The sequence below is a fragment of the Rana temporaria genome, chromosome 3 (genome assembly GCF_905171775.1).
Source record: "Rana temporaria chromosome 3, aRanTem1.1, whole genome shotgun sequence".
Lineage (NCBI taxonomy): Eukaryota > Metazoa > Chordata > Amphibia > Anura > Ranidae > Rana > Rana temporaria.
This window is the reverse complement of record NC_053491.1, coordinates 330,394,918-330,525,266: the sequence shown is the minus strand read 5'-3', so window position 1 is coordinate 330,525,266 and position 130,349 is coordinate 330,394,918. Positions and strand designations below refer to the sequence as shown.

The window sequence follows — 130,349 nt, the reverse complement described above, 5'->3', positions numbered from 1 at the left end:
TGTCACATTCGATGCTGTCGCCGCCATCTTGCTACACCCTGCACTAACCTTGTATGCTACCGCGCATTGCATCGGAGTGTTATCGAGCATGCACGGTTTTTCACCCATACAGACGACTGGTTTTCTCGGCAGGAAACACTCTGCCGGGAAACCCGACGAGAAAATAGAGAGCAGGGTTCTCTATTTTCCCGTCGGGATTCCCGTCTGTTTTCCTGACGGGGGGAAAACTGCTAGGAAGCATACACAAAGCTCTCCTTTAAGTTTTCCTTCCGGGAAAACCGGTCGTGTGTACAATGCTTAACAGGTTTTCTTCTAAGATTGCCCTGTATTTTGTTCTATCCACCTTCCCATCAACTCTGACCACCTTCCCTGTCCCTACTGATGAAAAGCATCCCCACCATATGATGCTGCCACAACCACATTTCACAATGGGGATGGTGTGTTCAGGGTGATGAACAGTATTCATTTTCAGCCACACATAGCATTTTGCTTTTAGGCAAAAAGTTACATTTTGGTCTCATCTGACAAGAGCACCTTCTTCCACATGTTTCCTGTGTCCCCCACATGGCTTCTGGCAAACTGAAAACAGGACTTCTTATTGCTTTTTTCAATAATGGGTTTCTTTTTGCCACTCCTCCATAAAAGCCAGATTTGTGAAGTGCACAACTAATAGTTGTCCTGTGGACAGATTCTCCCACCTGAGCTGTGAATCTCTGCAGCTCCTTCAGAGTTACCATGGGCATCTTGGCTGCTTCTCTGATTAATGCTCTCTTTGCCCAGCCTGTCAATTTAGGTGGAAAGTCATGTCTTGGTAGGTTTGCAATTGTGCCATGCTCTACATTTTTGGATGATGGATTGAACAGAGCTCTGTGAGATGTTCTGTCATTAATCTGCTATAATGTTTCATGTCCTGTCTGTCTGCTTACCTCTCTGGTCTGTGTATCAGCTTGGGCCTCACACCTGTGAAGTAATCTTCTCTCAGCATGGCTCCACCCCAGCCTGTAACAGGAAACACTATTTAACCCTGTGCACTGCAAGCCAGCCTTGCCCGAGCAACATTTGTGTTTAAGCTTCTGTGTGGTGTTCTGCTGTACCACATCAAGCCCCAGGTTCCTTCTCTGAAATTTGCCCCAAAATTAATTGTCCCGTACACTATAATTTCTACATTAAATTTGTTTTGTTTTAAACTTCAGATCCCTAAAAGCCTCAAGATCTCAAACTCCTTTCATATTTCCCTTTTGGAAGCCTTTAGTCCTCAAAAAGTTCTCTCGTCCTCTCCCAACCTTGGTTCCGGTCTCTGAGGATAATCAGAAGTATGAGGTAAGTTAAATTCAGGATTCCCAGCTCCGTACAGGCATTCTTCAATACATCATGCATTGGAAAGGGTTTGGTCCTGAGGAGAGGTCTTAAATCCCTGCATCTGATCCCTTTGCACCTCGTTTTTTCATTTGAGGTTCCCCTCCAAGCCTGGGCCCAAGCGAGGGAGGGGGTTACGGTACCTCTCTGGTCTGTGTATCAGCTTAGGGAACGTGCCTTAATACTTGAGCTGACCCCAGGGGCTGCGATTTGGAGTCAGCTAAAGCCAAATCTATCCACCACCTCACCACCAGAGGCCCGGGAATCATACCCTGGGGAATCTTATGCACTAGCTCCTTGTTTGGTCCATGTTGGTTTTCAAGTGAAGTTGCTTTTCTGAACCACCCAGAGGTCCATCGGCAACAGTCAGCCGAAGGGTCCACAACCTTAGCTGTGCGCTCCTAACCCCAGCGTTGTGCATCTATCACCTGGCCTCAGGTGACCTACATGTTCAAAGCTTGTGATATTTTTTCATAACCTAACACTGATTTAAACTTCTCCACAACTTTATCCCTGACCTGTCTGGTGTGTTCATTGGCCTTCATTATGCTCTTTGTTCACTAAGGTTATCTAACAAACTTCTGAGGGCTTCACAGAACAGCTGTATTTGTACTGAGATTAAATTACACACAGGTGGACTCTGTTTACTAATTTGGTGACTTCTGAGGGCAATTGGTTCCACTAGAATTTAGTTAGTTTAGTTTTATATATTTATTTGTAAAAAAAAAAGTGAAAACCATTTATAATTTTCCTTTCACTTCACAATTATGTGCCACTTTGTATTGGTCTATCACATAAAATCCCAATTAAATACATTTACGTTTTTGGTTGTAACATGACAAAATGTGGAAAATTTCAAGGCACTGTATGTACTGAATAGTGTCGAGGAGCCTGATATATACCGTACACTACAGTATACACATTGGTGTAAACTGGGATTTCCACGAGTGATGGGGAAATCTGCTTGAGTTCGATTTTCAAAGGATTTAACAAATCTTTTTCAAAATCCAGCAAACCCAGATTTAGGTTCATATGCTTTTATAATTTTCTAGGGGTGTATCTTGTTGTTATCTATTTGATTATTCTGTAATACTCCTTCATTACCAGGTCATTTGCCGGCCTAGTACGAAACCTTCCCAAATGACCCGCATACACCCAAAGATGATTAAATTTTTTGCCACAATATTTGGAATGAAAGAAACATGCTGGCGTTGAAGTGGTTAAAACATGGAGCTTGTTGATGGACTGGATCAAGTGCATCATTAATGTTCAGGTCATACACAGAGGGAGGAGCAGGTGAAGAGGTTAATGTGCAGGTCACATTTATTTATTACAGATACTTATATAGCGCTTGCAATTTATGCAGCGCTTTACATATATATTGTTTATTCACATCAGTCCCTGCCCTCAAGGAGCTTACAATCTTAGGTCCCTTACTCACATTCATACATATAACATATAGAGCCAATTTAGACATGAGACAATTAACCTATTAGCATGTCTTTAGAGTGTGGGAGGAAACCAGAGTACCCAGATGAAACCCAAGCAGGCACAGAGAGAACATGCAAACTCCCGGCAGGTAGTGCCCTTTCCTTTGCTCTCATGTGATCCAGAGACAGATAATAGAGGGCTATTACCTGCTATCAGCTGATGTGGCAGAGTCGCTCCAGGCTCTGGAAGTATCCTGACAATATTGTGGCTGAAGAAAGTTTTGACAGTTTTTCTTTACTGGACTTTTATAAGTTTTATCTTCCCAAATAAAAATATCCCACTTTTCACATTCACGCTTTATTCATGTCATCAGTTTTCGGCAGCACCTAGATTTTTTAGCAACCATTTTCTGCCATGAAGCACACGAAGGGCAAAATTAGAAACAAAATACCTGAGGAGCACCTTGAGAATTCATTGAGAATTGCTACTAAATCCTTTGAACCAGATATTGATGCTTTAGTTTTTCAAAAGTGTCTGTGTACACCACAAGTGGTGCGTTTTCCTCGACGGGACTTTAAATTGGAAGACTGGGTTTGTTTATGACAAAAAATTGGTCAAGACGGTATCAAAATTGTATAAATTTATTAGGGCTGTGCAAATTAACTTTTAATTAATCGATTAATCTTTAATTTTTTTGATCAATCAAAATCTTTTTGATCGATTAAAATTCTTTTGACTGGTACGCACCTCTCCGCCTGCTTCTGGGCCTTCAGGGAGTTCCGTCGGAGATCCAGTTACGTCACGGACACCGGCGGGGCTTGTCGTGTCCATCTGAAGGGCTCCTTTGCTGTGCCTTCATATCTGCATGCCGGCGGGACCTCACTATCTGCCACACGCAAGGGCTGTTACACTTCCCTCTATCACTTCCCTTTATCAACCTGGGATCCTACAGACATCCACTGGGAGTTGTGATAGTTCCCTTCATGGGACATCTACATGCCGACGGACTGATGTTAACCTCTCCTCATCTGGATTCAGCAGTGGTATCATTGTACACATTTTTATACCAGTATCATACTTAGCTACATGTTTTTATGACTGCTTTTGGTACCGTTTGGTATTACTCGCACCATTTTTTACAGTTTATGTAGCTACATCAATTTTATCTCCAGTGCAATATTTATTTTGTTACCTACTTGAAGACTATAAAAGTTTTAATGCTATTCCCATCAAGCGCTGCCTTTGTGTGTTTTTTGTATCCTGCTATCTATTTTCCAGTGGTTGGTAGCTGCACTGGGAATCAGCCTGCAAGGGGATCAGCTAAAAGTAGTTGGATCTGTATGTGCGTTATAATTAATCGAAATTAGTCGATTAATCGATTTAAAAAAAAAAACGATTAATCGAACAGAAATATTTTGATCAGTAACAGTCCTAAAATGTATTAATTAAATTGAATGACGGCCAGGACTTGACATGAAAGACAGCATCCAGGTGACCAAGGGGAATAAACATGGGAAATACACTTGTCGGCAGCAATATTATTCAATCAGAAATGATAACAAAACATAAACAACAAAAATTGCAAAAACCCGAGAAACTGTCTGTACAGTGGAGACAGATATTCCAACGTTTCGAGGCTTCTTTATTTTGTATGGCCTCTTCTTCAGGGGAGGGGTGATGCAACTTATGTTGGCAGCATAATCAATTTGTGTGCTTATGGCTGTTTTCAAAAAGAGATAATTTGCCGGTCATGAAAGAGTGTCCGCGTTCAAAGAGTTCTTTGAACAAAGGCAAAACAAATCTTCAGGTGTGTATCATGCAGTCTCTGTAAGCGAAAAACTAAATTGACGTAACAGACGGTATGTATGAGTGCGTGATCCACAATACAGGCGGCACCTATAGAGAGTGGGTACCTGTAAGCAAACCAAGGCTTCAGGTGTGTGGCTTGATCATCTGTCCTATAATGTGTGCTGACTATGCCTGGTGAGAAGTTTTTTTGCCAGCAGGCGGCAAGTCAGACAGGATTGTGCCACTGCTGCAGCGTTGACTTATCAAAGTCTTATCAAAAGCACTGTCAAATATTGCACTGGTTTTATGTTGCCCTCTTTCACAAAATATTACAAAGAAAAAAAAGATTCATTACTCAGATAGGTGAATTATCTATATCAGCGATTGTTTACTTGTGATCTTTTGCTTACTTGCTCGACTTTTTCTGCCCATCAGCTCTCCTTATTGTTAGTGTATTTTACATGTGGCTCAAGACAATTATTCTTCATCCAATGTGGCCCAGGAAGGTCAAAATGTTGGATACCCATGATTTAAAGTGCTGTCTGCACCCTTGTCAGGGAGACTCATCCTCCTTATTTCTTCTGTTTACCATTATCAACAAAAGTGGAAGTAATAGAAAATCCCCAAATTTGGGGTCCCCAGAACAGGAATAGTGAGGTTATTTTCCCATGGGGGATGCTAGTTTTGATGACCCCGGTGACAACAAGGGATTCCCTCATTTTGAAAGGATTTTCTCACACTTCCTGTCTTGGCTATGGGACAGGAATTGAAGGGAAATCTCTCCAATGGGACACAGATGGCAAAAATAAAATTTACAGGGGTTGTAACTATCCAAAACTATCCAAAACGAAAAGAAAATAATGTTGTCCTTAGTTCAACCAGAAACATAATTGTACCAGAAACATAATTGTACCAGAAACATAATTGTACCAGAAACATACATTTTGTGTCATTATAAGGACTTCCACTTTCTTAATTAAATGCATTAAAGTGATGGCTACATGTAATTTCTTGGTTGTTTTCTGATGGTGACAACAGTGGACCAGGCCTGTGTGTCAAAGGCCTTCAGGCCAGAGTGACAAAGCAGAAGCAAAGATTGGAGGTATGGGACAGTGCCTTCCAATGACCTCTATGGCAAGATCACCAGGTAATTTTTAAATAAACCCTGCAGATTAAAAATCTTGAAAGTGAATTTTAAATTACTTTAACATTTTAAAGCTTGTATGAGAAATTAGTGATTGGGTTTAAATGTACTTTCATCTGTGCATTAGGATTTTTTTTTAAAGTTTGACCTAGTGTAATTACTGTAATTTAAATATGTTCATATTTTCTTTCTTTGCTGACAAATTTTGACTATAGCAGTGCGATGGAGCAGCAAAGCTGTTTATCCAGTGTATTAAAACCCATGGCCAATCTATGTGCGTTCTCTCCATGCAGCAGCTCTGTGGATAATTACACTCAGCGTGATGAGGAAAGGTGCTGACTGTAGATAGTGCACTTGCACCTCTTATCTGTCTGGGGCGTAGGTGTAGCGTGTGGGTTTATTTCCAGGAATCAGACCTTTCGGAATGTTTATATGTGATATATATACAAGGTAGACTTGCCATGTAGCAACACTGGTAAAGTGAACCTGTCACTGAAAATTGAAGAACAAACTAACAGAACAAAGTAATGACAGGCCCCACACAGCCCCTGTGCATACTTGTGCGTGGTAATGACAGATTCCATCCAGGATGAAGATAAATTATGGCTCCCCCTGCATCAGAATAAGACTGGTCAAGGGGGCATTTGTAGCTCTAATAATACATGCTGGGCCGATGGCCTTGAGTGAAGATACTTTACTATTCAGACACTGATCAGAGTGGGAGAAGACTATGGGGCATTTACAGTTCTAATAAAATATGTTGGGCTAATGGACAAAAGCCAGTGGTTCTCAACTCCTGTCCTCAGGACCCACTAACAGACCAGATTTTAAGTATTACCATGGGGAGATGCAGACTAGAATACTACAATTACTGAGCAGAAAATTATATAACCTGTGATGTATTTCAATTATCTAGCAATCCTGAAACACTGATTGGAGGGCAATGGCGGTTCTAGCAAGATACGTTTGTCAAATAGCCCAAAGTGAAAATACTTTACCATTCAGACACTGATCAGAGTAGGAAACCGGTCTGGAGGGCGTTTGCCATTCTAATAAAATATGTTGTGCCATTGAGCCTGAGTAGACATGCTTCACCATTTAGACACTGCTCAGCATGATAAGGAAATGTGTTGTCTAGATAGTGCACTTGCACCTGCTATCTGTCTGGGGCGTAGGTGTAGTGTATGCAGTGGCGAAACTTTCAGGGTCGCTGCAGTCACCGTTGCGACTGGGCCCTGCCATTCTGCCGCAGTGGGGGGGGGCCCCCTAGACCCGGCATCTCCCCCTGCATCTCCGACTTTTAGTTTGGGATGCAGTGGGAGGCGGCATTCGGCAGCTGTATGGTGCTTGCGGCATCTCCCTGGGGCTTGTATTCAGTGGAGGGGGGAGGAGCCTTTGATCCGGGGAGCTACAAGTTTCACTCTTCAGTGTACAAGTGAGTTTCTCGGGTCAGAGGCCCCTCCCCCTCCACTGTACAGTCTCAGGAAGAGAATTCCAAGCCCCAGGGAGATTCCCCCTGCCAATGGACATCATAGAGCTGCCGATCGGTGCCTCCCACCTCCCCCTGTGCTGGGGGTTGGAGGTGCAGAGCCAGCCAGGTACAGGGGAACCTCTGGGGGGATGTTTAAGTCTTTGAACCCTGATGTATGGGGGGGCATCTGATGTTTTAGGGGGCACTCTGGGAACCCTGATGTATGGGAGGGCTCTCTGTGAACCCTGATGTATGGGGTGCTCTCTGTGAACTCTGATGTATGGGGGGCTCTCTGTGAACCCTGATGTATGGGGGGGGCTCTCTGGGGACTCTGATGTATGGGGGGTGCTCTCTGTGAATCCTGATGTATGGGGGGGCGCTCTGTGAACCCTAATGAATATGGGGCTCTCTAGGGACTCTGTATGGAGGATGCTCTCTGGGGACACTGATGTATGGGGGGCTTTCTGTGAACCCTGATGTATGGGGGGGCTCTCTGGGGACTCTGATGTATGGGGGGCTCTCTGATGTATGGGGGGGGGCTCTCTAGGAACTCTGATGTATGGGGGGCTCTCTGTGAATCCTGATGTATGGGGGGCTCTCTGGGGACTCTGATGTATTGGGGGTGCTCTCTGTAAGCCCTGATGTATGGGGGGTGCTCTCTGTGAACCCTAATGTATGGGGGGCCTCTGGGGACCATGAAATATGGGGGGGGGGGGCTCTGGGAACCCTGATGTATGGGGGGGCTGGGGACCCTGATGTATGGGGGGGCTTTCTGGGGACCCTGATGTATGGAAGGGGCTCTGGGAACCATGATGTATGGGGGGGCTCTCTGAGGATCCTAATATATGGGCGGCTCTCTGGGGACCCTAATATATGAAGGGCTTTGGTTACCATGATGTAAGGGGGCTCTCTGGGGACCTTGCTTTATGGGGGGGCTCTTTGGGGACCCTGATGTATGGGGGGCTCTTTGGGGACCCTGATGTATGGGGGCTCTTTGGGGACCCTGATGTAAGGAGGGGCTCTCTGGGGACCATGATGTATGGGGGAGGCTCTCTGGGGACCCTGATTTAAGGGAAGACTCTCTGGGGACCCTGATGTATGGGGGGAGGCTCTCTGGGGGCCCTGATGTAAGTGGGGGAGGCTCTTTGGGCACCCTTATGTAAGGAATTGGCTCTCTGGGGATCCTGATGCAAGGAGGATCTGCACTCAGTTATGTAACGATATATACACACCACACACACGTATATTGTATACATGTGTATACCCGCCCAAGCGTATGACTTTCTTTACTTGCTTGCTACACTTCTATGGGCTCTAGCCCAAGATCTTTTGTAGATCTAGCAATGCCCATGGGGGGGCCCTTCATGGTTTCTTGCACCAGGGCCCTGAAGATTCTAGTTATGCCTCTGAGTGTATGTATTCATTTCCTGGAATCAGACTTTTCAGAATGTTCATATGTGGTGTCAGAACTATTGGGGTTAAAAGAATATATACATATATATATATATATATATATATATATATATATATATATATATATATATATATATAAAGCTGTATATTGTATATTTTTCATATTTATAAATATTGAACATGAGAGGAGCCATTTTCTCTCTAAAGTTCAAATTAAGTTCATAGCGCATGAATAGACAATGTTAGACGAAGTTTCAAAAGGGGTGTGGTTGTACCATCTCCCAAGTTATAATTCAAAGGTTTAAACACTTAGTAAAATAAACAAGATAAGGGGAGATTCTACAGACGATGTACTCTATGAGCTCACAGGAATTATCTTTGCATGAATGAAACAAGAGGGCTTATTCATAAATAGGCTATCGTATTGTGTATTTTAAATAATAATGTTTCTTTCCTATATATTAACAATATATTAGTTATTATAAAACCCATTTATGCATATATATATATATATATATATATATATATATATATATATATATATTATCAGGGCTTTTTTTTCAGCGGGAACGCGGGGGAACGCAGTTCCTGCACCTCCAGCACTAGCGGTCTATTGTTGCTGAAGAGGTCTACTCTTTCTCGTGTGGGATCTATTGTTCCTTGGGGTGGGTCTTAGGCCCCATACACACCATAGAATCTATCCGCAGATAAATCCCATCAAATGGGTTTCTGCGGATAGATTCTATGGTGTGTACACTCCGTCGGATATCTATCCGCAGATAAATCTCCCCTGGGATGGATTTCCAGCAGATGGATATTTGCTGACATGCTCAACAAATCCATCTGCTGGAATCCATTCCAACGGATGGATCCGCTCATCTGTACAGACTTACCGGATCCATCCGTCCAAAGGGATTCCCCGCACGCGTCGTAATGATTTGACGCATGCGTGGAATTCCTTATATGACATTGTCGCGCCCGTCGCCGCGTCATAATAGCGGCGACGGCGCGACACGTCATCGGCAGAGGATTTCAGCGGGGATTTCAATGCGATGGTGTGTACACGCCATCGCATAGAAATCTGCTGAAATCCTCGAGAGGATTTATCCGCGGATACGGTCCGCTGGACCGTATCTGCGGATAAATCCTCTCGTGTGTATGGGGCCTCATATTGCTGGGGGTCAGTTGTTGCTGGGAGAGATCTACTGTTGAGGGAGGGGTCTGTTGATGCTGGCTGTGAGAGATCTGTTGATGACAGGAGTCTCCTGGGGTTCTATTGTTCTATTGTTACTGGCTGCAGGGGATCTATTTTAGTGTTTTTCTTGTTATCATTACCAAATTCCATAATAATACTTGGTTCTGTATTATCTAAAAAAGGCAGTACTGGGAGGTGGGTAAGGGGTGAAACCAAGGAATGGTGCTCGTAGGTGGGTAGAGGCGGAGAAAAGTGGTGACTCAGAAAGGGGGAGTTCCTGCACCTATTCTCTAAGAAAAAAAGCCCTGTATATTATGATAAAGGTTGCAAACATGTTGTTCAATTAGTGAGATTGTTCATGAATAACTGTTTTGCTTGTTGTTAGAATTATAACTTCAGTTTTAAACAATTTAATTTAATTGATTTAATTTAACAATTTAGCCCCAGCTAATGATGGGGGGTAAACTTTCCCAAACCATATATTTAAGCTAACACCAGAATATCTGACACATGATGTCAACCATTACACAATTAATGGTGTTTCACTAAGCCGAAGGTCAAAGAGGTCATAAATTGTATTAGAAATAGATGAGAACAACATTAGAAGTAATTTCTTATACAATATTGCCCCTAGAGGTGAAAATGGTAATTATTCAAGATGGATACTAAACTTGGTTGTTATGGTAACATATGCACTCCATTGTCATAGGACATCATCAATTACATAGTAATTAGACACACACCCACTTTTGGGGTGAAATAAAAGTAGTTACAGATGACAGAAAGAGGAAATCTCAGGAGGGAGGAAGAGATGCTCTCTATGTCTGGCTACCCAGAGCAGAAAGAGATGCTAGGCTGAAGGAAAAAGATCTTTTCATCTCTCGCTATCTCTCGGGCTGAAGGGGAGATCTTGAAACACAGAGATGTAGGAATGTTGAAAGGAGTCCCCTTGGGACTCATCGTCTCATGTGAAGCTTGTCAAAATGACAGAGATTCTTAAACCCCTGGTAAAGTATTATTCTGTTTATTTTACCTTTTTAGGTAATTGAAGTTTGGTTGAACATATATTTGCCTAATCCAATCAATTGTTAGTTCAGTTTTGGAGTGAAGTGGATTCTAACTGCAGTATGAATTTGTTTTGCTTCTAAAACAAGGGAGATACATATATTGTCATATGTCACAAAACTGACTTCAAAGTATTATGCCCCATACAGACGGTCATTTTTTGTGATGAAAAAAAAATGACGTTTGAAGTGATGAAAAAAAACGACATTTTTGAAACTTCATTTTCAAAAACGATGTAGCATACACACCATCATTTTGAAAAATGATGAACAAAGTGACGGCACTCTAAAGGGGAAGTTCTATTCGCCTTGAGGCTGCTTTTAGCTGGTTACTTGTTAGTAAAAGACGATTCGTGCTTTTTTGTCTGTTACAGCGTGATGAATGTGCTTACTCCATTATGAATGGTAGTTTTACCTCCCGTCTCAAAACTTGCTTCTGGGCATGTGCGGGTTTAAAAACGTCGTTTTGCCCACACACTATCATTTTCATTGACACAAAAAATGACATTTTGAAAAACGACACAAAAAATTCGAGCATGTTCGAATTTTTTTTTTGTCATTTTTCAGAAGACATAAAATGACATTTTGCCCACACACGATCATTTTAATTGACATTTTTAAAAATGTCATTTTATTTCATCACAAAAAATGACCGTCTGTACGCGGCATTAGAATTGGATTGGTTATAGTATGTGTTAAACCATTGATTCATTCTAAGGCTCCATGCACACAGAAGCCAAAAAAAAGCTATAAAATATGCCAGTTGCTTTGCACGGAGCCTTTCAACGTTTTTTAGCGTTTTTGCAATAGCATTTATTAGCGTTTTTGAGTATCGTTTTGGAGCTTTTTTTTTTCTTTAGTGGATAAAAAAAACTTAAAAAAACGCTGGCGCCAGCGTTTTTGAGCGTTTATTTGCGCTTTTCCTGCCGAAAAACAGCACTTTAAATGCAAATTTCGGGCGTTCAGAAAAAAGCCAATAAACTTCAAAGCTCATTAACACTAAAAAACACCCATGTGTGCATGGGCACATAGGCTAACATAGAGTTCAGTTTATGGGCTTTGAAAAAAAAAGCCAAAACACCAAAAAACTGCAGTTTATCAGCTTCTGTGTGCATGGAGCTTAAATCTAAGAAAATAAGCCTTGATCAAATTATCAAGCTGTGCACAATATAATATTTTGTTTGTACATTTAAGAGTGTAAGAAGAAGGTCTGTTTGTTTTGTAAAAGCGTAACATCATAGTGTTAAGGTAAACAACAATAGTTTACACAAGTCTGTGAAACCACGGAAGCTGTTCACTAATGTCGCGTACACACGATCGGAATTTCCAATGAAAAAAGTCAGATGGACTTTTTTTCATTGGAAATTCCGATCCTGTGTGGGCCCCATCGGACTTTTTTCCGTTGGTGTTTAGAAATAGAACATGTTTTATTTTTTTCCGATGGAAAAAAAAAAACGATCGGAAATTCCTATCGTCTGTGTGCAACTCCGATGGAGAAAAAAAACACGCATGCTCAGAATCAGGTCGACACATGCTCGGAAGCATTGAACTTAATTTTTCTCGGCTCGTCGTAGTGTTTTATGTCACTGCGTTTTGGACGGTCGGAATTTGGTCTGACAGTGTGTATGCAAGACAGCTTGAATGGAATTCCGACAAAAATTTCATCGGATTCTAGGCAATTCCGATCGTGTGTACCGGGCATAAGAGTTACCAAGTCTTAAATGTACAAGTATCATTCAAGTATTGAAATGTGGTAATTTGTTATAGAGCTTGTATAAAAAATGTGAATTATCTGAATCATCATTTATCTTTGATATGTAGAAGTATATCCATTTATTTGTATTATCACAAAGTATACCTGATATTAATTTGCACTGTATTTTTAGTTAATAAATATATTTTTTTAAGAGTATAATTTGTATCACTTGTCTTCAAAATAGCACGGATAATCGAACTTGAATTTCTTGTTGATATTTATGGAAAACTGTAAATTCTCCCAAAACAATATTTGCATAATTTCATAAATACAATACTGTTTTATTATTTCAGTATAAACATTCTGACAGTGGTATATATACAATGCAGACTTACCATGAAGCAACACTGTTAAAGTGAACCTGTCACTGGAAATCGAAGGACCAGACATTTCCTGTGCATACTTGTGATAGCTAATGACATATTCAGCTCCAGGAAGGAGCCATTCTAAATAACGACATATGTTGAGGCGATGATCCTGAGTTAAGATACTTCACCATTCAGACACTTATCAGAGTGGGAGAAGACTGGGCTGGAGAACATTTGCAGTTCAAATAGGGTATGTTGGGCCGATTGCCCAAAGCAGAGATACTTCACCATTGAGACACTAATTCGAGTGGAAGAATATTGGGCTGGAGGGCATCTACAGTTCTTACAAGATGTGTTTGTCCAGTGGCCCTGAGTAGAATACATCACAATTAAGGCACTGATCACAGTTGGATAAGGCTAGGCTGGGTGGCATGTGTAGTTCTAATAAGATATGTTTTTCCCTGAGTGGAGATACTTCATGTATGGGATACTGATCAGAGTGGCAGAAGACTGAGCTGCGGGGAATTTGCAGTTCTAATAAGATACACTAGTCCCTTGGCCTTAAGTAGAGATACTTCACCATTCAGATACTTTTTGGGGTTGGGAGAAAACTGGGCTGGGGGGAATTTACCATTCATTTGAGATATGTTGGGTCGATGACCCTGAGTGGAGATACTTCACCAATCAGACACTGATCAGAGTGGGGAGAAGACTTGGCTGGCGGAACTTGCCGTTCTAATGAGAAATCTTGGGTCGATAATGCTGAGTGGACATACTTCACCATTAAGACACTGATTGGGAGAAGACTTGGCTGGGTGGCACTTGCAGCACTAAGCAGTTCCAACAGTAGGTGGGGCAGGACTTCTTATAAGCTATGGCTACTATGACCTGATAGATCGTTTATCACTATTTGCAACTTTTTTGCAACAGTTTGGCACATAAGATTCCTGCCGTAATGTCTCACTTAGTGCCACTGATAGTTTATCAAACCCATGCTTTTTTCATTTAGTGACACTGACTTAAAAGTAGTCATTAAAACTCAGCTTTATTAAAATGTACATATGATCCAGGGCTTTGTTGCCAATGGAAATGATAACATGATATACTTTATATGTCTGTAAGATACATAATTCAATATTTCTAAATAATTATTGAATACATCAAGTGTAACCAAATGCCAAACTGCAAATTCTGCAATTTTTCCCCCTCAAATCATACTTTTTTTTTATGTTCTTGATTATATGCATGTAGATTAGGAAGAAACCTGCCATAAGAGAAATACATGGGTTGACAATTCTGATCTTCTTCTAAATATGCTAGTTAGCTGGTTATCATGCTCATCGACCTGGAACAAGTATTCAGATCAGTAAAGTCAGAAGTCCTTATTTGCATACTTGTTCCATGACTACAACTTGAAGTGTAAGAAAAGTCTAACTCTAAAGCCTGGTTCATACTAGTGCCATTTCAGATGTGATTTGAGTCATATAAAATCGCATGGCAATGTAAATCGCATCAATACAACACAGCATGGCCCAATTTTTGAAAAGTGTCCTGTACTACTTTAGTGTGATTTCAGCACGGTTTTGGCCCCACAGAATAAGCAAACCACATCCAAAGCACAACCAAGTTGCACTACAAAATCTCACTGACCAAAATTGGATTGCAGTAGTGTGAACCTAAACCTAGCCTTTCGTAAAAATGTTTTCTCCCTCCTTCTACCTATCCTGTACACCCGGTATAAAAAGATCTATGTACTTACGGTGCCTATTTTTAATTTGTGCAGTCTTGTGATCCAGTAGGTCAGGCTCCCCTGTGTCAGTGAGTGGCTGCTGCAGGGAAGAGAAGGGAGCGCCGACAATGGCTGGATCATAGGAGCCTATCCCAGAATTCACAAGAAAGCTGGAGCTGCTAAATTACGCAAAGTAACATTTTTAAGAATAGTTAGGCTTTACTACCACTTTGAAGCAAAAGGATCAGCATGATGTCTGGGCAGAAGCATTCCTAGACCCTGGCAGCTGGCACCCAGGGCGCTCCCTTTTGAGATATGGAAAAGATACATTCTATGCATTATACAGTTTTGGTATGTTGAATATTTGATCAACTTTTTAATCGTTCTATTATTTATTTTGTCATCATAATGGAACATTACTGCTTTTAGACTAATTCAGCTACTCGGTTGCTTTCTGTGACCCCCGGACTGTGCCCCACCCCAGACGTTACCCCCAACAGTAACCCCCACCATGTTTTCCAGCCTCCGCATGCCAGAGATCACTGATCTCTCCTAATTGTAATGAACATTTAAAACATAATTTCAGTTTCTGTTTCTGTTTTCACTTTCCCTGACCCTTGCGGCCAGGGAAAAAGCTAATGGAGAGCGATCTGCACCAAAGTTTGTTTTGCTGGTGCATTCAAATTTTAAGCTTGACATGTTGGGTGACTATTTACGTTTTTGTGCCCTTACATTAACTAAATGTATTTTTTACTAAATTGTTTTCCTTCATAAATCGTTGTGCAGATATCGCATTTCATAAATATTGCAATCACCACTATTTAAATTCCTCAGGGTCTCTGCTTTCAGAAAATATATCATGTTTTTTCCTAATATTCAGGCCCAAAATTATGTCTTAAACATGTGTGCAAAAAACACAAAAACGTCTCTGGATGGCTGTTGATCCTGCCAGTACAATCTGATGCAGCTTCGTGTGATGGTGTGACATTGATGTTTCGGTGTTCCTGAATTTGGAGCAGAGTTGCTGCTCTCAGGTAGGCCGCTTGCTCAGCTTTGTCACTACAGCAATATTGGTCTCTATTGGTCCTGGTGATCATTCTCATGGTACAGAAAGTAATGGAAAATCCAAAAATGTTAATTGCCCAGGAACAGGAGGTAGAGGACAATCTTTCAATGGAGGAGCATATTGTGATGACAACTGTCCACACGATCGGAATTTCCGACAAGAAATGTTCGATGTGAGCTTTTGGTTGGAAATTCCGACCATGTGTAGGCCCCATCGGACATTTTCTGTCGGAGTTTCCGACAGCTAAAATTTGAGAGCTGGTGCTCAAATTTTCTGACGGCAAAAGTTCTTGTGCCCAAGCAGTATCCTAAAAACAAATCTTTTGTCTGGAATTCCTCATGAAAATTAGCTGTGAAAATTAGCTGTGCATTTCCTATGCCAATGTGCCCACATATTCAAAGTTGCAAGTTGCTTCCGAATCCAAAGTCCTCAAGTACCTCCCAACATTTCATGTTTTTATGATATCCTTCAAATTGTAGAGGTTTAAATCAATGTCAAGGGCTTATAATTTAAGACAGCTATTTTGTCCAAAGGAAATTCCCAGAACATTACCTGTTGGGGATATTTAAAGAGGAACTGCAGTCTGCTCACATAATTTGTAATAAAAAAAACTTTGCCATTCTGAAGCTTCCCTCCAACCACTTTGCATATTATTTTATACATACCGTGATTCTGTACTTGCCAAATATGCTGCAGAAATCTCCCTCCACTGAGCCTGGTTGCAGCCATTTTAACTGTGGGCAGCTGAAGCTGCTGCCTGTTCACTTCCTGGATTTACACAAACACACAGAGGCACACCTCCAGCTCTGCAGCTCTCATTGACCCTCGTAGGACTCACCCCCCTCCCTTCCTGGCAAACTCTCATGAGAGTGAGAGAGAGAGCTGTGCATGTCATAAGCCTAAGCTTTTTCCCCCGACAAGAAATAGGAAGTGGGCTGTATTTACTGGCAGAAAAAAAAATGTTTTACTATCCAAAGTTAAAACAACAAGGGCAGAAGATTTAATAGATGGAAAGATGAAAAAATTACTGATGGTCCACTTTTAAGACTGGGGTTGAGAACCAGTGACAGCACTGCTGTTTTGAATCATAGTGAAACTACTGTTCTGCTTACTGTGCCAGTCCCACTTCTACCAAGATGGCTAGCTCCGCACAGTGACACAATGCAGAAAAAGGCATCATACGTCAGTAATGGGAACATCTCAGCTGGAAGGAGATCACATGCAACACTAGTGAGTAGTCCTTTGCCTGCCTCTAGAGTTCCATTTAGCTTTACTGTAATAGCATAACAGAGTTTCCATTTTCACTGCTGGGTTTATACACGAGGCTCAATTCACAAAGCTTTACAAAAACATATTAGTACAATTTTCAAATGTCATTGGACTCTTGTGAAACAAAGTTTTATATTAGTGTTTTATTTTTGTTAATGAAACCTCCAGTCTGCAGTTTAGAAAAATACACAATTAGACGGAGACTTTTCCTGCGAAAAGGGAGCCAGCTTTACATACCCCACATGTTAAAAATCACAGCTTTTAGACCTTGCCTGGTCCTAGTGTAGTAAAAAAAATTCTAGTAAAATGAACCACTTCATTCCTTTGTTTATCTTGCTGTATGTGATTTATTCTTATCTTTATGATTAAGCACTTTGTGCAAAAAGCATCAAGGTTTTTTCTTTGATGTCTTTTTATCTGTGCATATCTGTACATCGTCACAATAAATCTTGTGGTTGAGCAAGGCAAACAAGCAATTTCATTTTACCGGAACTTTGTTGAATAAACACTCAATTAATGGAAAATTGTATTGTGGAGCTGCGATATTTGATTGTGCTTAGCAAGAGCTTTGCTAGGTTCTGAAAAGACCCAGAGCATCCCTTGCAATGTTGTTGAGCTTGTAGCATACCACTGCAAAAAGAGGCTGTTATCCCCATAATATCCCCTCTACCTCCTTTTCTGTCTTCCTTGCCTTTTTCCCATCCCTGGTGCACTGTCATGCCATCAGTTGTCTGGCCCGTATCCCAAGCCTAAGAACTCAAGCTAGCAAAAGGCCACACAATGTTCCTTGCAATGCCATTGCTTTTACCATACCTTGTATTGTGCACCCTAATTACGTGAAAAGACTTGGGAAAATCTTCATGGGTATTTAAAAAAGATCCACTTTGAATCAGATGAAACTAATATAATCTGTTTTACTGAAAAAAATGACTCGGTCTGGAACATTTCCTAAATGCAATTTCATAAATACAATGACATTAGTGAAATTTAAATATTAAACTGTATCAAAATCCAAAAAAGTTGATGTATTGCAGCTTACCAGTCCATTTGTTTTCTTTTTTTAGTCTTATTTTTTTTCTTATTTTTACACGGTGATCCTGCCAGTAACAAACCTCTATGGGGAACCCTTTGTCACACTAGACTGATCTTATTTGGGCTCCAAATACCTCCTCAGCTCTATTACATGAATGGGTGTTTTGTAGCTCGCAGAAGATAACTGGGAAGGCTGATAAAACTGTTTGATATTTCAGTTCAGATTACAAAGACACAGGAAGAAAATGTATGATACATTGCATGTAAAACCACAATTTTTATGTTTTAGAAAGTGTAGGGAAAGGTTAAAACTCTGTCTGGGTTGTTTTTTTCTGTCTGTGTCCCGGTAAGAAGACTACTACAGTATTCAATTCCTGGACTGAAGGCCCACAAGGCAGTGAGAGGAGTTCTCTTCAAAGTTAATTAAATTCCAATATTGGAGAGTGGTCACAGGACCAGTTCTCCCCATTGAAGGATTTTATTATAACTCTGTTGACAGCTGTAGACTTTTGGATTTTCCATCACATTTTGTTTCAGTGACAATGGCCTTGAGGACAGTCAGAGAGAGAGTGACACAGCAATAAGAACTAAGGGCCATATTCACAGAAGAGATACGACGGCGTATCTCTGATACGCCGTCGTATCTCTCAGAGTATCTATGCGACTGATTCATATGCCGCGTACACACCATCAATTTATGTGATGAAAAAAAACGACACTTTCTGTGAAGTAAAAAATGACGTTTTTGAAACTTCAATTTTCAAAGACGAAGTTGCCTACACACCATCGTTTTCTCACAATGATCTTGCAAAGTGAGGTTACGTTCCACCACGTTTTACCAGCTTCTGGGCATGCGTGGATGAAAAAACGTCTTAGAAAACGACGTTTTTTGCTACACACGGTCAATTTCTGTGAAGTAAAAAGTGCACTTTTGAAAAACGACACATAAAATTGAAGCATGCTTCAATTTTTTTTGGTCGTTTTTTACAAGACATAAAACGACGTTTTCCCCCACACACAGTCAATTAAAGTGACGTTTTTAAAAACGTCATTTTTTTTCATCACATAAAGTGATGGTGTGTACGCGGCATAAGATCCGACAGGTGTAATTGACTTACACCGTCGGATCTTAGGATGCAGTACCTCAGCCGCCGCTGGGTGGAGTTCGCGTCGTTTTCCTGCGTCGGGTATGCTAATGAGCATTTACGGCGATCCACGACGGTTTTTGCGTTCGTTACGTCGTCGCTAGTAATTTTTTCCAGTTGCAAAGTTACACCTGCTTTAACATGGCTTAACTTTAGTCGAGCCATGTTAAAGTATGGCCGTCGTTCCCGGGTCGAATTTCAATTTTTTTTTGTTTTGGCGTAAGACGTCCAGGAATACGAATGGACGCTACGCACGTCGCCGTTCTAAAAAATGACGTCACATCGCGCAAAGCACGGCGGGAATTTCTAAACTGAGCATGCGCAGTACGTCCGGCGTGGGAGCGCGCCTAATTTAAATGGTAGACGCCCCATTTGAATTGGGCGGGCTTGCGCTGGACGTGTTTACGATACACCGCCGCAAGTTTACAGGTAAGTGCTTTGTGGATCAGGCACTTACACTAAAAACTTGCGGCGGTGTAACGTAAACGGGTTATGTTGCGCTGCCGCAATTGTACGAGAGTCTGGCCCAAAGGGTCTGATCTTTTCCACTCTACCCAAGTGTCCTTACATACACTTTAAGAGAGGTTAGAGTTGGTAGACTTTCTATTTTTATGACAGATTTAATTTAACACGCCCATGCAGGTTCACTTAACTGCCCATCTTTCCCAGCAGCACATCCTTATCTTCCCTTCTCTTCCCTGAATGCTTTATTTGACCTTTAGGAGGGAACATAAATATTTAGTACCTTTTGGTTATGGAAAAAAGTGATTTTATTCTCTTCCTTCCTTATGACAGAGCTGGTGCTTGTAACAGGCTGTACAGACGCTCTGCCCTGTCATGTGGAGTAAGGAGATCCTATAGCCCTGTGTAAGCTACATCTTGAGTGAGCTTACATGTTTTTTTTCTCCCAGCAGGTATGGAGTTAGACATGCCCCTCAAGGGAAGCCACTATGTGTGGTGAAACAAGTTAAGGAGACACATGCTTCAGCAGTGTACCCTTTGCCTATGGATCCCAGACATTTGGTCTTTGGATACATATGGAATGAAGGCGCATGCAGTTCACAGTGCAGTGTACCCATTTCCAATGCTAATATGCGCACAGATCATTGTGGCAGTAGTGGGAAGGACTGCTATAGCCTGATTGGACACATTTTGTTACATGTCAGAAGTTGCCTTCATTCACAAGGACACTTGTCCACATTTTATGGGGTTTGGATACTGCCTAATGCACAAGAAAGATATACCACTAGAAGCAAGTATACCTGGTATAGAGCCAACCCTATTCCGTCATGTTATGGATGGTTAAAGCGGACCTTTAGACATTTTTTCAACTTTCCATCTATTAAATCTTTTGCCCTTGTTGTTTTAACTTTGGATAGATAGTAAAACATTTTTTTTTTCTGCCAGTAAATACCTTGTACAGCCCACTTCCTGTTTCTTGTCTGGTCATTAGCCTAAGCTTATGATATCCTGCACAGCTCTCTTTCTCACTCTCGTGAGTTTGCCAGGAAGGTAGGGGGAATGAGTCTTAAGAGGGCCAATGAGAGCTGCAGAGCTAGAGGTGTGCCTCTGTGTGTGTCTTTATTAATCCAGGAAGTGAACACGACAGCAGCTTCAGCTGTCCACAGTTGAAATGGATGCAGCCAGACTTAGTGGAGGGAGATTTCTACAGTATATTTTGAAAGTACAGAATCACAGCATATATAAAATAATATGCAAAGTGGTTGGAGGGAAGCTTCAGAATGACAAAGATGTTTTTTATTACAAATCAAGTATGAAGACGGCAGTTCCTCTTGGTACCATTCTACTGAAATTGATATAAACTGAACCTTTGGGTATTTTACACTATCTGACACCATAGGATTGATATACTAAAGCTGAAGGGGCAGATCCACGTACAGTGGCGCATTTATCCGCCAGGCGTATCTAAGATACACTACGCCGCCGTAACTTACTTTTTTTTTCAAATCCACAAAGAATCCGCGCCGTAAGTTACGGCGGCGTAGTGTATCTTTGGCGGCGTAATGGTGCGGCATTCAAATCTCTGCGATGGGGGCGTGTTTTATGTAAATACGTCGTGACCCGACGTAAACAATGTTTTTTTTTAGTCAGTGGGGGTATCCCAGTGTGCATGCTCGAAATTAACCCGGAACAAGCCAATGCTCACGACGGTGACGTCATTCTACGCAAATCCCTATTCGCGAACGACTTACGCAAACAACGTAAAAAATTCAAAATGCGAGGCGGGAACGACGGCCATACTTAACATTGAGTACGCCTCATAACAGTAGCTTTAACTATACGCCGGGAAAAAGCCGAACGCAAACTACGTAAAAAAATGCCCCAGCTGGGCGTACATTCGTTGATGGCCGTAACTAGCTAATTTGCATACTCAACGCTGAATTCGACGGAAACGCCCCCTAGGGGCCATTTTTTTGTACAATTTTCCTTTAGAATTACCAAAACCATATAATATGAGGTCAAACCTAACACTTTTAATTTGTATGCAGTCAGTAGGCCCTTGCACTACATACAGTAGTTAAAGGTAAATCTAATGGAAATTAAATAAGAAAATTGTATAATGTATGGCTAGCTTAAGTGATAATGTTTTGAATTATTACGTAATAGTATACTATTACATTTGACAAACACTTTAAAGTTAATCATGAATTTACGGATACTATGTATACATCTGTGTTTGTTTGATACATGATGTTTTTGTGATACATTGGTCTCAGATCTTTGTGACAGCCTTGTCTACTTACTTACCAACAAGATAGGGTCCTGCTTATGTAGAGTAATTTGTTTTTAATGGAGTTCTCTTTTTGTAAGTATTTTTATGGTATGAATTAATACAGTTTATATACTTTTTGATTTATATTTTGTGAACATTATGCACCAACACTGTTCCTAAGCCTGTTGTATGCTCACCATTCTATTCATATTGCTTAATATTTATGAACCATTGTTGGTGTGCCCCTAATTAAATAATTAATAAAGAATTTCTAGATAGATATTTTAGGTAAAACGGTGCAGGAACATTTAAGTAGAAGTCAAGGCTCCTAAACTAACTACCCTGTAGAAGGAAGGTGCTTATACGTGTGTTGTAGAGTTGTAGTAAATACAGGACCAGATTTACAATTAGGTAGAGTACACATGCGCATATAAGCAACAGAGAGAAAGAGACAGATGTTTCCTGTTTAGTAACTGGCTGAGAATTATTGTCCCATTATCAGCACAAATACAATCATTTTTAATAAGCCTATATACTTTTTATTACAATGTTATACACCATTTTAGAACCAGTAAAACAAGAAAATACTCTGAATGGAAGAGGTGGCCTTAACAGAGGGGTGTTACTTTGAGAACCTACCAGCTCCAGTGATGATAATCCATCCCTTTGAAACAGTAGAAAGAAGTAAATGTGACATTCACCGAACATTCACCAAATATTCACTGTTACATTATTTGCTGCATTTAAAAAAACACATTTATTGGGGAGATTCACTTTTTTTTTTACAAGGGCTCTATTTCACTTAATAAAACACACATTTTTCAACAAAATTATTTTAGTTAGATGTATTCTTGCAGAGAGTTGGTTACCTTCTGCCATATTGTACTGGAGGTGTTTGCATTTACATGATTGTGTGCTGGGCACAACTTGACCTACTTTAACCACTTGCCATCGCCGCACCGTCGAAATACGTCCACAAGGTGGCTCTCCTAGGCGAGAGCACGTAATATGACGTCCTGCCTATTAGCCGCCACTAGGGGCGCGCGCCCCCCCGCTCGCCCCCGACTCCCGTGCGTGTGCCCGGCGGGCGCGATCGCCGCCGGGCACACGCGATCACTCGGTACAGAGCGGGGAACGGGAGCTGTGTGTGTAAACACACAGCTCTCGTTCCTGTCAGCAGGGGAAATGCTGATTTTCTGTTCATACAATGTATGAACAGAAGATCAGTGTTTCCCCTAGTGAGGCCACCCCCCCCCCCCACAGTAAGAACACACCCAGGCATACTTAACCCCTTCCCCGCCCCCTAGTGTTAACCCCTTCACTGCCAGTGGCATTTTTATAGTAATCTAATGCATTTTTATAGCACTGATCGCTATAAAAATGCCAATGGTCCCAAAAATTTGTCAAAAATGTCCGAAGTGTCCGCCATAATGTCGCAATACCGAAAAAAAAATCGCTGATCGCCGCCATTACTAGTAAAAAAAAATATTTATAAAAATGCCATAAAAATACCCCCTATTTTGTAAACGCTATAACTTTTGCGCAAACCAATCAATAAACGCTTATTGCGATTTTTTTTTACGAAAAATATGTAGAAGAATACGTATCGGCCTAAACTGAGGAAAAAAAATGTTTTTTTTATATATTTTTGGGGGATATTTATTACAGCAAAAAGTAAAAAATATTCATTTTTTTCAAAATTGTCGTTCTATTTTTGTTTATAGCGCAAAAAATAAAAAACGCAGAGGTGATCAAATACCACCAAAAGAAAGCTCTATTTGTGGGAAAAAAAGGACGCCAATTTTGTTTGGGAGCCACGTCGCACGACCGCGCAATTGTCTGTTAAAGCGACGCAGTCCCGAATCGCAAAAAGTACTCTGGTCTTTGGGCAGCAATATGGTCCGGGGGGTAAGTGGTTAAAAGAAAAAAAAATGTGAATGTGCAGGTGACACTTACTTTAATAATATAGTACCTGATTCACCAATGAATGTTCAGTGAATGTCAAATTCATTGCTTTATAAATATGCCCTCTACACATTTTTGCTGAGACAAATAATAAAGATTCATTTCATTTTTTACGTTTCAAAAATATGTTCTAGTGCCATTTTGATATCAGGTATACTTAAATTATAGGGAAATCCTCATATTTACAATTTAAATACTGTATCCCTATTTGACAATATTTGGTTAAAAATAACTTATACTTTTTGTCTTTCTTAGTACCAGTTTCTTTTCCATAAACTATGTTATATACAAATACTGTGTAATATTTAAAAGTAGGGAGTGCATTTTGGACACAGCACATTTCAACAAGGACCACTTAGACATGTGTTGGCGGCTGTCCATTTTCTCCAGCATGACGGAAACTTCCATGATACGTGGTGGCACGGAAGGTATACGAGTGGCCTCGCAGCGACCCATCATTTTGGCTGGTTTGAAGTTTGTCTTTACACCCAAAAAACAATAGAAATCCATTTCTGTAGTTCTTATTCATCCATCCATAAAGTAGTGGGTTGGCAAAAGTGGAGCACATAGCAATAACATGAAAGATAGAATAGAGAAGCTTGTACTCTTGAAAAGCAAGGCCGCAGCCAAAGTCTATAGCCACCTGAAAAACATGGAAGGGAAGCCAGCAGACTGCAAATAAAACCACCATCATCACCAACATCTTAGTTGTGTTTTTTCTTCGTTGGTGTGTATCACTTCTGGGTGTTGGGCTTATATGATTCTTTAGCTTCAGCCAGATCCTGATATAACAGTAACATATTACCACCAGAGGCAGGATGTATTGCAGAAGAAGCATTGACACGCTGTAGATGGCTGCATCCCTACTGTTATTTGAAGGCCACTTTTCAGTACATACAGTTATTGTGAGATTGATGGTTGGTAAATCCTCAAATCTATACTCTCGGAAGATAGCAAGGGGAATAGCAAAGATGGAAGCTGCCACCCATGTAATGGTGATAATTAAGAAACTAAACTTCTTGGAAATCCGACTACTGAGGTGGAAAACGATGCACCAGTATCTATCTAAAGCTATGACAATCAAAGTGAGAGTGGAGACGTTGACACTCATAGCCTGGGCATAAGGAAACAGATGACAGAGTACTAAGCCAAATTTCCACTCATCCAGCAGCGTGTAGACCAAGGTAAAAGGCAGGCACAGACTGTCCACCATGAGATCTGCTAGTGCCAAATTGGCTATGAAATAGTTTGTTACTGTCCTCATGTTTTTATATTTTACAATCATGTAAATGACCAATGAATTGCCAACAAGGCCCAAAAGAATAATTAAGGAATATGCTGTAATGAGAATCACCTGAACTCCCAGGATATTGGTGCTGTCCATCATGATGCTGGTGCCATGGATAGACTGTATGGGGTTAACCGTACTCTTTGAATGCCACCCCTTTGAGCCAAGTGCCTGTGTCATGTTGGTTTGCTTTATTGTTCCCATTTTTGCCAAAAACATCCCTTGGTTTCACCTAGAACTGAATACAAAAAATGATCATTGAACAGAATATGGAAAGCAAACAATGTATTGCCACTTGTCTCTATGACTTTGCACCCTACTATGACAGCCTACTATGACTGAATTTGGCACAGAAGTATGGTTATAAATGTAACATTCAATATTTGACACCAAGGCTAATGACTTTATTATGATGGAGGAGTATGGTGTAGAACTGGTTGGACTATGATCACATATGATGACATATTTTGTCACTGAACCTGGACACCAACTTGACAGTAGATTCCTTCTGACAATTGTAAGCAGGTTACATCTAAAATGACACACCTAATAATATCATGTAGGGTTAAAACTTTTTTCTATTTCTAATTTTTTAGGAGCTTGAAAATCTATTGGAATTGAGTGGAAATCTTCACAGTGGGGACACACAGCTGTAAAAATCTGAAACATGAAGATATGAGGCACTTGATCCAAAAGGTAGATTAATCCCACAGCATGGGTATAAACTATATTGAAAAGTACAAGGGCTTTGATAGGCAGCTCACAGGCAGGTAGAACCCTCTAGAGCAGTGGTTCTCAACCTGGGGGTCGGGACCCCCTCGGGGGTCAAATGATGATTTGCCAGGGGTCACTAAATTCTGGGCTGTTCCTGAAGCCCTCACCTTTTTTGCAGCCACCGAGCAGGGCTGTCCCTGGAGCCCACAGCCGCCCACTCGGCCTCTTTGCAGCCGCCCATTCAGTTCACAACATGGCTGGGGGGGGGGGGGCAGAGACTTTAGGTCAGCTGACTGGTGAGGAATGTGAAGTGGGAGACATAGTGAGTAACACTATCTGTGATTATAGTTCCCATTAAAAGTCCCCACTACAGTTCTCAGATCAGAAAATGACCTTGATCAAGAGCACCTATGTTGGCTGATCAGAACTCTCCCACCAGCACTGCCACTCATCCCAACTCTCCCACCAGCACTGCCACTCACCCAAACTCTCCCACCCCCACTGCCACTCACCCAAACTCTCCCACCCCCACTGCCACTCATCCCAACTCCCCACCCCCAAGAAGTAAGGGAAGGAATAAAAATAGAGATTACGTGGAAAGGAAAGAAAAAGAGGGGGAACGACAAATGAAAAGGGAGAGAAAGATTAAGAGAAAGAGCAAGAAAGACGGCTAGATTGAGGGATGGGGGGAAAAAAAAAAAAAAGGAAGAAGAAGAAATTAGGATAGAGAGATAAAAGGGGAAAGAAAGGAGATCCAAGAGTGGTACATACTAAAATGTACCATAAGGGGTTTTAATACTTCACAAATGTAAGGGTTAGGGGCGCAAATTACTTGTTCTTGCCTTGGGTGCTGACAACCCACGATACAATTTTTTTTACTGTTAGGGGTCCCCACAACTTGGGAAATTTTATCAAGGGGTCAAGGCACTAGCACGGTTGAGAACCACTGCTCTAGAGGGTTCTTTAGTTAGAATCCCATTGAGGCAGGAGACTGGTTGTTAAAGAGGTTATCTCATGGTAAAACATTAAAAGGATAACTCAATCTGTTTTACAGGTTCTAACAGGCATCAGGGCTTAAAAGTGCTCATGGAACTTCTGGATGGTTTCAGAAATTAATACATTTAAATCTAAAGACAATAAGTAGGTACCAGCAGCTAAAAGACTCTAATTGTTTTAATTAGACTTCTACTTGCTCTGCCCAAATGCTGGGCCGTTCACATTGGCTTCTGTACTTGTCTAGCCATTCTTACTTTCCAGGCATTGAGGCTGCCAATCATGGTGATAAGTTAAAATAAATGTATGAAGTTGGGAGACAGCAGGCAAGCTGGTGTGTACACTTTAAATCTTTCTGCAGCTTTCTTGTTTTTAAAGGTTTAATTATTTTTACTAATAATATCAATGTAATGTAATCTTACATGTATAAAAGCATTTTGTTTTGTTTGCTACATTCTTTTAAGGATGGATTTGGAAATGATTTGCAAATTAAGGGGCAGATCCTCATACAGTGGCGCATTTATGCGCCGGGCGTAGCGTATCTAAGATACACTACGCCGCCGTAACTTACTTTTTTATTTAATCTATAAAGAATCCGCAACGTAAGTTACGGCGGCGTAGTGTATCTTTGGCGGCGTAATGGCGCGGAATTCAAATGGCTGTGATGGGGGGTGTTTTATGTAAATACGTCGTGACCCGACGTAAACAACGTTTTTTTTTAACTGCGCATGTGCCGTCCGTGGGGGTATCCCAGTGCGCATGCTCAAAATTAACCCGGAACAAGCCAATGCTTATGACGGTGACGTCATTCTACGCAAATCCCTATTCGCGAACGACTTACGCAAACGACGTAAAAATTTCAAATTTCTACGCGGGAAGGACGGCCATACTTAACATTGAGTACGCCTCATAACAGTAGCTTTAAATATACGCCGTAAAAGGCCGAACGCAAACGACGTAAAAAAATGCGCCGGCCGGACGGACGTTCATGGATCGCCGTAACTAGCTAATTTGCATACTCAACGCGGAATTCGACGGAAACGCCACCTAGCGTCCGCCGAAGAATTGTAGCTTAGATCCGACGGCGTACTAAGACGTACGCCTGTCGGATCTAGCCGAGATGCCGTCGTATCTTTTTTTGAAGATACAAAACAAATATACGACGCGCAAAATTTGAAATTACGCGGCTTATCAAGAGATACGCCGGCGTAATTGTTCTGTGGATCTGCCCCTAAGATGATAACTGGAAATAGCTCGCTCACATACATTTATATGTGAAGATTTCTCTATTTAAAAGCACACTCCTAAGTCCAAACTTTTTAGGTCCTACTTAGAGCTTTTAATTCAAAACTCTTTAATCTCCAACAGAAAATGCCTACAAGCATAGATGTATCAATTTATTAAGTATTATTTTTTTAGATGTAGTGGCAAAACATACAAATATTTTATTATAATGTGAGAACTGAGATTTATGAAAATTAAAAAATCTGCAGGGAACACGCTAAGATGTTTAATAGAAATATCTTAATTCACTGGCACAGCTTGTATAAAAATCACAAATTACTTCAAAATTATAAGTATAAATGTTTTCAAATATATGCAAATAATATTCACAATTATCACTAAAGAAATAGGGATATTAAAGCTGAACTCCTTTGAAAACAAACAGAAATATTAATTTGGAACTTTCTTGGTGCCACTTTTACCTAGCAACACTGAACACCAATATTTTGTTAAAAGAGTTTAACAAGTTTATTATACAACCTTTCATTAAAAACCACCATAAAAGATTTCACATAATACCATAATAATATGTATAACTATATACAGTATGCTATATGAGGACCACTGATAAACTAAACCTGCTTATGTCCTGCTTAGGACTTTCCCACACATATCTATTGCCTATAAATGTACTATTCTTCCCATAAATTCAGATTATTCATCATATATACAGTGGATATTTTTTATTTCATAGCCAGGTAAATATAGCATTGTTGAACGTGTTACTCGAGGGGCTTCACCAGGAACTCAAAAGGTGTTATATATTAAAATAATACAATAGAAAACCTATATCTGTGCTAATACAATGTCAGTAAATCAAAAACATTATTGTTGCTAGTAAGCACTGGAATACACGTTCTCATGCATATATTGTGACTTCAAGCTAAAAGATGTCCCAGCAGATAGGCTGCAATCTACAGGGATCAAGTACAATACATAACCATATTAGTTTCAAAACACTCCCATAGATAAATAGAAGGTCCTGCCATATGGCAATTTCCTGCAGTAATATCATTCAGTGTCAGTTTGCATAGGGGATTTTATTTCTGCTGGGCAGATGTCACACGATTCTTGCCCTTTTATTTAAATGGCTGGTGACTCCTGGCCAGTAAATGAATAGCGTTAGGCGCAACATCATTGGTCGGTGAGAAAGGGGAGGGTGCTTGTAGAGAGGGACGGCCTTCAGGCAGGGATGAGCTGTGTTGCTTGAATTGCTGAATGAAATTTGACTGAGTGTAAGGCCTCGTACACACGACCAGTTTCCTCGGCAAAAACCAGCAAGAACCTTGTTGGGAGATATTTTTTGGTCGAGGAAACCGGTCGTGTGTACATTTTCGTCGAGGAAACTGACGAGAACCTCGTCGAGCCAAAAAGAGAGCAAGTTCTCTATTTCCTCGTCGGGAGTCCAAATTTGGCTCGCCGAGGTTCTCGACGGGCTGGTTTACGACGAGCAACTCGGACGTCTGTATGCTAACAAACCCGCGCATGCTCAGATTAAAGTAGTAGACGGGAGCGCAACTTCAGTAAAAGTATCGTTTGTCATGGAGATAGCACATTCGTCACGCTGCCAACATTCTATAGCATCGTTTAAATGCCGCGCATTTCAACCATCTTTAGAATGTAAAAAAATGTACATTAAATGTATTCTTTTGCTGCTTATCTTCACACAGATTATTGTCAATTTTGTTTCACCTTTTTAATGCTGATATCATGAATATAGACAAATCTTTTCTCTCTGCTGTTTTTTTTTTTTTTTTTTTTTTTTCCAAACAAGTTTTTCATTTAAGATAATTTATATTATGAGTTTATTGTAATCATTTTTTTTTTCTTTTTCTGGAAAGTAACCACCATTGTAACCTTCTTGTTTTGTCTTATGTGATCTGTCCCTTAATAATATTACCTTTTGACATTATTTGTAAAGTTAACCTTCCTTCTCACAAGGGACATATTTTTGCTGATGAAAAACACATAGACAAGTATGAATTTCAAATCCAAAAAAGACCATTTATTTCGGTCATGAACATAACAAATAAAATAAATATATATATAATAAATGAAAGACAGCACTCAATACCCTGCTGGCATTTGTGCAAAGCCAGGTGGGGCACAATGTTACATCATGAGCAGCTGGATCCTCGAATTGGGACATTGAGTGGCTCATCCAGGAAGGAGCACAATCTGGTCTTGGACTCCCAGAGGTCTGGAACAGGAGCAGGTCAGGCAGATGTCCCAAGGAAGTGATCCCACAGCAGACTGCCTTCTGTCACACCACCTGGAAGCAAGGGAGTCACTTCTTGGTCTTCCGGACAGCCTTCTTCCTTGCAGCCTTCACTGCAGCCTGATCTGCAGCCTTCTCTGCAGCCTTCTCTGCAGCCTTCCTTCTCTGCTTGGCTGGAGGTGGTGCCAGTGGAGTAGTACTTGTGCCAGGAGGAGGAGAAGGTGTAGGAGGCAAAGTTTCTGGAGCAGGACGAGGAGAAGAATTCAGATTTGCGGAAGTTTCGTGAGCAGGAGGAGGATGAGGAGAAGGAGTTAGAAAAGTTAGAAGAGTTTCGTGAGCAGCAGGAGGAGAAGAAGAAGGAGTTTCTGAAGTTTCCTGAGCAGGAGGAGGATGAGGAGAAGGAGTTGTTAAATTTATAAGAGGATCAGGAGGAGAAGAAGAAGTGTGATGAGTTTCATGAGCAGGAGGAGGATGAGGAGAAGGAGTTAGAAAAGTTAGAAGAGTATCAGGAGGAGAAGAAGAAGTCTGAAGATTTGCAGGAGCAGGAGGAGGAGGATAATTATATGGTGGGTGACTACGGCCGGGGGTCCAAATCACTGTTTCGTCAGTGATTAGGCCCCTCACCCCCTGATTGAGCAGGCTTATGAGGAGGGGCTCAAATCGGAGGCGCTGCTCCTCAGTCATTTGCCCCATTTTGGACATGACCAGGCTGCCATAACTCTCCTCGGTGGTGGTAGGCTGCTGGAGGGCGGCCTGTGCATCACGTATCAGGGCCAGTGCTGCTTCACTGACCCTCATATCCCTCCTTTCCCTTCGATTAGGTATGCGGATGGGAGGCACCTGGCACCTTGTGCTGCTGCTGGGCCCTGCCACCTCCTCTGTGGCACTAGGCCCTGCCACCTCCTCTGTGGCACTAGGCCTTGCCACCTCCTCTGTGGCACTAGGCCTTGCCACCTCCTCTGTGGCACTAGGCCTTGCCACCTCCTCTGTGGCACTAGGCCTGGCCTCCTCCTGCCTGGCACTTTCCTGAACCTCCTGGCTGGTGTCCTCCTGTGTATCAAAAAGGGTCAGTTTTAAAGTTGTTTTTAAAATTCACACACAATTTACAGCTCCTGACTATTGATATATTTTAGGCAATATTTAGAAAAGCTAATAATTCTGACACCAGGAGTTAGCATTATTTTTACAAATACTTTTGTGGCAACTACTGACTAATGATATGGAAACCACATTTCGCCCAATTTAATTTTTTTTTACATATTAAAGAGGAGGTTCCACCATAACCCTAAATTTCAAATAAAACATTTTACTCAAAAAATTACATTAAAATAATGTTGAAGTTTTACTCGCCCTAACTAGCTGTTGCTATGTGGACATAAAAAATCTGCCTCTTCATCCGCCGTGGTGTATTATGTTCCTCCTCCTACACTGGGTGTCAACTTGTGAATGGGACGCGCTGCATTCTGGGAACTGTGTGTGTCCCCAAAAGCAGCCGGCCCATTCACAAAGCGCCACGCTGTTTGCATATGCGCATTATGAAACGGGCAGTGAATCCGTTTGGCATCACTGCCTGTTTCCCTTAAAGCGGATGTGCCACGGGAAAAATATATTAAAAGCCAGCAGCTACAAATCCTGCAGCTGCTGACTTTTAATATAAGGACACTTACCTGTCCTGGAGTCCAGCGCCGATCGCAGCAGATGACGAGCCGATCGCTCGTCACCCTGCTGCTCCCCCCTCCATCCTCGGTGAGGTAACCAGGAAGTGAAGCGCTCCGGCTTCACTGCCCGGTTCCCTACGGCGCATGCGCGAGTCGCGCTGCGCCCGCCGATTGGCTCCCGCTGTGTGCTGGGAGCCGAGTGTTCCCAGCATACAACGGGGGACGGACGGGAAGGAAGGAAAAAACCCGTCCTTTGCCCGTATCGTAGGGCCGGAAGTGGGTGCAGATACCTGTCTGTAGACAGGTATCTGCACCCCCCTCCCCCCTGAAAGGTGTCAAATGTGACACCGGAGGGGGGGAGGGTGCCGATCAGTGGGACTCCACTTTAGAGTGGAGATCCGCTTTAACTATGGATGGTTGCGCTTGGAGCTGCTAGGATTGAGTATGGGCCTCGGCGGGGGCTGACATCGCTGGCGGCTCGGAAAGTTACGTGTCATAATTTTAAAGTCATATATATATATATTCGCAAGCACACCAGGGATCATAACGTCCAAAGATTTAATGCATATCTATTATTTCAAAAAGAGCAACGTTTCGAGGCCACGCAGGACCTCTTCGTCAGGCATCTTTTTCCCTGACGAAGAGGTCCTGCGTGGCCTCCAAACGTTGCTCTTTTTGAAATAATAGATATGCATTAAATCTTTGGACGTTATGATCCCTGGTGTGCTGGCGAAGATATATATATATATATATATATATGATTTGCTTTCCGGTTCCCAGCCGGTGATCGTTTCAGCACCCTTTTACTACTTGGCCATTTTGCCGGAAGGTGTGCAATTGGAATATTTTAGAGATAATTTTAAAGTCATCAGCTACAGTGTTTATGATTTTCATACTTGTCAATTTTACTTTTTAGAAATGTAACATCCGCTTTAACATCTCTTTGTCAGCAATTCAACACCACCAAATAACACATTTAAAGTACTATACCGGGCTCCAGGCAGGCAAATCAGGCTGTTCCTCCAGGGTGGAACGCTCCTCTTGATTGTGAGAGGGCTCCCCTTCAGGAGGATCAGGTTGGCTGCAGGGAAGGCTGGAGGGAAGGCTGGACCTTGCTCTTCCCCGTCTGGGAGGAAGGCTGGAGCGAGATCTTCTCTGTCTGGGGGGAAGGCTAGAAAGTGACTCCCTAACTTCCAGGTGCTCATCCAGAAATGACAGTCTGCTGTAGTACCACAGCGATGGGACATAGACCTGCTCTGCTCCTGCTCCAGACCTCTGAGAAGCCAGGACCATGTTCCGTTGCTTTCTGTATGAGCCTCTCAATGTCCCAATCCGAGTATCCAGCATGTCAGTTGTAACATGGGTCCCCACCTGTCTTTGTACAAATGGTAGCAGACTATTGAGTGCTGCCTTTCTTCGTTCTTTATTTTTTGACCTTGGGTCTTTTGTGGCCCAAAGAACGGGCAGCTCTCTTAATTTGTCAATAAAAATGGCAAGAAAATCTGGGTCATTGAACTTATTCATTTTTCTGCAAGACAAAAAATATGCAAAACACACAATCAGTCTAGAAACGGTAGTAATCTTTATCCCCATATAGCCTTTAAATGTCTTTGCAGTATAGGCAGGGCCGCTGATAGAAATCATGGGGCCCCGTACAGCCTACCTGACGGGGCCCCCTTCAGCTCCCCCCCTGGCCCTGCCTTGAAACTGTATTTACGGGATTGGCGTCATTGTTAGGCACCTGGAGCAGACAACCGGGGGAGGGGGGGGCTGCCGCAAATTGAGTAGCGGAGTGGGGCCCTTTACAAATTAATATTAAAACCGAAAAAAAATAAAAAAATATATAAAATAATTTATTTTTATTTATTTTTTTTTAAAGGGGGGGGGGGTTGCCATTCAGGGCCCTGGGGACCTCTGGGCCCTTTAATTAAAATACAAATAAATCATTTTTGTGAAAAATGGAAGAAAAGGGGGTTTGCCACATCTAGACCTCATGAGCCCTTTAGTATATATGGAAGAAGAAGAAACTAAATAAATTATAATAATTTCTAGAAAATAAATAAAACAAGGTGGATTGCCATCCGTGGCCCCTGCTGGCCCTGGGCCCCCTACAACAGGGCCAGCTGTACTGTCTTATCAGCGGCCCTGAGTATAGGCCAATGACGACACAAAATCAAAGTATAGCTACACTCTCGTCGGTCAACCGTCTTCCTCCGCACCCCCCAACGTACGTACGACACGTGTGTATGTTATCACGCCCCTTAGCTTTCGTCGCGCAATCGACAAGAAGTAATTATGTGAGCAGGTTGTGAGATTCATGCCTAAAACGACGAGATTCATGCCTAAAACGACGAGATTCAGGCCAAAAACGACTAGGTTCATGCTAAAAACGACGAGGTTCATCATGCTAAAAAATACACCTTTCATGCAAAAATAACGACATTGCCCACACAGCAGATTTTGAGAAATGTTACAGCAAAGCGCGGTTACGTACAGCCCGTACGACGGCACTATAAATGGCCATTTCCATGTCAGATCTTGGCTGACTGACATCGAAATTTCTTTATTTTCTTGCTTTCTGCTCGGTTAACAACATATATAGCTAGCCGCCAAACTCAAAGTTTCAATAAAACGTTACGTACCGTCGTATGACACGGTCGATAGTTCCGTCTCCTTCTACAGATTGTGAACGCCGCCTTCATTCACGTGGTATCCCTTTATACACGCGCATGCGTGACGCTCCGCCCGTCTCCACACCCCTGACGTTCTTTTTAGTCTTTTCCCCGCCCCTTCTCTCTCCTTGACCCCGCATCAACAAGATGGCAGCAGCACCCGAGCACCCCAACATGCCTGCCCCAGCCCACAGACACACTGGCACATCTCGCCGATATAAAGCAACCAACATGACATTCCAGGAGATGGTGGAGATGGTCCAGATCCTCCGGGAGGAGGATTATGACGGGAAACACGGGCCATATCTCCACCCTAATAAACTCAAGGCCCTGATCATGTCAAAAGTTGAAAGGAGGATCTTCAGGAAATTTGGGATCCGAAGGTCTCGGGAGCAGCTGAGAAAGCGCTGGTCGGACCTTAAGTTGAGGGAACAAGAGACCCTTCAGAAAATCCGGAGAGAACTTAGAAAAAGTAAGTAATTTTTCGGGGTAATCCTGTCTTGTGTTTGTAATTCTCGCCATGTGATTTTTATTGAAGGTTGTACTGTATTATGTATTTCATGTTAGTGGGCCCAAATATTTGTCGTGAAAGTCGTCGTTAATTCACAGAACGACGACTCGTACGACCAAAGATTGTGCCCATCAACATTTTATTTCTTTTTCCAGATATTTTTATAAAATTTGTATTTTTTATTCCTTAGATATATATATATATATATATATATATATATATATATATATATATATATATATATATATATATATATATATAGAGATAGATAGATAGATAGATACAGAGAGAGAGATTAAAGGGCTCATGAGGTCTCCATGTGGCAAACCCCCATTTTATTTTTAATAAAAAAACAATTACAAAATTCAAATTAAAGGGCCCAGAGGTCCACAGGGCCCTGAATGGCAAACCAAGCCCCCCCTTTTTCATGTTTAAATAAATGTTTAGTTATTTATTTATGAAAACTACTTTTTTAAGTTTTTAATTTTTTAGTTTGATTCTTAATTTGTAAAGGGCCCCCCTCCGCTTTGTAATTTTGATTTCAGACGGCAGCCCCCCCCTTTTTTCAGATCCAGGTGCCTACCAATGCCGCCAATCCCGTAACGTGCTGCAGAGACAGTTTCAATGCGGGGCCAGGGGGGCAGCTTAAGGGGGTCCCGTCAGGTAGGCTGTACAGGGCCACATGATTTTGCTCAGCGGCCCTGGTGAGATCCAATGAGGATTTAATTTAGATGTGTTTTTAGTAATCCAAATTAAGTGAATATACAGGAAAAGGATAGTGTGCTCATCAGTTGGGGACACATGCGGTCAGTAGCACAATTGTTGGCCATCCAAAAGAAATTTTTTAGTGGCGAACACAAAGGTGAGGTCATCCAGTGGATACTTGTTTGGCTTCCATGTTTAAAAAGACAAAAAAAGGTACACAGATTTTGCTTAATCTTTGGCAATGCCTACAATCCTGTGTCCTGCTTAGAGGGTTGTTAAAAACCAACAATAGTCCCATAATTTATTGTAACAATTATTCATATTCCTCTTTCAGGACTTCAATATTTTTCTATAATGTTTGAAACACCTTTTCTTCATTCTTGTAGGGCGACAGGAAGCAGCAAGCCAGGAGGCAAATGAAGGACAACCCCCGCGGGATCAGGATGAGGCTGCAACTACATCTGGTAAAGTATCATCTAAATTTGTTTAGCTAGATGTAGGCCTGCGTAATTGTACTAAATGGTTTTGTCCCCCATTTCACGGGCAGGTGGTGGCTTGGACAGGCAGACGACACAGATGGTTATCAGTGAAATATGGGCATGCAGAGAGGAAGTGGAGGAGATCCATCTTGCCAACAGGGAAATAAAAAATCGGACCAGGAGGGTTGAACATAAACTTAAAAATTTGTTGGACATTTTGGGGAGAGTGTAAATGATTTTTGTAGTTAGGATGGTCCAAAAAAAGTACAAAGTGATTTGTTTATTTTTGATAATCCCAAAAGAAAAAAAAAAAATATATATAAAGTGATTGTTGTGAATCAAAAAAACCAAAAAAAAAATATAAAGAGATTTTTATCGTGTTGTGAATCAAAAAAAACCAAAAAAATATATAAAGAGATTTTTATCTTGTTGTGAATCAAAAAAAACCAAAAAAAAAATATATATAAAGTGATTGTTGTGAATCAAAAAAACCAAAAATAAAAATATAAAGAGATTTTTATCGTGTTGTGAATCAAAAAAAACCAAAAAAATATATAAAGAGATTTTTATCTTGTTGTGAATCAAAAAAAACCAAAAAAAAAAATATATATAAAGTGATTGTTGTGAATCAAAAAAACCAAAAAAAAAAATATAAAGAGATTTTTATCTTGTTGTGAATCAAAAAAAACCAAAAAAAAAAATAAATATAAAGTGATTGTTGTGAATCAAAAAAACCAAAAAAAATATATAAAGAGATTTTTATCTTGTTGTGAATCAAAAAAAACCAAAAAAAAAAATATAAAGAGATTTTTATCTTGTTGTGAATCAAAAAAAAAATAAAAAAAAAAAATATAAAGTGATTGTTGTGAATCAAAAAAACCAAAAAAAATATATAAAGAGATTTTTATCTTGTTGTGAATCAAAAAAAACCAAAAAAAAAAATATAAAGAGATTTTTATCTTGTTGTGAATCAAAAAAAAAATAAAAAAAAAAAATATAAAGTGATTGTTGTGAATCAAAAAAACCAAAAAAAATATATAAAGAGATTTTTATCTTGTTGTGAATCAAAAAAAAACAAAAAAAAAAATAAATATAAAGTGATTGTTGTGAATCAAAAAAACCAAAAAAATATATAAAGAGATTTTTATCGTGTTGTGAATCAAAAAAAAAAAAAAAAAAAAATATATAAAGTGATTGTTGTGAATCAAAAAAAAAAATAAAAATATATATAAAGAGATTTTGATATCTTCAAAAATTTGTTTAAAAAATGTACAAATCACAAATTGGTAAGAAGATTGTTAAAATAAATAAAATAATCGTAAAAAATAAAGTGTGTGGTGTTTTGATTAAAGAACCTGTAACTTTACATGTGTTTACTTTGTGTGTTACCTGGGAAATGGTTGTGAGTTGGCAAGGAAAATACACTTGACACTACATGTAGTACATTATGTAAAATGATGAGGCAACTTCAAAAAACACAAGCGACCAAATTTAAATTTTTGGGTACACTGATTTATAATGTGATAAAACAAAGCTAAGCCAAATTGGCTTGTGAGGGAATGGCCCCCCTACCCATAAAATACTCCATATATTGGTCACGGACTGCACGGCCACTTTGGGGGGGCAAGCCAGTACGGGCAGGTTCCAGGCCCGGCAAGATTTGCTCGGGATTGTTAAGTCCAGCCTCAGGCCCAACCATGGCCATATAGTTTGTGGAATTTCGTCTCAAAAAATTATGTAAAATGCAGCATGCAAATACGATATAGTTCCATTTGTACTCCGCCATATGGATCGAGGTTAGGAACAGGCGGAACCGGCTGGCCATTATCCCGAAGGCATTCTCCACCACCCTCCGGGCTCTGGCCAGCCGGTAATTAAAAACACTCCTCTCTGGGGTGAGGGTGCGCTGGGGGAATGGCCTCATTAGATGGGGTCCCAGGCCAAAAGCTTCATCAGCCAAGAAGACGAAGGGGAGTCCTTCCACGTTGTCCGCATCCGGTGGCAATGCAAGATCTTCGTCTTGGAGTCGTTCCCCGAACTCAGTCTGCCTGAAAGCTCCCCCATCCGACATCCGGCCGTTCTTGCCCACATCAACGTACAGAAATTCGTACTGTGCTGACACCACCGCCATCAGCACAATACTGTTGAACCCCTTATAATTGTAGAACTCAGAACCAGAACGGGGTGGAGGCACGATGCGGACGTGCTTTCCGTCGATGGCTCCCCCGCAGTTGGGGAAGTTCCAACGCGTCTCAAACTCCGCTGCCACAGTCTGCCATTCCTGTGGCGTGGACGGAAGCTGTGTAATAGAAAAATAAAATATTTTAGAAATATTTGGAACATAACATTGCAAGCACGTTAGACAAAGACATCATAATTATTCTAACTTTTAAATTAAAAGACCTTTTTACAACTAAAATATAATGCACAATTAGCACTTACATCACCCCCTCTGATGGATCAATGATCACATTTGGGAGATAAAAAAACAAAAAAAAAAAAAAAAAAATTATTCCTAAACTCCCAAACTCATCTAGCCCTCTCCAAAATGACTATTAAAGTCTAGGTTCACCAATATTTGTTCAACTTTTTCTGGGTGAACCTACACTTTTATACACATTTTGGAGAGGGCTAGATGAGTTTGGGAGTTCCTTATTTTTTTTCCCACCATGAAACTCCCAAACTCATCTAGCCCTCTCCAAAATGACTATTAAAGTCTAGGTTCACCAATATTTGTTCAACTTTTTCTGGGTGAACCTACACTTTTATACACATTTTGGAGAGGGCTAGATGAGTTTGGGAGTTCCTTATTTTTTTTCCCACCATGAAACTCCCAAACTCATCTAGCCCTCTCCAAAATGACTATTAAAGTCTAGGTTCACCAATATTTGTTCAACTTTTTCTGGGTGAACCTACACTTTTATACACATTTTGGAGAGGGCTAGATGAGTTTGGGAGTTCCTTTTTTTTTTTCCCACCATGAAACTCCCAAACTCATCTAGCCCTCTCCAAAATGACTATTAAAGTCTAGGTTCACCAATATTTGTTCAACTTTTTCTGGGTGAACCTACACTTTTATACACATTTTGGAGGTGGGGGGGGAACATTACAATAACACAATACATTGTAAAGTGACTAGGCTAGGTGTGTTAGGGCCCAGGATAGCATGCTGGGGAGGTAAGTGAAGGGAAATAGGCATGTGGGCCTTAAAAAGGGACATCAATAAGAGCTTAGAGCATGCATGGGGGCAAAGGGGACATTCACAGTACATTACAAGCATGGTAAGTAGGGAGGAAGGGAATAATTACAATACATTAGCATACATTAAAAACATTACATGTGATCTTAAAGGAGAAAACTTACCCTCATATAGTCATCCTGCAGAACCTGGATGATGGCAGAACAGGTATCTGGGATTATGAGGCCCAGAGCCTGGGGGGAGATGCCCGTCGAGAACTTTAAGTCCTGCAAGCTTCTCCCAGTTGCCAGATACCGTAAGGTGGCAACTAGCCTCTGTTCAGCGCTGATGGCTTCCCGCATAACAGTGTCCTGCCTGGTAATATAAGGCGACACCAAAGCCAACAGCTGCTGAAAGACAGGATCAGACATCCTCCGAAAATTCCTGTAATCTACAGGATTATTTTCCTGGATCTCCCGCAGCAGAGGCATATGACAGAATTGGTTCCTACGGAGCAACCAATTCTTGGTCCATGAACTCCTCCTCACCCTGTTCATGGCTGGGTCTAGGTCTAAAGCAACAAGACCTGAACCATACATTTGCATAGCACGAAGTCGCCTACGACGATCAGGTGCCTGCAACATGGCTAGAAACGACCGTGTAATCAGACCGCACAATCAGACCGCACTGAAGAACAGCAAGTGCTAGGAAGAACGCAGTGAAAATCTTAAACGAGCGCACAGAACCGCAATGTAAAACAATACGACCTGACCGCACGTCCCGATAAACAAGCTACGATCCCACAAGCACAAACTGAACGGCAGAAAACGATATGAAAGCACGACGAATGAAAAACGCGAATCGTCACTCACCAAACTTTTACTAACACGCGGAAACACGATATCAGCAAAAGCAGCCCCAAGGGTGGCGCCAAAGAATTCAAACCTCCCATTTATAGTGCCGTCGTACGTGGTGAGCGTCACCACGCTGGAGAACGAGTAAATTGTTGTCTATTACGTGTGTACGCACAGCAAGCCCGTCGAGCCTCGGAACAAGTCCAACAAGGAACTCGACGAGGAACTCGATGTGTTTCGCCCGTCGAGTTTCTCGGTCGTGTGTACGAGGCCTAAGTGTGCACCTTTTCCTTTTTTGTCCTAATACACTTTTTGCCTTCTCCATAATGATTTTTCAAGACTAGCAAGTTAAAGGGAACGTATAGTATTTTTGTACATACAGTTGTGCTCATAAGTTTACATACCCTGGATGTAAAAAAAAAAGCTCATTGACCTTTTATATACACACAAACTATTTACAAGCAAACAGATCACAGGTGAGGATGGTTACCTTGAATAGCCATTCAAACCCCTTTGTATCAACTTGTGTGCATGTTATCAGGTCAAAGTTATCAGGGTATGTAAACTTTTGATCAGGGTCATTTGGGTAGTTTCTGTTGTCATTATGATTTTTAAAAGAGTAAACACACTTGATTGGTAATAAATGGCTTCAGCCAAACATTAACTATGAGTGACGCATGTTCACCGTGGAATCGGATCCGGTGACGTCAGACGCACAGCATTGTGGGCGTCGCCGGATGGGAACTCTCTATTAGACACACCATAAATAGACACAGTGGTGAATACACCACCTATGCGTTATATACAGAAAGACGCCTGCATACTCCTATTATGGCATCAATGGTAAGATAAACCACTGAATGCTGGCTGCACCACATAGCCAGGATTTAATAGTCAGAAACGAATTAATAAATATTTTTACTGCTCACAGGACCCCATGTTCAGCAGGGAATCTGCTACCTCCTGTTAACTAAGAGGCAGCTTGAGCAACTGTTTGGTGTTTAACCAGTTCCCGACCCCCGCATGTACATATACGTCCACAATATGGCACGTACAGGCACATGGGCGTACATGTACGTCCTCGCCTATTAGCGGGTGGGGGGTCCGATCGGGACCCCCCCGCTACATGCGGAGGTCGGGTCCGCTCGGGGATCGATCCGGGACCACGGCGCGGCTATTTGTTTATAGCCGCTCCGTCGCGACCGCTCCCCGGAGCTGAAGAACGGGGAGAGCCGTGTGTAAACACGGCTTCCCCGTGCTTCACTGTGTCGGCGCATCGATCGCGTCATTCCCTTTATAGGGAAGACACGATCGATGACGTCATTCCTACAGCCACACCCCCCTACAGTTGTAAACACATACTAGGTGCACCCTAACTCCAACAGCGCCACCTGTGGTTAACTCCCAAACTGCAACTGTCATTTTCACAATAAAGAATGCAATTTAAATGCATTTTTTGCTGTGAAAATGACAATGGTCCCAAAAATGTGTCAAAATTGTCCGATGTGTCTGCCATAATGTCGCAGTCACGAAAAAAATTGCTGATCGCCGCCATTAGTAGTAAAAAAAAAAAAATTTATAAAAATGCAATAAAACTATCCCCTATTTTGTAAACGCTATAAATTTTGCGCAAACCAATCGATAAACGCTTATTGCAATTTTTTTTACTAAAAATAGGTAGAAGAATACGTATCGGCCTAAACTGAGGAAAAAAAATGTTTTTATATATGTTTTTGGGGGATATTTATTACAGCAAAAAGTAAAAAATATTGCATTTTTTTCAAAATTGTCGCTCTATTTTTGTTTATAGCGCAAAAACTAAAAACCGCAGATGTGATCAAATACCACCAAAAGAAAGCTCTATTTGTGGGGGGAAAAAGGACGCCAATTTTGTTTGGGAGTCACGTCGCACGACCGCGCAATTGTCTGTTAAAGCGACGCAGTCCCGAACTGTAAAAACACCTTGGGTCTTTAGGCTGCATATTGGTCCGGGGCTTAACTGGTTAAATAGACCACCTATACAACACAAATCTTTATTTCAGGTAATAATCGATTCTTCACTTATCACATACACTTGCTATATGTAAATAGGAATCAAGTCAAAATTTACAAGCTTTTATCTTTATATTGTGATTTTCCCCTTTTTTTATTTTTTCATACACACAGGTGTACAAATCACTAATCACATACCCACCAGTATGCTCTAAATCTGACCGCATTGCACTCTGGTTTCATATGCTTAATATTCAGGTAGGCATTTATCCCTGATAGTAAGAACTTTGATTCTGACTATAGTTTTAAATAGGGACCATCTAAATCCCAATTTAATTCTATTTTAGACCTCCCTGCACCCAGAGGTGTTCCTGCAAAGAGTCATGGCTGGTGGTCTCAAGAGGAACCATTATAGCTAGTAGGGGAGTGCTGGAAATGTTCCACTGAGAGAGTGTGGTCTCCCATGGCAACAAGAGCAAGTATAATCTGGATGTGGAGCTACAGTGGAGAGGTGGCTCATCATCCCCACCAAAGAGTGCCGGCGTGCCCAAGAGCCTGTGATGTTGAGGAGGGCATCTGTTACTTCGCCCTGTGGCAGCATGGGGAAATGCAACAGGGAAAGTGCAGCAGAGGAATAGTTCCTGAAGTAATGCATGCAAAGGAAGATTGCAACACCTGCCAACTGGAGTGGTAAGACTGCTGCTGATATAAATGGGGGAGACACTGATTATGAGTCTTATATCGGTGAAGTGGTGTTCTCTGTCTATCCTTGTCTGCTAGTTGCCCTGACCTTTAGCTTATCTCCTGACTATCCATTGTTGTCCTGGGCTGCTACTTCCTCTCCTCCTGTAGCCTACCGTAAGCTTGAGCTGGGAGACCCTGGGGGCCGCGACCTGGAGCCAGTTGCAGCGCAGTCCATCCTCATCACTAGAGGCTCTGGTGAACACCTACTGGCTCTTAGTCTCTACACCCTAGGGAATATATGCTCTAGCTCCCAGTGGGATCTGTGTTGGTGCTCCAGTGGACCTGCCTTCCAGTGAGAAGTGCACATTTGCACAGTACTGTCCAGGACAAACAAGGCACGAGCCTGTGAAAGATGTAGCAGCTGGAGGTGCAGGATAAGAAGTCAAGCTGACAAAGGTGCAGCGTTTTGTGTACAAGCACTGGAACTGTGTGTTGGATGGTCTGGAGGACTGAGGCATTAGCAGTAAAGCTGCTCATGCCTCAGTATAGATGGTATAGATGGTGAGACCCCCCTGTGTGGGATGTTTTTGTGAACTTGTGCTATCTTTTAAATAAAAGTGGGCAGAAAAAGCCCTAAAATGTACTTTTGGCATGGAGTAAACTGACTGTTTTGCACAACCAATGAGCTACAAAACCGCCAACTTGTCACAATATATATATATACTGTGTGTGTATATATATATATATATATATATATATATATATATATATATATATATATTCCTGAAGAAATGTATATAGATTAGGTCTTTCAGGGTATACATCTGTTTTGAAAGATGTGATTTTTGTAATCACATAATCTATTGGCCTAGGAGTGAGCCACCTTAAATTAAACAAAAAAACAAACAGATCTTCAGATCTTATAGCAGGGCCAGCAAACAAGGATATGATCCAGTAGCATATGAATTTGAAATGAATACACAACTTGGCCCCCACAGTTTATAGGTACTTGCCTAGTGACCCAACCTGGGGTATTAAAAGTAAGATAAAGGAAGTTTTTATTGAAGGCCCTTCAGGTAAGATATATATGTAAGGATTTATTCACCTATGACCTATAAATAACCACCTATGGCCAGCTTTACAAGCTATTAAATCTTAGATTTCTACACTGTATGTGTTTTCATTAACATCTACAAGGACCTGGTTCAAGCACTAAGTCGTCCTATCTTATTGGGACTGTTAATGATTTTCATCCCTTTTGCTACTTTTTTGAACCGTTTACTAGCTCCCCTAGTCCAAACTACTAAAGCATATATCAAATTTTAAAACAGTTACAAGCATGGCTGAAAATCTATTATTAATGACCTTGGACATTAGTAGTTTATACACATCTATTAAACAGAAGAAGGGCATCTGTTTACTTCTTGATCTTGAGTGCTAGTGAACATTTTATACAAGAACAACTTTTTTTGTTTGATAAACATTTGATTTATTTATATCTAATAACTGGTCTGTATTGCAGAATGTGTCCTACATGCAGCCCATCTTGGTGGCGGAGGGATCCAATGTTGCTCTTTACTTTGCAAGGGGCCTTCATGGACCATTAACTGGTTCATCTATTTCAACGTAGCCTTAGCCAGCCATTGTGTTTTTAGCAGGCATTGGTGGCACTGCATTGATGATGCTTTGGTTTGTGGTTGTGGCATTGGACCTCTCTCCATCTTTCTTGAACAATTAAACAAATTTGACCCAACAATTTAATTCAATATAAATATGGATCTAGAGAATGTTCCATTTCTGAAAACACTGATGTTCGATCTGGTGATTATCTGTATATGGACCTGTACACCAAACCTATTAATAAAAACGTACATAAAATCCCAAATATCGTGTAACAATAACAATCTATCTACTGTATCAAACACATAGTAATAGTGCATCAACATGAATGAGAGTCCATCCACATGTAAAAAAGGTGTGTGAGATCAAAATAATCCACCCTGTGCTCCTCCACCTGCACACAGAACTGCTTACCAAAGCAATAGACCCCGCATTCAGAGAGATCATACAGTGCTTCAGCACAAATCCTGGATAGATGGCTAGATAAGACTATTTCTCCTTTCAAGATGCCAATATCATTCCAAAAAAGTGCAATAATATTCAGGAGGCAATACAGAACAAAACTTCATAATGTAGTATTATGGAGACCGTTTATTATTGTAAAAAATATTGACACTCACAAACAAAAAGATTCATGCAGCATAACACCAAAAATTCTTTGCTTTCTCCGGCAGGCATACTGATGTCACTGGCTGGCGGTGCAGAAAGGCACCAAAAGGCCTTCCTCGCTATGTGAAGATGTGAACGAAGCCTAACAGTTAAATGTCTCCATCCACTCCTTCCTATATACTTGTATAAAGATGATTGTACAATTTCTGTACAATTTCCTTTATATTTACGAGAACTATGGAATAGGATGACCCACCTGAACAATCAATCAATTTCTATCGAATCAGGCAGGCCCTTGCACTACATAGCTGATGGTAGATCTAAAGGAGACTGTACAATCAGATTTTAATATGTATGGTCACCTTAAGGGAAGAAGTAGGTGGTGGTATTGAAATGAGGGAGGTGTGGTTCAGATTGGTAATACAAGCCCTATCCCACCCATTTCTGTGATGCAAAAACAAAGAAAATAATGGGAGCTGACCTACAGGAAGAATGTTTTTAAACATCAGAGAAAAAAACATAAAAATTACAAACCTTTTTTGGATAAGGTAAGTGAGAGACAAGAACACTGGGATTGCTGGGCCAGAAATTATATCACAAAAAGATTTGATTTATTATGAAATGTGAAATTCTGCCTGAAAAGGTGAACTTAACCTTTAAGCTAGCCATACACGGGTCCAAATTCGCCCAGTTCAGCAGAGATCAGCCAAATTTAGATCAGTGTGTGGGCTTTTTCACTCATTTGATTCACTTCTGTTGAAGGCATATGTTGGAAAATGTTCCTCAATCACAACCCAATCAGTTGCAGCTGCTAATTAGTGTATTCTGACAGAGGGTGCTGATGTCAGAATACAATGTCCTGGCAGGGGAAATTCCTTCATCCACCTTGTTTCTGTAAATGGAGGAAACTGTTCATCTTTTTTCATTCAGCTCGCTAGCTGAACAAAAAAAAACTATGTATGGCCAACTTTAGGCTCTATTAACATTTTGAGATGTTCTCAATAATATAGCAAATCTTCACTTTTCAGATCCAATTTAACATTAGTAGGTGAGAGATGCATTTCTAGAGCTGTTATAGGCTTTCCTGCAGTTAATCTCATTTTCACTTACAATAGAAATGTTAACGATGTGCTATTTTACCAAATAACACCTACTTTGAGCAATTAAGAGAGATCAGTTGTAGTTGAATCACACAAGTATCTCATGGGAAAAGTGGAACTTTAGCCTTCTGGCTTAGTTTGCATAAAATTTCATTGTTTTCATGCTCTATTTGAAGAGACATATAGCAGCTTAACAATTTTAAAATGTTTACATGTGAAAAAAGATTAGCTAAATATAAAATAAGATCCATTTTAACTACTAGCCGACCAGCCACCGTCATTATACGGCGGCAGGTCGGCTCTCCTAGGCGAGAGCCCGTAGCTATACGTCCTCTCTTTTAGCCGCCACTAGGGGCGCGTGCGCGCGCCCCGCGCTTGCCCCAGACTCCCGTGCGTGTGCCCGGCGGGCACGATCGCCGTCGGGCACATGCGATCGCTCGGTGCAGAGCAGGGAACGGGAGCTGTGTGTGTAAACACACAGCTCCCGGTCCTGTCAGCGGGGGAAATGCTGATCTTCCGTTCATACAATGTATGAACGGAGGATCAGTGTTTCCCCTAGTGAGGCCACCCCCCCCACAGTAAGAACACACAGAGGGAACATACTTAACCCCTTCCCCGCCCCCTAGTGTTAACCCCTTCCCTGCCAGTGGCATTTTTATAGTAATCCAATGCATTTTTATAGCACTGATCGCTATAAAAATGCCAATGGCCCCAAAAATGTGTCAAAAGTGTCCGAAGTGTCCGCCATAATGTTGCAGTACCGGAAAAAAAAACGCTGATCGCCGCCATTACTAGTAAAAAAAATATATTAAGAAAAATTACATAAAAATACCCCCTATTTTGTAAACGCTATAACTTTTGCGCAAACCAATCAATAAATGCTTATTGCGATTTTTTTTACGAAAAATAGGTAGAAGAATACGTATCGGCCTAAACTGAGGAAAAAAAATGTTTTTTTATATATTTTTGGGGGATATTTATTACAGCAAAAAGTAAAAAATATTTTTTTTTTCAAAATTGTCGCTCTATTTTTGTTTATAGCACAAAAAATAAAAACCGCAGAGGTGATCAAATACCACCAAAAGAAAGCTCTATGTGTGGGAAAAAAAGGACGCCAATTTTGTTTGGGAGCCACGTCGCACGACCGCGCAATTGTCAGTTAAAGCGACGCAGTCCAGAATCACAAAAAGTACTCTGGTCTTTGGGCAGCAATATGGTCCGGGGGTTAAGTGGTTAAAAGAATGACATGCACTTTCACGTAGCACACAAAATATAAAGATGATTATTAAGTAAATAATTATTTTAAAAAATGACACCTAAAGTTGTGAATCTTCCTCTCGCAATTTATAAATTGTTCTTGGAAGCCACTATATCAGAAGGAATAACACAGGAATTCAGCCATAAATGCTGGTGTTGTGTTAATTGAGCTGGTCTAGTGCACTCCCCGCCTACCTCATTCTACCGGCACAAAGAAAACATTGAATGTCACAGTTACACAAGGCATGTTGCTGTGGACAGGGACTTTTAGAAGAGTATCACTACCTGATGCCTTACTCTTTTAACAGTTAGGTTCAACTTGTGTAGAGTAGGGAATTAAATGAAAGTATACAGTACACAATTCTACCAATGAAATACAAAAACTGTACAGGCACAGTTACTAGAACCATGATTGATTTAATTTAATTATGCTGAAATTTAAGAGGGAGAGACCAGGCAGGTTTTACCTTGAAATAAGAAGTAGACAATAGCCAACATGCAGCGTGCAAGTCATTGACATATTCAAAAATATTTGGCAGAGGTTGAACATCCTAATTTAGATCCCAAAACCAACAGCCTTGGAGTTGAAAATGGCTCCTGCTGAAATTTATTGGCTAACTCAAGCCTATAACTTAAAATAATTTCACCTTTTAATCCCTTACATGGTCACCTATCTTAATTCTCTGACCATGGGAGGGACTACCCCTGAAGCTGCTCAGATGGCTTACTGTATATTATGCTATTACCAAATAAAGGTAAAGTCAAAACTTCCATCCTATTTTTTGGCAAAAATCCTGGCAGATAGGTTGAAACTATCCTTATGATTCATTGGGCAAACCTCCATTGTCCTGCCTTATCCTGTTAAACCAATGGCAGGAAGGCATTGCATCCTCTAGATTGGATCTTTAAGGATTAAGTCCCTAAATACCTGGGCTTAGGGGAAGATATGCTTGCCTGGATATCCCAGTTGTATAACAACCCATCTGCCAGGGTTAAAGCTAATTGTCCCTTAGTGGCAATTGAGATTATTAATGGCACTGGGGTATTGCCTATCTCCTATGTTAGTTTTGGAGGTGCTGCTTTGTAAAGGCTCAATCCAGACATTGGGGGTATCCAGGTGGTACCATAATAACACAAATTAGCTACCTTTATGGACAATGTTTTTTTTTTATCACTTAGCCCCTTATATCCCAACATCATGAGAGAGCTGGGTAAGTTTCAGGAACTTTCTAATTTCAAGAAAAACTTAAGCAAATCAAGAATTATATCCTTAAAATGGCTATATTGTCTAGGTTTTATATCCTGATTTCTATCCCCAAAATGTATTTCCTTAAGACCCACACTTACATTTTTATGGTGGCGTGGGGTTGGGATCTATTTATTTATGTGTTTTATCATGCATTTAAATTACTAATTGCATTTTGTTTTGATAAAGCAGCCCCATGCAGTGCACCTCTCTCTCTCTCACTCCCATTCTGAGCCGAGTTATAAAGCCAACTCTATTTCCTCTTCAGACTGGCTTGATAAAGGTTACGGAGCCCTTGAAATATGTTGCTGCCTATTCCTTTCTGATCCTTTGACAGCTGTGTTGTGTCAAGTACGGTGAGAGTGGCCATGCATGCCGCTGGTTTTCATTCTCCTTGGCGGGTCCAACACCCGCTGTTGTGGCTAGTGCATGTTGGTGTTTACGACCTTCCCTGGCCATGTTGATATCCACATCTTTCTGTACAATGAGCTGCACATAGTAGTCCATGATATAAATGATACGTTGATTTTTTTTAAATAAACTTTTTACTGTTTTGCAAATTCCCTTGCTACTCTGTTTACTTTACATACAGGGGTTGGACCAAGATTATCTTCTATACTATACAGTAGCTGTCAAAAGGTGATGGGGGTTTAAGCCTCCCTGATAAACTCTGGATCCCGTTAGAGAAAATGCTAGCAGGCAGGAACCTGGCACATGCCTCCTGGCACACAAAGCCTTTTTAAATATGCCTTGCCTTTATACATGGGTACTTTTCAGCTTTAAGATCAAATGAAAAACGATGATTCATATGCACCATTTCCATTGTATTTGATCATATTAAGGGGTTCTTGATGTTTGCTCCTGGGGAATAGTTAACCTTTTTCAAAGGAGGGGGACACAGTGAAGTTAGGTGTTCTTGCTTCATCGAGGGTTCCTGTTTCAAAAATTTGAACACACTGTACTGGGAATAGGGTCTTTTACCCATAGACTCTTGGAAATATACCAAGCTGCTTAATTTTCAATGTAGCCTGGGGAAACTATTTAGGTCATGTATAGACCTTACCTCCTTTGAGTTTGTATTTAAAAATTGTGACTCTCTCTTTTGCCCCTCTAAGACATCTATAAGTTGCCTTTGTGGGAAGAATGTGAGACTATTGCATATTATGTTAGGGTGTAGGAGAAGGAGTTGGGACAAACATTTTTAGAGGGATAGTGTCTAAGGTTGGCTAGCTGTCACACACCTCCTCTATTTATTCTAAGATGCAAATGTACTCCTAAAAAGTTTGCTGTATGGAGAAAAAACACGTGGCTGTCTGTGTAATGAATGTTAGCCCTCTGCAGCTAGAGGGGAACCAAACTCTGGGGATGGTGTTGTGCAAAAGAACAAATAACAAAAGATTCCTCTTAATCCAGCCCTGATGGGGCAATGGCTACAAACCACTCGAGGCATACCTCATAAAAGTCCTAAAAATGTCTATGCCATGGGTTTGTGTAAAAGATTTATTGTAAAATCAAAGTGAAAGGATTCCAAGAATGAAAAGGGTTAAAACAAGGCTGACAGACAATAAATGTTAAACATCATGACCGGCCTTGATATGCCTGAGTCAGCCTACCGAGGCTTGGGTGAGATTGAGGTTCAATACCAAGCATGATGTTTAACATTGATTGCCTGTGAGCTATGTTTTAAACCCTTTCCATTCTTGGAATCCTTTGACTTTGATTTTACAATAAATCTTTTTAGACAAACGGGGGCATAGAAATATTTATGACTTTTCTGAGCTACGCCTCAAGTGGTTTGTAGCCATCACCCCCCCCCCTCCAGCGGTGGATAAAGAGGATACTTTTGTTTGTTTTAGCATGCAAGAGTCTTGCTATTAGTTTCTATCTCGTGGTATAGGGTCCCTTCTAAGTTGTCCCTAATATACCCAACAGTCTGTGTAGAGTGTGGGCCGGGGTATAGAGTGATGTACATTTTGACACATGTGGTGGAAATGTCCCTACCTTAGGAGTTTCTGGAAGGAGGTGCATGATCTTATTGCAAAGGCCAAACATCAGGCTCTTTGGATGACCCACTTAATATTCTTTTATATGCCACCACATTTGCTAAATGCTGCAGAAAAATTGATACTATTATTATAGAAACAAAGTAGAGTACATACATTGAGGGAGTTTCTTACTAGAGTTTAGATTACCATGAAAGCTGGGGAGTGGGTACAAAATGTACAAGTTCACAATGAGCACTTTTTATAAATCTTTGGATTAAATTTACCTCCTTAACCGCATATTGACCACCCCCTCAAAAAACTTCACTCCTTTGGTCTCCGTGACTGTTCTTTCATTGGTTCTCATTTTACCTATCCCACTGCACCTTCAGTGTCACTTGCAATACTACCTCCTTCTCTCCTCTTCCTTTTTCTGTTAGGGTTCCCCAAGGTTCTGTTCTTGGACATCTCCTAATCTCAATCTACACCTCCTGCCTGAGTCAGCTGATAGCCTCTCATAGATTTCAATACCACTTCTATACTGATGAAACCCAAATCACCACTCTCCTCACACATCATTAATTTACTGACAGACATATCAGTCTGAATGTCAAACCACATCCTCAAACTCAATCTATCCAAAACCGAGCTCATAATATTTCCTCCCCCACACGTCCCTTTCTCTGACTTCTCTGTCAAGATTAATGGTACAACTATCAACCCATTCCTGCATTCCAGGGTCCTAGGTGTAATCCTGGACCCTGAACTCTCCTTTTGTCACCACATCCAATCACTGTCCAAATCTTGCCGCCTCAACCTCTGCAAAAATACACCCCTTCTTAACAAATGATATTACAAAGTTTCTAATTCACTCACTGGTTATCTCTCACCTCAACTACTGCAATTCCTTCCTCATTGAATTACCTTTACATATGCTATCCCTTCTTCAGTCCATCATGAATGCTGCTGCCAGACTCACCCACCTTATCAACCATTCACTGTCTGCTACCCCTCTCTGCCATTCCCTCCACTGGTTTCTGCTCACCCAACACATGCAATTCTAATTACTAGCAACAACTTACAAAGACATCCACAAACTCTGCCCCCAGCTACATCACTAAGCTAGTCTCAAAATACCAACCAAATCAGTCTCTTAATTCATCCCAAGACCTCCTGCTCTCTAGCTCCCTTTTCACCTCATCCCATGCTTACCTCCAAGACTTTTCACGATTCTTCCTCATCCTCTGGAACTTCGCCCCAATCAGTCCAAATATATCCTACTCTGTCCACTTTTAGGCAATTTCTGAAAACCTTTCTCTTTAGAGAAGCCTATCCTGCCTCCACCTAATAACTGTACATTTGTTTTCCCCAGGAACTCATCCCCCCACAGTTATTATCTTTTCTATCACTTGACCCTTCTTTTCGATTGTAAGCTCTAATGAGCAGGGCCCTCTGATTCCTCCTGTATTGAATTGTATTGTAACTGTACTGCCTCTACTAATAATACTAACTTAAAATAGAAATTAGAGTGTATTATTTGAGGGACAATAGCTGGGGGGCAGCAAAGCCCTCCAGGCTGGACTAATCCTGCCTGGAACAAGCCCCCAAACTCAGTGTGCTTTGAGAACATTTACAGTCTTCCAGCAACTTCCAAGACCCTGCTCCCTGGGATTGGACAGGGCTGCATAAATATTCAAGCTGCCATCTGTATAGCCACACACCTATAATCCAAAAAGTTCTACTGATTTCTGGAAAGCAGATGGAGCTTTCAGACTGGCAGCAGCTAAGAACACTGAACAGACCTGACTAATCAATTACAGCCACACTGGATACAATGAGGCAAGCTAAATTTACCTAAGCAAAACACACACAGATCCACTGAACACCGTGAGCCTGCACTAAATCTAAATGATCTCAGCACTTGTCTAGGAGGATGCTACAAGGAAATAAAAATCTAAAAAACAAATAGATGAAAACACAGCAATATCAACCCTGCAACAACAGCCCATGTTTTTTTAAAGAGAAGCTTTGCTGCAAACAAAACGGAAAATTGTATCATACTTACCAGTAATTTTCCTTTCCTGGTGCCTATCCATGGCAGCATACCTGTGACAAGCTCCGCCTTGGCTCCTCCCTCAGGAATAGTGAATATTATAAAAGAGTCGGTGAACACCGCCCCCACATTCTCCGTAATATAGAAAACCGAGGGTGGGAGCGTATGCTGCCATGGATAGGCACCAGGAAAGGAAAATTACTGGTAAGTATGATACAATTTTCCGTTTTCCTGGTGCCTCCATGGCACCATACCTGTGACAAATAACTAGCTGAAACGGGTGGGATGCTGCTTAGAAGTTTTATTACAAGGATATCATTAACAAAGGTTAACAAATAGAGGAGGCGACGGCTGACTTGATCGCCTGTCTGCCAAACTCTACCGAAGAAAGAGCTCCTGGGTCCACCCGGTAATGTTTCATAAACGTGTGTTGGGACGACCAGGTCGCTGCCCTACAGATAGTCTCGATCGACACGTTTGCCCTTGCTGCCCAAGAGGCAGAGACTGCCCTTGTGGAGTGCGCCTTAACCATCAACGGAGGATCCAGACCTCTTGCCCTCTACGCTTTATGAATTAGTTTCACAATCCATGAGGAGATTGTTCTCGCTGACGCCTCCTCACCTTTTCTTTTCCCCCAGGGGATAATGAGCAACTTGGAAGAGTTTCTGAAAGGCGCTGTGGCCTGGAGATAATGCTTCAGTGTGGAGGCAATGTCTAGCTCGTGAAAAGAGCCTGAGTCCTGCTCTAGGAATGTTGGGAGTGCCCAGGGTTCCAACATGGATAAGGATGATGCAACTTTGGGGATAAACCCACAAACTGTCCTGAGTTCCACCCTGTCGGGGTAGAACACAATGTGATTGTCGTCTGCTCCTAGAGCTTGGAGCTCTGAAACCCGTCTGCCCGATGTTATGGCTATCAAAAATGTAAGCTTCAAGGTCAGATTCCACAGTGATGCCGAGCCCGAAGGGGCAAAAGGCGGATTGACTAGGGACTCTAGGATGATAGCGAGGTCCCAGGTGGGAAAAGACTGCCTAGTTGGCGGCCGGATCCTTCTGACGGCCTTGAAGAATTGGACTATTAGTGGTTCCTCGGCCCACCTCTTCCTGGTTGCCGATGAAATTGCTGCTACTTGTACCTTTAATGTACTTAGGGCAAGACCCTTGTTTAGGCCTGCCTGCAAAAAATCAAGGATTTGGGAAGATGATGGAAGCTCCGGATCGCAGCTTTTGTCAGACATGAAGGACCTGAACTTGTTCCATACTTTCCCGTATATACTGTTTGTGGAAGGCTTTCTAGCCCTTAGGAGGGTAGCAATAACCTCGCTGGAGCAACCTAGAGATTCAAACTTTTGCCTTTCAGTCGCCAGATGTGAAGGTTCAGCCTGCCTGGATCTGGATGAGTGTGACACCCCTGAGACAGGAGGAAGGGTATCAGAGGAATCTTGACTGGGGGTTGCATACTCAGGAACATTGCCGTCGGAAACCAGGGACGTCTCGGCCAGTATGGTAGAACTGCTATTACTATTGTGGATTCGATCATTGCCCTCGCCAGGAGTTTTGGTATCAGAGGCCGTGGCGGGAATGCATAGGCCAGATCGCATGTCCAAGGGGCTGTGAGAGCGTCCACTGCCTCCGCTTGGGGATGCGGTAGCCTTGAGATGAACCTTGGAAGCTTGGAATTGCTGGCAGTTGTGAATAGGTCCAGCTCGGGGAGCCCCCAGTGGTCTGTTATCCAATTGAAGATGTTGGGGTGAAGAGACCACTCGTTGGCGTCTACGAACTTGCGAGATAGGAGGTCGGCTTGCACGTTGAGGCGTCCTGGCAGGTAAACTGCCCTTAAGTCCCCGAGATTTTTTTCTGCCCACAGGATTATGGGTTCCACTTCCCTCAGCAGGGGTCTGCTGTGTGTCCCTCCTTGACGATGTATGTAAGATACGGCGGCCCTGTTGTCCATCCGTAAGAGCACTGGTTTCCCCGAGATCTCGAACTCTAGGGCTAGAAATGCCCGGTAGACTGCCCGGATTTCCAGGATATTGGATACCAGGCCTGTCGCCTGAAAAGACCATCTGCCTTGCACTGAAATTTGATTGCAGTGTGCGCCCCAGCCTGCTAAGCTGGCGTCGGTGGTAACTATGGTCCAGTTGACATGCCCTAACGCACGTGGCTTCGTCAGAGTTTGTTTCTTCATCCACCAATGGAGGCCTCTGAGCATCAGGGTCGTCAGGCATATGTGTTGAGCTAGAAACCGTTTGTTCCACTGCCTCAAGAACTCCAGTTGAAAATATCTCAAATGCCAATGGGCCCAAGGGACCATCGGGATGCAAGATGACATCCTGCCTATCAGGCTCAGGCAGTTCGAGGCAGTCAGATATGGTCTGGAACTCACATTCTTCATCTGTCGGATGATAGACTTCACCTTCTGGGGTGGAAGGGACACTGTACCCTTCTTTGTGTTGAAAAGTGCTCCCAGATAGATAATTTCCTGGGTTGGAGAAAGATGACTCTTCTCCTGGTTTACCTTCCATCCGAATCTCGTCAGTGCTGTCAAGAGAATTTCTCTGTGTTCCAGTAGCTGGGCTGGATCTTTCGCTAGGAGAAGAAGATCGTCTAAATAGTGGTATACTCAGAGCCCCTGTTCTCTTAAAGGGGCTATGAAGGCGATCAGGGTCTTCGTGAAGACTCTTGGAGATGTACAGAGGCCGAAGGAGAGACTGCGAAATTGAAGATGCACTTGGCCTACTGCGAACCTCAGATACTTCTGGAAGGATGGGAGTATAGGTAAATGCAGGTAGGCATCCTGCAGGTCTATGGACAGCATCCAGTCCCCCGGTTGGACTACCCGAATGATCGTTTGTAATGACTCCATCTTGAATCTTTCTAGGAAGATGTAGCGATTTAGCCTCTTCAAGTCTATGACTGGTCTCCAACCACCCGTTTTTTTGGGGACCAGAAACAGAGTGGAATAAAAACCTGAAAACCTTTCTGATGGAGGTACAGGAACCACCGCCTGCTGATCCTGCAAGGAGAGAAGATATTGTTGCAGCGCTTCTGCTTTTTGAGGAGACTTTGACATCTCTGTCGGAGAGAAGAAATCTTTGGGGGGTTTGTCTAAAAACGTCCAGAAATGACCGTATTTGATCGTGGAAACTACCCACGGATCCTTGCACTCTTGCTCCCAGATCTTTGAGAAGAGTTGAAGTCTGGCTCCCACAGGGACTGCTTGGGACGGCTTGGCGTCAAAAAGACTTAGTGGGATCCTGTGGAGTAGAGGCTGTTGCCTGTCTGCGGTTTTTCAGGAAGGTGGACTGGGTGCTTCTCCAGTTTTGTCTGAAGCCTTTTCCCTGCCTGGGTTGACGATAGTCCTTATTCCTAGAGTACTGGAATCTAGGCGCAAAAGACCTGGAGCGCCTGGGCCGTCTGTCTTGGGGTAACAGGCCCGATTTCCCACCAGTGACGCGAGAGATGGCTTTATCTAATTTCTCCCCGAAGAGGGCTTTCCCATCAAATGGTATCTTGCACCAATTCTGTTTCGACGCAACATCTGCCGACCAAGGCTTCAGCCACAGGGCCGCTTGGCTAATACTGTGTGGAGCATGGATCTTGCGGAGCATCGAATTGAGTCGATGGCAGCCTCTCCAATAAAGTCTGCAGAAAGTTTAAGTTCATCTAAGGCTTTAATAATGTCCTCCTTCGGCACCTCCTGCTGGATGGCCGCCTCTATGTTATCCGTCCACACACGAAGCGAGTTGGATACTGACGTCAGGGCTATTGCGGGTTTACAGGCATTGCCCGCCATCTGGTAAGCTTTCCTTAAATCTAGGTCCATTCGCCTATCGAGAGGATCTTTGAATGAAGTCGAGTCCTCCATCGGTAGTGTAACGTTCTTTGCTAATCTTACCACTGCTGCATCAACTGTTGGAGGGCCTTCAAGCATTGCGGAGTCGGCCTCTGAGAGGGGGTATAGTTTCCCCAGGCGGTTGAGGGAAAATCTTTTCTCCGTTCTCTTCCACTCTTCCTCGATCACGCCTTTAATTTCATCCATGAGAGGAAAAACGGAAATCTGACGCTTGAGATGAGGAAAAAAGGCTTTAGACTTTTTGAACTCTGTCTCGGGTTCATTCCAGCCGATTGCTTGCTTTACGGCTTGTACATAGGGTTGGACCCTTGGCAAAGGCAAAGCCAGATGCTTCCATGTCGTCAGAGGAGTCACCTGAGCCGTCATTCTCTTCTTGAGGTTTAGAGGAGGAGGCAGGCGCTGGGCGCGGCATTCCACTTGTGGAGGGCCCTGGGAAGGCCTCCTCAGCCGGATGATCCTGAGGAGGAGATGCCGGCTGCTGTGGCGGCATTGTGGCTACCAATTCCGCAAAAGAATCTTTTATTGCCTTTTTAAGGAGGTCCGCCACTTGTCTGCTTTCGGACTCTCTGTCCGATGTGTAGTCCTTCAGGCAGACTCGGCAAAGTCGCTTATGTGGAAGTGGGGTGGCCCCACAGGCCTGGCATTTTGGCGACCGCTGTCTCGGGGAGCGTGAGTGATGGCGCTTTTTGGCTGAAGCCTTCTTGCCATTCCCGTGGTCGTCATGTCTGGGGGACCTGCCTCTACTGAAGCTAGAATCGGAGTCTTCGTGTCGCCTGGAGGTCTTCTTAGACGTCTTCTGGCGTACAGGGCTGTAATACATAAAGTTACCAGCCTCAGTGCACTCTTTTTTTTTCTTTTTTTTTTGGACCTACCTGAATGTTGGTCCTTACCTTAGGTGTGGAGTAGGCTCTTGTATGGTCGGCGAATGGCTCATTTTTGGTGGCTTAACAGAGGCAGCAGCTAATGAAAAATCAGGGAGAAAGCAAAAAAGGGGTGCCATTGGTCCCCTGTTTTATATGCAAAATTACGCCCTGGGGTTTTTTTTTTTTTTTATCTTATATTTATTATATCTTTTTTTTATTTATTTTTTTGGGTACCCCCGACCCCCAAAGAAAAACAATTATTTTTCCCCTCACTTTTTTTATTTATTTTTTTATTTTTAAAAACCCTTTTTTTTATTTTATTTTTAATATATATACCTGGAACAACAGGTATCTGGAAATGGAGTCCTTGGGCAGATGGACCTCTCCCGACAGCCTCAGAGCCCTTCTGAGGCCGTCAGGGAGTTTAAGTAGGATCCACCTGACAAGAAAACGCCCTTTCCCTGAGCTCAGGGAGCTACTAGCAAAAAAAACGTATTTTTTTCCTTATCCAAAATGGCCGCCGCGGCCTCCGTGTCTATTGCGCATGCGCGAACCGGCCGCCCTAGGACCCAGCGGTCCCGGGCGCCGGTGCATGCGCAGAACGCGGCCGAGGACGCCGCAAGTGCAGAAAAACCTGCAGGGATGGCGCGCTCCCTAGGGGGGAGAAAACCAGGGCAAGGTGCACACAGTGTGTGCAAGGGATCAGGCAAGCGCCAGCGAAGAGGGGAGCCCCAAGAAGGAAGAGGGGGGGGGCGGATGAGAGACGTGCCTCAGGGAGAAAGAGAGATAAAAGGAAGAGAGAGAGTGGAAAAAGGGAAAAGAAAAAAAAAAAGGAAGAAAACAAAGATGCAGGAATAGCTGCTGCCTCTTAGCCATAGAGAGCTAATGCCTGAGAGAAAACTTACAGATAGCGCTCAGAGTTTTAAAGGGCTAAAACTGCTAGTCCCAAAAGAACCTACAGAAGGGACTCCCAACCTTATAAGCGCGTTTAGCTGCCCAAGAGAAGGGACCGCATCCGGGAGAGGCTTGAACCCGGATGGACGCTGCCGAATGCAGAAGGTAAGGACAATTGTTCCAGTAAATTCACTGCCATGAGGTTTGAGGAAAAAAAGGAGAACGTGGGGGCGGTGTTCACCGACTCTTTTATAATATTCACTATTCCTGAGGGAGGAGCCAAGGCGGAGCTTGTCACAGGTATGCTGCCATGGAGGCACCAGGAAAATTAGTTTAACCTTTAATGCCTTATTCACATAAAATAATAATGTACTCCCAAAATATCTGAAAAACAATAAATACCACCACCTAAAGGAGATGCCAACTTTTCTGAGACAAAGATGGCAAAGAAACCTGACCTGTGCCAGCCATTTTTCCACTCACCATCTCTAAAATTTTTATTTATTTTTACAAATTTACATTCTTTTACAAAGCTGCTAATGCCTTGCAGTCTCCTTTCAGCCATCCTTCACAATTCCTTTTGGAACCATTGATGGTTCTCTGGCAAATGTAGTCCCAAGCCAACATAGTGAACTATTCAGTGATTAAGTTTATCACTATCCACCAGTAGTTTAAATATTGGTTTTCAGTGGGCTGGCACTTTATTTTTCTGATAATCTCTTGACAATGTACTTTGGAAATCTATACACTGTATCATATTGTAAAAATAGCAAAACTCATAAATCACCATTGTACATTCCTCAGGAATCTTTTATCCTCCCCTATTCTAAAAGAAATCCACATTTCAGCTGCTTGGGATTAATGATTTTGCTCTTTATTAAGCAGTCTCTATACAACATGCTGAACTGCAGGTCACTTTCAATGGCAGAAATAACTAGGTTATTATCTGCCACCAATAAGCTTATATTTAACTAGCGTTATCGCCAAGATCTTTAATTATGGAGGGGAAATGGAAAAAGGGTCTTTATGCAACCAAGGCTTAAAACCATCTATGACTTCCCTGCAACAAAACAGAACTATCTAAATATTTTTATGATTATACTTTAATGCTGCTGGAAAAAATGTTCTCTACATTTTGTCATGTTTTTGCTTTTGTTTTTTTTGTGTTATTGCTTTATCATTATGCTCTTTCTGAATTGTAACAAATTCAACATTGCGACAAACATCAGATCGTCCAAAAGAATGAGTACTTGTTGCTTCTGCAGCTTCTACTTTCGCAGCCCCTTTTATTGACGCATATGCAAATGACATAGGCAAACACAAGCTCATGTTCCTGTTTGCTCTACTGATTGAATCATTATCAGTGGAGCATCAATTTTGCTACTATCATAAAAGCATTTTTTGGTGTTAAAGCTACAGCAACCCAAAAACACCAGGCTAACACATTTGCAGTGTATACAAATTGAGGGACCTATGACTTTCTCCTTTCATGCTGCTCACTTTTTGGGTTCTAAGTTGTTGAGGACATACACAGAATAATGCAAGTTTTATGGGAGTGGTAGCTGAGCAGAGGAAAGCTAGCATCTGAACTATTCTACACCACAGGAGCCTGCGGCCCCTGCCCATAAAAGGCAGTTGATTGAGGCATGGCTGGAGTAGTGTCAGGCTTACCCACGTGGTGCTAGCAAGTCGGAGAAGTGATAGTCTGCTGCAAGGGAAGTACTGGTGAAGGAACAGTCTGCAGAAAATGAAATGCTGGAGAGAAGATTGAGGTGTATGTACAGGGAGTGTAGAGAGTAGGCCCAATTGATGATCTACAATTCACAATTGTTTGTTCTGAAATCCTGGGCATCCCATAATTCCCCAATACCCATCTAAGTTTAATCCCAATAAAACAAAACAAACTATGGACTGGTCTGTGTTACTGACTGACTGTAAGATGAACGTTGAGCTGGGCAGGGTGGCGGGTGAACCACAACTTTCAGCCACCCCTAAGGGGTGTATCGCTGCACATGCATATTTTTTACAGGCACATTGTGGTGCCATTAATTCTAAAGTGTGTGAAACATTGGATGTCACAATGCATGTACCATTGCCACGGCGTGATTGAAAACAAACGGTCACACACTGGCGCATCTCACTGATATGAACCCAGCCTAATGTCTCGTACACATGATCCGAAATTGGATGACAAATAGTCAGTTTTTTTTGCATGCTAGTCGTATATCGAACCTAAAGGGTTTACTAAAGTTATGGAAATTCTCGTACGACAGAATAAACAATTGGAAGTGATGTTCTGTGTTGTAGTGTATTTTCGGATGACAACTGTACTGATTAAACGAAAATCATACAATCTGGTATCGTGCAAGAATTTCTTTTGTGTATGGCTGATCGGATAATATCCGATGAACTGCCATGATCGGCTCTCAAAAGCTCTGTACTAACAATACGATTATCGTCAAAAGCGGTAATTTACATCCGCTTTTTGGATCGTGTTGCATTCACACCTGAGTGTATTTGTTTTCAGGCAAACAGTCACGATTTTTCCATGATTTTTGCCGTGATTTTGTACAGGTCAAAAGGTCACCAATGTAAAAAGCAGAAAAATGCCTGTAATCTGCCTAAAAAGAAGTTCATGTACCTTTTTATTTATTTTAATTTTTTTTATACAATAACGTGTTATTGAAATGAGTGCACTATGAGTTGTGAGGCATAGTGCGTGCAGAGTAGTTAAAGTTATTGGGCACCTGCCCCAATAAATTTGAGAAAGTGTGGGCGGAATGGCTGGAGAAAGTGTCGGGAGAGGTGGAAGTGTAATGGATGTAATATGAAATGCATGGACTGTGGATATCAGATGATTTGTCGGGTGGTGGTTGGGTCTTGGATATTGTTCCATGATACTTATATATAAGGAAGGTCTGGAGGGTGTCTTGTTAAAACTGTTTGCTCAAATTTGTATGCTTTCATAAAATTGGATGTACATGCTGCACTTCACATTGCTTTTTCGCTACTAATGTGGCTTGGTTATAATGTGTATTTATGTGTACTGTAACATACTTCTGTGTATTATTGCCGGTATGTACAATAAAATTTACCCTTTAAAATAAAAAAAAGTTATTGGGCGCCAGACACTTCTTGAATGCAGAAGAAAGTTTTTTTCTCTTAAAGCGGAGTTTCAATGACATGTTATAATTTTTTATTTTTCAAACATTTCTTAAGGTCAGAACATTGACATGCAACACTCACGTCATTTGAAAATTTTGTCCCCTGATGTCCGGTTTAATAATAAAATTAACTTATATTAGTGCTTCCTGGCCATTCCCATATTGCTTGTGGGCATGTGAAGCCCACAAGCATAATGTTCCCAGGATACGGTGCAGCTGAGTGACCAGCATGCAGCGCCCGTTCTCATGCAGTATGACAGTATCGCAGCGCCATAAACTTCACACGTTGCCATCACATGGGGCGTCGTCGCCGGAAGTGCCCGCCCCGTTGTGATGGCAACGAAGCCCTCGGCGCTGACCACACATGTCCCAGGAGCAGTAGTGAGCAGAGGTGCCGAGGGAAGTGACATCAGGAGCTGTGGTGAGGAAGGGGAAAACTTGAAGGGACCACATAGCAACAAGGATTAAACGGTAAGTTAAACATAAAATCTCCAAATCACTGTGTCCAGTGCTGTGCTGTGAAGTGCATGCTGCTGTGTCCAGTGTGTTGGATGTAGTGAATGCTGCTATGTGTTGTGTCCAGTGTGTTGGGTGTAGTGCATGCTGCTGTATGCTGTGTCCAGTGTGTTGGATGTAGTGCATGCTGCTGTGTGTTGTGTCCAGTGTGTTGGGTGTAGTGCATGCTGCTGTATGCTGTGTCCAGTGTGTTGGATGTAGTGCATGCTGCTGTGTGTTGTGTCCAGTGTGTTGGGTGTAGTGCATGCTGCTGTGTGCTGTGTCCAGTGTGTTGGGTGTAGTGCATGCTGCTGTGTGCTGTGTCCAGTGTGTTGGATGTAGTGCATGCTTCTGTGTGCTGTGTCCAATGTGTTGGATGTAGTGCATGCTGCTGTGTGCTGTGTCCAATGTTTTGGGTGTAGTGCAGTGATGGCGAACCTTTTTGAGCCCGAGTGCCCAAACCGCAACGCAAAACCAACTTAGTGCCAACACAGAATTAAACCTACCAGCGGTTCTGTACAGAGGATGCGACTGATCATCCCTCTGAATGAGCCCTGAGGGACCAAAAACGTACGATTCTGCCAGATTCGATCAGAATGCAGGGATTAGGAATGCGTTGTGCTCATAATGCACTGTGCAACATACACTGACCTACCTGATGCATGCACCCACCTACCTGACCATTGCACTCACCTACCTGACACATGCTTTCTGCACTACTCACATCCCCATCCCCCCACACACAGTACAATGTAGATCGGAGAATCCATCCTCCCTACATTTCCATGGCCTCATCGTCCAGCTCTCCCCAGGCAGTATTGAAGGAATCCCCGCCATTCAGCCGCCTCTCGATATCCCAGCCACCGGGAGGTCAGCTAGCAACCACTGCACCTCTCCCCATGGATAATCTGCTCTGAGCACTGCCTCTACCCCTCTACTTTTTCACAGGCTGCACAAGAAGGACAGACTGAACCAAAGTCGTCCTGGAGCATTGGGAGCTGGAATAAAGCACCTGCAGAAAGGAGTGCCCAAATGCCTTACCATAGGTGTAGGGGTCCGGGGGAGGCAATAAGCTTCAGAACAGAGTCGGTAAGGTGGAGAAAGAATTTTAGACCCCCCCCTAAACAGCACACATGGAACAAGATGATACAATGAAGGAAGCCGGCTGGGGGATTCCCCTGGCGTGCCAACAGAGAGGGCTTGGCGTGCCAGCTGTGGCACGCGTGCCATAGGTTCGCCATCACTGGTGTAGTGCATGCTTCTGTGTGCTGTGTCCAGTGTGTTGGGTGTATAGTGCATGCCTCTGTGCACTGTGTCTTATGTTTTGTTATGCTACATGTTGCTGTGTGCTGTGTCCAGTGTGCAGGGTACAATGAATGCTGGTGTAAGCATTGTCCTGCATGCTGGCTATGATTTGATGCTGTTAGCTGTGTCTAGTATGCTGAAAATCCTGGAGGACAGAGATCCAGGGGGCCCTGTCATATTGATGTGGAGCTTCATCACACATAGTTCCCCCACCTGGTGGTTGTCAATACCTTTTCTTTGCAGAAATTTGTAAAACCGAGTTCTCATATAAATGATCTTTCTGAGGTCAGAAATACAGTAATTGACACTGAGGACCGCAGCATTTCTCATTTTGACATCCCCTAATGGAAATATTCAAACCATCTGACTGACAACAGTATCCACATGAGAAGATATCATTATTTGTTGCTGGGGCTGTAATTGTAGAGTATCCTGAACGGTCTTCTTTACTAAATGAAGCAATGAATAATTTGCAAAGCACAGTCAACCTGTAAAACCATTTAGAAATCATATTTTACTGATTTGACTGCAGTAAATGGCTAACAGCTGAAAGAAAATTTTTAGTGTATGTTCAGTGTACTTATTTTTAGTTACCTTAAAGTAATTGTTGATGTCCTTTCATATTTTTACACAGTGGGTAATAATTTCTTTGATAAATTTAAAATGTTTGTGCAAAATACCATTTAGTTTACCAAAGCACTATATATTATATACACTTGTCTTTTCTTTCTTTTTTTTTATATATATATATATATATATATATATATATATAATTTACTTTTTAATTTTTTAATCTTTTTTGTTGTACCACAGTAAAACTGGCCTCCTGTAGCCCTTTTTCAGCCACTTCCTGACTACAAGCAATTATTGGTTTCGTGGGGATTTTAAAACGGACCTTCAGTCTTTTTTTCAACTTTTCATGTAAATCTTCTGCCCTTGTTATTTTAACTTTGGATAGTAAAACATTTTTTGCAGGGGTTTAGTGTTCCCTAGGAAGTGATTCTTACTGTTAGGGGGTGTGGCTACATGTGACATGTCATTGATGACCTTTCCAACCCCTACCCTGCCCCTAAACTCAAATTAAATTGCAATGTAATTATAACCCCCAGCATTGGTGTCAGTGGATGCATTAACCCCCAGCACTGGTGCCAGATGTCATAATAACCCCCAACACAGGTATCAGAGGATGCATAAATAACCCCAAGCATTGATGTCAGTGAACATCATAATAACCCCCAACACTGGTATCAGAGGACAAATTAGTAACTCCCAGCATTGAAGTCAGTGGCTGCATTAATACCCGCTAGCATAGGTGTCAGTATTGATATCCCCCTTTCCTACATTGGTGGTACGTGGCATTGAAATGTAACCCCTCCCATGACCCCCAATGTGGGGGACGGGTTAGCTTTCACTGACATTACCTCAAATGCAGATGGGTGTGGTGTATTAAAACTTCACTGCCATAAGGACCAATGCAAGTTGGGATGGGGGATGAGGAGGTTAACATTCACTGCCATAAAGATCAATGCATGTGGGGGGGTTAACGTTCACTACCACTGACCTCCCCCCCACATCCCTCACCTGCATTGGTGGACATGGCAATGCTAACCCCTTCCTCAATTTCAGTCTGTTCCAGTCCCATTGCCCTAACGCTATGGTGCTGGACAGGGGTCGGAGCAATGAAACAAGTACTTAGTTGAGCTTAGCTCAGCACACACTTGCTCCTGATAAGTTTACAATCCACATCTCCCTCTTTCAGAAGTGCAGGCAGGCAGGTGGATAGGTGGGTGGTTCAGGCAGATGGGTGGGTGAGCAGGCATGCGCGGTAAAGACAGATGGACAGGCTAGTGGGCGGGTCAGCAAGCGGACAATTCAGGCAGGTGGGCGGGATCTCAGAAGATTGCTGCATCCCCATCCCACCCACACAAGAAGCAGCCAGAGCCTCAAACTGCCAGTCTCGAAGATGGAGGGAGGGGGAGAAAAATCCTCCCTCCAGCAGCCTCATTCAGGCAGCTGGAGAGCTGGGCACTCAGTGTCACTCATCTGCTCTCAGCGCCCCCTCTCCACTCTCCCCCAGCAAATTTTCACTCGCTAAATGCGAGCAGGCGAGTGAAAATGTTGAGGGCTGCAATAGAGCACCTTTGGTATGTGGTGGAACACGAGATTCACATCATGGATGTGCATCTGACGAATCTGCAGCAATGGGGTCTAACAGCAGAGATAAATCATAGCAACAGCACTTTATTGACTTTGACAATATATATATGGACCCTACATCCCCAATTTCAACCACATCCCTCTGAGGTAGCTACAATGAAACTCGTTAGATGGTCTTCTCGGGTCCTTTCTTTAAGGCCGGGTACTCACGAGCAAACATGTACGGTGAAACCGGTCCGTCGGACCGTTTTCACCGTACATGCCTGCCAGAGGGCTTCTGTACGATGGTTGTACTAACCATCGTACAGAAGTCCGCGCGTAAACACTACGCGGGGCGTGTCCGCATCGTCGCCGCGACGATGACGCGGCGATGACGCGGCGACGTGGGCGGGCCTGCCATTTAAAGGCTTCCACGCATGCGTCGAAGTCATTCGACGCATGCGAGGGACGGCGGGCGCTCGGACATGTACGGTAGGTCTGTACTGACGACCGTACATGTCCGAGCGGGCAGGATTCCAGCGGACGGTTTTAAAACACGTCCAGGAATATTTGCCCGCTGGGAAAAGGCCCGGCGGGCAAATGTTTGCTGGAATTCGGCCCGCTCGCGCCTACACACGACCGAACATGTATGCTGAAACTGGCCCGCGGACCAGTTTCAGCATACATGTTTGGTCGTGTGTACGGGGCCTACGAGTTTGCTGGAATTCTTATGGCGCAAACTAAAGAGATTTTACTTTGTGTCCTATGATGGTTTGAGTTCATTGAACACAACTATGAAGCAGGTCCTGCAAATGGAACTGTTTACTTTGCCCTTTGGACCACACACTGAGAAACATAATAAGAGTCTTTATTTTATTGAGACGTGAGAGAACTTGTATAAGTGAGCATTATACATAGTTGAACAACATCACATGTGTATGTGTAAGAAAGAAAGACCCAGAACCCGTTCACCAAATACTGCACATTGTATTTAATTGTATACATGTGTATATGTTTAAGAACTTTCAAATCAGTAAAACCATTTATATAAAATAATGTCAGTTGCCACATTTTAATGTGTGCCTATAGCCTATCAGACTTGCTCTACCTGCTATTTATTTACAATTCCATTATTCCTTAGTTGTATATCATGCAATTCCAATGCATAATTAGACATGTTTTTTCTTATTTTATCCCAAAATGCCCCTTATCTTCACTGCACCCTGACTGGCTGCCTATTCTACCTTCCTCTGGCTGGAATTCTCAAGTAAACCTGGTTGCCTGGCTTGCAAAGATTGAATAGACTACGGACAGCACGGCGCTCAACGGTGCTGGAAATGATGTAGGTGATCAATTTGCTCTGCACGCTACTAATAATTAGAGTAGTGCTTAGGGATTAAAATTTTTTTTTTAAACTCTGTGCTCCTGGCAGAGAAGGAAGTTAAGCTCCTTCAACCATATTATGCGACTGATAATTGTCACCGTGTAAATATTTACTTGAAGGATTATGGGGCCATGCAGGCTGGCCTGGCTGGTTAAATAATCTAAACAGAATTTTCTGCGTTTCCCGTGACAGCCTCTTTTTCCGCTCACTGATTACAGCAGGCAGGGGAAAACAATTGCTACATCAATCACTAACACAGCATACTCCAAGCCTCAAAAAGACTATAGTGGAAGACTATGTAGGTGTGTTTGTGTGTGCATGCTTATGCTCATTCACAGCTACCTACTGTTCATGCAGTAACAAAACAGCCACACTTGAAGACGTAAAATTACTTTAGAAAAAAAAAAATAACACATAAGAAAAAAAGCTTCTGGAAGACAAAGTACAGCACAAATACCTTCAATTGCCTGCAAGTACATGTGTGCCCCATACATGTAAGTACTATGTATTTCTCAGGGTTTGGCACAGGGAGCAGGGCAGTGACGAAGTAGGGTTTTTTTGGCGCATATTTCCTGCAGACAGGTTTATTTTAATAAATAAAACTTTCAATCAGTTTCTTGCAACTTCCAAAAAGCTGATCTGGCAGTCCACTTTAAAACATCCCTCCTATAAACCTATTTGTATTTTAACCTTCCTCATCTGGTGTTGCAAAGCTATTTCACTTATACTTCAATAGAATTTTTCAGTAATGTAGGTCGATAGAGTAAAGCCTCGTACACACGCTCGTTTACTCGGCAAGGACCAGCAAGAAAACTGCTGGCAGAGCTTTCATGCCGAGTATACCGAACGTGTGTACGAGGCTTTCAGGTTTCTCTAAAGGAAAACTGCCCAGAATCTAGACGAGAAAAATAGAGAACATGTTCTCTATTTTTCTCGTCGTGAAATTCTCTGCAGTTTTCCTGCCAAGAAACCTGAGAGCGTGTATACATACCTGTCGTCGTGGAAACCCGCACATGCTCGAAATGACTTTGACGCATGCAAGGTAGCTTCGTAGGCATAGATAAGGTGCAGCAAGATGGCGGCGATGTGATGAGCGCATGCTCGTCGTACGCGATGATGTCGCCACGTTCTTGCCTTTCAAGAGAACCGTGGTTCTTTTGAAAGGAGAGTCTGTACACTCGGGCGGCAAGAGATTCTCGTCAGGAAATATTTTTTTTTTTCCTGACGAGATGCTGGCCCGTATGTACAGGGCTTTAATGTGAAAAATGGTTTGTTTTAGCATGTTGGCTGGTGCCTGTTTTGCCGATTCAGTGCATCACACTGCTGTTTAATTTTTTTTTTGTCTTTATTGAGAGTGTTTAAAGTTAGACACCAATCAAGTCTCCAAACTACAGTGCATTGGAAGGCACTGCAGTGCACCACACCACCAGTGAATGGTGTGTGCTGGAGTACACAGGGGCTGCAGGAACTCACTTTGGGAGTGTTCCACCTCTCCCTCCTTCCTTTTTAGTGCAGTGCAGTGCTGGCCAAAGCAAGGAGCCTGTGTGCAAGTAGACACAGAAACATCAAGTGCTGTGGTGGGGCAAGTGCTACTGGACCACTGTCTGCAAGACATTGTGAGTACTAAGCCATGTATATGTGTGCTGAGCTAAAATGACAACTGTTCTTGCTGAGCTAAGTTGAAGATTGTGCAGTTGAAGCAGTGAGTCTGGGAAGGTGGCTCAGAACTTAAAGTGACTCTGTTGCTGTTAGCAGCTGTGAGCCCAGGTAGAGGGCTCGGGGCTGTCAAAGATTGGTTGCTGAGCCATATGCTGTTGCCAGGAGAACCAGGGCTACAGAGGATTATCTTGAAAGTCTATATGATCACTGTGCTACTTGTGGGGTGTGTGCTGAAATTCTGCAAAGACCATGTGAGCTATCCCTGCAAAGTGCTGCTGTCGAGAATTTGTCCTGGAGGCTGTGTGACACTGTGCAAAGCTACCTCGGGAGGCAAGACCAGGGACAGGACTGCAGCCACCTGCTAATTCCTTTGTAAGTTTTGGATTGTTGCTTAGACAGGACTGAAGTGGACCTGGACTCAAAAGTGAGGATTTGCTATGTCATAGATATTGATTCAAAGAAGGAGAAGAAGGGGGAAAGAGGAAAGAGGGGGAGGGAAGGAAGATAAAATAGGGAGGGGAAGGATAGATGAGAGAAAAAGAGGGAAGAAAAAAAAAGAAAAAAACATATGGATAGCACTCACATGGGCCACATCTGTAGTAATAGTTAGGAAAGAAACAATATCTAGCAAGTGGACATTGATGGTCAGACTTTCAGGCCAAGGAAGTATGTTAAAAAATTATATTTAATGACATATAAATACAATGCTATGTTATAGAGAATCTCTAGGACATAGGTGTGCCCAGTCTATTGCATTATGGTGTGTACCCTAAAGCTCAAGCACACACATGTGTCTACATATATATGGCGCTGGCAGGGAGATCAATCTCCCTGCCGACACAATGATAGAGAAGTGTCAGTTCACACAGGAGCGGCTTCAAAGTCGCCCAACTCCCGTCCGACTCCCATATGACTGCAAAATTATTTCTGTATAGAAGTCAAAGCAAGCCACTTCGAAGTCACCCCATATAGTACAGGAACCTTTTTCTAAGTCGGAGCAACTTGAGTCACTCCTATTAGAACGGTTCCATTGTACTGAATGGAGCGCAACTTGTCAGGCTGACAAGGCAACTGACAGGTCGCCCCTGTGTGAACCGGTACTTATGCTGAATGGTAAGATGGAGATTTTTCCCATCTTCCTGATGGCACACAGAGTATTAATGCTAATGTGCGTGGTGTGATTAGGGTGTTCCCAGGCACAACGGGGACTCCCTGTGCACGCACTTATGCCTTAGATATAGCATTTGCTTATAAGCAGTACCCTGAAAGATTAAACTTTTTGTCCGGCACTCTAAAGGAAAATAACAGTGCACTTCCTGTGCCTTAAGCCTCATAGCTGCAGTGTGAGGTCATCTAAGGGATTCTGCCTCTGACTACAACTCTCCTGAGATTTGGTGATTTAACTACTGTGTTGTATTCTACTACTGTGCTAACCCTCCCATCTCCTTTCCCCACCTTATCTATCTTTCTTTATATTACAAGTTCCTTACACATTTCCATCCTACAGCATATTCTAGGGGGGAATCCCTTCCTGTCCCACTAGGGTTTCCAAAACTCATGGAATTTCTTTATACGACCTTGTCTAACATATACCATTTTTTCTTTCCAAATTGTCTCATTCGTGGCGCGTTCCCACACTCTACTGGATGGAGGTAGCACCGATTGCCATCTTTGTGCTATCAGTTTCCTAGACTGGCCTGGAATAAACATCTAAGGATAGCGACCAAGTTACATCCAGGATTTCCCTCCCCCTCTACAAAGCCCAGTACACATAACCTTACAGCCAGGTTCAGAAGCCCCTGGAATGCCAGGTTTATAGTTCCCGTTACCTCCTTCCAATACCGGAATCGTTTTGGGCACCTCCAGAACATTTGGATTAAATCACCTTCTGTTTCCTCACACCTCTGGCAGATGGCATCTGGTCTTTGGGCCAAACAAAAAAAGCTTTTGAGGGATGTAATATGCTCTGTAAAGCAAAAATAGCTGTGACATCACTTGTGAGGGGGAGAGTGAGACCAATGGGCTTAATTCCAAAATTCTACTCCACTGCTCTGAAGTTATAGGGCCTAATCCTTAAAAAACTGGCGCAACGTAACTTTTTCCATTTAAGTTACACCGCCGCAAAATCTCTAACTAAGTGCCCGATCCACAAAGCACTTACCTAGAAATTTTGAGCGGTGTAACTTAAATCCGGCCGGCGCAAGGCGTTCCTCTTCTCCAGGGGGCGATTACCATTTAAATGAGGCGCGCTCCCGCGCCGGCCGTACTGCGCATGCTCGTGACGTCATTTTCCCGACGTGCATAGCGCGAAATTACGTTACGTTGGGCTTTGTGGATTGCGACGGGACAATAAAATTGCGTCGGGTAAAAAAAAAGATACGGCGCCAAAAAACAGTTTACACCTTGTAAAAGCAGCCCTAATTTTGCGTTTGCAAAATAAAACTTACGGAGAAAAAACGAAGCTGAAAAGCTTCGTGGATCTCCGTAAGTCCTAATTTGCATACCCGAGGCGGCATTTCGACGCAAAATGCCCCCAGCGGCGGATACGGTACTGCATCCTAAGATCCGACAGTGTAATTCAATTACACATGTCGGATCTTCGTCCTAACTATGGGAAACTGATTCTGTGGATCAGTTCCATAGTTAGGACCAGGGATACGACGGTACATCGTATCTCTTTTGAGGATTTGGCCCATAGTCCCTACGTCTTGTTCCCATCTCCTCCTAGTCGGTGGGGCCTCTGTTCCTTCCAGACTCCCTTTGTATGTAGGTATAATCTAGAGATCAGGCCTTTTAAAGTTTTTGCTTTGATTACTTTCTGGAGCAATGGTATCTTGCTCCATTCCAATGTTCTCTCTTTAAATTGTTCTCTTAGGGCATGCCTAATCTGTAGGTACCTGAAAAATGACTTATTCGGTATAGCATATTGTTCTCTCAATTCCTAAAGGGATTTAACTGGTTGATGAATTTTATTCTACATCTCTCCCATTCCTTTATTGTCCCCATCTTCTGGATCTCTCCCAAATTTCTGCTCTCCCAGAGGGGGGAATACTCTGTGAATCCCCTATACCCCAACAATGTCTTTACTGTATCCCATACTCTTACCATTAAGTTTAATGTAGGAAACCTAGAAGGGAAGGAGCCTGCCTCCATGGCTTCCACCATTGATCTATGCGGGGTATTTTGTAGTAGCATTTCCCTCCCTACATACCCCCCCTCCAGTCTATTACTGCCCTCATGTGTTGTAATTGTGCCACCAGAAAGTAGCTAAAGGGGTGTGGGAGTGCAAACCCTCCTTCCTCTCTGTAATTGTAGGATTCTTGCCAGTCCTCCTTTGCAGATTAATTCTCTAAAAATAACATCTATCTTTTGGAACCACTTTTTATATACTCACACTGGGGAATTGTGTAGTACATACAAAAGCTGGGGCATTCATAGCATTTTAATTAAATTACATCATCCTGCGATGGATAGTGGAAGTCGGTTCCATATTTTAATTTCCCCTTTAAATTTAACTATGAGTGGGGCAATGTTGTTTATAATGTATTGTTTGGAGTCACTTGTAATGTTTATTCCCAAATATTTAATTTTGTCCGGTATTTCAATCTTGGCGATCTCATAAGGCAAGGGACTTTTTAGGGTGTCTACATGTAGCAATACAGATTTTTCCCAGTTTATGGTGAGCCCGGCCAAAGTTTTTGATCATTTACATTACCTTCAACAGGGAAGTCTGAGTGTCTTCTAAAGACCCGCCACAGATATTGCCATTCAAGGCTATCGAAGGCCTTGGTGGCATCTAGCGACAGAATGGCAACTTTTTCTTCTGCTACTCCCCTTCTAAATCCTCTCACCTCAGAGGAAGCCCTAATAGCTATAGCCAGGGGTTCGATTGTGAGGGCAAAGAGCAGGGGTTGAAAGGGGGCACCCCTGCCTCGCCCCCCTCAACAATTGAAATTTATTAAAGTATTCATTACTCACTCTCACTTTTGCTTCTGGCGTCTTGTAAAGAATTTTTATGGTGTTGATGAAGGTCGAAACCGAACTGGAACCCCGCCAAGACCCGCCACAGATATTGCCATTCAAGGCTATCGAAGGCCTTGGTGGCATCTAGCGACAGAATGGCCCTTGAGCCCTCCCCATCTGTCGGGACCTGTAGATTCAAATATACACGTCTTAAATTTGTGCTAGTGGATCTTCCCAGTATGAATCCCGACTGGTCAGGGTGAATACATTTCTGAATAATTTTATTTAATCTTGTTGCTAAAACTTTTGTCAAAATGTTTATGGGCCATATTCTGATACATTTCAGGCGGCGGAACGTATGTACTTTACGTTACGCCGCCGCAAGTTTAAGTGGCAAGTGCCGGATTCCCAAACCACTTACCTGTGAACTTGCGGCGGCATCGCGTAAAGTCCACCCGTGTAAGCCATCCTAATTCAAATGATCCAGGCAGGGGGCGTGGATCATTTAAATTAGGCGCGCTCCCGCGCCGATCGTAATGCGCATGCTCCGTCGGGTAAATTACCCGACTTGCATTGCGCTAAATGACGTCTCACGGACGTCATTTGTTTTGACTGTAACGTAAATGGCGTCCAGCGCCATTCACGGACGACTTACGTAAACGACGTTCAATTTTGAAATTTCGACGCGGGATCGACGGCCATACTTAACATTGAGTACGCCACCTAGGGGGCATCTTTATCTTTACGCCGCGTATCGCTTACGGAAACGACGTTAAAACACTACGGCGGGCAAGCGTACGTTCGAGAATCGGCGTGAGTAGTCATTTGCATATTCTACGCTGACCGCCACCTAGCGGTCAGCGTAAATATTGCAGCCTAAGATACAACGGCGCAGGCTGGTGTATCTTAGGCATGTTTAAGTGTATCTCAGTTTGAGAATACACTTAAACATAGGAAAGGGACTTACGTAGGCGTATCTGTTGATACGCCTACGTAACTTGTTTAAGAATATGGCCCAATATCTGTACTCAACAAAGAAAGAGGTCTACATGAGGATGTATTGAGTGGGTCTTTACCTTTCTTATGTATCACTACTATGGTAGAATCCATCATAGATGAGGGAAGCTCTCCCTCCACTGCCGACCAGTTTAAGACCCCCAACAGCTCAGGGTGCAGTACCTTCCCGTAGCGCTTGTAGGTCTCGGCTGGAAGGCCATCTGGTCCTAAGGGTTTTCTGACATCTCGATTGTGACCCGCTGTAGTTCATCTTAGGGTTTTAGGTGAATCCAGATCCTCCTTGCCAATTTCAGAGAGAGTCTTGATCTCCAAACCCCTAAAGAAAGAGTTCAATTCCCGCCCCATCTCCTCCTGCCGGGAGCTATACAGATCCTCATAATATTCTTTGAACATATCTACTATTTCTGGCATGTATGAGGAGATACTGCCCGCCTCTATCCTGATCATGGGGACCACTGATGAAGATGAGTTTGTCTTTACCAAATGGGCCAGCAATCCGCACACACTTTTCCCCTCCCCACCAAAAGGTACTCTACTTCTGAAAAAGTTGTTTATTCTCTGCTTTCCTGATCATAATTGTCCTATAATTCTGTTGTTCCTCTGACCAAGCCCTGAGTCTATTGGAGGTCAGGTCAATCACATATTGTTTTTCTATTGTTGACACCCTCTCACCAGTGGCCTTTTCCGACTTCTTAGTCTGTTTTTAAATTTGTGATACTTGTTGTGCTATTATGTCCCAGAGGAAAGCCAGGACATAACGAGGTGGTGCCTCTATTTAGATCAACAAATTCTCTTAAAGCTGTTAATACCCATCAATTCCATCCAGAAGGGGCTGATTTTCCATTCCCTGGGGCGACAACTCTCCCTGAGTTCTACAGACGATACTATCAGGGAATGGTCGGAAAGACCTCTTGGCATATAACTTAAATTCTTTATCACATGTAGTGTCTCCTCATTCCCCAATACCAAATAAATTCTAGAGAGTGGGAGCATGTTCTAGAGTAGCATGAATACTGCCCGCTTCCAGAATCTGCACTCTCCATATATCCATTAAAATAGCCTCCCCCAGAAATAAAGACAGTCGGTCATCAACTATGGTATCCGTCTGAATCCCAGAGGGGAGCCTGTCAACTTTTCAGTCCATGACCGTGTTAAAGTCTCCCATAACAATTACCGGCACACGAGGCTTCTCCAGAACCAACTCCATTAACGTATACAGAATTTCAGTTTTAAAAGGTGGGGGAATGTATAAATTGGTCAGTACATAGGTTCTATTCTCTATCATACACTATAATACAATGTAATGCCCAAATTCACCTGACCTGCTTGCAAGTGAACATCACCCCAGACCTGATCAAAATTCTCACCCCCCTAAAATAAGAGGTGTGAACAGAGTGATACTGGGTTTGAAAACCCAGGAGGACAACCCATAAGGCCCTGCCAGCAAAATGGCAAAGTACAAAATAAGGCATGGTCAGTAATAGAGGTAAGATTGGCTGAAGGAAGCTTACAGGCAATACTAGTTATTTCATCCACTGCTTGCCGTGCTTGGGTACAGCTTTCATAATTCAGGTTCTCTTGAAGGATGCTTCCTATAAATGAACCAGTTGATGAGTTCTGCATCATGCGAGAAGGGAAGAATTGCATGCTTCCTTATATCCAGAAGCACTAGCTTCTGCAGGACTTCAGCATTCAAACAGGGAAATGGTGGGAACAAACGAGGGAGTATCGTCCACAAAGAGGGCAAGCTCTCAATAAAATCTTTTGCCTTTACCTAAATGATTTAGGTCAGAATTCATTTGCATGTCATAAATTCCATTGCAAAAAAAGGATTTTATCCTTAAGATAAATATAATATATAAGATACATATATATTATATTATAAAGCCCCGCAAAATTTTCTTGGTGATATGTCAATAGATAAGTAAAAATGTCTCTGTCAAAATATGAGCCTGGTTGATTGTCTTGGGTATCTATTAAGTACCTATACACATTTTGCAGAAGTAATGTTGGTTGCTTGAAGTAAAGCCAGAGGCAGGTGTTTTTCCCGACACCTCTTGCTGTTCCTGCTTACTTGAAAAATACAGAGATCTCTTATGTGTAATAACTAATACAGTGCAAGGAAAAGAAGTACAAACACATTTTACAAAGTAATAGAAAATAGGCAGATAGTTAAAGGTACATTACATTAAACATTTAAAAAAACTCATGGTGTATAAAGGAGACTAACTACCCAGAGCTGACGTCCTGTCAGAACAATGGAGTCTTCTGCCCGCCGTCATTTGACGGCGTGCGGTTGACTAGTGGTTAAAGCAAGTTCCATTTTTTTTAACCGATGGACAAATAACCGATGGGGCCCACACACGATCGGTTTGGTCTGATGAAAACGGTCCATCAGAACATTTTCATCAGACAAACCGATCGTGTGTACGCGGCATTAGGTTGTCCGCAGCAATGGCAGCCTGGACGTAGTGAAGGTCTTTGCTAGCTGGCCATAACGTTGCAGCCTGAGTTGAAGTCCAGTGTGGTAGTAAGGTACCTGTATTGTAGCGTGGCTGGTATGGCTGACAATAATAGAACATCGTTTCTATGAGCTCTAAGGGCCAAATCCACAAAGCAGATGCGCCGACTTAACTCGAGATACGCGGCGTAATTGAAATTTGCGTAGCGCGTATCTTTGTGCCTGATCCTCAAAACGAGATACGCCTGAAATTCCGGTATTTCCGTCCTACCTAAAAGAATTACACCGGCGCTTCTTCGCGCGCAAATTACGCTAGACACGCCGCTGTTTTGATAGGCAAAGATGCAAATGAGGGAGATAGGGCGATCCACAAAATTAAGTGTGTGCGCCGTAGATTACGCCCTGTGCGCTTCTGTTAGTTTCCCGGCGGGAAGTTACACTTCATAAAAGCAGCCCTAATTTTACACCTGCCGTGTAAAGGTCTGCTACAGCAACACCATTAAGGAAGAGCTGAGCACACACACTTTCCGGACTACAATCTGTCTGCCAACATGCCATGGCCATCCATGATCATAACTGCACTAGTGACTTTAGACGCGCTAAGAAGGAGGAGGGAACGGAGGAGGAGGAGGAGGGCACAGGAGAGTGTATACTGCAGATGCCTAGATGTGTTTGGCATGGGGGAAGCAGAGGTGTATCGCACCTTCAGATTCAGCCGTGAAGCCATCTTGGAATTAACAACAATCCTGCAGGATGATCTCACCAGCCCAACACAACGCTCGCATGCACTGGAGCCACTGATCAAGGTAATGGCAACACTCCATTTCCTGGCCACTGGCTCTTTTCAGCGCACAAGTGGACGTGTGGCTGGGATGGCACAATCCTCCATGAGCAGATGTGTGCACCAGGTTGTCCCTGCAATCCTCAGACGCTTGGCAAATTAATTGATCAAACCCTCCCAGGAGGTCCAGCGAATGAACACAATGACCGATTTTTTCCAAATTGCTGGATTCCCACGCACCATCGGGGCCATTGATTGCACACATGTGGCACTACAGCCCCCCCATGAGACAGAGCACATGTACCGAAATAGGAAGCACTGGCATTCAATCGATGTACAGGTAATAGTGGATGCCAAATACCTCATATGGCACGTCTGTGCCAAATTCCTAGGATCCAGCCATGACAGCTATATATACCATCACAGCAACATCTCCAGAGAATTGGAACAGAACGTGTATGGGGACAGCTGGCTGGTTGGTGAGTGACATGGGTGTCAGGTATGATTGTCCCCCCCCATGATGCAGACATCACGAGGGGCACATGCATGACTAACATCCTTCTGTCTTTTCCCTTCCAGGTGACTCTGCATATGCACTGGGACCCCATCTTATGACTCCATACCGGAACCCCCAAACCCCAGGAGAGGAAAACTACAATGCTGCACACATACGCACCCGTGCAGTGGTGGAACGCACATTTGGCCTCCTGAAGTCACGTTTCCGATGCCTGGATAAGTCTGGGGGTACCCTGTTGTATTCCCCAGACTTTGTGTGCCAGATCATCGGAGCATGTTGTATTCTGCACAACTTCGCAGTGAGAAGGGGCCTGGAGATTGACATATGTGATGACCTGACCCCCGAACCAGACAATCCCCCCCCAACCAACTCTACCCGGTCTGCTGAGGGAACAGCAGCCAGGAGACGCCTCGCAGAAGGTATCTTTGCACAGTAATAATAAAAAGGGGGGTGTAAATGCGCTTGCAACTAAAATCACTAAATAATGTATATACTATAATTAAAATAGAATGTGCAAAAATAGACTCCGCCTCCTGGCAATGATAAAAAAGTGTATCACTCTAAACCGGAATACCATCCAACAAAAATACCATAATGTGGGAGATATTGAGAGTGAAAAAATAATGAAATACGTGTGACCAACGTGCCAATGACAGCACAATGGTCTTAATGGGTAACAAATTTCAAATCCTGTGCATATAACATTTCCTACAAATTCAAATAAATAATGTGATAATCCATAAAGTGCTTCATCCACAAATAGTGCAGTGTGCAAATATGCAAATAAATATCCAGTGACTGAATGTTCAAAAAAATATATAGTAAAATAAAAATTGAATAATTCAGATAATGAAAAACAATCCAATAAAAGTGCTGAAGTGAAAAAATAAATAAAGTATATATCCAGATATAGTCCACACAGGGATCCCTAGAGAAAAGGGTCCCAATAAAACTTTAAAATTATAATTCCATGTCCAGTGCACAAAACGTGCAAGAGTGAAACAAAAACAAAAATCTAAATTCCAGTGGCTAGTTCAAATACTGTGTTTCTAAAATGCATCTGTGCTCTAGTTGCTGTAACATGCAGAGTGCTGTGGTTGCAATCAGCCCGATTCTCCACGGTGACCAGGGATATATGTGCTAGCCCCTTACCTCAGGGAGGCTAATAAATAGCCTAAATGAATGGTTTCCAATAGTGTCTCCTACAATCAGCCGATCGATCCGCTCCAATGAACTCACAGGCTCAGCGCGATGATTCCCAAAATAAAGCACAGGAATGCCTCCATAGTCACCCGCTCTGCGGCCGCAAGCGGGTGACGTCACCAACAGCCCTCCAACGTCCTCACGCGTATCGCGACAGCCGACGTCGCTTAATCATAGGATCCTATGATTAAGCGACGTCGGCTGTCGCGATACGCGTGAGGACGTTGGAGGGCTGTTGGTGACGTCACCCGCTTGCGGCCGCAGAGCGGGGACACAGGATTACGCACACGCCACTTTACATGCTGTTCTTACAGCACTGCTTGTAAGTGTTTACTTTTTCTTTCATTAAATTTGTTAATAATCGTACACTATGGAGGCATTCCTGTGCTTTATTTTGGGAATCATCGCGCTGAACCTGTGAGTTCATTGGAGCGGATCGATCGGCTGATTGTAGGAGACACTATTGGGAACCATTCATTTAGGCTATTTATTAGCCTCCCTGAGGTAAGGGGCTAGCACATATATCCCTGGTCACCGTGGAGAATCGGGCTGATTGCAACCACAGCACTCTGCATGTTACAGCAACTAGAGCACAGATGCATTTTAGAAACACAGTATTTGAACTAGCCACTGGAATTTAGTTTTTTTTTTCACTCTTGCACGTTTTGTGCACTGGACATGGAATTATAATTTTAAAGTTTTATTGGGACCCTTTTCTCTAGGGATCCCTGTGTGGACTATATCTGGATATATACTTTATTTATTTTTTCACTTCAGCACTTTTATTGGATTGTTTTTCATTATCTGAATTATTCACTTTTTATTTTACTATATATTTTTTTGAACATTCAGTCACTGGATATTTATTTGCATATTTGCACACTGCACTATTTGTGTATGAAGCACTTTATGGATTATCACATTATTTATTTGAATTTGTAGGAAATGTTATATGCACAGGATTTGAAATTTGTTACCCATTAAGACCATTGTGCTGTCATTGGCACGTTGGTCACACGTATTTCATTATTTTTTCACTCTCAATATCTCCCACATTATGGTATTTTTGTTGGATGGTATTCCGGTTTAGAGTGATACACTTTTTTATCATTGCCAGGAGGCGGAGTCTATTTTTGCACATTCTATTTTAATTATAGTATATACATTATTTAGTGATTTTAGTTGCAAGCGCCATTACACCCCCCTTTTTATCATTTGTTATCAGTGTGTGAGCACTATTAGTAGTGGCTGCTGCTTATTTATTTGTTCTGTTCTTATCCTACCTTGGTTAGGTTGGTTTTGCGCATTAGTTCCCCCCATATTTCATCTTTGCACAGTAAACACACACATTAATTATGTCACAATGAAAATGCATGCATGCACACCCACGGTGGTCCCTAGCACAGACACATCACATGCACATCTAATTGGATTAGATCCAAGTACCCCCCCAATGGTACTTGGGAGCAGTAACGCCCCGCCACGGCTCCAATTATGTCACTGTGCATTCATACACCATTCATGGACCTGGGATCACTTCTCCCTGGTCCTGGGGATCCCTACTCCACCAAAACTAAGGGTGACAGCCTTATTTAATCAGGAATGCTACCCCCACATTCACACATCATTCACACACATTAAACAAATCATAAGTACAGTACACAAAACAAAATCATAAAAATAAAAAAACAAAATTCCCCTGCAAAATTAACGGCGGAGGCGTGAGCTACGCCTGGGCCGCCCACGGACACGGGCACGGCCAACCAGAGGAGCCTCCTGGGGGGGGTGTGAGCAGGGGAAGGAGGATCTTCATGGGGGGGTGTGAGCAGGGGAAGGAGGATCTTCATGGGGGGGGTGTGAGCAGGGGAAGGAGGATCTTCATGGGGGAGTGTGAGCAGGGGAAGGAGGATCATCCTGGGGGGGTGGGTGAGCACGGGAAGGAGGAGCCTCCCCTGGTGACTGTCCTCCTGCTGGCCTGCCCTCCAAGGCCACTGCTATACTGGTCAGACAGTTTGTGAGGGCAGCCGCATTGGCCTGGCCAGCCCGGGTATTGTCCTGGACAGCCTGGGTCAGGGCACTCACCTTCTGGGCCACGCCTGTTGTGGCGGTCTGCAGGTCACACAAGCATGTGATGACCGCCAAGGAGTTTGTGGCCCCATCAGTGATTGCCTCCTTCATTGCACCCAGGCTTGTCTCCATCTGGCTCAGAGTCTCTTTTATCTGAGCCAGATTGCGGGTCTGCCGGGCATTGTCCCTCTGCAGACTGGTCGGCAGACGCTCGGCCACCCCCCTGGTCTCCTGGGTCGCCATCATGCCTGCCCCTGAGGCTTGTGGCCTGAGAGGAGGGGAGAGAGAGACCCTTGTGGGTTGAGGCCTGTTGGGGGAGGAGTGGGAGGGGTTACCCCTGATGGTGGCCTGACTGCTGCCAGCCTCAGGGGTAGCCTCAGGGGTAAACAAATCAGAGGCCAAAAGGACGTCCCTGCCAATCTGCATATCTTCTTCCTCAGCCTCCACCCCCTCATCCTCCTCCCCCTCAACCTCCTCATGAGGGGAGGTGTGGCCACTCCTCTCCCCTGGGGACTCCTGCCCTTCTTGGGACTCCTCAGCAGCCTCTTGTCCTGGGGATGGTGCAGCAGCCTGGCCTGATGGGCCAGCAACCTCCTGGCCTGATAGGCCGGCAACCTCCTGGCCATCTGTGGAGGACACAAAACAATCACAGGTTTGAGGATCCACACACTTGGCACATCTTCCCTTCCCCCACCCACACATGCTAATCACCAGATAGAAAAAACAAAAATGTACCTGTCCTCACAGGAACATCTGATTGATAGCCACGCAGGCCCACCACCTGCTGTGGGTGGAAACACCGGGCCACTGCCCATTCCTCCTCAGTCAGCCTGACGGGGCAGGGTCCGCCTCCTCCAGTGCCCGTGGCATGGGCATTGATCCTGGCCATCTTGTCACAGACCAGGCTCCTAAGATCGTTGATCTTCTTTTGTATGCCAGCGGTGGTCCTTGTCTCCCCCCCCCGCCGCATTGATCTGATCCGTGATTTTTTTAATCATGTCCTTCCTCTGGGCCGGGGAGGTGTTCTGGCTCTCAGGGCCATGTAAATAACGCCCATATTGGACAATGCCCTGAGCAAGTATTTGCTTCTCAATGGTGGAAAAATTAAGCTTCCTACGCTTCGGTGCCATCACACCCACCACTCAGCACCAACAAAAAACAAACACAACAAAAAAACAAAAATACTCACACAACAAACAAACAAAAATACTCACACAACAAACAAACAAAAATATTCACACTACAAACAAACAAAAATACTCACACAACAAAAAAACAAAAATACTCACACAACAAACACACAAAAAAAGCAAAACACACAAGCAGACAGCTACTACAAATTCAAAAACAAACACGCAAAAAACAAACAGAAAAAACACTCAGAAAATAAACAAACAGAAAATACACTTAGGAAAAAAAAACACCAACTACACTCTACTACTCCTCCAAAACTTTTATCTCACACACAACTCACCAACACACACCAACAAACGACAGAGCAGAAGCAACTTGCTCTAGGAAGGGGAACACAGGGATATACTTTTGCAAGGGAAGTGTGTTTGTCTGGGGCTTTTTATACACAGGGCGATCCTCAAACTAAGTACACTTGGCCTTTTACCTATCTCACTGATTGCGCCGAGCCAAGTTCTGCACATGCCCAGTGAGGAGCAGATTCGTGCGCGCATGCGCAGTACGGCCGGCCCTTCATTTGCATGGGGTCACGGCTCATTACAATGAAGCACGCCCACTTCCTTCCCACTTGCAATAACCCTGCCTTACGTCTCGGAATTTAAGTTACACTTGCGCAATTTTGGACGCAAATGCGCTGTGGATACAGCACTTACGACACAAAATTAGGGCGCCGTAACTTAAATGACATAAGTTTTGAGTAACTTAATTTGCGCCGCTGTTTGTGGATCTGGCCCTAAATGCCTTTATAGGCAGAAGACAGGTGCAGTGCATCGGCACTGATTGCAGCGCAGCGGTGATGCGCGGCGCACTTCCACGCTCCAAGCTGGAACGCATGCGGCGCAGGGCGATGACGTCATTACGGGGGCGCCGTATGCGCTCCAGTGTGGGACGCATTATGGCGCTGGGAACGCCTGTTACATATAGTTACAAAAACTTCTATAAATACACTGCAGGAGTAAACGTAGCTATTAATGGACAGGAAATGTGAAATTTACAGGATTTCTTGGTGAAAATAAAGGAAGCCTGAAAAAAGAAAACACACACAGGAGCCTCATTTATGAAATGGTAAATTGCAATATATTATATTTTTGGATTTAGATACACTTCAAGCAAAAGGCTGTTGGTCTCTTGAATTTCCAAAACCCATCAACACAGTCAATGCTAGTCAAGGTTTTATGCTAAAAGACATCCAAAGTTCCCCTTCTGCTAACACTAGCCAACAGTTGTTACGATGGGGAGGTTTACTAATGTTGGTACACAGAATCTGGTGCAGCTGTGCCAATCATCTCTAATCAATCAATTCTAACAACCAATCCGCATCTAACTTCAGCTTGTTCAATAAAGCTTTGTTTGACAATAAAACCTAGAAGCTCATTGGTTACTATGCACAGCTGCACCAGATCCTGTGTGCATCAGCTTTAGGCCAGCCATACACGGTTTGAATCTCAGCTGGTTCAGCTGTGTACGGGCCTGCCTTAGTAAATCTCCTCCACTGTGTATATTATTTATGCTGATATGGTTATTTGTTGACAGTAATTTATGGATTTGCAAATTAATTGTGAATAAATGGCTTCTGTGGCCAAGGTAAAAACCCATGTCACACAATACAAGTAATTTTTTGGGGTCAGACAACGAGAGTCACAAAACTGACAAATCCATCAGTCATGCTTACCTAGAAAAGATTGTGTTTTCCTTAGCAAATATGCAGTTACACTCTACCAGCTAACTGTACTGGAAAATACTAATTAAGGCACAAGACGTCTTTTTCTTTGGAAAAATGTATGTAACTTATCATGATATACTATATTATACTGACGCCAAAAAATATTGCACACATTTCCTGCAGTTCATTAAAGATGCATGTATATTATATAGGATTCCTAAAGTAGAGGGAAGTATTTCAACAAAATATATACCGGTATATTATTTTGTGGCAAATTCATTATATATTATGTCAATGTAATTCATAAAGTAAATTAGTAGAATGAATTGTCACCGCCTTTATGAAATTCAGTATTAGTAATTGCATACTTGTTAATAGCATTGTAATTTCCCTAATTTACATCTGGTTTCTGCCAGGACCAGGGCTGTATCCAGCAGTGCCCATCACATTAACATATAAATAAGCTTAAAGTTTGCATCGCCTCACCCAAACTTGGAAGTCAAGTTTGGTGACTGTCACTGATTTAACCATAAATGCAAATATTGTATTTGTTTGGCACCCCAGTAAAATTGACAGAACCCACAGAGGAAACAATTACTGGGAGCTAAAAGCTCTTTAAAAGCATTTTGTATCATTTTGAAGGTATTTTAAGATACTGTATGTTTGGGAATGTGTTAAAGTTAAGATTATTGTAGAGCCATTCCAGGTAAGCAGTGTGATTTGTACAACCTTCCCATAATAATCAGTTATTGAAGTGTTCAACACTGAGTTCCAGATAGGTATAAAAAGGTGTAAAAAAGAATCATCACACAATTCAGAATTAGAAGGGAGGTAACCAAATTTTACTTGGAATCAACCTCTTTATTCCTATTACAAGGAATGCAAACATCCCTTGTAATATAACTAAGCATGAGAGGTCCTCTTTATTGAGAGATCTGGGGTCAAAAGACCTCAGATCTCCCATTTACCTTTAAAAAAATATATATTTTCTGTCTGCCCAAAAACAGGAAGTGACATCAGACATCACTCTGGTCCACCAAAGGGCATAGAGCTGAGAGTGGGGGTTATCTTGCCCTTACTCAACTTCCTGCCTAGCCATGGGCCACACCCGATTGGTTCCGGGCTTACCGACAGCTCTGGCAAGCTTGGAATTTACAGCACTTCTCCCCTGCCTATAAAAGTGATCTCATGGTGAATGTGCCACTGGGATCACTTTTATCGGAAAGCCTAACGAAAAAAAGATACTAGGGTTATGGCAGCTAGCGGCTGCCCTAACAACAGTATTTAACGTCAAAATAATGACGTCCATTTACAGTTAGGCAGTCGGCAAGTGGTTAATTTCTTAAAAAATATATATCTCCGACGGACCAGTTTCAGCGGATAGATCTGGTCGTGTGTAGGCCCAACCGGACAATTGTCCGGCGGATCGGCCAGTTTCCAGCGGATCAAAATTTCTTAGCATGCTAAGAAATCTATCCGCTGGAAACCTGTCCGTCGGACGTGTTCGGTCGTCTGTACAGACTCACCGGACACGTCCGACCGACCGCCATCCCTCGCATGCGTCGTACTGATTCGACGCATGCGTGGAAGCTTTGAACTTCAAGGCCGCCCACATCACCGCGTCATCGTCGCGGCCACGCCCCGCGTATTGTTTACACGCGGATTTCTGTCCGGTGGTGTGTACAACCATCAGACAGAAATCTCCGGGCAGACATGTCCGCTGAAAACGGTCCGGCGGACCGTTTTCAGCGGATTATCCGTCCGAGTGTACAGGGCCTTAGATAAGTATTTTTGAAGTAACCAAAAGGTAGGGGCAGGGGGTTGTCTGATGTTTTCATCGTTAATGAACAGCATTTGACTGCAATGAGGGTAAGAAAATTGAGAATGTGAGAAGTGGGCGTTTTATAGCTTTTTTTTTTTTAACTTTGATAGAATGGGAAAGGAGAACCTTTGTCAGCTTTCAGTGATCATTGTCTTCTAGTGACGGAAGACATCCAACCCTCCCTGAAGGGTTTCAGATCTGAAGGCTATTCAGGTGGTATAACAGAATGAAGATTCCATGAATGGGCACCCAATCAGATAAGTATTTACGCTTTTCTTTTACCGGTGCTTTTAGACTTATTTGTTTTGTCAGAAATGGTCGCTTTAAGCAAATATGTTAAAAACATGGCAAACAATTTCAGGTAACTTATACAATACTATCTGAGAATGTGAACTAAAAATACCTGGTAGTTACGGTGGGGGAGAGAGCTGGGGAAATATTTAAATTATGAGGAGGTGTCAGAACTGGAACTGAAAATCAGCTCCCCTTATATAGGCTCTCCCCCAGCGCAGAACATAATAATCTCCTGCTGTTGTATTGCTTTCAGTTCCTCCGTCTCCTCACCTGCACATCACAGCAGCAGCGCTAATTTCTCCTCATCAGTCCCATTGTCCTCAGACTAAATAAGCCATTTCTGCCAGTGCAATTACACAAGGCAGCAAGCGAGCTGCCGCTTAAATAGACACTATTTCTGTGATCTTTCACCCTTTGTCTTTTTCCACTTGTCCATCATCCTCAGCATTTTACCATAGCAGTCAACAATGCTCAGATATTAACCAATTGTGTGAATCCCGGTGCCCTGAGCTTAAGTACAAAGAGCAGAGATTTCAGAGCACATTTCAGACACAATTTGTGTTTTTTTTTGTTTTTTTTTAAAGCATATCTACAACTCCTGCTGTTGGAATAGTTTTTACCTGGAATATACCAAGCCCCCAGCAATGCTTGTTTTTATTAATAATGATTCATCATTTGTTTGTCACCCCCAGACCTGGGATGGCAGTTTGGTAAGTTTGGCTTTTGACCAAAAGGCTTTCATGTCTGGATGTGAATGTAGGCAAATTTAAGTTTTTCTCGGGCAGTCTCTCATTCATGGAAAGCTAAGCATTCATTAATGCTTAGTTTTCCATGAATGGGAGACTGCCCGAGAAAAATGATGAGTGAACTCACGTTGCCTGGCAGACTAAAAAATTCACACTTGATTGATGCCCCCATCCTCTTTTTTCCACTTTTAGACCAATAGTCAGCAAGTGAGCTAGGTGCTCTTTTATTAACAAGGGGACACAGGTAATTATGAAATGAGAGTCCCTATACTCATGGTGTAGTTGACGCAATAAGGAAACATCATACCCAATAGTGTACCATATCCTTGTCAACCTGTCTTAGTAAAAAAAAATAGATACATATTAATTCCTTCAGTTAAATCATATGAGGTGGCGACCCCTAATAATCCGTACCATCTTTGACTTAATAAAAAAAAGCATCTGCTAACCTTAGTGAAGAGGGAAAATCAAAGAAACTACCCCAGACAATGTAGTCAATGCTTCTGTAGTGAGCTGGTAAAGGGGTGCACAGAAAATCAACTATCAAAATTCTCAAAACAGTCCAATCCATGTTAAATCCATGTACGGAAAAATGTATCTAACTGTTAAGCATATTTTGTGCTGCTTTAGCAATACTGCAGCCAGTCATCACGTAGAAATGAGATTTGGTTTCGAACTCAATAGAGTTTGCACACCTGCCAAGCTAAAACACTGGATGCAGCAGGAAATCAAGTGTTACATCTGCTACTAAATATGACAGTTTCCTTCTCAGATTGGTTGTCATCGAGCCAGGGCTGTAGGCCCTATCAGTTCAAAAGGGGGGCCCGGGCACCTGCCAAGCAGTAGGGCTGGCTGTACTGCCTTATTACTGGCACTTGTGACTCTTATGGATCCCCCTGCAGCGCTGTTGGCTTCACCTTCTCTCCCTCTGTCTGGCTGTACTGCAGGGGGATTGGTTTGGGCATCCCTGTGTGCCCCTTTCCCCTGCAGTGCTGCCAGCTTCTCTCTTCTCCTCTCCCACTGGCAGCTGCTGATGGTATGCAGGGGAATTTTTTAGGATGGAGAGTGGGGGGAAGAGGCCGGGAAACATGACATTCCTTTCCTGAAACATATGATTTTTACCGATTGCTCCTGTATCCATTCATCACTGAAGCATATCAGACTGTGTTTACTAATCCTAAATTTGTGAATGAACATAAAGAATAATAGCGTCTCATATTTATGTGCAGCCGAAGCTGTAGAGAAAGGGACTGATGAATCTCTGTCCTCAGTCCCTTTCTCTGTGTCTCTGTCTCAGCTGACACCTGAATGTAAACAAAGGGGTAGCGATGGTGGCTGATGTGTTTGACCAAATTTGATCAAAGACATTAGCCACAATTCCTGAATCGATTGGCTGAGACGCAGCAGTGGTTCCATTGGCTTCCACTGCTGTCAATCAAAGTCAGTTAGCCACTCAGGAGAGAGAGGGGGCGGGCCGAACTACGGCTCTGTGTCTGAATGGACACAGAGAGCTGCAGATCGGCTTGGGTTCCCCCCGATAGCAAACTTTTTGCTGTGGGGGCACTCGACTGGAGGGAGGGGCCAGGAGTACCAAAGAGGGACCCAGGAATAGAAGGATTGGGTGTGCTCTGTGCAAAACCACTGCACAGAGCAGGTAAGTATAACATGTTTGTTATCTTTATAGAAAAAAACAAGACTTTAGTATCACTTTAAATACCATAACAAAACATTTAGAGGAGAAGTCCAGCCAAAGTGCCTTTGGCTGGACTTCTCCTATGGATCACAGGACTGCAGCTTGTTTGACACTCCTGTGACCCATTTTCAATAGAGTGCGGGCTGAAGTCCACTCTCTGCTGACGCCACCAATTTCAGTCCAGGTACTGCATCATCGCGACAATAAAGTCTGGATCTGCCAGGTGCCTGGAGTGACACCCTGCTCAGCCTCTCAGCGAGCCGCTGGGGCCTGAGACGGCCCACTCCATCCCCTCCACAGCTCAGCACTTGAATGAGCTGAGAGCTGTGACTGACAGTATGCAGCTCTCTGCTCATAGATCGGCGGTGTTTGATCGCTCGGTTCTCAGTGCAGAGGCGCCGGGGGACAGATGCAGCATCAGACTGACTAGGTAAGTATTAGGCTTCATTTCCACTGGTTTTTACAGCCACTTTTGTTTGCCTTTTTTACAGCTTAAAAACGCCTGTCCATGTTTATTTTGTAAAAAAAAAATTTTTTGGTGAGCTGGAGCTCAAAAACGCAACGGTAGCGTTTTGAGCGTTTTTGCAAATTTTTGAGCGCTTTTGAGCGGTTTTTAATGTCTGGCGTTTTTACAGCTCTATTGCTGGAGCCACAGAACGCCCTTGTCCCGCGTTTTTTTTTACAGCTCAAAAACGCCTATGCCATTTGCAGCTCAAAAACGCCTATGTGGGCATGATGCCATAGAATAACATGGATAGGCGTTTTTAAGCTGTAAAAAACGCTCAGAAAAGTGGCTGTAAAAATGCCAGTGGAAATGAAGCCTTAAAAGCAAGCTTTTGACAAAGTCCTATAATAGGATGTTGAAACGCTATAATAAATAAACACTGCAAAAAAATGTATGCTCACTGACAAAACTCTTTAATTTCTTTTTAAATAATGAAAAAAGCTATTTTATTTAGTGCTGTTGAACACGTGGCGTGTTAACTGCAATAACAAGTGTTTTTCTGTATGAAATAATTATTCTGGAAATCACATCTTAAACAGAGACATCTCATTTTTTTTTAAAGGGGACAGGATGCTTAACAGCAAACAAGTAATCATCTTACTGTCACTTGTCACGTTCTATATTTTTGTCTGTCCATTAAAATAGAATAAGCAATCACACCAGATTTATTTGTTATCAGTCAGAATGAAAATTGGTTCCTTAATGAAAGGCAAATATATTGAATGCTGAACAAGACCTGCTATATAAACTTCATTGATTTTCTTTCATAAGTAATGACAAATGAACAGTAACGTGTATGATGTATGATTGGCTCGTAGAGTGCAGAGACAAGACCCTTTTGACAAATAGCCCTCGCTGATCTCTTTCCTTTATAATTAGTTTTCTGCTGGTGCCTGTGAGCAATCAATCAAGTCTAATGATTATCCTTTCCCAGTACTATCTCTTAAAATTGTTCAAACTATTACTGGCTCATTGTTTTAACATTCCCTCATACATTTTTATATGTCCACAATAGATTCTGTTTCTATGGCTACATGATTGTCCATTCAGTTCAGGTAGTGGAGGGGTCTTATCCAACAAGAGGACCCTATGATAAAGTTTCTATATAAAGGATCTAGGTGATCAATCCAACCTCCACTAAAGTATTCATAAAAGTATTCTCAAAATTATGAAAAGGAAAAATAAATATCTGGTGTCTGTATGAAAAGGAGCACACTCTAAGGCCCCCGTACACACGACCGAACATGTCCGCTGAAACTGGTTCGCGGACCGTTTTCATCGGACATGTCCCCTCGTGTGTACGGGGCCTTACAGAAAACATAAAGAAAATATTTTAATTAGAGGGACGGCTTCAACCAAAAAATAAAAGGGAGAAATGAATGCCGTTCCTCTATTCGTCCAGAAGGAGCTATGTGACACACCTTTGCGAAACATGTTGACGTCACACGGCCCGTAACGCCACAAACACGATCCCCCAGATGAATGGGATGTGGAGAGCCTAGGACTGGATGCCGCATATAATCACATCCAGCTGATACAGGTCTGAGACTCTTGCGAGAAGCTGGCAGAATTTTTGAAAGTAGAGTGCATGGAGCACACGGAGGTCTCTTCTGCTTGTTCTATTCCCGCAGAAATAAGTGTGTACACACAAAGTAATTGAAAATCAATCACAAGTTCCAGCTCCATCAAGGAAATACCCTTTTGACACAGCAAGATGGTAATGTAGAAATTTCCTTTTTATCTACATACCGTATTTTCCGGCGTATAAAACGACTTTTCAACCCCTGAAATTCTTCTTAAAAGTCGGAGGTCGTCTTATACGCCGGTAACCTAACATGCAGACCGCGGCCGTCCATTTTTCAAAAGCCGCGCCTCCTCCTTTTGCTGTTCCATGATAGATGGAACACTCAGCTTCCCAGCAGAGCCTCTGTTCAGTGTTCCGCCTATCACGGATGCCCTCTCGTCCTCGGACGAGAGGGCATCCGTGATAGGCGGAACACTGAACACACTGTCTCCTGGGAAGCTGAGTGTTCCGCCAATCACGGAACAGTATGAGGAGGAGGCGCAGCTTTTGAAGAATGGACGGCCGCGGTCTGACAGATTCTGCATTTCAGGGATAAGGTAAGGGATCGTTGAGACATGCAATGGCACAGTGAGGTATGCAGTGACACAGTGAGGCATGTAATGGTGCACAGTGAGGCATGTAATGGAGGCACAGTGAGGCATGTAATGGAGGCACAGTGAGGCATGTAATGGAGGCACAGTGAGGCATGTAATGGAGGCACAGTGAGGCATGTAATGGTGGCACAGTGAGGCATGTAAGGGTGGCACAGTGAGGCATGTAATGGTGGCACAGTGAGGCATGTAATCGTGGCACAGTCTGGCATGTAATGGCACAGTGAGGCATGTAATGACGGCACAGTCTGGCATGTAATGGCACAGTGAGGCATGTAATGGTGGCACAATCTGGCATGTAATGGTGGCACAGTCTGGCATGTAATGGCACAGTGAGGCATGTAATGGCACAGTGAGGTGAGGCGAGGCATGAGTAGTAGGAAGGGGGTCGTCTTATAAGGTGAGTATATGCCAAAACCAACATTTTAGCTGGAAAATTAGGGGGTCGTCTTATACGCCCAGTCGTCTTATACGCCGGCAAATACGGTACCCGTGTATGAATCTCACTTGTCCTTTGAAAAGCGTCAATACATGTATGGCTATTGGACTATTCACAAATGATATACCTATGGGTATTTAGCCACTGAAGCAATACATGGTATTTTTACAATACATGTAAGAAAAAAACACACATCCCCCTAATAGCGCTACAACAAGGTGTAGCAAAACACCTGTAGTGGAAGTAGTATATGAAAACCCAGTGCTGCTGCCAACCACTTGGAAAATGGGCAAAAGAGACAAAAAAACAACAAAGAAGCAGCGCACAATGGGTACAATTATTGTCACACTTTATAGTCTAGAATAAAAAATAACAAATAACAGAGGTATTGGCACATACAAATAAAAAAATTCTATTTTTATTCATTTTTTTATTTGTATGTGCCAATACATCTGTTATTTGTTTTTTTTTTCATTCTAGACTATAAAGTGTGACAATAATTTTACCCATTGTGCGCTGCTTCTTTGTTGTTTTTTTTACAATACATGCAATACCACGATTTGGACTATTAGAAGTTGAGAGATATCATCACAGCCCATAGGGTTTAATCTTGGGTATACAAAACAAATTGGTCACTCTATAACAACGGACCAAAAGGAAAATAAGTTTATTAAAGCGGAGGTTCACACAAAAAGTGAACCTCCGCTTTTTGGATCCCTCCCCCCCTCCGGTGTCACATTTGGCAACTTTTAGGGGGGAGAGGGGTGCAGATACCTGTCTGAGACAGGTATTTGCACCACTTCCGGGTTCGGATCCCCGTGGGTAATCCAGCCTGTGACGTCACCCCCCCCCGCTGTCTTCTGGGAAACACTGTTCCCAGGAGAGAGCGGGGACCAGTGACGGCGCGCCGCGATCCTCACGCATGCGCAGTACGGAATCGGGCAGTGAAGCCGCAAAGCTTCACTTCCTGATTCCCTCACCGAGGATGGCGGTGGAGGCAGCCGAGGACCGAGCGATTGCTCAGCCTCGGCTGCTGACATCGCAGGCAAGCTGGACAGGTAAATGTCAATTTTTTAAAAGTCAGCAGCTGCTGTATTTGTAGCTGCTGGCTTTTAAAAAGAAAAAAACGTCCGAACCTCCGCTTTAAGACTTCCATAGAGATTGATTGATTATCTATCACACGTGGAGTTCATTTACTCAATTTGGGAAGCAACAGAGACACAGATCCTTGGCTCTATTTGGCACTTGTTAATTTCAGCAATTAGATCCAGCCAACAAATAAAAGAGACATCACTATTAAACTTATGTTTTAAAACTGACTTTCATATCTACAATCTTTTACAAGATATCAGTACATAATCAGAAATATCCAAAATACAACCTAAATCACTTGCAACTGCTACTCCCATGACACCCCCGGGGGGCCACATATGTCTTGATAGTCCATCATTTAATATATTTTTTGATAGAATTTTTTTTTTATATAGCGGTGTATTACCGCTGGACTTTCTTACATACGTGGCTTAATAGGCGTCCGGACCTTAGTTGTTTTATGTTTGATTAATGTTTGTATTTGTCCTTATGTAACACTGTTTTTTGCACCAACTGTATCTAGCATACATGGTGCGATGTTTGACCGTTACTTAGTCACACTGGTCATTATAAGCTCATATATAGAGCAATAATTTTTATATCATTTTTGTATATGACATAATTTTGATACTTTAATAAATAGATGTAAATTTTATCACATTGATCAATTATTGCCTATTACTACCGACAGTTGCCATCTTTATTTTTTCTAGAAGAACCACTATCTTGGTTTTGAATAGGGGAAATTCATGTTATATGCAGTTTGGCTATGGTACCAACCCACAATGGGAATGGCAGAGGATCGCATGTCATTTGATATATAACTATTAGATAGTGAAGGTATTGTACTATTATCTTTTATGCAATAAAGGTATGTAGCGCTCACCCCCGAAGGAGCCGCTGGTTATAGATTGGGATGGCGCGTTACCTCTGTGAGCGTCTGTAGATGATGAGAGCAGCAATGATGGAATGTCCAAACAGCAGGTGTCTTTTCTTATGCTTTATTTTACCCAACACGGTAAACGACAACTTGAGGTAGATAGTAGAGATGCATGAGGAGAAGAAATAGCAGACTCAGGCCCAACAACACAGAAGCAATCCTGCTTCCAACGACACTTTACTTTCGTCGCCACTCCAGCCGGAGTGTGTATAGTGTACCTGGACAGGCCTCTCACACCGACCTGGCAGCCAGAGTATCACTCGGAAATTTGAGGAAAACAAGTCTCTGCCACAGACCCTTTCCTAGGACGTAGATAATGGAGAAAAATCCTCTTCAGTAGTATTTGTGCCTGAATCTCCCTCAGGTAGTATTTTTCCTCAGGTTACCGACTGACAGGTTGCTGACATCCAACCTCTCAGTGTCCGGTTACCTCGATCCCCGATGGATTGTCGAGGCCCTGTTGGATTGCCAGCTTCTCTTGGCTCTCCTCAGGCGGACTCCCCACAGAACAGTTATCTCGCTTGAGATCCTCTCAGAATTGGGGACCCAGTCGAATTCTGGGCTCCCGCCACAGCTTCAAATGTTCCGGGCCAACATGGTCCCGGAACCAGGAACAACGTGTGGCACGCGCACCCCGGCCTGGTAGGCCATCTCGCCGGGGGGCTGTGATGTGTGGCCACCTTGAAGGTGGGTGCCGCACCCGGAACAAGAACCCTGCCTAATGGCATCTGCTCCAGAAGTACCCTCCCCAGCATGCCCTGCGAGGGAAACTCCCTACCCATTGGCTGCTGGCAAGAGGCACCCTAGCCTGGACTCCACTGGCGCCACCTGTCGCTCCAAGGGGGTACAGCACCCCAGCAACAACAGAATGAGCCCAGAGTACAGCCCAGCTGAAACAGAGACCCAATTTAGACAAATCAACTGGATGAGAGCTAACCAACTCTCTCATCCCCCTTAAATTTAAAATAGCACCGGTACTGAAAGTACACAGCCGCTACACGTCTTTTGATTTTACATAATATCATATCATTTACTTTTTCGACTGTTTATTGTTAAATTGGTTTAACTGTTTATTGCAAGCATATTTATCACAAGTTCATGAGTGGGGATTCACTTTTATGTAACCGGGTAGAGCTCAAAACACCTTTGCATGCAATTTAAAGGTAAAGTACCTTAACAGAGCAGCAGTCGTTTTTATTCATTTACATACTAAGCGTGGGATATATAATTAATGTCAATTAACAAAGCCTTTCTTTTTGCTTTTAAGTAATCCTGACAATGCTTTTGTTTTTCTGAAAGAGATTTTTAATGCTTATCAACATTTACATCAGAAATAAGACAGCCTTCCAGCCTTCCATGTTTGCTCTGACAGAAAGAGAGTGCAGCAAACAAAAAAAGAATATACAGTACAGACCAAAAGTTTGGACACACCTTCTCATTCAAAGAGTTTTCTTTATTTTCATAACTATGAAAATTGTAGATTCACACTGAAGGCATCAAAACTATGAATTAACACATGTGGAATTATACATAACAAAAAAGTGTGAAACAACTGAAAATATATTTCATATTCTAGGTTCTTCAAAGTAGCCACCTTTTGCTTTGATTACTGCTTGGCACACTCTTGGCATTCTCTTGATGAGCTTCAAGAGGTAGTCACCTGGCGCAGCACCCCATCACTCCCCTTCTTGGTCAAATAGCCCTTACACAGCCTGGAGGTGTGTTTGGGGTCATTGTCCTGTTGAAAAATAAATGATGGTCCAACTAAACGCAAACCGGATGGAATAGCATGCCGCTGCAAGATGCTGTGGTAGCCATGCTGGTTCAGTATGCCTTCAATTTTGATTAAATCCCCAACAGTGTCACCAGCAAAGCACCCCCACACCATCAAACCTCCTCCTCCATGCTTCACGGTGGAAACCAGGCATGTAGAGTCTATCCGTTCACCTTTTCTGCATCGCACAAAGACACGGGGGTTGGAACCAAAGATCTCAAGTTTGGACTCATCAGACCAAAGCACAGATTTCCACTGGTCTAATGTCCATTCCTTGTGTTCTTTAGCCCAAACAAGTCTCTTCTGCTTGTTGCCTTTCTTTAGCAGTGGTTTCCTAGCAGATATTCTACCATGAAGGCGTGATTCACACAGTCTCTTCTTAACAGTTCTAGAGATGTGTCTGCTGCAAAAGGAGGCTACTTTGAAGAACCTAGAATATGAGATATATTTTCAGTTGTTTCACACTTTTTTGTTATGTATAATTCCACATGTGTTAATTCATAGTTTTGATGCCTTCAGTGTGAATCTACAATTTTCATAGTCATGAAAATAAAGAAAACTCTTTGAATAAGAAGGTGTGTCCAAACTTTTGGTCTGTACTGTATATAAATTGGCTTCTTCCTCCCCCATTTTGAGCCTACTGTAACAGGGAATACAAGAGGCAGATACTGACTCAAATTCAGTATATTACACTGCTTAAATAAAACAAAAAACAAACAAAAAAACACTTATTGATGTGATAATGGATACAGAGCTGCATTAATCTGTATCTTTTATAGCTGTGTTTAGTTCAGTGAAAGTTAACAGTTTATGTTTTGTTCAGTAAAACCGTTGTGCGGTTTCAAAGTTATTATCAAGCAATATCACGGTCTGTTGGAATAACATCGGTATGACAGACACCTCCTGTACATCACCTGTCAAAGCCAAACAATTCTCTGAATAGAATTTCATACACTCCAGCGGAGAGTGTAAATCCAACCCTCATCTATTCCTGCCCCCGGGTGCTATTACCATTTTCTGCTCCATCTCTCTTCCCCAACCTATTAGACGAACCGCTGACTAGATTACCACAGGAAAAAAGACCCGTCTCATGCAAGATGACTTGTCTTAAGCAAACAAATTAAATTTACCTGTTTCTTTTTGCAACAATTGCATTAAAGCCATTTATTGAGTCATACTAAGTGATGTACACAACGTTAAAAGCGGAGCGATTATACAACCTGGAAACCTTTGACTGCAACCTCTATGACCTGTCTTCATACAAATCAATATTACGGAGGCACTGGGCATAACACCAGACTACTTATGCCATTAAATGTCTGGAATGTACATTATACATATGCTATCTTTATTTACAAATGTCAGTTACAGTGTTTTACAGGAGAATGTATACAAGTGACGTAGTAGGTATTGGTAGGATGTGGCTTGGTTTCATACGCAGGACAGTCAGTATGGGGTTGCTCTGTCAATATTGTAACCAGCTGTGGGTTCATTGTTCCTTGAGGTGTTTTCTACTCATAGGCCTTCTGCTGCTTTATCAGGATCATGCATAAAGGTCAATAGACAAATGCATTTCTCTAATTCAAGTACAAGAAGTGAGCTAATGTATTGCGAAGAAATGTTTGATTTGTGTGAACACTTTAGTGCTCGGTCACATTTGTGTGGAGACCTGTGGTTTTCTGTACTACAACAATGCAGGTGTCCTCCAGGACACACAGAATAAAACTTTAATACAATAAAATAAAATAAAAATGTTCTATATGCCCTGTTCACATTAGAACGCAGAGGGGAAGGTGCAGAGCATTGTGGTTTGGAAATCTGCATTTGTTTGCACTGGAGATTTCCGCCTGTGCTTTTTTTATGCAAAATAGCTGCAGTACTTAAAAAAAGTATGAAATCGTAAAGTGTAAGATACTTACCGCCCCCCACCTAAGCATGGCCACTAGCTCGCACATGAAAACAGATCATGAGTTGCTAACCACCTAGCAAAGCTGAAAGTGACTGAATATAAAGAATATTTTTTGAGAATCCCAGTGGGTCCCCAAGGAGTATGAGACCCAAGGCAGGCACCTGTACAGCCCTTATTATTCCACACATTATACTGTACCTATAAAAAGAAATAGTGAAATTTTATTGAGCACATATTTTTAATTATTATTGCCTGGTCTACCTTAAAGGTTAAGTTCACCTTTTGAATAAAAATTTGTATGTGTTCTAGCATCCCCAGTAGATTGAAAATCACTGGACCAATTTAAAAAAGGGAGACTCTTTTAAATGTCATACCTGTAGGCCATGTGTGTCCTCTCCCAGTCTTGTCTTCTCAATTACATTCTAGGACCTTGTATTTCTGAGGCCTGGTACACACGATAGGATTTATCCGCGGATACGGTCCGCCGGACCGTATTCGAGGATAAATCCTCTGCGAATTTTAATTCGATGGAGTGTACACACCATCAGATTGAAATCCGCGCCGAATTCCCATTGCGGCGACGTGCGTGACGCTGTCATATAAGGATATCCACACATGCGTCGAATCATTACGACGCATGCGAGGGATGGGTTCGGATGGATCGATCCGGTGAGTCTGTACAGACCACCGGATCGATCCGCTGGAGCCGATTCTAGCGGATAGATTTGTAGACATGTCTACAAATTTTTATCTGCTGGAATTCGGAAATATCCGCGGATAAATATCCGCTGGAACGTACACACCAGGGGATCTATCCGCTGAAACCGATCCGCTGAGATTTTTCAGCGGATGGATCCTCTCGTGTGTACGGGGCCTGAGAGGAGCTCCAGTCTCCCCCCCCCCCAAAAAAAATACAAATACTGCAGCTGCTGACTTTTAATGTAAGGGCACTTACAGTTGTGCTAATAAGTTTACACAGGTATGTGGATAACACGGCGCTGCCTGTGTGCAAACAGCGACTAACACGGCTAATTGGATAATAGCTGGAAACAATAGTAAATAAAAGCTATTATTAGCATTAATGATTGTGAACAAAATGAAAAGTGCACTGTGGAAAGTGAGCTATGTGAAAATAAAAAATATAAATCTGCAAACAACACATGTAATAACTTTAAAGTCCATGTAAATAAAACATGAAATAGTCCACCATGTGACAACGTGGAAGAAATATAATCAGGACATCAACGAAAATGAATGCTTGTGAAAACTTCTCATGCAACAATCAGAGATTGATGAAATATTTATGATGAACCATCACCGATAAAAGGCTTACCGGATGTGTTTGACTCAGTAAAACATAAGTTTCCGTGAGTCAAATAAGGCTTTATGTAGTTAAACCAATGACAGGGTATGGAAACTCCCAGCAGTAGAACTGTGTGGAATCCAGATATCCGTGGAGACGCACTCCGTAGAGACACAGTCAGCCCAATCCACAGAAATGGTTGATATAGGGAGCGGTGGTATTAACACTCACACCAATGTAGTAATTTGTAGGGAATAAGAGAAGACAAAAGGCCACATCACGTGATTCCATATAAAATTAATGAATTTATTAAAAAGACTGATCATTTTACATTTAGCAGATCAGGTTCAAGCGCTTAGAAAAATATGGCGACAGTGGAATAGTCCTGACCGGTTTCGTTTCAATAAACATTGTCTGGGGTAATGTTCCACTGCAGCCTTTCTGAATATATAGATAATATGACCCCACAATTGAGAGCCCAGCCCACCATACCTTCTCTGCCCTCCCACGGATCATACCGCTGTTTTATTTACCATAAGTTTACATACATTGGCAGAATTTACGATTTCTTGCCCATGTAGCACTACCCCCGGAGGAGCTGCTGGTTTGTTTTGGGTGGCACATTTACCTTGTGTCTCTTTCCAAATTCCTAGGGGTGTATGGTGCATATAGCAGTATTAAAGGAATGTCCACAACAGGTGTCTTTTGCTGTGCTCTTTATTACCCAGCCGGGTAAAAACAATAAAACTTGTGGTGAAGAAGGTAGAGTTGAAGGAAGAAGGAGAATAGCAAATTCAGGCGTAGCAATAGGGACCCTCCTGGAATGGATTCAGTGAGAAACCTCTGCCATAGGCCCTTCCTGATTGGGGTTATGGAGATGAACCTCCTTGGTAGAATTATGCCTGGATCTCCTTCAAGTTGCTTTCAGGTACCGACTGACAGGTGACCAGCCTCCCAGTGTCCGGATACCTCGATCCCCGGTGGTTTGTCGAGACCCTATTGGATCGCCAGCCTCTCATTGGCTCTCCTCAGATGGACTCCCCACCGAACAGCTATACCGCTTGGGATCTTCAAGATTGGGAACCCAGTCGACCACTGGGTTCCCTGCCACAGCTCAAATGTTCCGGACCAACATGGTCCCGGAACCAGGAACTCTGTGCGGCACGCACGCCCCGGCCGGTAGGTGCAGACACCCTAAAGGTGGATGCCGCACTTGAAGAAAAAGACTCAGAACTAATGGCGTCTGCCCCATAAATACCCTCCTCCAGCATGCACAGCGAGGCTCAACCCTCCTGATTGGCTGCTTGTAAAGAGCACCCAAACCTTGACTCCACTGCTGCCACCTACTGTCCTGGGGTGGGAAAAGCACCCCAGCAACAACAGAATGAGCCCACAGCACAGTCAAGCTGAGACAGAGACCCAATTTGAACACATTAACCAGATCAGAGTTTAACAAACACTCTGATCTCCCTCTAAATTTAAATAGCACCGGTACTTTGAAGTAACCAGGTGCTACACCCATTTTTCAGAGCATATGAATGATAACACAAAAAAATGTCTTTGATAATAAATGGCTCCAGCCAAATACTACCAATCATCTGTGTTTACTTTTTTAATAAATAATGGGAGAAGAAACTACCCAAATGACCCTGATCAAAAGTTTACATACCCCAGTTCTTAATACTGTGTATTGCCCCCTTTAACATCAAAGACAGCTGGAAGTCTTTTGTTGTATTTGTGGCTTTTTACTTTCAAAGTATTTTATTTTCAAGAAATAAGAAATATTATAAAGACAATAAATCAAAATACATCTTAGTGTAATCAAGATACCTCCCGGAGACATATAACAAAAAAGAAAGGATAATCAACAACCAATAAGCGAATATAAACCGAAGAACAGGTAAAAATAAAAAAGGAAGGAAAAAAAAGGGAAAAAATAACATCGGAGATACAAAAATATTGTTTAGGGTAGCTTAAGCATTAAATAAAAGGCTAGACTATGCCTAAGAGCCCCCTGAAATGCTAGCCATATGAGGAATGGATATGCCTATCTCTCCACGGCACCCCTATAGGGATCAAGGTGTGCCCGAAGAGAGGAACTCCAATCCCCCACATGAACTTAAATTATAGTCTTTCTAGACTCTATTAAGTAACATAAAAATATCCAATATAACTCATCTGTAATTTTCCAAAAAATATTGCTTATAAATATAATACAACTAAAGGATAAATCTGTAAATAGGATCCCTAAAGTATTTGTGGCTTTTTATCTTCTCAGATGATGAAGCTACCCATTACTCTTAGCAAAAAAACTCCAGTTCCTGTAAATTCATGGGCTGTCTTGCATGAACTGAACGTCTGAGATCTCCCCAGAGTTGCTCAATGATATTGAGGTCAGGAGACTGAGATGGCCACTCTGAACCTTCACTTTACTCTGCTGTAGCCAATGACAGGTCGACTTGTTCTTGTGTTTTGGATCATTGTCATGTTGGAATGTCCAAGTACGTCCCATGCACAGCTTACTGGCTTATGAATACATAGGTTCCTCCAGTATTTTTGATAACATACTGCATTCATCTTGTCAACAATTTTGACCAAATTTCCTGTGCCTTTGTAGCTCACACATCCCCAAAACATCAGCGATCCACCTCCGTGTTTCACAGTAGGAATGGTGTACCTTTCATCATAGGCCTTGTTGTAGAGTTTATGGTTGTGGCAAAAAAGCCTAATTTTGGTCTCTTAACTCAAAATGACTTTGTGCCAGAAGGTTTGAGGCTTGTCTCTGTGTTGTTTGGCATATTGTAAGCGGGATACTTTGTGGCATTTGCGCAGTAATGGCTTTCTTCTGGCGACTCGACCATGCAGCCCATCTTTGTGCCTCCTTATTGTGCATCTTGAAACAACCACACCACGTGTTTTCAGAGAGTACTGTATTTCACCTAAAGTTATTTGTGGGTTTTTCTTTGCATCCCAAACAATTTTCCTGGCAGTTGTGGCTGAAATTTTAGTTGGTCTACCTGACTATGGTTTGGTTTCAACAGAACCCCTAATTTTCCATTTCTTGATTAGAGTTTGGACACTGCTGATTGATATTCTCAATTCCTTGGATATCTCTTTATATCCCTGTCCTGGTTTATAAAGTTCAACTGCCTTTTCCCGCAGATCCTTTGACAATTCTTTTGCTTTCCCCATGACTCAGAATCCGGAAACGTCAGTGCAGCACTGGATGAAAGATGCAAGGGTCTGCCAGGAGTCCAGAAACTCAGTGACCTTTTATTTACATACACACACTAATTACAAACAAACAGATCACAGGCGAGGATGGTTACCTTTAATAGCCATTCAAACCCCTTTGTGTCAATTTGTGTGCATGTTATCAGGCCAAAATCACCAGGGTATGTAAACTTTTGATCAGGGTCAATTGGACAGTTTCTGTTGTGATTATGATTTAAAAAGAGTAAACAAAGTTGATTAATAATAAATGGCTTCAGTCAAACACTAACCATGAGTGAAAGAAATGTTTTTGTGTTATCATTCATATTCTCTGAAAAATGGCCAAGAAATCATAAATTCTGTAAACTTTTGAGCACAACTGTAACTGTCCAGGAAACCAGCGATGTCCTCACCCAAGCCGATTCTTCAATCAGCTTTTGGTGCAGGTGCCAGCATCTTGGGTAGCGGAAACAGGCAACAAATCTTTAACACATTCCACTGTAACTGTCCAGGGATCCAGCAATGTCCTCACCCAAGCCGATTCTTCAATCGGCTTTGGGTGCAGATGCCGGCATCTTGGGTAGGGGAAACAGGCAGTAAAGCTTTAACTCATTCCAGCTGGTGGAAGACATTCTTCAAAAGTCTGTAGCACAGCACACATTCTATGGATTTTCTGGTCATGTGATCACTGTGATTTGCTGAAATCTCTTTTTTCCTCTGTGTGCCTGTCAATCACTTCTCACAACTAATTATGTATTTGTCTCCCACTGAGCAGCATGGACGAACAGTGGTAAAAAAGGAAGGGGGAGGGGGCTGAGCGCAGTCGACCATCATGCAAGATCAGAGTCCACAGCACAGAAAACAGAACTAAGTGCTTCATGCACAATGTCCCCTTAAGATTTTCTTGCATTGTATATGAATATAGCACATTTACTATTTTTGCTGAGCGATCTTCACATGTTTAACAAGCAAACCATTACTGGAAAAAGTCCTATTGTTTTAAAAAGAGTAATATATAAAGCCCAAATTTCAACAAGCTGAGAGATCAGAGAAGCGACCCCCTCTTCCTGCTTTGTGCAACTGTGTGTGGCATTTCAATTAGAGAGAGGCAGTCTCAAAGCTACTGCTGTGCCTTCTGTTTAGAATGTTTGGCAAAACAAGTATCGTGTGTGCATAAATATGTGATTTAAAAATTTCAAAACATAGATATAAATTACATGTTTCATGAGCGACTTCCCGCCATTTGTCCGATCGTCTTGTCCCTGTAATAGAGCAGTGACCCTTCCACTCTTCCTGTAAGGCCTCGTACACACGACCTAACATGTCTGCTGAAACTGGTCCGTCGGACCAGTTTCCACGGACATGTTCGGTCGTGTGTACGGCCGACCGGACAATTTTCCGGCGGATCGGACAGGTTTCCAGCGGACAAATGTTTCTTAGCATGCTAAGAAACATGTCCACTGGAAGCCTGTCCGTCGGACATGTTCGGTCGTCTGTACGACTCACCGGACATGTCCGCTCGGCCGAAAGCCCTCGCATGCGTCGAAGTGATTTGACGCATGCGTGGAGGCATTGACCTTCCAGGGTTGTGCACGTCGCTGCGTCATCGTCGCGGCGACGGTGCGGCCACGTCACTGCGTTTGCTGTCCGCGGGAAATTTGGTCTGATGGTGTGTACAGCCATCAGACCAAAATCCGGCAGCGGACATGTCCGATGAAAACGGTCCGCGGACCGTTTTCATCGGACATGTCCCGTCGTGTGTACGAGGCCTAATATGACCCACCCTGCCTTGTAACAGAACAGTGACCCTGCCTTGTAACGTAGATACTATTACAAGGAAGGAAATTGATACTATGTTGGAAGGAAGGAATGGGCATTGTGACGGTATTACAATGATATCCCCGTCAACGTTCCCTTCTTCCCATAACGAAAATCACCCCAATATACCACGAGGAGGAATATTCCTGGAGTCGCCCAGAAAGCCACACATGAGACAAGCTTACTGCTGGAACAACAACTTTAATGGTTTTCTTCTCAGCTTTTTATACAGGCCAAGACATTGAAGCAACAATGAAATCTCCACCCCCCTAATCACACACTAAGGCTAATTACTAAAACATTCTAGACAGGTCGGCACCGACTGATAATCATCATGTCTAATCACTGCACATTCCTTAAACAGCATAACAACAAACCACCTTTACACCCTTGAGTTTCCTAGGCAGACGTTTCGTCTGCATCCAGTTTGACACCTAGTAACACCTCTGAGCATCAATAGGTTTTTAGACAGTGTTATCACACAATTAAAGGCCTTTCAAAAGCTAGCCTTATTTAACATATGAACAGTCTTTACAGAGAGAGATGAATCACACATGAAAACACCTGTTACCTCTAACCCACAGCATTAAATTAGCAGGGAGAATTAAACTGGAGAATATATAGGCAATTGCATCACAGGCATCTATTTCCTTCAGTAAGCCTTCCTTCTTTCCTTGACACATGGTATCTATTCTCTTCCCCTCTCTCTCTCTCCCTCTATCTCTCTTCCTCTCTCTCTCCCTCTATCTCTCTTCCTCTCTCTCTCTCTCTCCCCCCCCCCCCTCTCTCTCTCTCTCCCTCTCTCCTTCTCCCTCTCTCTCTGTCTTTTTCCCTCTCTCTCTCTCTCTCTCCCTCCCTCTCTCTCCCCCTCCCTCTCTCTCTCCCTCTCTCTGTCCCTCCCTCCCTCCCTCCCTCTCTCCTTCTCTCTGTCCCTCCCTCTCTCCCTCTTTCTCTCTCTCTGTCTCTAAAAAAATATAAAAATCATATCATAAATCATAAAAAATGAACAAAATATTCTAGTTTTCCTTTTAAAAATCTGTAAAGTCCAAATAAAAATGTTGTGTGTTGTGGGGCACTGCGCTGTGGGTATGTTGTCTGCTACTGTATTTGTTTGCTGAGTGAATTCAATTGATATTTAGTTTGCTCTCTGTGCTACAACCTTATGGAATTAAAAACAGATATTGAGGGTTAAAAATGATCACAAAAAAGTCTGTCTGGATATACTCATCTCCCTTACAATGCGGTCTCTTTTCAATTGCAAACACCTGTGTAGTGAAATGATGATTTTGGAGATTCAGCTAATTGCAACTTACACAAACACTTTCTTTAGGCTTGGTGATAACATTAATTGACCAGCATGCTTGAAGATTTTCTGAGCAATTTAACTGACTATTAAATCCCAGAACATCTTTCCTGCATCTGGTTTATTAAGTAGCCTATATAGACATGAGTTGCAAACAAAACAGGATCTCATGTCTATGGTGATGGACTAATGCTTTTTATAAGGACCACTTACCTCTTTCCCCTCTCTCTGAATTGACATAATTATGCTGATTGAACTTAAAAGATAAAAATGAAAAAATCCTTTAAATATAGTGCCTGGGGGGTCCCCTAATGTGCCTGTAAAGTGGTGCATCTGGAGCATGCATAAAACATGCTGTGGCAAAAATTTAATTTCTAAAGAAAAAAAATGAAACCAGACGGACTGATGCATGCTGAGAATGTGATTTGAGAAGGGGGCAGTGCCACCGGGTGATGTAGCCAGGTGGCCCTGGCCCTTACCTATATAAAAAATGACTAAGCACAGAAGAAGAATTTGGTGGGAGGCTACAAGGAGGCGGGACCTTTTTTTATTTTTCGGGTCTGGCTGGAGGTGTAATTGACGGTGGATTTACATCGAGGGACACAATTTGTTTTTTTAAATAAAGTACTTTTTTGGTGAATGGGTAGGGGTACTAGGTACTAGGTACCCGGTACCCATTCACATAGGGGGGGGCAGGATCTTGGAGCCCCCTTGTTAAGGGGGCTTCCAGATTCCGAAAAGCCCCCCACCCATAGACCCCACAACCCCAGCCGGGGTTGTGGGGAAGAGATCTTGTCCCCATCAACATTGGGACAAGGTGCCCCCCGCCCCAAAGCACCCACCCCCCGTGTTGGTATGATTCAGGAGGGGATCTTCCTGATCTGCCAGGCTGCATGCCCGGATAAAGGTCTTTTTTTATTGTTCAGCTGTCCGTGGGGAAACTTTTGGACCGAACCGTTTGCCCATCCCTAGTGCTAAGGGGGCGAGGAAGGGGTTAATATATTCCCTAATTAGTGATTCTTACTGTGGGGGGAGGGGGGTGACCGATGGTTGTCCCTATGTACAAGGGACACACCATCAGTATCCTCTCCCTGACAGGACATGGAGCTCTGTGTTTACACACAGAACTCCAGGTCCCTGTCTCCGTGACTGCCGATCGTGAGTGCCTGGCGGACATCGCGGCCGCCAGGCACGCGCATCGACACCTGACTGACGTGGCTGGCGTGCGCGCGCGCCCCCCAGTGGCCTGGAGGTTGTATATAGACGGCCTCCCGGCAATTAAGAGCCACATTGTGGCCATAAAAACCCGACGTGTGGGCAGTTAGAGGTTAAAAGTACATAACAGTCAAAATGGAAAATGTAGCACTGAAAGAAGTTTACATATTCCTTGTGATGTTTGTGTGAGATTACATTTTTTTTTATATAGCAATAGTTTTTTGGTAGCTGTGGGTAACTGCACTATTAGCGCTGATATTTGCACACTAGTCAGTACATCTACACCAATATTTCCCCTTGTTACATAGAAAATTAGTGTGTACAATACCGCTTACCTTGTCTGATATACACAGCTCCACAGCTTGTTTACATGGCCCAGCCATGCAATCATGTGTTCTACTGTGCAAACATAAACTAATACTATCATAATTAAAGGTAAACAAATCCATACAATTTCATAAAAAAAGAATCAGTCTCATTTAATGATTATACAGACCCAGATTTTTTTTTAGCAATGGTTGTATGTAAGAACATAGCTCGGTTCTTAGAACATTACGTTTTGGAGGGAATTATTAGTTTGGTACCATTGTCAGGTAATGCAGCTATGTTTCCTTTCTCAAATTGTAAAATATGTTGATGTAACGATATCTTACAATAATGTAATGCCACATAATACAGATTTGCAAATATAAACTGAATCAAAGTAGTGGTGCCACTCGGCACATTGAACCTTTCAGCACTGCTACGATCAAACCCCTCACCAGCGGTGACAGTGTGCACACTGCATCACGACGCCCCGGCGGCAGCGAAGCCCGCTTGCCGGTGGTGATTGATTAGATGCCAGGGGGTATATTAGTTGGAGGAGTGGGGAAATCCCATTTGCAGATCAGCCAACATTTCCCAATACACTTTTGAGGTGAGGCTCTCTCTTTCTCGGCTATGACAGCGAGACTGCTATGGCACTTATACACTTATTACCTTATATATGTTTCTAAACCATCACTTCTCTACTATTTTTACTTTTAAGGCCCACCTGTATGCAGGCTGATGCGTAGGCTGTTGCCGAGAGTCAGAATGCAGGAGACACCGCTGATAGTGTTTAGTTAATTTCCATAAGTGGGTACTCTCAACCATAAAACTACTATTATCCTGCAAGCAATATGTTGGGCTGGTGGCAATTGATGGAAATAGAAATATACACATATATTTTTTGCCTTCCTCTAATAGGTAACAGACGGACAATTTTAAAGTATGCTATCCCACATTTGTTGCCAGACAACAATTGTCCGATGGAGCATACAAACGGTCGGATTTTCCAACTACAGCCTGCCATCACACAATTCCCATAATCTGATCGTGTGTACAAGTCTTTTGTGTGTACCTGGCTTTACATGTCCTATCCCCACCCCAAACCTGTGACTGGACAATAAAAGAATAAAGAAGATGAGCTTATCTCTATGTCACTCTGCTCTCCTCTCCTATCAGTATGACTCCTTGCATTAAAGCACACCTGACTGGTTCCTTGTACTGCTTCTCTCTCCCCCTTTCTGAGTTCTGTTGTACACAATATATAGTAGATTGCAAAAGGCTGATAATTTAATGTGTCGTAGTTTGTTGCCATTCCACGGGCGTGCGCAAATTTAAAGAGTGACACGCTGGGTATTCATTTTCTCAGTGTAATACCATCTTTTACTGTATATTGTACCCAAACATTGGGTATTATATTGTGCTTGTATGCACTAAAACTCATTAGTGTGCTTTTCCCTGAAAATTTGCATTTGAAAAACTGCTGTGCAATTCTTAATATAAAGAATTGCAACAGCAACCATTTTATTTTTCAAAGTAATTTTCTAGCAACAAAATGCAGGATTTTTACATGTATGAGAGAAATGTCAAAATTGGTCTGGACAGGAGGTAGTTAATATACAAATGACCTGCAGTATTGAAAATTGCTGAAATATTCACCAGGTTCCATGGTAAATGTCACCCACTGTCATGGGCGTCCGCTGAAATTTTTTCAGGGAGGGGGCGCTTCAGCAGCGGCGATACACAATTGCATTTAACCCTTTCTTCAAACACTAGCGGGGGTTAAAAGTGCCCCGATAGCTGGCAGTGTGAAATAGCTCTTCAGATAATTCAGCTTCACTCCATGCCCATATAAATATAGCCTAGAGAATGTACAGACTTCCCTTCAGCACAGACCCCTCCATTCAGCACAGATGGCCTGCCCCATTCAGCACAGACCCCTCCATTCAGCATAGATGGACCCCCCCCTTCAGCACAGACCCCTCCATTCAGCACAGATGGACCCCCCCATTCCGCACAGACCCCTCCATTCAGCCCAGACCCCCCCTTCAGCAAAGATGGACCCCCTTTAAGCACAGACCCCCCTTCAGCACATACCATCCTTCAGGACAGACCCCCCTTCAGCACAGATGGACCCCCCTTCAGTACAGACCCCCCTTCAGCACATATGTACCCCCCTTCAGTACAGACCCCCCTTCAGCACAGATAGACCCACCATTCAGTACAAACCCCCTTCAGCACAGACGGACCCCCTCCCTCCCCCATCCCATTCAGTACCTCAGATCATCCATCAGTACAGCACAGGCAGCAGGTTCACTCTGCTCACTGTGCCTGTGTGACATCCGGCCCGGGACTGCTCAGACAGCCCACAGCCGCGAGACTCTTCAACACCTTCTCGATTTTTTTAGGGGGGGTCAATTGCCACCCCTTGCCCTATGGAGCGGACGCTCATGCCTACTGTCATCCAGTCCATTTCCTAAAACAGTGCTACCTACTGTTGAGAAGTATCCAGGATCTCCTCACCATTGAGGACAAAGAGGGCCTGTGATGTCACACGATCAAACAAATGACCTATTGTAAAAAGTGTACATACTTGCTGGACACAACCCATTATCTTCTCTTTCCTTTTTACATATGTACCAGCAGAAGTGAAAAAAATACTTTGCAGACACATATAGTACACTTTGTTTTGCACTATTTATATCCCTTGTTAGGCCCAACTTATATTGGCAGTGTCAACCCGTCATTTTTATGCATTTGAAGGGCATATCTAAATGCATACAATATACTGTATATGCATGTAATGATTTTTTAATGATATCATTCAAATTGAGTGCTTATCTACTTTTAAGTAGGGCTGTTACTGATGAAAATTTTTGTGTTTGATTAATAGTTTTTTTTTTTAATCGATTAATCGACCAATTTCGATTGATTATAACACACAAACAGATCCAACTACTTTTAGCTGATATCCTTGCAGGCCGATTCCCAGTGCAACTACCAACTACTGGAAAAATGGATATCAGGATACAAAAAACACAGAAAGGCAGCGCTCCATGGGAATAACATTAAAACTGTTATAGTCTTCAAGTAGGTAACAAAATAAATATTGCACTGGAGATAAAATCGATGTAGTTACATAAACTGTAAAAATGGTGCAAGTAATACCAAACAGTAGCTAAAGCAGTCGTAAAAACATGTAGCCAAGTATAATACAGGTATAAAAATGTGTACAATGATAACACTGCTGAATACAAATGAGGAGAGGTTAACATCAGTCCGTCGGCATGTAGATGTCCCGTGAAGGGAACTATCACAACTCCCAGTGTATGGCTGTAGAATCCCAGGTTGATAGAGGGAAGTGATAGAGGGAAGTGTAACAGCCCTTGCGTGTGGCCGATAGTAAGGTCCCGCCGGCATGCAGATATGAAGGCACAGCAAAGCAGCCCTTCAGATGGACACGGCAAGCCCCGCCGGTGTCCGTGACATCACTGAACTCCCTTAAGGTTCCGGAAGCTGGCGGAGAGGTGAGTACCAATTAAAAGAATTTTGATTTATCAAAAAAATTAAAGATTATTCGAGGAATTAATAGTTAATTTCCACAGCCCTACTTTTAAGTGCCATCGGTTTAGCAGTGTTTAGGAAAAATAGAATTTTGTGAGTCCGGGAACTAATTAGAAACTCTAATTATGCGTACACACCATCGTTTTTCCTGACGTTCAAAAACCCATAGTTTTTCACAATGTTATTCCTCTCCAGCCTGACTTGCATACACACGTTCATGCAAAAAACGTCCGACCAAAGCGTGGTGACGTACAACACGTACGACGGGACTATAAAGGGGAAGTTCCTTTCAAATGGCGCCACCCTTTGGGCTACTTTTGGGCTGCATACTTGATTCTGAGCGTGTGCGTTTTTTTCCTCTCGGAAAAGCATACACACGACCGTTTTTCGCGACGAGAAAAAGACTGACGTGAAACACGACGAGAAAAAAGAGAGCTGGTTTCAATTTTTTTGTGGGCATTTTTTTGTCGAGAAAACTGCTAGGGAGCATACACACGGCTGGTTTTCTCGAACCAATATAAAAAATGGCAGTTTTCTCGTCGTGAAAAACGGTCGTGTGTACAAGGCATAAGAGCAGCTAAACCTGCATTTCAAGTAGAAACATCTAAATGCAGGAAAAAGTCTGGTGTTTATACTTCCCAGATAACTTTTCCTGCTTTTGGAAAAGCTAAATACAAGAGTGCAAGTTTAATATAGCCTCAAGGGTAAACGACATGGGTCATTCTAATCATAAGCTACTGAATGATTTTAAAATTGACAAACAGACAGAATCCAATGCATTTGCAGCAATAATGTCATCCCGCACCAGCCAATCAAGACGGGTGAAGACTGACACCTGGAAAAAGCTGGAGAAAAAGATGGAGGTCCTATTGAGAGACCTCATGGATGATGGCCTTTTGGAGCAGATGTAAAGATTCCTGTCTTTAGTTCTACTTTAACCTCAAGGTGACTGATTTCAGTGTGTTGCTAATAAAATCACAGCCAAGTAGAGGTTAAGTAGCTCAGTAGCATGATATCAAAAGCGTTCAAATAGTTTAGCTCTTAAGATTTAATCAAATAACTAGATTTGCTATGCTAAAGCTGCAAAAGACATAAGGTAATCACTGTTCAATCAGAACATTTCTGTCTACATTAGATAACAACTGGCGCCCCCTGGCTGACTATTCTCTGGGGGAGAAAATCAATTTGACAGGTTTAAAAACATCTCCAAGTGCTATTGCTATGACCTGGTATTAGGCTCTTGCCTCCCCCCTCCCCACTTTACTCACATAACCCTCTATGTTCTAATGAGCCGAGTATACAATCATATATGACAGGCAAGCAATAGACATGTCACTAGGTGGTCATGTCCCACCTCCCTTTTATGCCAATAAACTGTCAGGATAAGATTGCAATTAAAATGCTAGCTGCCTAGCTCTAAAATTGATCAATAGGCTTCAGTGCTTCAAATCTGAATTCTGGTCAGCCTTTAAAAAATGTATTGTATGTCTTCCTCCTTCCCCAGATATTAAGGGTTAAATGCTTGTTTAATTAAGGCCCCCTTGACATCTGAGTGTTGCCTAAACGCATGCAGAAACGTGTGTTCCTGGAAACTTGCATCACACTTGCTGTGCCATTAATTCTTAATGGCACCCCAAACACGACTAACATACGTGTATTTTGCCAAACAACTGAACATGAAGAATGTGCCAAAGCATGCAGTAAAAAACACGCCAAGCTCTGCACCCAAAAAAAATGTAGGAGTTTCTTTGGTGCGTTGGTCGTACGTAAGGCAGCCCATTAAAGTTAATTAGCCACCCTAAACAGTCACGTGAAAAGCATGCAATAGAAGGCCGTAAAAATGTGCATGACTACGAAGCACAGGTCTTACTGGGGCCTTAGGGAGGGTGTAGTAAAGGATACTTACCTTATTCCCTGCTCACCTGGCATTCAGCATTCTTCTTCACTCCCAGAATTTGGGTGGGCCCTCAAAATCCTCTTATACAGTGCTGATCCTCCATTGTATGTGATGATGTTGACAAGGAGAAAGCCGCATGGCCAGAGAAGATCAGTGGGTTTGTAGAATGGCCAACTCTTTGGAAGAATAAGGTAAGTATTCTTCTTCTTTATACCCCAGCTTAGACTATATTAAAGATGTGTTTCAGTCTCCCCCAAACAAATTAAAAGTCAGCAGCTACAAATATTGTAGCTGCTGACTTTTATTATGACACTTATCTGTCCAGGGGTCCACCTCACCCGAGTCGGTTCTTTGGGTCCTTAGCACCGGCATCTTAAATAAGGGAAACCGGCTGTGAACCCTTGAAGTTTCACAGCCAGCTTCCCACTGTTCATTCAAGAGCCACACTACGCTTGGTGAATAGTCCTGCAGTCTTCTTGGACCTATGATGTGCCCCAGATGTGCAGGTGAAGAGGGTGGGGGACGAGACTTCCAGACTTCCGCTTGAATCACCTAGGCTATCTGGGTGGAGGTGGAAGTGGAAGCGGGTACCTGTCAAAACCAGGTACCCACTCCCCCCTAAAATAAAAAACTGTCCAAAATGTTAAAGAAGAGGGGGGAACAAGTGGAACTCCCCCTTTTGGGTGAAATTCTGCTTTAAGCTTTTTACCCTTACTATCTGGTGTAAGGGAGGGGAGAACGCACAATATATATTTTTAAATGGCTGACTAGAGTTTAGCTTTAGGTCACTGACCTGGAATTAGTATGCCCTTCTGACTTTCCTTATCTTCATACGTGTTCCTATAATGACAGGTTTTCTTTACCTTGAGCAGCTACACAGCTTTGACAAAGGAAAAAACTCTGAAAATGCTACAGCAATGGAAATCAAATTTGCATCAGCCACAGACTTTTTCCACAAAGAGTTAATCAACTGCACAGTGGAATACATGTCATAAATGACATATGCTATCAAAAGACACTAAACTGTTCATAAGGTGAGTGGCACAGTTTTATCTGATGAATTTTCACCAGTGACATCAACAATTCTGCTATTATATTTATTAACCCATTTTATATCCATCCAACGTAAGTTTTACTATCTCACCTGTTCTCCTCCATATGACTGCTAGAGTAAAAAATGATGGCAGTAATAAAATCATAGTGTGCCATCATATGTACTGACAAAACATGAAACTATCCGTAAGTAATGCACAAATACAGTGGAAATCAAACGTTTCCTAATTAATTTAGCAGACGCAGATACATAAATGTAATAAAGCTTTACAAAGTGGTGTAACCCCTAGCAATCATATAACAGTTTACAGTATTTCGATCAGCTAAAAGAATGCCTAAAGCTTGCTATTAGTTACTGCAATCTCTATACAACCTCTTTACTTTTCAATGTGTTAAGTCTAAAAAAAAAAACAATCCTTTATCCACTGCCTCAGTACATGTTGAATGTTCTCCAGCATGTGCATCCCTACAACTGAGCAACATTGCTACAAGTATGAATGAATGTGTACAACTTGTAAAAAAATATTTTATCCTACTGTGATCTGATTCTTGAAACACACAGAGACATAGCCATAAAACATTCAGAAATACATTCTACAAAAATGTAAGTCTAATATGTAAAGACTTTAGAAAAAAAAAAAAACATCAATTAGACTGAGGCTCTGTGACTCTCTTTGGTCCAAAAAAAAAGAAAAAAAAAAAAGAAGTAAAGAATGATTAAAAGAAAAAAAAAGAAGTAAAGAATGATTAAAGAAAAAAAAAGAAAAAAGAAAACAAATAATTGACAATAAGAGGGTTACTGTATTCTCCGATCACAAAGCATCTCCATCCATGTGTGTCAAGAGGTTGCAGTTTAGGGATTCCTGGAAAGATCTGTCTATATAAAAGTATATGAGAAAGGAAAAATAAATAGGATGCAGACTGTTACCTGTAGAAATTCACATCCTTGTCTCCCTGGACCACAGTGAAGAATACTTTGGCTTCAGCTGTCCAACAGAAGTGCACTCCAACAGACGAATGCATGTATAGATGCTTAGAGAGAGAGAGAACATAATTGAGAGGGAGGTGGACTTTCTGGTGATGCTGCCAGCACACAGTACAACCACACCATGGGTTTTTTATCCTCTAGGGAACACATTTAAATACTTTTCTCCATTGTCACCCTCTAGATTTGCAGTGGTTGACAGGTGTGGAAATAATGTAATAAGCAATGAAGCCTTGGAGGGAAGGCGTATTATAGATTGAGCACAGTATGGGGCTGTGCATGCCCCCCCCCCCCCCAAGCAGCACAGCTCATTTCACACTCTCCAAAGTCATGCTAAAAATTCTGTCTGCTCCCTGCAGTCACATTTATTTAGAGGGATTGAAAGAGAGGGATTGCCAGAAGAAGAGTCAGGAGAAAAAAAAATGAAATGAAGTCTGTTAGGACTGAATAGAGATAAAGGACAGCAGCTTTAGGGGAAAAAAACAAAATCTATTCATAAGCTTTATATATTCATATACCCGGACTCTTTTGTATCTTTTCTATCAGGAAGGAAAAATAATTCAGGAATAGTTTTGAGATGGTTTACGGAAATCTGACTCATACAATCATCTACTTTGGTATCTAAATAAAAAGAAAGCCATTACAAACAATGCAGTTAAACCCAGCAGGGAGCACTAGTTAATCCCCATCATTTTTTCATAGGGACTTGTTCTCAGCTGCGGAGAGAAGATTTGTATCATGTATTGCCATTGCAGCACACTATCAAAAAACAAACAAACACAAAATGCATGCTATAGCTTAAAGTAAATATAAATTCTAACTGGATACTATCTTTTTGACTAAAGCACAATGTATCATTAACAATTGCCATGGGTATCTTTTTAATAAAATGCTGTTGCCATGTATACACAACCTAGTTGTAGAGCTGCAAATACCCAAGTTTATGCAAAAATTATACTCTACTTCCTGTCCCCAAAAAAGATACATCAAAAATAAAAAATCATATACAAAACTAATCTACTAATCTAGATTTACTAAAACTGGTGCACACAGAATCTGTGGCAACTTTGCATACAGACCAATCGGCTTTCAGGTTATATTGTCAAAGCTTAAAGCGGAGGTCCTCCCACCCCCTGCAAAAATTAAAAGCCAACAGCTACACACACTGCAGCGATGTCGGCACCGCAGCTGATGTTTCCATCAGCTGTCGGGTGCTGCCGCCGCCATTGTTAATAAGGGAACCCGGTAGTGAAGCATTACAACTTCACACCAGGTCTCTACTGCACATGCGTGAGGCACCATTGTGCTCTCCTACTGGCCCGTCAGCGGGGGAAGGAGTAGGGAGCCGAGCTGCTGACGTAATGCACCACGGCGCGGTCTCCTGGAAGCGGGGACAGGATACCTGTCATAGACAAGTATCCACTCCCCCTTTTCACCCCCTGAAAGGTGCCAAATGTTGCATCGGAGGGGGGAAAGAGACAAATAAGCAGAAGTTCCACTTTTGGGTGGAACTCCGCTTTAGCCCTGGTTCATATTGACAATGAAATCGTGCAAGATCAGCTGGACCCTTCAGGTCTGGTATGCATATTAAGGGTAACCCTGCACCAATTTTTTTTTTAAATGTCGCGGGCGTCCCCCAGGCTCCCAGGCACTATATACTCTAACCAGCAGTATATATACTATACGGCCTGCGCAGAAAATTGGGCCTTAGGTATTGGTGGTACCAGAACACTGTAAGCCCTCACAGTTACTCTTGGTGGGTTCAGGAACACTGTGAAATATTATATCAAGAATTGTAATTACATGCCCCTGTTACATAGGGGCAGACAAATTGGGCCTTGGGTGGTGGTGGTGGTGCCACAACACTGTAACCCCTCACATATACTCTTGTTGGGCACAAGAACGAGCCCTGCTGTGAAATATTAGTTCAAAATTTTTAATTACATGCCCCGGCTAAACAGGGGAAGAAAAATTGGGCCTTGGGTGGTGGTGGTGCCACAACACTGTAACCCCTCACAGATACTCTTGTTGGGCACAAGAACGAGCCCTGCTGTGAAATATTAGATCAAAAATTGTAAGTATATGCCCCAGTTAAACAGGGGCAGGAAAATTGGGCCTTGGGTGGTGGTGGTGATGGTGTCACAACACTGTAACCCCTCACAGATACTCTTGTTGGGAGCAGGAACGGGACAGTGGACAGGCACACTCCAGCAGCACTAAATGAGAACAGGCCAGTATCCTAAATTGCATATTGAGCAAGTTCTGGCCAGTGGTCCATCCTCAAGTTCCATTTACCCAGTGAGTGGATGCTCTGTTGGGAAGGTCTCGCTCTTGCCCCTAGATATTCCTGCACCATGTAATGCAGGCGCTGGCGATGGTTGCTTGAACCGATCAGACCTTGGCCCTGAGGACTGAAAAATTGTTTAAAGGCATCGGTCAGCGGGCCACCCTTGTAACGTGGATCAAGAAGGGTTGCCAGCCAGTAATGATCCCTCTCCTTGATACCACGAATCCTAGGGTCCTTCCACAGGCTTTTAAGAATCAGAGAGGGCATGCAGCATAATTTTGCAGAGACATTTGTTACTGAGTCCTCTGGGTAACTAAGGCCGCGTACACGCGATCAGTTAAACCGATGAGAACGGTCTGATGGACCGTTTTCATCGGTCCAAACCGATCGTGTGTGGGCAAGCATACTGGTCGTGTGTGGGCGCCATCGGTTATTTATTCATTGGTTTAAAAAAAGCCAACTTGTTTTAAATTTAACCGATGGATTCCTAACCGATAGTTAAAAGCCGATCGTTAGTAGGCACAACCATCGGTTAAAAATCCACGCATGCTCAGAATCAAGTCGACTCATGCTTGGAAGCATTGAACTTCGTTTTTTTCAGCACGTCGTTGTGTTTTACATCACTGCGTTCTGACACGATTGGTTTTTTAACCGTTGGTGTGTAGGCACGACTGACCATCAGTCATCTTCATCGGTTAACCGATAAAAAAGGTCCATCAGACCGTTTTCATCGGATGGACCGATCGTGTGTACAGGGCATAAGGATCACATGATCCGTAACTACCTCCTAATAGCCACGTACAATTCCTTGGGTTTTTGGTGACTGAAAACCATCCCTTGAAGACTGCTGCTGAGTGTTATCCTATAAACATCCATGCTGACACAATCCTCCTCCTCTTCTTCCTGTGTGTTTGATCAGCTTCAATACAAACAGCAACTGTGTGATCTGCTGCACACAAGTTCTTTTACAAGTCAACGTGTAGTCAGCAGCGCACTGCACCTGTGGAACTCTGCGGTGTGATGCCCCCTAGAGGACATCCTGCCTCGTTGGAGTTGTGCCTCCTACTCCTCTCTTCTCTCAGGCACCCAAGTACAGTCAGTGACCTCATCATCCCCTCCCTGCTCGTCACTGGAGCAAACTTGGCAGTATGCTGCAGCTGGGGGAACATGAATGCCAGTTTATTGTCCATGGGCCTTTCCTTCTCTCTAGGCTCACGCTACTCCCTTCCTCAACCTTGAAACCAACATCGGAGCCTTCAAATCGCGGCACATCCTTCAGCAGCATGTATCCGACACTGTGGTCGACACTGTGGTCGAATAATTCTGGGGACTCCCCTGTGAAATAAAGGCCTTTTCTGCGTCTAGGCTCAGAATTAGGGCTTTCTCCTTGTCCCCGTTGATGACATCGATTAAGTCTATGACCTTCCTGGTATTGTCCCAATCGGTACATTCAGTCTAATCAATAGAAGTTTTGTAAATATCTTAGGGTCCGAATTTAGCAGGGCTATGGGTCTATAACTAGCACAAGAGGCAGGATCTTTGTCCGTTTTCAGTATGAGGGTCAAGAAGGATCTCTGCATGTCGCTCAAGATTGGGGTCTGTTGTAGGAATGCATTGAATAGTTTGGTCATGTGGGGGCTCAGGAGGGGGAGGAAAGCCTTATAATACTCGTAGGGTAACCCGTCCGGGACAGGGGATTTGTGGGCCGGGAGGTCTTTTACAGTCACTGCAAGCACTTCTGTTGATATGGGGGCATTTATGTCCTGTAAGTCCGCCTCTCGAAGTCGGGGGAGACCTGCCTGCTCTAGATATCGAGTCATATGGGCTGTCAGGTCGGGCGAGGGGGGGTTGTGTGGAACCTCTGGTTTGTTATATAGATCTGTGTAAAACTCAGAACAGGTGTTTTCTATGTCCTGGGGGTGAGTAAACAGGTCGCCCTCTCTGTTCTTTATCTGGTGTGGGGTGGAGGCGAGAGCCCGATCTGTCGGCTTCCTGGCCAAGAGCGAACGCGCCTTTTTGCCCTTGTCATAGTAAAAATGCTTAAGTCGGATGAGTGCCTTCTCTACCTTGCCTAATGCGAGGTTCCGGAGTGTCACATGTGCTTGAACGATCCATTAAGGGGTGCAGTGGATGGCTTCTGCAGAAGCCTGGCCTCAAGGGCCTTCAGCTGCTTTTCCGATAACACGGAAAAGCTATAATAAAGATGGCGGCATTGGCATCTTTCTTCATAGCTGAGGAAAGAGCAAGACACCGCCCTCTAAGGACTGCCTTGTGGGCAGCCCACAAAGTGGAGGTGGAGATGTCCGGGGTGTCATTTTCAGCAAAATAGTGTTGCAGGGTCGCATTTAACTGGGGGCGTGTTGTAGGAGGAAGTCATTCGGCCTCCAGATGTAGGGCCGGCAGAGGGGGGCGTTTAAGTTTAATGAGAGCGTGATGGGGGCGTGGTCTGACCAGGATATGGGCAATACTCTCGCCGATTCCGTGATACGCAGTGTGTTTTTATTTACGATAAAGTAATCTATACGCATATGAGTGCGGTGTGGAGCCGAGTAAAATGTATATTGGCGGTCGCCCGGGTGAAGAGCCAGCCAGGCATCAAATAGCGCGTGTCTCCTAGTGAGCTGGCGGAATAGCTTAGAGTCCCTGAGGGCCCGGGTCTTTGATGCTCAGAGACTCACCACCAGGCGGTCCCAGGTAGTGGAATGAGCTATGTTAAAGTCTCCCCCAACCACCAGGAAGTCATGGGACTCCCGGGAGAGGCGGGAGTGCACCCTGGCCAGGAAGCGGTGCTGGTTTGTGTTCGGTGCGTACACCACGCAAAGGGTGAAGGCCTGCGACTGCCAGGAACCCCGTAATAATAAGGAAGTGCCCTCGCGGGTCAAGATAAGTGGAGGAGCAAGAAAAGGGGGTTCCCTTTTGAAAAGAATAGCGACGCCCGCCCTCTTACTCGGGCCGAAGGCCTGGTAAACCTGGGGGAAGTGTCTAGAGGCAAATCTGTCAAAATGTGTTTCCTGCACCATTATGATGTTCGCCCCTGACTGCCTAAACTCTCGGAGCGCCAAATGTTTTTTGTTGGAGTTGAGTCCGTGGACGTTCAGTGAAAATATCTTAGCCATGGTAGAGAGGGGAGTGTACTACAGGTATACTTATCTGGTTAGGCTGATGACGTGACCAGGTCAGAGAGTGCGACATCCACACAAGGAGGGCCGGGAGCCAGCAGAGCCAGCGTGCAGACTGTGGAAAACAGAAGCAGAGAACTCTAGAAGGAAGAGAAAAGAACAGAGTAAGAACAATTGCAATAAACACGTTAAACATTTTCAAGCAGGCACTAATCGACCAAGGGGTCTTGGGCCTAAACAGTTCCAATCGGAAACTCCCCAACTGGGGGGTCTGGAAAGTTCAGGTCCAGACTCAGATGGACCAAGGTCCAGGAAGGAACTCTCTAGTGGTAAACCACAGGGGGGGATCCGTAGCCTCAGATTCGACCAATTTGGAGGGGGCCTGTCCAGGGCAGCCCAAGAAACAAAAACAAAAATGAAGCAAGGGCATTCGGGGGAAAAGTCATGTAATTTAGGCGCAAATGCTTCCATGAACAGAAAGTAGTGCTTGGCGTTGCCCAGCCGGGCAATTTAAGTTATATAGGCTGTGCAGCCGGTCGCCGGATGGAGGGTCCCCCAGTTGGAAGCCCGCCAGTCTTGTGCTTGGGTGATTATCGGGAGGACTCAGGTCCTCTGGAACGATTGGTCGGCGGGACCTTCTACCAGACCACCGGTGGTGGAGGAGGGGTGGCCACCAGGTCCCAGTCGGGCAGTTGGGGGGCGGGGATGCCCAAGGCGTGGCAAAAGGAGTCCAGATCTTCTGGGTAGCGCAGGACCGCCGACCTCCCCTGATGTTTGGCAGTCAGGCTAAAGGGGAATCCCCATCTATAGGGAATGTCCTTGTCTTGCAATGTGCAAAAGAAGTGGCTGCAGGAGCCTCCGTTTCTGGAGTGTGATCCACAAGAGGTCCGGGTAGATCTGCACAGGGGAGTTGTCAAATACTAAGTTGCGTATAGCGCTCGCCTTGCGCATAACATCTTCGTATTATTGTAGTCGGCAGATGACGTCTCTCGGCTTACAAACGAGGCCTTCTGGGCGGAGGGCCCTGTGGCCTCTTTCCATTTTGATGTGTTTGTCTGCGGGTTCCCCCAGGAGATTGTTAAACATCACCTGCAGTGTTTTTTGCAAATCTTCGGCGTCCTCTGCTTCTGGGAGGCCGCGCACTCGAATGTTATTCCGGCGCCCCCTTTTATCCAGGTCTTTTACATGGCGTTGCATGTCTCGCAGCAGGAGGCGATGGTCTGAGCCCTGAATTTGGGTCCGGTGCACCGCCAGCTTAGTCCTCTGTATCTCCTCCTCAGCCATTTCCACCCTGTCAGCTAGGTGTTTAAGACCCGCCTGGATGTTCTGAATCTCGGCACGACAAGTGGCCTTTATGTCCACTATCAGCTGCTTAAAGTCTTCTTTGGTGGGGATGGCTTGTAGGTAGGCCTGCCATGAGGGCTGTCCTCTTTCGTCTGGACGGGGGTGAGGAGCTCAAATGATGGGCCCCTGCGGGGGGCACCTGAGGCCCGGGGCAGGGGCCGCTCGGATGATGAGTACCAGTGTTCAGCCCAGGACGTTGCGGGGGGGAGCTGCGGGGTGGGCATCGGGGAGGCATCCCCAGGGGGTGGAGGCCGAGTCTGTGCCACCTGGGCATATGAAGGAAGGGGTTGGGGGGTTGCTGCATGTTCCCCGGATTGGCTGAGCTCCCTGGAGCGTGAGGGCCTCTGGGCCTGTGGTGGATCCGGGGCCCAATCGGCGGGGGGGATAAAGCCTGCCGCTCGTGCCAGGCCCCAAAATCGCAGGGGGGTTCATGGGGCTCGGCAGGGCCGGGAAATCAATCAGAGTGTCCAGGGGAGAGGGGGGCATAGAGCCAGTGTCCTGTGTGTCCGGATCCGGTGTGGTGCGCAGCAGCTTGGGGAAAGCCTCTGTGCACTGCGTGTACTGCGACGGAGGCTGTGTTGCGGCCTTCTTGCCGCGTGGAGCGGGCAGGCCGTGGAGGGGATGTTGGCGGTCACTCACTGCTTGCTGGGACCCATCGGGGGCCCCATGTCTCTGGCGGAATGTCGGCGGATCCTGGGAAGCCTGTGGCCGGCGGGGGTCCTACAGGATTGGCGGTGTTTGGGCTTGACGGCGGGAGGCCTCGGCGTCCGGTGCCATCTTGCTGTGTCCGCCCGACGGCATGTCGGGCAGTTTAAAGTAGTCCCGGAAGGACGAGGAAGCACCCAGAGGCAGCAGGGATGATCCTCTATAAGTGAAGTGAACTCCTGCGCTGTCTAGAGTGAGGGGACAAGTGAAAAGTGGGGATACTGCTGCAAATAAAAAAGGGGTCTACCTCGATAGACAAAAAGTGATAATTGTAACAAGTGAAATATTTGCGCTGTAAAGTGTTATACAGATTAATGTGTGTGTGCATATAACCACATATATATACAAGTACAAAAAAAAATGGGTGGGGAAAGTCCAAAAAAGGGGAAGTGACACTAATATACCAGTAAACAATATTGTTGAATAGTCCTTAATCGAGGGCACAGTGCTGAAGAGGTCCAGGTACAACAAAATCCAACCGTGTAGGGATGCAGTTCATCAATACTTAATCCAATCAATAACGTTGTGAAGTGAAAAATGTTGAAAAACACAACAATAAAAGTAATAAAAAAATAAAAATAAATATAAAAATAAAAATAAAAATAAGGGTCAAAGTATTTAAGAAGAAGGAGGCCTTGTATCCAAAAAGGGTGAAAAGATAGAGAGTGAGCCGTAACCAAGATCTCATATATGCACCTCTAGTGATCCCAGCAGCTCACCTCTAATCTGGCAAGCTGGATTAGATCAGCCTGATCCTGATGGGTGTGGTCCGTTGTTGGATATCACATACGGGTCTCCATAAAGTGTGTTACATGAAAAAGTAAAAAAGGGTAGAAACCAAATGGTGTGATAACGTCACAGAGAGGGGTAGCAATGTCTTCTGATTTAAACCAGTGGAGATGCACTCACATATGGGTGAAAAAACTGGGGCTCTTATCCACGAACGCCGAGCTCGTCAGTCCCTCCTTCCTCTCCCTTACTGATTCTCCAGGGTTAGGGGTCCCGTGTCCCCAATGGTTCACGAATCGGCTCTTGTTATGTATGAGGATCTCGGTAGTGTATATGGGGTGAGAGAGAAGGACAAGCCTGATCGTGTGATATCATCAACAATAAACAAAAAACCCCCAGGAATACCCAGATGGTAATGCACTCACATGAACAATATAACATAAAAGACCTTCCTCCACGAGTGCGGACTCGCAATAAATCTGTGCCTCCAACACTTCCCCTCTATCTGTGGCTCAGTCCGGACACTCAGATGTGGCAGTCATACATGGGGGGAAGAGGAATAAACAACCACAGCGTAGCCCAGTCAGACGTGAAAAATTTATTATAAAAGCACTTAAAAACTCACATTTAAAATCGAAATTGCTGCATCAATCCGACGAGTGGCGAACTCGTATGTCCAATGGTCGGATGCTGGAGTGTGTCAAGCCCTCCAATCCCGACGCGTATCGTCAACATGTGACTTCATCAGGGGATGATGTAGGGGACACACTAACAGATATTTATAGTCTGTGAAATTGGGCGCCCGGCGGCCATTTTGTAGAGGCCCGTGTATCTCAATGGGAACAGAGATTATTTCAACCAACCTGCGCCATGTTGTTGGTTATATTCAATACTGTCCACATACAGGGAACCCGACAAATGCATCTACAGCATTGTCAGTCCCTACAGTGCAGGCAGGCGGATGGTGTGCCGAAGGCACATAAAACCTATTACCAATGGAATATACAGAACGGGAAAGAGAATTAGAAACTCAGAAAGATAAGGAGAGGGGGGGGGGGAACGGAGGACGAGGGAGTCCCCCTGGTGGCAGAGAATGATATTGGAAACTGAAAACACAGACTGGGACGTAAGAGGCACTCGTGGCACTCGTGACAGAGCAAGCTCTCTTCAGTGCATGTTGCCAATGATTGGAAGACCTGGAAGGAGCATCTGGGGGACATATAAATATATATAATCCTGGGAGTGGGACGGTATACCATAGACAAAAGGATCCAAGCGGAAATATCCACAGGGCACAGGTGTCTATCTGTAAGATATAAAGAGGCAGACATCTCTCTTCTCATCTGTTGCCACAGCAGGATAAATCAGTAATGGGGTATACATACTTGGGATGTAGAACACCCAGCAGTCTGGATAATGTCAGATAACCAGTGGACTAACATTATCCAGACTGCTGGGTGTTCTACATCCCAAGTATGTATACCCCATTACTGATTTATCCTGCTGTGGCAACAGATGAGAAGAGAGATGTCTGCCTCTTTATATCTTACAGATAGACACCTGTGCCCTGTGGATATTTCCGCTTGGATCCTTTTGTCTATGGTATACCGTCCCACTCCCAGGATTATATATATTTATATGTCCCCCAGATGCTCCTTCCAGGTCTTCCAATCATTGGCAACATGCACTGAAGAGAGCTTGCTCTGTCACGAGTGCCACAAGTGCCTCTTACGTCCCAGTCTGTGTTTTCAGTTTCCAATATCATTCTCTGCCACCAGGGGGACTCCCTCGTCCTCCGTTCCCCCCCCCCTCTCCTTATCTTTCTGAGTTTCTAATTCTCTTTCCCGTTCTGTATATTCCATTGGTAATAGGTTTTATGTGCCTTCGGCACACCATCCGCCTGTCTGCACTGTAGGGACTGACAATGCTGTAGATGCATTTGTCGGGTTCCCTGTATGTGGACAGTATTGAATATAACCAACAACATGGCGCAGGTTGGTTGAAATAATCTCTGTTCCCATTGAGATACACGGGCCTCTACAAAATGGCCGCCGGGCGCCCAATTTCACAGACTATAAATATCTGTTAGTGTGTCCCCTACATCATCCCCTGATGAAGTCACATGTTGACGATACGCGTCGGGATTGGAGGGCTTGACACACTCCAGCATCCGACCATTGGACATACGAGTTCGCCACTCGTCGGATTGATGCAGCAATTTCGATTTTAAATGTGAGTTTTTAAGTGCTTTTATAATACATTTTTCACGTCTGACTGGGCTACGCTGTGGTTGTTTATTCCACTTCCCCCCATGTATGACTGCCACATCTGAGTGTCCGGACTGAGCCACAGATAGAGGGGAAGTGTTGGAGGCACAGATTTATTGCGAGTCCGCACTCGTGGAGGAAGGTCTTTTATGTTATATTGTTCATGTGAGTGCATTACCATCTGGGTATTCCTGGGGGTTTTTTGTTTATTGTTGATGATATCACACGATCAGGCTTGTCCTTCTCTCTCACCCCATATACACTACCGAGATCCTCATACATAACAAGAGCCGATTCGTGAACCATTGGGGACACGGGACCCCTAACCCTGGAGAATCAGTAAGGGAGAGGAAGGAGGGACTGACGAGCTCGGCGTTCGTGGATAAGAGCCCCAGTTTTTTCACCCATATGTGAGTGCATCTCCACTGGTTTAAATCAGAAGACATTGCTACCCCTCTCTGTGACGTTATCACACCATTTGGTTTCTACCCTTTTTTACTTTTTCATGTAACACACTTTATGGAGACCCGTATGTGATATCCAACAACGGACCACACCCATCAGGATCAGGCTGATCTAATCCAGCTTGCCAGATTAGAGGTGAGCTGCTGGGATCACTAGAGGTGCATATATGAGATCTTGGTTACGGCTCACTCTCTATCTTTTCACCCTTTTTGGATACAAGGCCTCCTTCTTCTTAAATACTTTGACCCTTATTTTTATTTTTATATTTATTTTTATTTTTTTATTACTTTTATTGTTGTGTTTTTCAACATTTTTCACTTCACAACGTTATTGATTGGATTAAGTATTGATGAACTGCATCCCTACACGGTTGGATTTTGTTGTACCTGGACCTCTTCAGCACTGTGCCCTCGATTAAGGACTATTCAACAATATTGCTTACTGGTATATTAGTGTCACTTCCCCTTTTTTGGACTTTCCCCACCCATTTTTTTTTTTATTTTTATTTTTTGTACTTGTATATATACTGTATGTGGTTATATGCACACACACATTAATCTGTATAACACTTTACAGGGATGATCCTCTAGCTGACGAGGATCAGGTGGTGTGGATGGAGCTCATGGATTAGCTCAGATTTCCTAATCGGCCTAATAGCTGCGGACTGGTGGAGAGCTCTCAGGCTGAGCGTCCGTCCAGGTCGGCTTCCGGTAAGGCCCCGGCTTGCCTTGTTTCAAAGCAAGCTGACACTCAACTAATTAACTTGGTCACTAAAACAAGAAACACAGCAAGTGCACAGTGTAGTAAACTTATAAACTAATGTTTAACCACTTGCCGACCCGCTCCTGTACATTTACGTCGGCAGAATGGCACGGACAGGCACAATCACGTACCTGTACGTCCTCTGCTCGACGTGGGTCGGGGGTCCGATCGGGAACCCCCCGGTACATGGCGCGGGTCGGCACGCTGCAGAAGCGATCCGAGATGAGGGGGCGGCTGTCCGTTTTCAGTTCCCCCTCTGCGATCGCTCTCAGCCAATGCCTGCGCGCCCCCCTCCTCTTCCTGTGTTTAGTGTAAACACAGGAAACAGGAACTGTGTGATCTCTCCTCGTGGTGGTCATATCGACCACCGCTGAGGAGAGAAGACATCACACAAGTAAGTGGCACCTAAACACTACACTGACACCAGCACATTAGGCACATTTAACCCCTCCAGTCACCGCCGATCGCCCCCCCCCCCCCCAGTCTCCTGTAACAGTGTCACTGAATGCAGGGATCATTTATTTTCTGATTTCTGCATTTAGTGTCAGTGTTACAGAAAAAAGTGTTAGGGCAGTTAGTTTTAGCCCCCTTTAGGTCCAGGGTAGCCCCCTACCCCCCCTAATAAAGGTTTAACCCCTTGATCAACGCCCTAGTTAACCCTTTCACCCCCTATTGCCAGTGTCACTAAGCGATCGATTTTCTGATCGCTGTATTAGTGTCACTGTTGCCGCTAGGCAGTTAGTTTTTTTTGAGGTTCGCCGCCAGGTTCTATAGCGTTAGGTACCCCCATAAAAAAAGTTTTTAACCCCTGATTGCCCCCTAGTTAACCCTTTCACCCCCTATTGCCAGTGTCACTAAGCGATCGATTTTCTGATCGCTGTATTAGTGTCACTGTTGCCGCTAGGCAGTTATTTTTTTTTGAGGTTCGCCGCCAGGTTCTATAGCGTTAGGTACCCCCATAAATAAAGTTTTTAACCCCTGATTGCCCCCTAGTTAACCCTTTTACCAGTGATCACCGTATAAGTGTTACGGTTGACGCTGGTTAGTTAGTTTGCTGTTTATAGCATCAGGGCACCCGCCGTATATAACCCAATAAAGGTTTAACCCCCTGATCGCCCGGCGGGTGATATAAATTAAATTTTAGCGTCAGTCAGGGTCTGCGTCGCCCCAGGCAGCGTTAGGTTAGTGCCAGTACCGCTTACACCCACTCACAAAGCATACACCCCCCTTAGTGGTATAGTATCTGAACGGATCGATACCTGATCTGATCAGATCTATACTAGCGTACCCAGTAGTTTAGGGTACCCAAAAACGCATTGTTAGCGGAATCAGCCCAGATACCCGCTAGCACCTGCGTTTTCCCCCTCTGCCCAGCCCAACCCACCCAAGTGCAGTATCGATCGATCACTGTCACTTCAAAAACACAAGACACATAACTGCAGCGTTCGCAGAGACAGGCCTGATCCCTGCGATCGCTAACAGTTTTTTTCGAAGCGTTTTCTACATTTTCCTTTCTATAGTCAGGTGCTTTTTTACCTGTGAATCATCACCAGTGTACGACTAAATTTAGAGTCCAAAATGACAAAGCGAATGTACACTGGTGAAGAGGCCGTCAGGATCTTGAGCATGTCAGATAGTGAAGAAGAGGAGGTCACGCATCTGACAGAATCTGGCTCAGAATACGATCCTATTTACGACAGCGGCTCCATGTCAGATAGTTCGGACGACGGAGTGGTGGTCCCTGCTAAGGCCAGGCGCACCCGACCCCGTTCTGATGTTGTTGAGCAGCAAGAACCGCAGGACCCTTGTATGGAGCAGAGAGCCAGTACTAGCGCCGCTATTCCTTCTGGTGGATTGGCAAGCACCAGCGGCCTAGTACACCCTGGTCGTTCATCCAGCACTGCAGTAAGACGTGGCGACGTGGCGAGTCCCATAAGTGCAGTTCAAGCTGGCAAGGTGGCAAGCACAAGTAGTGTCCCGCTGCCACCAAGAAGAAGACAGAGACAGGACCGTCGTGCCCATAGTGCCCTTCTTGCAGAATTTGCCTATCCTGATTGGGTCCCCACCACTTCTGCAGCACCCGTACTTCCCCCATTCACTGGCCAACCCGGTATTCAGGTGGATACAGCGAATTTTATGCCACTTGATTTTTATTCGCTGTATTTCACGGAAGATCTCTATAGATCTATTGTGGACCAGAGTAATTTATATGCTGGTACCTACATCGCCGCTAACCCCCAGTCTCTCCTTGCCAAAGAATGGAAACCTCTTGAGGTTTCCGAATTTAAGATCTTTCTGGGCCTTACCCTCAACATGGGCATACACACATTTCCGGAGTTGCGGATGTATTGGTCCAGACATCCCATCGACCATATGCCCTTGTTCTCTGCTTGCATGGCCAGGAAACGATACAAGGCGATCCTGCGGTTTCTGCATTTCAGTGACAATGCACTTTGTCGTCCATGTGGAGACCCTGAATTTGACCGGCTCTACAAAATTCGGCCCCTCGTAAACCATTTCAACGAACGTTTTGCAGCCTTGTTTAATCCCCAGCAGGTTGTATGCGTTGATGAATCCCTGGTTAAATTTGCTGGCCGTTTGTCTTTCAAACAGTACATTCCCAGCAAGCGTTCCAGATACGGGGTCAAGCTCTATAAGCTCTGTGACAGTGCCACAGGCTACACATGGAGCTTTAGGGTTTACGAGGGCAAAGATAGTGAGGTAGAGCCGGAAGGATGCCCAGATTACATGGGGAGCGCTGGCAAGATCGTGTGGGACTTGGTGTCACCCTTATTCGGAAAGGGGTACCACTTATACAGTGAGGAAAATAAGTATTTGAACACCCTGCTATTTTGCAAGTTCTCCCACTTGGAAATCATGGAGGGGTCTGAAATTGTCATCGTAGGTGCATGTCCACTGTGAGAGACATAATCAAATTTTTTTTTCCAGAAATCACAATTTATGATTTTTTAACTATTTATTTGTATGATACAGCTGCAAATAAGTATTTGAACACCTGTCTATCAGCTAGAATTCTGACCCTCAAAGACCTGTTAGTCTGCCTTTAAAATGTCCACCTCCACTCCATTTATTATCCTAAATTAGATGCACCTGTTTGAGGTCATTAGCTGCATAAAGACACCTGTCCACCCCATACAATCAGTAAGAATCGAACTACTAACATGGCCAAGACCAAAGAGCTGTCCAAAGACACTAGAGACAAAATTGTACACCTCCACAAGGCTGGAAAGGGCTACGGGGAAATTGCCAAGCAGCTTGGTGAAAAAAGGTCCACTGTTGGAGCAATCATTAGAAAATGGAAGAAGCTAAACATGACTGTCAATCTCCCTCGGACTGGGGCTCCATGCAAAATCTCACCTCGTGAGATCCTACGAAAGGTGATAAATCAGCCCAGGACTACATGGGAGGAGCTGGTCAATGACCTGAAAAGAGCTGGGACCACCGTTTCCAAGGTTACTGTTGGTAATACACTAAGACGTCATGGTTTGAAATCATGCATGGCACAGAAGGTTCCCCTGCTTAAACCAGCACATGTCAAGGTCCGTCTTAAGTTTGCCAATGACCATTTGGATGATCCAGAGGAGTCATGGGAGAAAGTCATGTGGTCAGATGAGACCGAAATAGAACTTTTTGGTCATAATTCCACTAACCGTGTTTGAAGGAAGAAGAATGATGAGTACCATCCCAAGAACACCACCCCTACTGTGAAGCATGGGGGTGGTAGCATCATGCTTTGGGGGTGTTTTTCTGCACATGGGACAGGGCGACTGCACTGTAATAAGGAGAGGATGACCGGGGCCATGTGTTGCGAGATTTTGGGCAACAACCTCCTTCCCTCAGTTAGAGCTTTGAAGATGGGTCGAGGCTGGGTCTTCCAACATGACAATGACCCGAAGCACACAGCCAGGATAACCAAGGAGTGGCTCTGTAAGAAGCATATCAAGGTTCTGGCGTGGCCTAGCCAGTCTCCAGACCTAAACCCAATAGAGAATCTTTGGAGGGAGCTCAAACTCCGTGTTTCTCAGTGACAGCCCAGAAACCTGACTGATGTAGAGAAGATCTGTGTGGAGGAGTGGGCCAAAATCCCTCCTCCAGTGTGTGCAAACCTGGTGAAAAACTACAAGAAACGTTTGACCTGCAAACAAAGGCTACTGTACCAAATATTAACATTGATTTTCTCAGGTGTTCAAATACTTATTTGCAGCTGTATCATACAAATAAATAGTTAAAAAAATCATACATTGTGATTTCTGGATTTTTTTTTTTGATTATGTCTCTCACAGTGGACATGCACCTACGATAACAATTTCAGACCCCTCCATTATTTCCAAGTGGGAGAACTTGCAAAATAGCAGGGTGTTCAAATACTTATTTTCATCACTGTACGTGGACAATTTTTACAGCAGCGTGCCACTTGTTTGATCATCAGATTGGAGCATGTGGCACCGTGCGACCTAATCGCCGGGGCTTCCCCCAGAGGCTTGTAGATGCCTGTCTTAGCCTGGGGGCGAGAGCCTGCTTCAGATGTAAAAATTTGCTCGCTGTGAAGTGGCGGGACAATAGGAATGTTTTCGTTCTTACCACCCTTCACGCAGACACGACAGTACAAATTCGTACGGCGACTGGTGTGGTGGAGAAACCTCTCTGTGTCCACGAATATAACCAAAACATGGGAGGGGTGGACCTCAACGACCAGTTGATGGCGCCGTATCATATTGCCCGCAAGACGAGACGCTGGTACAAAAAAGTGTCTCTACATTTATTTCAATTGGCTCTACTGAATGCTCATGTCTTATACAGAGCTTCAGGACAGGATGGATCCTTCCTTCAATTCCAGAGGGATATCATCACAGAACTCCTGTATGCAGGCGCTACTGTACCTCACCAGCCCCTACCAAATGCAGTAAGCCGACTGCATGAGAGGCATTTTTTGTATGCCCTCGAGAGTACCCCTACCCAATGAGCCCCCCAAAGAAGATGTCGTGTCTGTAGCAAGCGCGGATTTAGGCGTGACACCCGTTAT

General features: G+C 43.4%; 2 protein-coding genes across 2 annotated transcripts; both read right to left on the bottom strand.

Annotated features, from left to right (window-relative positions):
- Positions 1–21,760: 21,760 nt before the first annotated feature.
- Positions 21,761–113,834, bottom strand: LOC120932541 (neuropeptide Y receptor type 2-like). Its single transcript, XM_040345003.1, has 3 exons — positions 113,571–113,834; positions 23,852–25,392; positions 21,761–22,833 (listed from the first exon to the last, which is right to left on the bottom strand). The coding sequence occupies exon 2, from the start codon at positions 25,371–25,373 to the stop codon at positions 24,222–24,224; it is 1,152 nt and encodes a 383-aa protein (XP_040200937.1). The 5' UTR covers positions 25,374–25,392; positions 113,571–113,834; the 3' UTR covers positions 21,761–22,833; positions 23,852–24,221.
- LOC120932540 (putative nuclease HARBI1) lies at positions 37,879–40,673 on the bottom strand. The gene is made up of 2 exons (XM_040345002.1): positions 39,752–40,673; positions 37,879–38,687 (listed from the first exon to the last, which is right to left on the bottom strand). Exons 1-2 carry the CDS (start codon positions 40,208–40,210, stop codon positions 37,923–37,925), a joined length of 1,224 nt encoding a protein of 407 aa, XP_040200936.1. The 5' UTR covers positions 40,211–40,673; the 3' UTR covers positions 37,879–37,922.
- Positions 113,835–130,349: the final 16,515 nt, after the last annotated feature.

What these genes read in the sequence shown, in the direction of transcription:
- LOC120932541 (XM_040345003.1), bottom strand. Translation starts at nt 25,373, where the DNA reads ATGTTTTTGGCAAAAATGGGAACAATAAAGCAAACCAACATGACACAG.
- LOC120932540 (XM_040345002.1), bottom strand. Translation starts at nt 40,210, where the DNA reads ATGTTGCAGGCACCTGATCGTCGTAGGCGACTTCGTGCTATGCAAATG. An exon ending in TGCAGGATGACTATATGAGG is followed by an intron (nt 38,688 to 39,751) that starts GTAAGTTTTCTC and finishes TCTATTACACAG; the next exon opens with CTTCCGTCCACGCCACAGGA.